Raw genomic sequence first — 144179 nt, forward strand, 5'->3', positions numbered from 1 at the left:
TCCTTTAAAGTATTTCTACAGTGATTATTAATAGGTGATCAAGTTATCAAGCAGGTAACACTTGTAGCAGAAATAGATTATTCAAAACAGATATTAAAAATGAAACAACAGTGAGAAGACAGAATCAAAATGTGGTTTAATAACTAAGTTTTGTAAAAACAAAATCACATAACTTTTTGTGTTATTGCAGTGAAGTTTGGCAGTATCTCTTCTGTTGACCTCTTTTGACAGCGATTAGACTTCTCAATAAAAAATTAATGGGAGATGTTTTTAAGCCGATGTAGTTTCATGCTGTTTGGCATCTTCACAGTAGTTATATCTGAAAGTGCATAAATCACCTATACCCAAAAGTGCTCTATTACAGGACATACCCACAATCACTCTGAATGCTTACTGTATGTGACAGAAACAACTGACAAAAAATCTTCATCTGGATCCTTTGATATGTTACTGAATATAATTCGAAATGGATTTACTTGGGTGGTAGATTTTCAGAAGAAAAAATTACTCAGACTTCAACTCAATCAGCACCACCATGCAATTCTAGTTCTCTGTCCCACATAAAAGTGACTGGGAGGAATTCTGGGTTATAGCATTAAAATAACATTCATTTTATTTTCCAACAGTAGCCACTGACCAATCAAACAGTATATGAACACATTTGCATGGTAGGCCCTACAGGGACATTCTATAAGTACTACCAGAGTGACACTGTGTCCAAGATTATAGAACCTCAATAAAAGATGTGTAGAGTAGCCCAGCGGTTAGAGAGTCACCGTGAAATATGGGTCCACAATATGGCTATGTCTTTCATGAAGTGCATCTTCACCCCTTCTCCTGTACACATTCTCATAGGCCTTGGATATCAGATTGGGAATCCAGTTGGTTAGGTGCTGCTTTGACAGGACTTGATCCCACACCCTAGAATCATAACAGATGGTCAGTGCAGACTCACCTGAGTCCTCTATACATAAAAGCTGTTGAAAGTCAATGTCAATTACAGCCTGAAGTTATAACACAGGCCAAAAGAGAGCGGAGAGTTCCTCACAAAGTACCAGCTTTTATTTCTCTCCAGGGATTCTACATTTGAATTTATGTAAAAGGGCAGTTCAGAGAGAATACTGCAGTGAACTTGTAGGTACAAATACAGAAAAATTAGCTGACTGCAGTGTTAGTGTACTGTCTGACTACAGTTATTATTTTCTACTTTCTGTTTTATTCATGTTAGTTTCCCCTTACACTAATTTTTTTAGGAAATATTATAGCTGCTTATTGAATCCTTGCTCTGGAATACCAATCATGGAAACTATTACTGCTTTGTGGCCATTCAGAAAAACAAGGGATTACCTACTTATACAGTATCATAACTTTAAATCAGGATTCAGCCTAACTGGCTTAGAAAGCTAAAGAGATTTAGCTTACATTACAGCTGGGTGAATTACATGATTGGAGCAATTTATGGTTTAATTAGTAAAAACAAATCCAATTCACATATTCATGACTCATTGAACAGTTAAAGCTTCCACTAAACTCTATAGAAATGGGACTTTCCAAGACATGGATTGTAGGCCACTAATTAACCACTTCTACATGCCATTGATAGGTCATGTCTCCTTAGTTGGGACTGTACTGTATGTCTCTACTGCTTTTCTGATTTGACAACACTAGCATCTGTTCATCCATTCATTTTCCAGCCATATCATCCAATACAGGCTCACAAAGAACATACACACTCCACACAGATAGCACCCCAGCTCCAGAATTGAACCCACGTCCTCAGCACTGCAAAGCAGCAGTGCTAACTACTGTGCCACCATACCAGCATGTATCGGTGATTAGCATTATTACTGACCAACAGGTCATAACAATAATTCCATAACAGACGTAAATATATGCCAACACTACCAACAATATGTAATAAACATAAATGTATGATTAACTGTCAGATTCATCCAGTCCTTTCATTTTAGGGACAACAGTCAAGGACTAGGTTGCAATCATGCATACCAGATAAAAGAGTAAGCAAATTAGCGTGAAGTAGCAGCATATGAAATATACTATAATGTACATACTCATAATTGTCTCCAATTAAAACTGGAAGCAACATACCAGCACTAGGATCAAAAATAGGATTGAGTATTAGATGTTTTATAAGGTAAAACTTCTCTAATGGTGTTTTATGTAAATGTACTATGTCACTATATCTTTTTAAGAACCAACAAAAGCTGTAAGAAAATTAAAAATTATTTGGTGGGCAATACATATCAATGGCTGTATCCATGTCAACTATTGTTGCTTAATTTTCTAATAATAGACTTTAGTTTAAAAACTGTATACTGCCTTAAAATGAACCCTGTTATCCTGTTTCCTGAATCTAGCATTGATTTGTTAGAACAGGCCATGTCCTCATGCAGAACGGAGTATTCTGTGCTATTAAAACAATAGCCAACAATGACTCGACAGCTATAAGGCATAAAATTACATAATTAATATCAGTTTAATGAAATATTAGCTATACAATTCCATGGGGGACATTTGTTTTATTTTTTCCAATATATGCACAGTCATACTAAGAAAAATGAAAAATTGCATGTAGCACCACTGTGTGGGGAGAAATGTCATGCCTGTTATCTTCCAGGAACTTGTGAGGTAAAAACAAAAGACTGGTGCCAAGTATTCAGTATATTAATCTAGGATTTGGTTGCTTTCTTAAACTTTGTGTGAACTTCACCATTTGAAATTGTAATGCACCACTCTTCAATGGAAACCTGTCTCTGTGTGTTTGTATTTACATCTTTGTTGACCTTGAAAATAATACGTACTGTATATTTGATTTAAAAATCACACATTTGAATTTCTAAAAAATGTTTTTTTAATATTTTTTTAGAAAAGAAAGGTTGAAGAATGGTTCTTTCACATCATCCATTGAAAAAAGCAAAACTTATCAGATTCCTTATAGGATTTTTAACTTTTCATAGTATTGTGCGGGGGAAAAAATGGATGCACACGACTCATGTAAACATTTAAAAAACATGGATCTTATCCTATAAACCTTGCTTTAAATTAATTACTTTGCCTTTTGTAGAAAGCAGATTCTCAGATTTCAGAAAAAAAGTGGGCTGGAATTAAAATGATGCCAAACATCTTTTTTTCTCTTCCTATTTAAGGCTGTAGACATGAAAAGAGGGCTTGGTGTGTATTATTCTAGGCCTGGTGTTTTGAGCTAGATGGTGCTACATTAAACTGCATTTCTCCAATAGCATACAGAATCTCATGTCTAATTAACGGACATGATGAGCCGTGTGCAGATTTTGGTGTTTTCCATCTTTGCAGTTCTGCAGGTTTCTTTGGTGTGGGCACAACAAAATGGTAAGTCAGATAACTTTCACCAAAAAGTAAATTACTGAGGCTCAGAATTTAATTAGTTGATATTTTTTGTGTATATAATATAAGGAAAATTGAGTAAAAATGCATCACAAACACAATATTCTGTGCTACAGAAAATGACTGGGAATAATGTATTACTATGTAGTAACGTTTAGTGCATCTTAAGGCGCATCTATGATCTTAAGAGTTTGTTATCATTTGAAAGAAAATTGTGCAATTAAATGCATATTTTATTATGTAGCACCTATAATTTTGTTTTAGTGACTGCATTGTGCAGGTAGTCATGTCACACACTTTCCAGATCATACACCTTTGTATTCTTCAAGTAATATCTACACATTTAGATAAACATAGTGCAATGACATGTGTACAGTACAGTACAGTATACGAAAGACTAAAACATATGTATACTGTAACTTTCTTAGCTGTGTTGATATTTTCTGAGGAATTAATTTATTAAATGTTCTATATTATTCTATATTATCCATACTGTATGGAGCCCTGTTGGTTGCATCTTACCCAGGCTTCCCAGTACTTCCTATTCGAATGCTTAGTTTATAGCAACAGGATTTAGTATATTAATCATTATTTGAACTTGAACTTCTTTTTTGGTTGTTTGTAATATACTGTATGAGCATGCCTGTGACTTACATAACTTTGGCTGTTTTAGCTGCAAAGAGAGCTTGTTCAACTTGGAGAAAAAACAGCATCCAATATTTGAAACATATGTCGTCTTAAACACAGACTATAACAGGTACAAATGTAACGTTGCTTTGGATGTTAGTTTCAGCCAAATAAAAGTGTAATGCAACCGGAAGACACTTGTAGTAGCTGTTACGTGATTTTATTAACTGATTTTTGTATGATTCTGCAGAAGGTAATTGTTCTATCATTTTTAATTTTTCTAATTGTTATATATGGAAAGTGAAGAAGCTTTAATCATCTCAGGAAACTAGTATTTCAATAGCTTCTAGAAATCAAATTAATGTATTTCACTGCCAGTTTCATTTTGCGACAGTTTTCTGGAAACTTAAAGAAACATAACCCATTACAGTTACAAGTTATTTGTGGAAGGAATTATTTTTCTGTTAATGAGTAGTAGGAAAACATTATTTTTAAGAGGTAGTAGTTAAAATAGTAGTTATGCACACATTTTATAACTGTAAAAAGAAAATTACAGTTAGAAGCTACTTGTGTAAGAACAATCTTTAAAAATATTTTTTAACAGCGGTCCCTCACACAAGTATCTTGTAATTGTAACTGACTACTTTTTAAAAGGACCCTTCTCCAACATAAAACAACACACCAGAACAGACAGATGTGTGAGGAACTGTTTCACAAGTTGAGCTACAGTATAGAGGAACTTTAGGGGCTTTAGAAAGCAGATGGTAACAGCCAAAATTGGTACACCAGGACAACATCGCAGGACAACTCTTGCCACAGAATCTTTAAGAAGCCAAAATCAAACAAAGCTAATTGTTGCAGAAATACAGTAACAGTAAATACAGGATTTAATGTATCATTTCGTCTAAAGATGTAATTGTAAAAGTGACAGAAAATAATACATTTTATGTAAAAAAGGTAAATGTTGCTCTTTATACATAGATTATAACATATATGCATGTTTTTCTGTAAGTTAATTTTGTCTTGCATTACAACATGTCTTGCATTACAATCAGATGCTGACATACAGTACTCTATTGTTAGTTTTGAATAGATTCTTATATTGAATAGTTTGCAAGTAGAGCTTGGTAACATTGTTGGAATCATTATAACGAAATGACCATGTCAATCTGAAAATGATTTTGCCATCAATAAAGTAAAGCAATATTTTATTGAACAGACAACATTAATCCTTCATCTTCATGGCCGTTACTCAGGCAGCCATTCACAGCAATGCCCCCAAAGCTGCTGCAATGTTGTGTTAGTGATCGATAATAGACTAAGAATAAGTTATTTTGGAAATCCATTTTTTTCATAACAAGACTTTTTTATTTAAGGCACTGTGAGTTTTCTAATACATTTATCCCCAACTGCTTTCTGTCAGCTAATACAGAAAATATCAAGGTTTTGTCAGTTTAACCAGCAGTATGGTCATGACAGAAAACAGCTGTTACCTAAAAAAAGGCAAACAATCCCAGGGGACTAAAAGGTAAATTCTTGCATGGAAACTACATAATATTTCTAAAAATTATTGCAAGTAAAACAGTATTATATTTCAATTTGAGTCTTCTGGGATAGGGCATATGTGTTTTCAAGTGTTATAGAAGTAATAAGAAGAGCCTGTATGTTTTTTCAATACATGTCTAAATAATATGAAAGGCATTTAGTACAAAAAATCTTTCTAAGACTAAAACACAAGCATGTATTCTTGTTTTACAGTGGAGACTTGGTGTTTCTTGTAAAAGGTGTAATTAATGTAAAATCAATTCACATAGTTCAGTATGAAGATCAATTTTCATATTTTAGAATGATTTTCCTGCTATCTGATTAAACAGTGGTACAGTAGTTCAACTTTTGCACAGTGAGAGTGGAACAATTAATATTAATAAGTTTGACAAGAACCAGTCTTGTAGATGTGGGTAACCTTACATTTGTTCCTTGTAACAAAACTGTGATTTCCTTTATATGATATTGGGGATGATAATTTCTTAAAATTTTAAGTTCATATTAAGATTGTCATTAATTTATTTTCCAGATATACAGATTGCCAAAATCATTCATCTCTCTTGTTAAGAACAGTCAACAGTTTTCCAGCTTGGTCACACTCTTCAGCCCTAACAGTTATACCAAAGAAAGCTCCTTTCATAGAATTATTTCAACATTTTATTTTAAATAGCATTTAAGTCCACCCTTGTGGCTCAACCAGTATAGATGTTTGTTCATGGGCATTTTGAGCTCTATGATCCTGGATTAAAGCCTGGTATGTATTCCTAGCAGATTGTGAACAGGATTCTCCAAGTTGGTACACAATTAACTGAGCATTGCTGAGGGTAGGGTGACATTAGTTGGCAAGTGCCTATGGGCTGTCAGTGACACAACGACCCCAGTGACCAGCCTTCCAGGTGCTTGCAATCCTTGCTCAAAATGGTGCAGAGATGCCATACTGCAGGTTAAACTAGGTTTTTAGAATGAAGAATTCTGAACCTTGGGTGTTGTCTGTGTGGAGTCTGTATGTTCTCCCAGTGGTTGAATGGGTTTCGTCCAGGTGCTCCTGTTTCCTCCCACAGTCCAAAAACATAGTGAGTGGTATGTTAATTAGTTTTTGAGAAAATTGTCCATGGTGTGAATGTGTACTGTATACAGTATGTCTGTGTTTGGCCTGTGATAGACTGGCATCACTTGTGACCATAAATTGAATGAAGAGGTTAGCCCTTTAGTGCTTTCCTGTGCTTTTCATACTATATGTACAGTATACTGTACGTGAGACAAACAATTTCATTAAATACAAAAAATTAATAATATTTTTGAGACAAGGTGTGGTTAATTTGTGTTATTTTATGGATGTGCCATCCTCTATACCTCATATTTTCCCTTTAATAGGCTTTAGTTTTAATTGTTGTTTTCTTTGTTTTAAAGCAATTTGAATTAGAATGTCTGTTTTTAGTCACAATGCTGAAATGCGTTACTGTTTATTTGAAACATGTTTGCCCATGATTGATACAAATCAGTACTAATGGGTATTTGTCACAGTTTACTGTTTAATTTCAAAAGAAAGTGTGAGTGTAAACACATGAAATGTAATAAATATTTGTAACTATATTAAAAATATGAAAGCTAAGTTCTTATACTTGCTGGAATGACTATCTTCCAATAGTAATACAGCCCAAATGTGCAAGATGTTGTGCTTTCACAAATACTTTTAGCTATTTTAAGTAATAAGCCATTTTAACTAATTGTTAACTATTTCTTAGAATTGTAAAGGAATTCTAAGTATTTTGTAAGCATTTTGAATAAAATAATTAAAATTGACTATGTTTAGAAAACATCGCTTTATCTACTGAGTGTCATGAGTAGATGGGATACAGCATTACAAACCATATTCAGTCCATTTACTGGAGGTCAGATTTAAGTACAGTTGACTAATCAAATCTAACCTATGTGTCTTTGAGAAGTGGGAAGAAACTGGATTACCCAAAGAAAACTGACTGGAATAAGGGACAAATATGCAAATTCAAATCAGATATTATCCCATTACAGAACACAACCCAGGATCTAACAGCTGTGAAACATCAGTGCTAACTGCCATGACATTGTTTGAAGAAAACTTCACTGCTGAAACTACAGTAAATAGTTTCCCTTACAAAGACGTCAGAAACACTGTTATGAACTGTATTTATTTTATTCTTTTTATGTTTGTCATTCCCCAGTACAAAGAGGTTTCCAATGAGTGAAAATGTCATGTGTTATGGTCATACCGTAATCTGATGTAGAAGGAATATAAGCATAAAAATTCAGTGTGAAACAAGTAAATACAACATAGTAATGATGACAATGACTGTAGAAAAACATACTTTATTCGCACAAACAGAGAGCTGCACTGGAAAGGATTAAGAATCAGAAAGTGAATGCCCTTTGAGTGAGCCAGTCAATGTCCTGAATCCTATTGATAATCTGTGGAGAGACTTGAAAACCTCTGTCCATAAGAAGGCCCCAAGCAATGAGTTTGAGAAGATCTTCCTTCAAGAATGGGAAAAATTGCAGCAAGCCAGTGAATAAAGTTGGTAGAGACTTTGGTATCCAAAAATTACTTGTGGCTTTAATTGCTGCAAATATTAGCTTTCAATATATATTTAGTTCATGGATCTGAACGCATATGCAATAAATATAATTCAGTTGGTCTTCTTTAAGTTTTGCTGACATTTAATTTAAATGTAGTTACTGTGTCTTTTGAAGTCTTCAGTTGGAGCACTCAGGTCTTTGATAAAATACTAGGTTCAAAAAATGTTTATGTATTTATTTGTAATTTAACAAAATGGGATACCATAGGAACAGTCTTACAATTACATTACAAAGAATGTTTTTTGAGTGCATAGGCATATGTTATAGGTAACTGTAAAGGTGAAGATGGAGAGGAGAGATACATAAGACAAACGCACATTTTATATTAGTAACAATATTGTTATTAGGAAATGATAGGACAATTATGAATTAGGACAGCTTGGGTAAAAATTCCTAAGCTTCGTGGGGAACTCCACATAATTCTTGTGAACACTGAAATTTGTATATGCTTTAAAAATAAAATTGCATGGAATTGACGTTTACAGTATCATCTAATTTTCAAAGGAAGACCACAAATTTTCTTAAACATTGGTATACTAAGCAAATAAAACATTGGTACTACTAAGCAATACTGCAAGGTTCCTGTAGACAGGAAGACTCTTAAAATCTTTCAGATCTTCTCTACTCTTTTATGGACATTGAAGAAGAATTTCAGAACTGTGTTAGGTTTGCAGAACACTTTACAAAACAAAATGAAAAAAAAAATGATTCCTAAAATCTGTGAAGTGTACTTGAAGATATAATAAACAAAACTCTAGAGAAACAAGGCCGGACAGGCTTTGTATGTCATCTTTCCAGTGAACGGAATGCAATGCTATATTTGGAAACTGAGCGCCTTTAAAATCAACATGCTTTGACAGGTTTTCTTCACCAGTTGATTGTTAATGTAAGTTCAGCCTTTTAACATATTTTAAACTACATTGTACTGACAGGGTCTTACATTTTCCATTTCAAATAAAGGTCCCCTCTGAAGAGGGGTAATCAATTAGTTATTTAAAAAAGAAAGAGATCACTTTATTGGCCATATACTGTACAATTTCTTGTACAGTATTAGGAATTTATCTTTTCACATACCCCAACTTGCTCTCCATGAGACACACAGGCTGGGAGAGAAGCTTGGGGTCAGAGCGCAGGGTCAGCCATTTATACAGGGCCCCTGAAGCAGTTGGGGTTAAGGGCCTTTGCTCAGGGACCCAACAAAGTAGGATTCCTCTGCCAGCCGCAGGATACGAACCAGCAACCTTCCAGCCACAGGCACAGATCCTTAGCCACAGAGCCACTGCACTGCCCGAATATTATTTGTATTATTAAAAATATATAAACTAAAATGCTCTTTAAAGGCTACAAGAAATGTCTAAGCAACTATCATCTTAATTAAAAAAGCCTGTGGTAATTAAAATAAAATCATGAAGAATCATGTGAATGCATTATGTAAGACAATAGTGGGGTTCAATTCCCATACTAATTTTTGTGTTTTAAGTCATGTTAATTCCTCTTACAGTAAATTTAATCCACATTACAGCTCAACATGCTGAGGAGGGACTCCCAAATAACACACTGTATCCAATACTGAAGAATGCAGCTTCAAATGATTACATTTATTATGTCAAACCTCCCCCTGCCACATATATCTTAAAAGAATATCATCCTCCCTTTCATTTACTTTTTTGTTGTTTTAGAACATTGCAAATATTTGACTTGATTTATTTGAGATTTTACCCTCGCAGAGAGGGTAATTCATCAACTTCTACTATTACTTCCCCCAAACTGAAATAATGCATATATCCCCAAATGTGGTAACTATTTTTATTTAGGAAAAAAGAAACAAATTATAATAAAATGTTTCAGTAGTGCAAGGCATGGTTTCCTATGTGTTCTTCATGAATAAAGTGTTTCATTGTTTATATTTTCTCTAATGTAATGTCAATTTTTAGGGTATTCCACAACATGATTAGATTACAGTTTTTGTATTTCAAGCAGGTGCTAGGAAATGTTTGGTTTTAAAGTGACTACAGTATGTTCTATAATCACATTCCATTTTGTTATTTGTGTGCGGTTGTATAGTTTTCAGCATTGCTTTCTACTGCTGGCACTGCTTTCATTTTCTGGGATGTTATCTGCATGGAGTTTGCATGTTCTCCCCGTGTTCATATGGGTGTCCTCTGGGTGCTCTGGATTCCTCCCATGGCCCAAACACATACTGGTAGTTTAATTGGCTTCTGTAAAAGCTGGCCCTTGTGTCTGTGTTTCTGTGTGTCCCCTGTGATGGACTGGCATCCTGTCTAGAGTGTATCCTGCCTTGCACCCAGTGCTTCCAGGGATGAGCTGTGTGCCACTGTGACCCTGAATTGGTTAAGCAGTTTTTGAAAGTGACATAATGTGATAATGTGAAAGCTATATAATATATATATATAATATAATGTGTATAATATAATGTGAAAGCTCAATGTGAAAGAATGCACAAGGATATCACATGGAATATTTAATCCAATAGGTATTACATTTTGTATTTTTTCTTTTTCATCACTGCTAGTTTTGTGCTGTGTACTTTGAGATCCTAAATTATTGTACAGTATTCTAATTTCTGACCTTTCAGAAATCAGGTCTTGTTGAATTACATTATTTAAAGTTTATTACAACTGCAATAATATACATTTGTAAATATACATTTTAAAAATGATATTTACATTTTGAAGTAATTAACGTTTTCAAAATAGTTTAACAAAAAAATTTCTTAAGATCAATGCTAGTTCTAGCAGGCAGTTTGTACTGCCATAATCCTAGTAGATGAACATACAGTACTGTAGCTGAAAATAATATCTTGCAACTGTATATAACACAGAACAGTTTAAATGAAATGTTGGCAACATATCTAAGAAATGTACTGTAGCTTCATACATTAATGGATTTTCAGTCATTCAGTGTATTTGTAACATTCTCTAATGTCACCTTATGGAAATAAAAAGAACAGAAACTTGTAGTTGATTAAAAAAAAAAGAGATTGTAATTTCTAAATGCTTAGATCATTCCCTGTTGGATTTTTGAGCATTCTCTTACAACGACCTGCCTCAGTAATCTGAACTTCTAAAATACATTTGTTTCAATTGAATAGAAAGAACAACATCCATTAGTTACATGGGAATGCATTACAATGAGTACTCAACCGAATTCCAAGAACATTCAAAGGCTTTTGGTAAGGCCCGTCTGGGAGACAGATCCAGTGAGATCTACCCTCATGTAGAGTCATTAGCCCTCTCAATGCTAAGGCCAGGCCTCCCAAGTTGTGTAAGAAAACATACAGTAAGAATTGTTGGTATTGTGCTCAAACACAGACATAAAACCTAATACAGTAAAATTGTAAGGGCAGTAAAATATGCAAATGTGAAATTTGAAAACAACCCAACAATAAGTTGCCCTTTGGTCACCTCCCCAGCATACTCAGCATGCAAGAATTACTTTTGCTTTGTGAACAACCATTCCGTCTATGAATTATAAAAAGTGCTAAGGAACCTGTTCCTCCAACCACAGGCTCGTTTTATCTCCCAGATCCACCAGTGCATCCATACACCACACAAGATGATTATTGTATATAATATCCCCTTTTGGGGATATCTGTAGTAATAAATATTCCCTTCACATAAAGGTATCCCTGCAACACAGTATTCCTTTTATCACCCACCCAACTTACAGATCACAAGACATGACTTATTCATAGAGTAGTTCAAGATCCCCAGTTACCATAACCCAGTGTCACAGTGGAGAAATTCAGCAGCATCATTTTCTAGAACCAGCTCTGTTCAGTAACCCAGCATGCCTCCTTATGCCATACAGTATCAAGGAAACAGTGAAGTTCCAGGCATTCTCCTCAGTCCCTTCTCAGTCACTTCAGGCGTCCTTAGCCGTGTGTCCCTGGTCGTTTACACTGATCGTCTGAAGTCCAGTTTTGGGCAGAGGACGGAAAAAGATGATGATGTGGTCTTCCTCCTCTGCTCTCAGTCTCTGGTGTCTAAGTTGAGCCCTCCTGGATCCAACTGCTGCTACAATTTTCCCACAAACCTTCCTTTTTTCAAAAGTCCTCCAGTTTTCTCTTGCCTTCAGCATTCTGACGCTTTCTTAACAAGGTACAAAACATAACTCTTTCCTGTGGAGGGTGGAAGTGTCCCTGTGATGTGTTGGGAGAGTGCAGAACTGACTTGCAAGAAGGAAACGTCTGTATACAGATGGGCAAGTATAATGATCCGATGTTCATTCACACCCTGTTCTTTGGGCCCCCATCTTGACCACCAGCACAGTCAAACCTGTTTGCAGCCCCACACAGAACCTCTGAATGGTAAGACAATTACCTGGTGTCTGTGCTAAGAGGGCCTTTGCTCTTTTAAAGAAAGCATAAACTAAAAATCACAGTAAAACAGGTATGCTGAAAATCACAAATCTGTGCACACTGAACAGAACATACAGCTTATTCAAAAAACAGAAATTCACTACATCACCAGCTAAACTAAAGTATGAAATAACCCCTGTTCTCATCAGTTAAGATCATTTGTCAATGACAATTTCAGCTAGGTAAAAAATGATCTTTTTAGATTAAATATTTCTTGGACAGAGCCCTGCAAAGCTAAAGCGATAGGATATACCGGATATATCAGGGAATAAAGCACAAACCTGCATCAACACTAGAGATACATTGACCCAGGGAAACATCACACAGCCCTTAAGACCTGGTGTCCTCATACTCATTCTGTGGCACTGGCCTTGTCTACATTAGTTTCTATAGGCTCTTGCCAAAGAAGCAAATATTGCAACTAAGAAATAGTCTTTTTGTCAGCCTGTTTATTGACTTTATATCAGTAAGTAACTACTATAATAATCAGCAATAAAATGGAATATGCTTGATTATATTTCCTCAATGAGCTAAAACATGTTTGTAATTTTTTGTAAAATGACGCAAAACTGTAAAGCAAATCCAATGTGCTGTTTTACACTGATTATACTAATTTGTTTTACTATTACTTGAGTCTGAGAATTCTAAATGACTGATAAAAATACATGCGTCTCTTAACTTTACAAGAAGCAGAACCATGCAATAACTTCACATGAGGACTGACAGATAATAATAGTCCATTCATCTCTCTAATGCTGGAAAATCGGTGTACTCTGAGTGGAGAGTTGCTATGGAAAACATTAGATAAGCTCACAACAAACAGACATTTATAATCTAAACATTGAGGGAAGCCTTCCTGGACTTTTGACTTTACTTGTAAAAGGGATAGCATTAGTGGGCAGATGTAATTTAATGTCATATTCAGAGGAGACAAAGGCATTTTGTAAATGTAAATAGTGTTGAACAAATTGTACTGTAGCTTAAACTGATGTAAAGCCCTTCATGCACAGCCCAATTAGGAAGCAATATTTTTTCTGCTCTGTGCTGTGCTTTGTCAAATTTTTTAGTAAGGCTATGATTAAAAAAACATAATTATTTCCTTCGTCTGAGCATTTCAACAACACTTAAAGTGAAGATTATATTTTTAAGCTTACTTAATAATAACATGGGGTTACAAAATGCTGTTTAAAGAAATCCTTACTCTCCTGCTATTGTTGAGAAAGGACAATGCAGCCCATAATCAATGTGCATTTCTATTAAAAGAGCAGTTTTTAAGCATCACTTAAAATCCCATTTTGAGTAATTGCAGCAATTAGGAGTCATACAAAAGTTTCAAGACACTTTACAAGCAAAGATACCTCAAACATCATGACATGTGCCATTAAGACCAACTCTGAACTTCCCATGTATCAGACTATAGTCTGAAGCACATTCACTCACAAGTCACCCTTTATGAGATTGAATACTGGAGTAAATGAGAAAAAAAGGTATGCAATCATGTTTTTGGTGGGGGGGTCTGAAATGTTCCAGGTTCCAGTGCCTGAATATGAACATAAATTAAATGAGGGCAGAACAGAAACATTTTTCACTGTCAAGGTAGGATGAGGTCTTTCTCATCTTTAATCCTTTATTTTCACTTAGTCAGACAAGTCAGCGAACAAATTCTTATTTGAAGTTATTACCTTGCCATGTGTCTTATACCAATGTTTCACAGAAGTAAGATAAAGAAAAGAATAACCAAGAGAAAATAAATACTGTACCATAAAGACATAACAGAGAATGGCATGTTACTGAGTACAAGTTTCAGACTGAAATAATTAAATTATACAATTGAAATCAGTCTCAAATACAAAGGTGGATTGTTTCAGCTTATTTTACAGATTTTTCTAGCTATTGTATATACAATGTACAGTTTAAGACTCCATATAGTCCTTTGTGCCCCAACGAGCTCTGTTGGCAGGGCATGAGACTCAAGGTAGTGGGTTCGTGTCCCATCTTGGGCGTAAGGTTCTCTAATAGCCCTGGGCAGCAGCAGTATGGGGCAGTGTTGGCAGTGGCGACAACAGCAACAACACTAGCACTATCTGTGCGGAAGAAAGGCCTGGCAATCTACTTCTGAATCTTACCATGAAAACTCTATGGATGGTGACGGGAAACTAGCCATAGGGTCGCCATGAGTCGACACCAACTTGACAGCACTCTCCCATCCCATATTGTACTTTACTTATCCTTTATTAATTACTGCATTTGTAAGAAAGTTTGAATTATTTTAGACAAGTTATCATTTTTCATTCCTAGTTCTGGAAAGGTGTAGCTTCAGATGTTCTTATTTCTTGATTTATTGTATTTAATTTAACATTACTTTGCATGGTTAAAGTCCAACTTGCCTTATCACATAAACAACAAAAAAAAGAGAAAGATGCATCATTTTTTAAATTATGCAGCTGGCTTATCTGAAAGTAGATTGTGCACATTTCCCATCTTCACTTATCCTGTCATTGCCTTATGCTGTTGAATAACTTGGGCATCACAGATATGCCTTTTATTTTCCATTGCATACTTCACTAATTGCAGGGTTTTTGTGACCCCCCTTCAATCCAAACAATCTAAATATTTTTTTATTAACTTTTATTCAACTCTCCAAGAAATTTATTTTCTGGCTATTTTAATATAATCTGAAATACATGTATAAAAGATAAAAAATGTTGTGAAAAACAACTGAAAAAGCAGGGATAGCAAATCTGAATTTTGCCCTGTAAAACTGTAACATTCTGTCATGAATCTTATTGTGTAGTAATACTGTCTTTGAAACTCATGTGCTGTTTAAATCTGTTATAAATGTATTGCTGTATACAGTATGTAAGTAAAAAAGAAGTAATCATTTAGTTTTGATCTTTAATGTTATACTGTCATTTGCTGTCACTGTATTATCTATAAAATAGGGATATTCTTGAAGGTGATCTTGATTCAGTTTCAAAGAAAAACTTTTCGAAGTGCTATGGCAATATAGTTTCTTCTTCACATCTCAGATAAATTAAGCACTGGAGATACTACAGGGGACTTACCAAGAATTCCCCTAGTATTAGTAAATGTGAAGGGTTTGTAATCATGGGAAACCATTTACAGTAGATTGCAAACTGTTCCTTTCCTACACACTTGGCTCTGACTTCAGAAATATTCTTTAGAAGTATCTCAAGGGCTTTTTTTGTTTTCAAAACATAAGGAAGTGATTTATTTTGTTAACTGCTTAAACAATTAGTTGACCTTTTGTTAATTATCACCTTGCAAAATTTAAATTGTGTGTGCAGTAATAGATTTCTTTAAACAAGCATTGTAAATTCCAGGTTCTAAATCTCCAATAAGTAATTTAACATTCTAGTGCAACAACATCTAACAATTTTAATTTTAAATAAACAGTAAATACTATGCGTATTATCTAATATACATACCTGGCATCAAGAAGTACATCTATACTAAATACAGTATATCCTGACATCTTGTTTGATCTTATGTTAAGATACACCTACAGTAAGTGTTTTGTTCTTACAATCCATAAAAAGCTACTGCATTTATCGAATTATATATCTGAAATAGGCTGATCACTGTCCCCAGTAGTGATATTAAATAATTCCAAAATCCAGTTTCTCACTGCAGGACTGTAGTTATTCCCTTTAGTATAGCGCCTCCTTCTGGTACAATAATACATTAAGGATACTAAGTGTAGGAAAAATATGAACAAATACTTCTGTGGCAGATAAGTAGATATTGAATTGAAACCAAAAGCTCCCATCAGACACTCCTTGTGTTACCCTCTACAGGTGCACCCCTACATGGGCTCTCTGGAGGATGGGTTTTCAAGGTCTAGTGACCTTTGTCGTTCTGCACATCTGTTTAAATGCTCTGTATGTTATCTGGGATTCCTTGCTTTCTGTCTAAAACACAGTATACCTAAGGCCCATGGAGGCACTACTATCCATGATAACCTTATTAATGTCTGCTGCTTATTCAATTGTAATTATAGTCCTTGCAACAGTAATATACTGTATCATGATATTAAACTGATGGTTCTTTGAATATTAAATATGGTACATTTAGCTTTAATGTGCTAGGTATCTGATATTTAATTGATATGTTGGAATCTGTAGTTGAAACCACATAATTTAAATCAAGAGATGTTATGTGAAAAAATGTACAATGCAGTTATCTGACCTAATTTAGAATACTGTGTACAAATTTTGGTAGTCACATCACAAAAAATATATTGCTGCTTAGGAATCAGCTCAAGGGAGAGGAACAGGACACATTCTTTTAGTCTAAAAGGGCTCAAATGTTTTTGTTTCAAACAAAGAACACTATGAAGGGAACTGATTTAAGTATTCAAATTCTCAAAGGCACTGTCAACCTAATATAACTGCAGTATTATCAGTAAAACATGAACCAGAAACAACAGGAAACTGTGGACAGGCATTTAAATCTGAGAACAGGAGGCACTTTTTTAACACAAAACATTGTGGGAGTCTGTATCAAGCAATCCAGCTATGTTGGTGAAGCTGAAACCCTGGCTTCTTTCAAGATAGAGGTGGATAAGATTGTTGGATTTACAAAGTAAATAGTGGTCATCTCATATTTGTAACCCTTCAACTTTATTACAACTGGCTAAGCACATGAATTATATCAACAAGTGAAGGACTGCAATTAATATACAAAAACAATTCTTTATATCAGACACAGACAGTTAAGATATCTTTTCCAGCACATTAATTTTAATTATGCACTTTATATTAGCATGTTTTGTTTCTCTTGACTAAAACAGAATGTAATAGCATATTTCTTATATGGATGAGTGAAGTAGTGAGAAAAATACGATATGACTGATATAACAATAAAACTTGTGCTTTGTCACTGTAAAAACAGGAGATGCAGTTGAATCATAAGAAGATATATCTGTATAACAATATCATATGTGGAATTAAGTAAGATATTCAAGAAGACAGCCTTTTGGAGAGAGTTTTGATTTTTAATGTGACAACAAGCTTAGATACAGCCTGACTAACATAAAACACACCTAAATAGTACAGCCTGACTAACATTAAAAAAAACATCTAAATTAGAAAGTAAAACAATAGGTGTTCAAATTAATGAGCTTGTTTGGCTGGTGTTCTTATGCCATCTCATTTCTACCAGCATAAATATAATATTTACATCTATGGGAGAGATGAGATAACAAACAGGCAACAACAAGAATGTGTATTATGCATTGCCTATCATGGTGGCTTTGGCTATCATGAAACCAGTACATTATAGTTTTACACAAGTTTCAAAGCACAGAACTTCAACTCAAAAAGTGAATTTGATTACATTATTGTTAAAAAACATTTTCATAGTTTTTTTCAGGAACAGCTATACAATGTTTTGTACCAAATATTAAAATTAAAAACATCAAGAGAGAATAAAATATGAAATAAATGTTAATTATTTTTTATTTCTGTACAGAGAATTTAATTTTATGTGGTAAAAAGTATTTTACCAGCAGAGGGGGCTAACGATCTATTTGTAAAGCAAATACTGTATAAAGTAATGCTAACGATAACCAAGGAAAAAGCAGAGGTTACTATTATGACAGTACAGAGTATGGAAATCCTACATCTCCTGTTTCCCAGAATTAGAAACCATTTTGATAAAATACATAGATAAAAGTGGAATATATCATGAATTATAATATATTGTGTATGACAGTTGATTTCAATCTTGTTAACAGAACTCTTAATTACTGAGGCTAATTGATCTATTATAATATGATAATTTTCAAAAACCGTGTTACAATCCAATGGAGTACTGGAGCAAAAACAAATAAAAAGGAAAAAAAGTTAAGGAAAAGGCTGCAATAAAACTATTTCTGTAGATTACAGCTTTTAACCTTTTTCTGAACTCTTTCTTTTCCAAAATACTCCATTGAATGGGTGTTTATGTAATGATATTTGGCAAGCTGAGTTCCATCCATTTACTTTCCACTTTCTTATGAAGTGGTTGCTGCCTCAGTTTTGTCTAAACATCTCTTGAAGTGAGACATGTTAATGATGTTAGAATACAGGTATAAATAACAAATTACATCATAGCATTTAAAAAACTCCCCAAATTGTAGTTGTCTTCATGAGAGGTTCAGTTATTTACTGTATATTGTGCACAAATTAATTATTCTTAGTTATTATTATTAACATGGTTAATATATTTCATGTCAAAAAGAATTGCTGTACCTTCCTGTAGAAAAGGGGATGGGGTTTAGTATACTTCATAATCATGGTGGCAGTCCTTACTCAGCTGTTAGGCCAGATGCTGCTGTGCACCTCTGATTCTTTTCTGTGGAGAGCCATTTTGATCAATGCATTTTCTTAGTGTAAATTCCACAATCACAACTGTCCATTTTATCACATTTTTACAAATATCTATTGAATTCCTTACAGTGGCTTAGTATTTTAGTTCTCTGGGACTTTTCTGGATTTTGGTTGAACCACTAGTACACAGCCCTATTTTGATCGCTCAAAAATGTCTAGCTTGGTTTGGATGCGGCAACCTTGGTCAGTGGTGACCTACTGTGCATGTTCTTAGTGATATTGTTTTACTGAACAGATCTCTGTGTTTTAGATTCCTTCCAGTCAGCCAGAATACGCAATAAATGAGTATTCAATTAAGAGGAGCAGATAGTCCTCAAAGAATAAGGTTGGGAACACCTGTATTAAATGGTGGTGAACAGAGCTGAAGAGATGATCTGGGCTATTGTAGGAGTATGTTCAGGGGAGAAGCTACTGTACACATATGTAAATCTTTTAATCTGTTTAAAGTTTTATTTACTGTACCCAGTTAGCTTGCAGAAATTGTATATTATTTAAGCTTTTCTGTTATTATGATATGGTAGGAGGTTTGATGGTCTTTTTGTAATTGTTATTGAGCTATGAGTATTGATTTGGAGTGGATGGTTATACACTATTGCTTTTCAACTCACTCATGCAATTTTGTTTTTGATTTTTATGCTGAATATATTTTCTAATAGAAGATAGAAGTGTTTAAGAAAGGGAGATGGTGATGATTTTACTGTAGATTCTTATTCTTTTGTAGAATGAGCTTTCGTATGCTTAGAATTAAATATATTCTATATACACAATTTACATTTTGATTTAAAAATGTGAAATGGAATGGCTATAAAGTTTATTTAAAAAACTGTTAAAACGAAAACTGAAATTTATTAAGACAGCAAAAAGCTCCATGCACTGTGAAAAGACCTCATATTTTTATTCTGCAGGGACAATGACAACATTTCAGTCACATTGCATTTCATATAACATTTCACAACATTTCAGTCTCCTATGTTGTGAAATGTTATAGCATTGATTTCAAACTGGCTTCCAAACACTAAACATGGTGAATATTTTTGCATGTTGTGCATACAGGTTATGTCATATGATTTACTGTTCACAAAGTTTCAAACCTCTGTTCAAGACTTTATATAAAGAATATATGTTCAGAAAAATGCTCATTTGCTTTTCTGATCATGCAAATTGATTTTTTCTGCAGTTGTTTTAGGAATCTGTGAACACGATGGCCAGATGCATGCTGACAAAGATGTTTGGAAACCAGAGCCCTGTCAGATCTGCGTGTGTGACACTGGGATAGTCACATGTGATGACATATTCTGTGACGAAATAGAAGATTGTAAAAATTCTGAAATTCCTTTTGGAGAATGCTGTCCCATTTGTATAAATAATCCCACACCAGTAAGTAAAATCAAAATTGTTTTATCTTTTTTTGTTACATCTGTAAAAGTTTAATAATGATTTTTTACTTGACATCATTGTCACTGACATAATATCAGTCAAACTGTATATGTAATTCTTATATAACATATTTTACTTACAATGTTTAAAAGGCATCATTTTCTTACGACACCACAGCGGAAACATTGTGTTTCCTTTCTTCTCTATTCAGCACAGAATTAACCTTTACTTGTTCCTTTGCAGCCTATGCATGCTGACGCAGCTACCCACCTGAATAAGTTTGTTATTACATAAATACTGGATCTGCGAATTGGGTTCAAGCTTTAAATATTGAATTGAAAACAATTTACTGCACCATCTACTGCTTGCTCTTTAAGATGTCCATAAAATACAGATGTACTGTACAATATATGAAGCAGTAGCAAAAGGGATCGTTAGTTTTCTTGGAAAACAAATGGACTATGGATCTCAGAATATTGTCAACATACAGTAGTGCTGTGCAGTGATATTTCAATCAAGTCATGACCATTTACAGTATAACCACCCACACTACTTTCATCAAAGTAATGCTGTTTTTTACACCTTGTTGTTTTAATCCTCATAACGACTTGGATCTGTATTACTTTTAATCATTGGTCCTCATTTGGGCTAATTCTCCACTGACGCAGCACATACAGTATACAGTAAGTACCTTTATATGATGTGGAACTGTGGAAGCATCTGCTTCCTGACTTATAAATTGTAAGGTGACCCATCATCTTCCTCGAGCTAATCGGATGACAAATTGTCATTTTGTCATTCCACACCTCTTTCTCAAGGAATGTGCAATCTTATTTGAGCTTGCCACCCTCCTACACCCAGTGTTGAGAAGAAGAAAATAAGCATATTTTCCTTAAGAGTTATTTATGGCTTCCAACTGAGATGCTACTGTAAGTCCCTCCAGTAACTTTTAGCTGCACACTCCTTATAAGGCAGATGCATAACTGTAAAGTTTCCTCCTAAAGTGTAATTTCAACTGTATACACACTTTCAGCATCTGCTATGTTTCAGCTGATTATCAGGCCCAAACAGGAACAGAACCAAGCTCTATCTTTGGAGCCCTAAAACTCTCAGGCTATCTAATACGTTGTCTGGGTAGGCCTTTGTTTTCCAGCCTTTCCAAACTTTAAACTAGCTTTAAAAATTGAAACTACAGGTTTTAGCAGATAAGGTTATAAAAGGGAATAAAAGCTTCTCAAATCTCTTACACCAAAATATACTTCCTCTTCAGCCCTGTCCTAAATTCACTCACAATTGACTTTAACCAAAACACAATTTCCCTCAGAATAGCTGATGGTAACAGTGAAATGGCCAATCAGACACTAGCATTACTGATCAAGCAGTGCCCATACATTAATGCACCTTTGTTTGTCACTTTTGTAGTGTTCTGTTGCATCTAGGCTTCACTGGCATGCAACCTGATGTCCTGTATGGGAGAACAGTACAGCACATTTGGAATTCCTTATACTGTCTGCCCTCCGACCAAAACAAAGTGGTCATCTTTTAGAATGCACTGTTTTCATCTGAAAATGTTGTAAATGTTGCTAAGAGAAATGCATTATCTCTACCATATTAGGTCTTACAAAATATATCTATTAATTTAAAAGGACCAATGCTGAAACCAGATAACACAATATATTGCATATAGAATTGTCATTGTAACCAATTATTCTAAGACATGGAACCTTTTATTTAAAAAGCTTTCTCTTTGTACTTTTTGTGGTGTAGGCAGTTGCTTTGTTATACTACAACATAACCATACACATACAGTATGAAAATTACTCATGAAGTAGAGTGAAAAAGAACAGATGTTCTATAAATATCTCAATAACCTCATCATGACTGCAGCAAGCAGAATACTTTAGAAATTCAGTATTTTTAAAGGATTTCAAAGTTGCAATATTTTAATTATTTTAACTTAGTTCATGTTAGAACTCTACACAGGAAAAAACATATTAATCGACATACAGACCACCAGGTTGATGTCAGGGAGAGTTCTTTCCGGACTCTATGAAGACGACACAATCCAGGGTAGTGTGAGGAAACACAGGAAAAAACGGCATGCAGGAGACAGGAATGAAAACAGGGGGGGCATGTCCATGGTGTGCTGGTGGTCGGGGGAGGTGTGGCCGAGGCAAACAATCCAGAAGAAAGTCCAAGGGGGAATCCAAGCGGAGGCAAAAGTCCAAAACTGGACGGTCCATCCAAGACAAACAAGATTTAAAACCAAGAACCGGGTCGGAACCGGCACAGGAACGGGAACTAAAACCTTAACGGGGCCAGGTGCTTCCAGGTCCCGGACTCGCCTGGTACCGGAACCAGAGCAGAGCCCGGTATAACGTCAGCGTCTGGCTTTTAAGGGGGAACTGAAAAGGGGCTGGAACAGGGAGCAGGTGCGGGAGATGAGAAACAAACAAGGAAGGGCTGGAGCGCCCTTAAGAGGAAGGTTTACGATCGTGACAGTTGAGAAAAAGTTTTTATCCCCAAGTGATATGCGTCATGAATAATAGCTAATAGCAAAATGCAAACTCACTGACTAGTTTCCATTACTACAGACTGTTGAATGTTATATTTTGCACTGCATTCATCACGACATTATTCACTCTTGTATGTTGTAAATTGTTTATTATTTTTTATACTGTATGTTGTATTGCAAACTTTATGTTACATCATATTGTATACTGAATAATACTGTTATTGTTGTCTTCATCTATCTGAATGGTGAAAGAGTGCACTGTAGTTGTTGCAAATGGCAAAAAACATTTAACTTGAACTTACCTTACTTACTTACTTGAACTAATTTAAACTTAAACATTTAAATTAACTTACATTCACTATTTCTTTTCAAGGGGCCTCCCAACAGAAATGGAGAAAAGGGACAAAAGGGTGAAAGGGTAAGGCACAGAAAAACAGCTACTTTATTATATGTAAAGTTTATTGCTGTGTTTATAGCTTTTAATACTGAACATGCTAGTCTTTCTGATTTTGAGGGATCATTCTCAATTTTGTGAACATTGTGAGTTTTGTTTCAAACCACTGTAGTGTGCTCTCACGAGGCACCAGTTCTGTAGGGGTTTGGGCATTTACTAAGACAATTATTAATTGTATCAGTAAATCACAAAATTGATTCTTTTAATGGCCTTAGAATCCAACCATGTGATATAACTCAAACAACGCACACACACAGGTACTAATACACGAGGATACATTTATTAATACATAGAATATGCATGTAAACCTAACAGATCTTATCGTGAGGGTTATCAGAATACAAAAGATATATATTCATTCAGTTATGAAGAGTTATATACAGTGGTGTGAAAAAGTGTTTGCCCCCTTCCTGATTTCTTATTTTTTTGCATGTTTGTCACACTGAAATGTTTCAGATAATCAAACAAATTGAAATATTAGACAAAGATAACACAAGTAAACACAAAATGCAGTTTTTAAATGAAGGTTTTTATTATTAAGGGAAAAAAAAATCCAAACTTACATTGCCCTGTGTGAAAAAGTGATTGCCCCCCCTGTTAAAACATAAATTAACTGTGGTTTATCACATCCTTGGAAAGCTGAGATCAATTTCTCTAGCCACACCCAGGCCTGATTACTGCCACACCTGTTCTCAATCAAGAAATCACTTAAATAGGACCTGCCTGACAAAGTGAAGTAGACCAAAAGATCCTCAAAAGCTAGTCATCATGCTGCGATCCAAAGAAATTCAGGAACAAATGAGAAACAGAGTAATTGATATTTATTAGTCTGGAAAAGGTTATAAAGCCATTTCTAAAGCTTTGGGACTCCAGCGAACCACAGTAAGAGCCATTATCCACAAATGGCGAAAACATGTAACAGTGGTGAACCTTCCCAGGAGTGGCCGGCCAACCAAAATCACCCCAAGAGCGCAGCGACGACTCATCCAAGAGGTCAGAAAAAAACCCACAACAACATCCAAAGAACTGCAGGCTTCACTTGCCTCAGTTAAGGTCAGTGTTCATGACTCCACCATAAGAAAGAGACTGGGCAAAAATGGCCTGCATGGCAGAGTTCCAAGACCAAAACCACTGCTGAGCAAAAGGAACATTAAGGCTCGTCTCAGTTTTGCCAGAAAACATCTTGATGATCCCCAAGACTTTTGGGAAAATACTCTGTGGACTGATGAGACAAAAGTTGAACTTTTTGGAAGGTGTGTGTCCCATTACATCTGGCGTAAAAGTAACACAGCATTTCAGAAAAGGAACATCATACCAACAGTAAAATATGGTGGTGGTAGTGTGATGGTCTGGGGCTGTTTTGCTGCTTCAGGACCTGGAAGACTTGCTGTGGTAAATGGAACCATGAATTCTGCTGTCTACCAAAAAATCCTGAAGGAGAATGTCCGGCCATCTGTTCGTGACCTCAAGCTGAAGCGCACTTGGGTTCTGCAGCAGGACAATGATCCAAAACACACCAGCAAGTCCACCTCTGAATGGCTTAAGAAAAACAAAATGAAGACTTTGGAGTGGCCTAGTCAAAGTCCTGACCTGAATCCGATTGAGATGTTGTGACATGACCTTAAAAAAGCGGTTAAGGTTCGAAAACCCTCCAATGTGGCTGAATTACAACAATTCTGCAGAGATGAGTGGGCCAAAATTCCTCCACAGCGCTGTAAAAGACTCATTGCCAGTTATCGCAAATGCTTGATTGCAGTTGTTGCTGCTAAGGGTGGCCCAACCAGTTATTAGGTTTAGGGGGCAATCACTTTTTCACACAGGGCCATGTAGGTTTGGATTTTTTTTTTCCCTTAATAATAAAAACCTTCATTTAAAAACTGCATTTTGTGTTTACTTGTGTTATCTTTGTCTAATATTTCAATTTGTTTGATGATCTGAAACATTTCAGTGTGACAAACATGCAAAAAAATAAGAAATCAGGAAGGGGGCAAACACTTTTTCACACCACTGTATATCAAGAGGACATACGTTCAGTATATCATTCATTTAGACCGTTTCATAAATGAACTTGGTTATAACTTCTACATTAGATACTCAAAACAAGTACATAACTCTTAGGAATTAAATTGATATCAACTGGTTGGGATAACAATTGAATTCTCGAGCTGTAATTCAGTGAAGTTGAATACTCATCCAATCTCTGGGGATTCAGATCTCCTGTGGGCACAAAGAAACAGTTGCAGGCTTGTTGCTGTCCAATCCGCGCTCTCTGGCTCGGTGCCAGGCTGTGCTGTGCGGCTTGCGACGGTGCGCTGCTGATGCTCTCTGAAGACCAGCTAGTTAGTTTTGGCTGAAACTAGCAAGAGTTTGTGCACAGGAGAAAAGATGACTGTGGGTCCCAGCAGGTCAGGAAGAGGACCGGTTCGTTCCTGATGAAGCGCTAGTTCTGAATAGTGATTCAGCTGTCCACAGTTCCGACCTGTTCACGAGGCTTGCTGCTGATGCTAACCTCGGGTGGATCCTCTGGTTACTCTCTGGCAACCTCCGCTCTCGACTCTTAGAACACAGGAAAGTTCTGGCACTCGGACACACTGGCCGTTCTGTGGTTGTCCGGGCTGAGTCTCAGGATGGTCAGGAGGTGCGCTGCGAGAATGTCCTGCCCTTGGGAGCCTTTCTGCTCCTGGGCCGTCCTGCCCTGGAATTGTCTCGCACCCCTGGAATTCTTCTCTGAAATTCTCTTTAGAATTCTCTGTGTTGCCTGTTTTTACCTGGAGGAACTTCAGCTCGTTCATTGGCTGAAAGTTTCATGGGCATCAGAGACCCACGTGAGTTACTCGGCCCTACCAGTCCTTGATTGGTTGATCAAGGTGAGATATGAGTCACTTACTCCTGACGCTTAGGAATGCAGTCCAGATGTCCATCTGGCACTCCCTAGACAGATAGGCGCCAATGGATGACCATTGATCATGATAGCCAGGCTTAGCTAAGTGCATCCCCATTTGGGAGCTGTCCCTTATCAAAAGACTACATCTTTAAATCAGCCTGCATGAATAGCATCTCTGTTGCTGCACCACAGAGATGAAGAGAGAGATGGGGCCTCATTTAGGAAAGCATAGCAACACTTAATTCTGTCTTATTAACAAGCATTGCCGCTACACCACAATTTATTGTTTTCATTTTCATGTTCATTTTTTACATTGTCATAGATGGAGATTGCTTGAGTAGACCAGTAAAGCTAACAATAATAGCATTAATTCACTCTGCACTTTACAGCTAAGCAATAAACAGAACTCTTATTTCCCAGGGATTACCTGGAATTCCTGGAATTAATGGTGAACCTGGCATTCCTGGCCGTCCTGGACCACCAGGAGTTTGTCAAAACTGCGGAATTCCTGGTGAAGTAAGGACTAATTTCAAATTGTTATTGGTGAAATAATTGTGGTGAAACTGTTTCTAATAATGCATTTTAAAAATTAAAAAGATAGCAAAAATAATATCAATGTAAATGTATTTAGATGGTGATGACACTATACAGTGCGATCATTTTAGAACAGTGCTTGTAATTCTTAACTGAAGAATAATTAGTTCCTCAAGAATAATTAGTAGAGGCCTGGCAGGATCATAATTAAATAAAAATTTCAGCCTAACTACTCTGTCTCATCCCTATTTTTTTCTTAATTGTATTTCACCACATTTTACTGTTATCTAAGATAAAAGAAATAAGTAATAGGGAGGTCTAATATAAATTGCCCAGAATGGACAAATGACCACCTTCTGTTTGTAAGCTTTCCATGCACGCATTTCACACCCTCACAACTCTAGTCTCCCCACCATTTCCTTATACTGTGTTCTTTGCAAATAAACATATACCACAATAGAAATAGATTGTTTCTCATGTCTTTGAGTCAAACCCTAATAGAAAATACAAATATATTGGTGATAACTTTATTTTAAAAATACCTTTCAGCATATGTACAGTTTGCATTGTACTACATTATACTCTGTTTGAAAATTAAACTGAACTGGTAGAAATTAAATATACTGTAGTTCAATTCAATATGTACAGCTGTAGTTCAATTTCACCATCAGTAAGGATTTTAAACTTCAAGTAATCTTAGTCCAAACACCTTTCAGAAAGCCATCCAAAAATACTGTGCCATGTTTTATGAAACCAACCACAAATGTAAAATTAAATGGATTCATTTTCATTTAATAATACATTTGTAAAACAATCTCCATACACTTTATAATTATAATTATAAAAACCTCTTTATAAGTATCCTAAATTCGACTATAAATGGTGTTAGCTGCGGTTAGACTGCATTATACTGTAAAATGTTAAGATTAAAAAATGTGGTTCTTTGTTAGAACTGTTACATAATGTTATATAGAATGACTGCTTATTGTTTGTTTAATGAAAACCTAATTGTTTTCTTTTAACTGTAATATTATTACATGTTTTAACAAGAGCACATATCATGTACTTTATGTTACAGCTGGTCATTCAGCTGTTAATGAAAGATATCAAACAAATGACGCCTATCACATGCAATCTTGATTTTTTTCTCCACATTTCATAATCTGAAGATGTGCATATACTACAAAAATCATTAGACTGACAGTGACACATTGAGATTTGACACTTTTGTGTGTGTGGAAAAAATGTATGATCTTCTGTTTTTATTCTTGTTTTTAAAGCCTCAATATAAACCTGGAAGTGGAAAAGATGGTGGATCTAGTTATGGACTTCCTGTAAGATAACTTTTAAAGATATACATATACAGTATATTTAAATGTAATAATGCATATTCTTATTATATACATTACTGATTATTCTCCATTTGATTTTAGGGCCCTCCTGGTCCCCCTGGTCCACCTGGTGCAGCTGGGAGACCTGGTTCACCAGTAAGCTGAGAATCAGTTTATCTCATTGTTTCATAATGTGACTAAGTTCTGGTTTGGCTCAATAAAGGATTAAGACATGACTGATGTTTTTGTTGTGATAATCATACCCTGACATATGACAGGGACAGTGTCTCCACCTCTTTGGTCTCTGGGTTGGGTTATGCATTTTAACACAAAAGTTCAAGAAGCGAAATTACATTCACAGGAAATAATAGTTTCATCTCAAAATACAAAACTCAGCTGTTAGGAATCTGTCAAAAAAGAAATAAAAAAGAAAATAAATTGGAATTCCCTATCTTCCATGAACACAAAGTTTCATTAATAGTTTTCTTTTATAAATTGAAAATCCTGCCATCTGATATTAAAATCAAATTCTGAATGTTTTTTTAAGTCAATGGGATTTTAAAAGAGAAATCAGTAAAACAATGAGGAAGCAGACAGCTTATAAAAAAAAGATATGACTTAAAACTGACAGTCCAAATAGAGAAGTGCAGTAGATTTTATACAAACACTGTTGTACTGTGCAACTGCCAGCAAGCTTCTTAAAGTGCTAATATTAAGATGCCAATTCCAAAACAAACACTAGAACTAATGAACTCCTCGTACTGTAAATGTCATAAATGAAAATACTAATCAGTACTGTAATCATATTATTAAAATTATGTTTCTAATTTTGTTGTCTCACTAGGGACATCCTGGACACCAAGGACCCCCAGGGGAAGCTGGAACTCAGGGTTCACCTGTAAGTTCCATTACTTTTAATATTTTAGGATGACAGGAACATTTTCAAATTATTGAAACTTATTGAAAGGTATTAAACATACAGTCACATACGGTATGATTGCACTTTTTAAGAAAAATGAATTCAAGGACAATTCATTCAGTTGATGAAGAGTACATGGTGTAGACAGAAAGGAATGTTTTTCTAAGCACACGCTGGTACCCAATTTAAATGCTATTTTGAATTTGAACAATGACGCTATTATTGCACAATGATAGATATTAATAGGTCAGATAGGCATGACTTCTCATGTAGCACAGGTCAGGTTTGTTTGGTCATGTCCAGATACTTTTTCAAAAGAAACTTTATTTTTAATTATAATTCAAACCAATTTCCATTTAATTGTATTAATAATAACACTAGTAAACCACAAAGCTTAGACAGCCCAAATTTTTTTCCAATTAAAAAAGTGGATTAGCACCACTTAACACTAATGAATTAAGTTTCGTGGAGACATCTATATAAAATATTTAAAAAGGATGCATGTAGAGTATGTAATGGATGGCACGGTAGTGCAGTGTGTAGCAGTGCGACAGTGGGAGGAGCCACGGTGATCACCAGTATAAGTCGACGCTCCATCTGAGGGGATGGAGGCACTGGTGTGAGGTTAGTGAGAACTGAAAGAAAACAAAACAAAAAGGAAAAATAGAAAATGCGCTGTCGTGTAGAAAAAGCACCCGCTTGGTGGTGGAGCCAGACTGCACTTGCCCTGTTTTGCGGGGTCGTTTGGGACAGCTGGCAGGGAGTGCAAGGCCAAGAAACAATCTAAACAAGATAAAAGGTAAGCCTGCCCTGGTATAGACACAGAACAGGACAGGCTAAAAACAAAAGAAGAAAAACGGTGTAAATGGGACTGCCGGTGTACTGATTCTCCCCTTCCAGGGAAATCCCTGCTCATCCTCTACGGGGGGGTGCTCAGTGTCCCTTTAAAGAGCCCTCACAGCTGTAGCTCATCTTTGATAAGTGCATTCCGCTGTGATTACAAAGTCCAGGCTTCGCCGTTCCCCCAGGGTTCCGTCTCCACACTTAACACGCCCCTCGCGTGTAGTGCCACAAGTGGTTATCATTGTTGCCTCAAAGCTCTGGAGGGTCTGGGTTTGATTCTGGACCTGGGGTACTACCTGGGTGTAGATTGTACAGTATGTTTTCCCTACAGTATGTTCATATGTGTTTTTGCCAGGTGTACCCAGCAGGAATATTGATCCTATTGTGAGCATACGTGAGTGTGTGTGTCTGCCCTACATTGTATGGCATCCCATCCAGGGCGTATCCTGCCTCACTCCCATTGCTTGTAGGGATAGGCTCTAGTTCCTCCTTGACCATGGTTTGGATGATATACAGTAGTTAGAAATGGATGGAATGCATGAAATGATTTTGGGTCTTGTCTAAAATTGTGTATATTGCTAATTTGTAAAAATGGAAAAAAAATGATTATATTTTTCAAATTTTTTTCTATTATGGGCTGACTTAGAAAATATGACTTTTACAGGGACCACGTGGACCTTCTGGGGAAAGGGGACTGAATGGCTTACCTGGTAAAGATGTGAGTACCAAAACACTGTGTGAATGAAGATGAAAGACAAGCCTGAGTTTTGGAATATTGATGCAAATCATTTAGATATATTTCACAAGTTATTGTGGTACAGTTATGTAAAACATACTGTATATCTGGCTTAATTTGAGACAAACTGCTGTTTGTTAGAATTCTTTAGTTTTAAAAGTTTTAAAATTTGTGGCATTCCATTCGTGCAAAAATGATAATCGATTTTCAATTGCTCCAAAGTAATGAAACCAAAAAATAACCTCTTTGTTTAGATATATTGTTATGTTTCAATTTTCCTAAAGGGAAAACTGAAGCCTTAAGTTTAATGAATGTTTGTAGCATGCTATGAAATTAGAGTTTTTTACTTACATACAGTACAGTATGTCTATAAGGCTCCAGTTTCCTTCAACAGACCAAAGACATACTGTTAGATTATTTGACTTTGGAGAAAATTGGCCCTTGTATGAGTGCATGGGTGTTGGTGTCAGTGTGTGCCCAGTGTGTGTGCCGTGAGTGCTCTAGTATGCTGCCTGGGGTGTATCCCACATTGTGCTTATTGCTTGACAGTTTAGGCTCAAAGTTTCCTTGACCTTTTACTGGATAAAACGGTTTAGAAAGTTGATATGTCTGTAATACATATGTATTTTTTCTGCTTAGGGTGAATCTGGAAGACCTGGTAGGCCAGGGGATCGTGGACCTCCTGGACCACCGGTAATGTTTTATAAAAATATAAATTATAATAATAAACATAATTGTATATAGGGTCTTTCTAATGTAGCTTATCAAAGTGTTTTACTGTAAAAAAAGACAATGATAAGAGATAAAAAAGTTTAAAGTATTGTAGAAGATGCAAAGAAGCAGATTGTGATTTGTTTGGATTTGATAGCACTCAGGGAAGGTGATTCTCTGATATCGTTTTGGGCATAGAAAGAGAATGCTCTGTCACAAAGAGTATGTAGACAAGCCTGGGGGACAAATAGGAGACCAGAGTCATATGAATAAAGGTTCCAAGGTGGAAAGTAATAAGATAATAAATCAGATAGGTGCTGAGGTACCAAGCCATGTAGATCCTTAGAAATGAGCATGTGGATTTTGAATCCCTATTTTGAAAAGTTTGAATTTTGGAAGCCAGTGCAAGGACTCCCGGACAGGAGTAAAGTGATCACTTGCACGTGACCTGGTCAGGATTCTGGATGCCTAATGCTGGACGTACTGATGTTTATTCAGTATGGATTTACTGTACATGTAGATACCCCAGCATGTAGGGCACTGTAGTAATCAATTCTAGAGAAGACAAATACATTGACCAGCCTTTCAGCTGCAGTCAGAGACAACATAGGATGTAGTCCGGCAATATTTTTGAGATGGAAGAATGAAGCTCTTGATTAAATATCACCCTCAAATTCTTTAGATTTAGATTGAAATTTAAGCACAGTGCCATCCAGAGATAGGGTTACTGCATTAGCTTCCCAAGTTGATAGGAGGTGCTGAGAAACATGACCAGTCTTGTCGCAGTTTAAATGATGGACATTTTGAGTCATTCAGGTTTCTACAGTATGTCAGAGATACAATTAGAGGGTTCAGAGACAGCCACTTAAGTGTCAGTTTTTTATTGACAATGATTTGAGTGTCATCGGCATAGATATAATAAATTAGACCATGTTAACTGAATTGCTGATAACATGTAAATGCTGAATGAAAGGGGGGCCAGTACTGAGCCCTGAGGAACACCAGATTTAATTACCCCAACTTTAGAACTAAAACCCCCAACAGAGACAGAGTGTTGGTGATCAAAAAGATAAGAGTTGGAGTTGAAGTTAATGTAAGAGCAATGTCAGAGCTCTTAACTCAGTCTCAAGACGAGTTAAGACAGTTAACACTGTCAAAAGCAGTACTGTGGTCTAGAGGAATAAGGCTAGATAGAAAACTGGAATCAGAACCTATAAGAAGATCTGTTTTAGCCTGGATTAATCAGTGACATGAACCAGAGACGTTTCTGTGCTGTCTGATTGTCTGAAACCAGATAGGCATTCACAAAGGTTATTTGCAATGAGAAAGTTATTAAGTTGAATATTTTGGCTGTGTAGAACACTAATTACGGACACCAATAACATGGAAGAGGTTTGAGCCTTGAGCAACAGTGATACATATTTAGGCAGAAAATGAAAATAATAAAGTCCAACTGACTTGATAAGGAGTCCAGATATATTCAATATCAAGCAGAAAAAGCAGTTTTTAGTTTGAGATGTTTAAGTGAAGGTTTTATAAAAAGGGCTGCTGTTACAACTATAGTAATGCATACTGTACAGTACATGTACTGTAACTCACTAGCCATTGCAATATGAAACAGACAATAAGCTGAAGCGGAGGCTGAAGTGCTTTATTTTCTTCTACATAAATTTAAATCTATCTAAAAGTTTAGATCATGAACTTCTTACTTGTAATTTACAAAATAATTTCATTCCTTTTTATAGATTTATTTTTCTGTTAGACCTTTATATCCATTTTTGTCAGGCAGGCTTGGTGGTTGTTTTTTATAGGGTTGTCTGTCTTGTATTTGCTAGTTAGTCTTGGCTGTCAAAGAGCATTTTGTATTGCTTTATTTTTCTCAGGCCCTTTTAACCCTATTCTCAGTTCCCACATCCCAATCCTTGAATGTGAATGATGTCAGTGATTGCCAGATATTTCCAATATGACATCACCTCATGTGTCTCATTATGTTCCTTGATTACAGTACTAGAGAATTTCAGGCAAGGATAAGGTCTTGCTTTAATAATAAATATAAAAACATTTCCTGGTATACAATCTGCAAATAATAGGTCTTAGGAATTTATATGGTAGAACTGGGAAGGCCTGCGTTTTCCTGAATGATCTATAAAAGGCCACAGTCTGGGTCTAATGAATGCCAATTGCTTTATAATGTGGAACCTCATTTATAGTAGGTATGGCTGCATCTTTGATAATCTTTTGCTGGTTTGCCATGAAATTCTGCTTTTAAAAATAAGTGATCTTAAGCTTTTAGAACCCAGCCACTTTTAAACCATGTTCTGGACAGGTGGTGTATACAGTACTTCAACATTTGTAAAGCAAGACACATTGCTAAATAACCTTTTTTTTAAATTTGCATTATTGTTTTTGCAATATGTTTTTTGTCACATGTTGTTTGACAATACATTTTGACTAAAATTTCAACTAGAAAAAAAACAACAACAAATAATATATGTAATTAGAGAACTAGAATACCGTACCTCTGAATCTTCTGGTACCATTGCAAGCAGAATATAAACTAACATGCTTATTTATTAAGTTATTTAGGTACATTAAATATAGTGTACAGTACTTTGACATATGACTGTCAGTTATTTGCTCTAATAAATTCATGCTGGTTTTTATCAGCTCTGGTTTCTAGATTCTTTGAAATTAAGAATCAGTTTTTAAGTGTCCCATAGCTAGATTTAAAATGACCTTCTGGTATTTTATTTTCCCAGGGGATAATGGGACCAGCTGGCTTGCCCGGTTTCCCAGGAATGAAAGGCCACAGAGTGAGTACATGTTATCAGTATGTACAGTATGAAAAGGAAATTAACAAAGATAATTTCTGGTTTTCACTACTATACTTTATCAAACAACTGATGATAAACATTTTCGTTTTGCTTTATTTTGCTTAGGATTTAAATACATGTTAAATAAAGTATGTAGATTATTTAAAATATCACTAGCCTTTTTACTTCCTTGTGTTTTATACTCAATTAAGGGGTTTAATGGGAGAGATGGAGCCAAGGGAGATTCAGGTCTACCAGGCCAAAAGGTATGTGTGTTTCCTTCACTTAAAAAAATGTGTCTTTACCATACCATATAATTCTAATGATAATTATGTAATTGCATGGTTATAATTTTACTTATTGTATCTAAGATTAATTTTACATCCCTTATTATTATGGTTTCTGTGTCCTGAATATTTTAAAAATGTTAAGGAAGTTTCTTAACTTATGGATTACTTTAATGTTGTTGTGTTTTGTTTATTGTATGTTTAATTCATATTTAGATTCTGTACACATCGGATACAATATATACTGCATATAATATATTTTTTTAAATAAGCATTTTAAAATACCTACAATTCATATTATTCTAAACACAAATAAAATGCTGTACTTATTAACTACAAAAAATAATTTAGAAAGGAGTTTTATAAAAATGATGTGATGACATACAGATTCATATTTTTTATCCGTTATTTTTTTACAGGGTGAAGATGGTAGTCCTGGAAGTAATGGCTTACCAGGAGGGATGGTGAGTGTTATTTAAAGATTAATACAGACCAGGAGACAGTGACTAGATTTACACCCAGTGTAGATTCTCCCAAGATTGTAGTATACAGAATGGAAGGCTTTAGGAAGCATGGAAGACACAATCCTTTTTTCATATTAGTGTATAATATGTGAAGACTGACAGTTGAGACAGCCTTAGGTTTAAGACAGATTTAACTCAAAAATGCAAACAACAAAAGTCAATAACTTGTATTTGACATTTCATACTTATATTAATCTGAAACACTGTAAAACCTGTGAGAAAGGTAAGAGTTTTAAATACAGTATGTATTAGAAAATCTCAAATGTAAATAAAACATGCTCAGCAATTGGCCTCTGTCTCCTTCTGCAACAATGCTTATATACATATTTTTAATTTCAGGTAAAGCTACTGTAAATAGATGGAATTAAAAAAAATAAAAACATATATTTTCCAGTTTGATTTTAGCACATTTACCTATAAATATTTGAATTACTCTTTTTTCTTATGCTCCAGACCAGACCAGAGTCTTATTCAAGGAAAACCAATTCCAGTATTTTAATGGGATCTAGCAATCAGGAACCAACAACAAATACCAATACCAAGACTCCTAGATTCCAAGGAAGCAACATACAGTTTTATTAATACAAATAATAACATTTACAACGTAACCAATACAAAGCTGAACATACTGTATATATGTGAATAAGTCTGCTGTGATTTACAAATGGCTGATCAATGATTTAGGGATTAGAAAAGAAAAAGAATAATAAAAGGGTTAAGGCTGATAAAGATTAATAGTCAACTTACAAATTATGTTTCTCTATAAACCCACATTCTGATATTCTAAATATTAAATTGCAAGATTACTGTAAAATAAAGTTAAAAAATAAAATTCTATTGCTGTTCTTGCTCTATTGAATTAATACTTCTAAATTATTTATTGTTTAGAAGAAATTAATTCTTGAGTGAATATTGAAAGTGTATTCATTCGAATTAGATGCTGTCCAAGCTTAGTTCAGATTCATTTTAAGTTCCACGGAAAGAGAGGGAGCTAGATCCAGGTACACTTTCCAGTAGTTTGTACACAAGATCTCAAAACATGGGAATGTCTTCCAAGAACAAGCTTTGAATGATGTGAAAGACTGCTTGCCCATATTTGAAGATGCTACTCTGAGATATTCAAAAGTGTTGACAAAAGTCCAGTCCAGTCAAAGTCCAGTATTGTTGAAAAACGTCTCATATTGTAGAAAAGTCTTTGGGAGCTGAACTTTGTGTTATATAGGTTTTTCTATCAGTCTGGTGTTAACAGGGAAAATCTAGTTTATTTTTTGTCACAGTTATGTGGTTAGTTAGCTTTTCAAGGTTTCAAAGTGAAAGGATCAATTTCCAATTACTGTGCAGTATATTTTATGATCAGGCATCATGAGTTCTGATTGGTCATGACATCATCGGCTGCGATGTTCATTTCCACCTAGCAGGTTCCCTCTTGGTGCATCATCGCATCCCTGTCGGCAGATTACCAGGGTTCCAGTCTGGGTGGTTCTCTTTTGAAATTGTAGACAAAAAGGCACTAGCATGGACAATTCATCATGGAGGTGTTAACCAAAGTTAAGATTTCTTGGTTTGTGTCAGAATCCCAGTGCATCTGTTTATCGGCAGCCCTCATTACCAGCATTCCTAAGAAAATAACGCATCAGAGCTAAACAGAACCAGGTTTATTTTCAGTCCGAGGCAATAGAACAACATTTATTTAAACCTTTCTGAACACTTCAATTCTACCACATGAAAGTCATAGCCTTGTTACAACTGAAACAAACATCTTTTTATGACAGTAATTTGGTAGCCATTACAAATTGTTTTTTTTCACAGGGCCCAAGAGGACCTTCAGGAGAGAGGGGGCGCCCTGGGATTCCAGGAACACCAGTAAGAGACAAAGCAGCATTAATGCACACTATGCTATACAGTATATACAGCCAACAGTATTTTATATACTGTATATAATATACGTGAAGCCAAGTTATTTCAAGTATCAGGTAAAACTGTGTGGGGTAAAAATGTCTGATTATATACATTTACCTTAGACATGTAAAGTCATTTACATACTGTATACTGTATTTGATGTCTTTTTAGATGGTTTTGCTTTCCAGCAAAACTGTGAAATAATAAGAGCTAAATAACATCTAAGTTTCCATAATTTATAACAGCTGCTTTTATTAATAGACACCATAACCTTGAAATGTGTCTTTTGTAATACACAATATGTATATACAGAATATAAACTGATTAAAATCAAGTAGCAACGTGTGTACATATTGTCACGGATGTCCGGAAGGACGAACCATGGAATGGCAGGAGAGCGTAAAAGACCCTATGCGTAGCGGCGAAATGGGGGTAAGCCCGGGCTCAGCTGTTCAGGAAATGTCGTATAGAAACCTATGCCCTCAGGTAGCGGACGTGGGGCAACCTGGTGCTAGGCGGGTTTCAGGACATCCGAACGTCAATGCTGAGCAAAGGCAAAGTGCAAGACCCAGAAATATATAGCCCAGGGAAAGAGAGAGACCGGAAGGACAGCAAAGCAGGAAACTAGGGACAGGACAGAGTAGGAGCGCCCTCTGGCTGCAGAGGGCAAGACAAATATCAGTGGTAGTTGTTATGTACGATTTGTGGGTATATACAAACGTTGTGAAGTTGAAAAGGTTTAAATATATTTTCAGATAAAATTTCTTTCTCTGCTTACCAGATGAAAAGTGTAGTCAGCTTAATTGATTTTATTAATTTTAATAAAATATTTATAATGTATTCATAGGGTGCACGTGGAAATGATGGATTGCCTGGAAAATCAGGATCCCCTGTGAGTACAAAAAATTGCATATGCATTGTCAGTTTTTTTTAATGAACATGTAGATGAACTCCAAAAATGTCGCATTCATATTAATAATATTTTAATAATTAATAAAAATTTTGTAACTACTAAGAAAACAACACAATGTCAAATTATATGGAATATAATAACACGCAATGTGCTACAAAAATCTTGAACAGTACATGACAAGATCTTTCCGCTTTACGAACTTTTCTAACTTCTAAATCTACTATCATCTTGTTTTATTCATGTTGACATGGTTATTTTATTTTAGGGCAATCCAGGTCCTCCTGGCCCATCCGGATTTCCTGGGACCCCAGGTCTTAAGGTGTGTAAATTAACAATCCATCAGCAAGGTGGTTGTTGTTACCTAAACATTATTACTATTTAAAATATTGTTTATATTAATTACTTAAAAGATACCTCAAAAGATTTTTACTAATACAATTTAAGCACAGGCATAGAAATAGGTATAAAATGTGCTCAACAGGTATAACATGGATGGATGTTTGGATGCATGCTAGAACACTTTTGTGTTAGCATATTTGTCTCTGGGCTGTGTCATACAGGGTGAAACTGGTGCTCCTGGTAGTCGTGGAAAAGATGGCAACCCTGGTGGAAAAGGAGATCCCGGAACTCAGGGTCCTGCTGGCACTCCTGGTTCTCCTGTAAGTAAAAAAAATATTATTTTAATTTTAAAGAGATATTATAAAAGCACCTAATGAATTAAAAAAATAAATTTGCCATCTCATTCCAACAGGGTAATCCAGGAAGTCCCGGGACGCCTGGTCTTAAAGGCAGCATGGTGAGTATCAACTTTGATTTTTATTTTTAGTCAGCCTTTATATATGGGAAAGGCCAATGAAGTGTTTTGTAAAGAAGCAAAGACCACTTAAAATGTGTGAGAGTTAATTATTTAAACATCACATCTATACAAGAGAATTACATATTTTCATTACAGTGTTTTAGAATTGTTAAAACACTGTAATGAAAATAATTGTTTTGTTTTGTTTTGTTTTGTTTTTTTCTAGGGCCTTCCTGGTATACCTGGAGGTCCTGGGTTACAGGGGCCCATTGGTCAGCCAGGCTCACCTGGTTCAAATGGTTTACCTGGACAAAGAGGAGCTCCGGTATAATTGTCTGCGTGCGATTTAATGTAACAAGTCCATGTACATGTAGTACAGGTGACTTATCCAGCCAGAGTGATATTATTGGTCTGCTATTTAAATTTCATACTTCAGATCTCCTGAGTGTCTCACCCAGTTAAGATGCACTGGATATTCTATGTGTATGGCTCAGATGTTGCAAGTTCAAGATAAGGTCATGTTATTGACCAACTGTGGCATACACTGTTGCACAGTTGGCAGGGCACCACCATGGCTAAGGTTAGGGTTAGTTATTCAGGGCTTCTCTGCTCTTGATGAAAAGGAGGCGTTTACGTTTTTCTGTGGGCTTACAGTGATGGTAGTGAGGAATGTACTAACCCTCCAATTGGTAACCTTCCTAAAAGGCTCTGTGACACTTGCAGTATGTCAAAAGAATGAATGAGACCCAGTGAAGTGGTTAGGTCAATAAAGGAACTTGCCCAAATGCAATTCTAGTTCTATGATTACAGGTAAGGGCCTACAGTAGGTCATGCCACTAGTTAATTATGACCAATATTTCTCAGGTTGAGGGACACAATTAGCACTGCCAAGGTGTGGTGTGATTAGTTGGCTAGGGCCCTCTCGGCTCTCAGTGAAAAAAGAAACTCTCTGGCCTACTGCTCACTGTCAATGATGTTGATAATGTACGGACCTCTCCTGCAATATAGTGAACCTGTGGCACAGTATTGTTTAGCATGTACATGTTAAAAGGTGAATGGCTCTAATGTGGGTGAGTCAGAGGAGTCTGTCTACACTTCCACATTCACCTTTGTGTGCAGTTTTGAGGTTAAAGCTGTTGTCTAAGACATGAAAAACAAACACTTGGCTATTCCAAATCAGACAGTTTAACCAAAATAATTGGCTATTTTAAATGTATTTTAAAAATGAGTAAATCGATGTGTCATTGCTGAAAGCTGAGACATGAGGAAATAACAGGTGATTTCAAAATTGAATTTAAAAGGAAAAATTCCAAAAAAGTTAAAAATCATACTTCAGAAATAATAATGTAATGTGTGATTTATATTACCTTAGAGTACCTTAGCTGTTACGCTTTCATTGGATAGCTGGACACAGCTAAAAAAGAATTAAAACATTTAAGAAATAATTTTTATTTTTATTTTTTGTAGGGTGAGTCTGGAAAACCTGGTGAAAAAGGTGAACCCGGTGCTCAAGGTCGTTCTGTAAGTTTTATTTTTATAAATCCTTTAGGAAAAATAAGTAGAACATCCAAGCATTCATAAACAAAAAATCATTCATCATACAAAACCTTTGGAATATGAAATACTTACAGGTAAACTAAGCCTTGTAGTCTGTTTAATCTTGGAAGCAGCTTATGCTACTGTTTTAGAAAAGTCTTTAACATTATTGTTAGGGTCAGCATTTAGCCATGGAAAAGCACCATCTTAATTAAATTTACTGGGAAGTGTGTGTGTCTGTGTATTTGTGAGCACAGATAAATGGTAATGTCCCTGTCATGTTTTCGTGGATATTCAGGAATGTTATTACAAGTTAATACATTGACTTACACTGTACCTAAAAGTTATTCAGTGAATCACTTCATCTCAAGAGTACAATCTTTACAATCTTTTACAGTTCTGCGTAAAAAGAAAGACCAGTATTTTGGATGAATATTAAAGGCATTTTCTGCTTTGGATTTATTACGCTATAATTCGTTAAATAGTTTTATTAGTTGAATTGAATTAAATTAATTAAGAGTTATGGGTTAAATTGAATTTCAATTATGTTTCTCTTAGGGTGATCCTGGTCCTCAGGGTCCACCTGGGCAATCTGGTCACAATGGTGAGAAAGGCCCACCAGGGCCACAGGGAGTCAATGGTCAGCCTGGAGAGCCTGGCGCAAGGGTGAGGCACTTGATCACATCACATTTACTTCACATTTTGCGGACAAATAACAAAAGTCTGTCCATATTATTTGGATAGATATTACAACAAATAATTAATAATTAGACATTTATTCTATCTATACCTACAGTTAAGTATTACATTAAATCAAATAAATGGGGGAACAAAAATGCAGAACATTTATCTTGGGTGGGATGGTGGAATGGTAGTACTGCTTTTTCACAGTTCCAGGGTCCTGGGTTTCTGCCAAGATCTGGTTTTCTCTCTCAAAGACATGTAGTTGATTAGGTTGAGTACCTACTCTAAATTTCCATTTTCTAACCAGATCAAACACTTCGAAGAAGAAACGAGGACACCCATTTTAGAAACAGTTTAAACCAGAAGATTGACTCAGACTTTTTCTTTAACACAGCAGCAAAGGTTTCATTTATGACATTTTCAATATTTATTTTAATCAAGTTAAAGATAGGGTTAACTTCCACCTCTATCGATAGAGGCAGAGTACCAGCACAGTAGCCTTAGGAGAGAAGGACACAGAGACATTTTAAATCTAAAATATGAACTAAAAAATTGAAAAATTAAACATTGGGTTAAAGCTAAGTCCACAGCTGGCCAAAAACATCTAAGTTCTGCTCCCACTAAAAGAAAATCGTGGAAGATTTAAAGTGTCTCAAAATAAATTATATATAAAAACATGAAAAATTATAATACATGTTTATGCATAATACTGAATATGGCTTTTAAATGAAGACCTAAGTACACACGTGAGTCCAGGTATGCAAACGTTTGTTTCAATAATACAATTTAGTTTTATATGTGCCATCTTAATAAAAGGAGCTTTGTTTCACATCGAAAACACTTCATGAATAAAATTAAACATTAAATATGGTTTATTTTTAAAAATCTGCTTGTACCTTTAGTTATCTTTAAAGATATCAAAGATATATATTTTATATGCTTTCAGAATGGTTTACATTCAACTGGAGAGTTTATCACTCCAGCTTTAATCCATAACAGAATGACTATATGACTAAAGAGACTTTTTTATAAGTAGAGCTTGTAATGATGACTTGTAAGCAAAGTGCTTTGCGCATACTGTAGGTTCCACTGTATGCATTTCTCAAAGATCTCTAAGGTCATCAAATATAATTTACTTTTACTTTTATTTCTGATGGGATCTTTCAAAGTAGTCCTGTCAAAGTAATGAAATGGTTATGAGTTTCTTAATTTGTATGAATTCTTCATTGAAAATGATTTCCCTTTTGAAAATCTCTTCTCTAGCTGGCATAAAAGCAATTTCTTCACTATCATCAGCCATAAACTTTGGATGACACTGTTATAGAATTTATAATGTAGAACAGCTGTAAAATGCAGTATATAGAACTGTAGATTTATGTTATTCCTAATTTTTTTTTAGCATAGCCATATTTCATTTTGTCAGTAAGCAGCTTGCTTTATTTATTCTTTGTAATACTGCCTCAAAAAGTTAACATAAACATTTTGTCGACATTAGATAAAAAGTTGTCTCCATTTGATGGTGTGTTTGTCTGTGGAATGTCCGATCCAAGAGCTAAATTGGAAGATGCATTCACATTGCATACTGACATGGATCAGATTAAGGCTTAGTCCTCCTTATTTTTAATTCTTTTTAATTAAATTAATTTAATTAATTTTTAATTAATTAGTCCTAACTATTTTTGAATTAAACCTAATGCTGCCTTGTTTCAGTAGCTTGTAATGTACTCATTTACCAAATATAAATATGAAATCAATATCAACAGTTACAGTGGCTTAAAATTAGCCATGGTTATCAGGAAAGAAAATCTTAGGTACACCCCTAAAATTGTAAACACAATTATAGTTACAATACATATGTAATGAGCATTAACAATTCACTCAAAGCCTCCAATAATGTTTTCTATGGATATATGGAGTTTTAAAAAGAAGTTTGTGATGAGGTCAAACCCTAATTTTGCCCACTCCTATCAACCTACAGTATGTATATATATATATTTCATATTTCTTGCTTATTAATTTGCGTGCGCTTCATTTTCACATCACTCCATCCCACCCAATTTCCACTCTGGCATCAGTCCCTGACTCATCCATTGTTAAAGTGGGGGAGAGCAGGGGCAAGGGCAAGTATTGGGGGTGGGGTGACAACAGTTCCACCTTTATGGATAGTTTGTCATTCTCCTCAACCAGGCACATTACCCCAGTAAGACTGACTTTCAGCCTTAGGGTTTGACTGAATTAGAAGGAACCAAGCTTGTCAAGTAACTATCTTGAATTCACATTCTGGTGGGTAGCTGCGTCAGTATGCGTAGGCTGCAAAGGAACAAGTAATAGGTTTATTCCATGCTGAAAAAAAGAAGAAAGAGAACACAACGTGTGCACCTGAAGAAGGCTCCACGGGCGAAATGTTGTGTTCTCTTTCTTCTTTTTTTCAGCATGGAATAAACCTATTACTTGTTCCTTTGAATTCACATTGATAGAATCTCAGCAGCTTCAGCCACTATTGAAGTTCTGTATGGGCCAATCCATCAGAACACACTCACCAAATCTTATTGACTCATTCTCAGGTGTTTCTCATTATTACTATCATTTGTCCCTTTTCATATATGCTTAAATCTAAAAGGCTAGTTTTTGTGCAGCACGGAACAGATCTATCAAGATTGACTTTTGAAACATCCATCCATTTTTTAAACACTTCATCCAGTTCAAACAGTTCAGGGATGCGGGGAAGCCAGAGCCTATTCTGGCAAGCTAAGGTGAATACAAAATAACTAAAAGTTCATTAGATTTCCACAGAATTGTTTTTGTACATATAAAGAAGTGTAAACACAGAGAAAAGAGCAGAACATTGTAAATTGTCAAAGATTTTGCACAGCAGTATATGCATATACAGTATATCACATACCACATTCTGTATTAGTAAGCATGTTTTGTTTTTGTTCATTTATGTTTTGGTTCTGTTAGGGTCTGCCTGGCCTGCGAGGACCATCTGGTGCAAATGGTATTCCTGGAGAAAAGGTAAAACTCCAACACCTTGTTGTGGTCTTTGTACATCTTCAGAAATTTGGGAGAGTAAAAGAATAAGGGCTTTTGTGGACTGGTGCTAAAGGTAAATTAAATACATTTTAAACTAAGGCAAACCAAGCACTGAGAGAGAAAGGGTTGTGTCACTCCATTAGAAAAAGATAAAAAATGCTATAACCTGAAATCCAGTTAGTTAGTGACTGTGAGATCAATTTTTTGTGATATCTTTAATGGTATGAATAAGTGGACCATATAATGCAATTATTGAAATTTTAAAAACAACAAGTCACTTAAACAGTCACTTAAAGGTTCTAAAATGTGGGAGGCAGATAAAGAATGCACATTTTAATATCTATATCCATTTAGATCATGCAAGTTAGTCCTTTATTCAAGTGATAAAAATGCTGTTTGCAGCATATATTATATAATAATAATTTGCTTAAAATCATTAATATGGATTCCTATGTAACACAGCAGTTTTACTGGACTAGCTTCAGAAAAAATAATGTATTTTAAGTTATTCTGTTATTGAAAGTAGTAAGGCTTTAAAAAGAATTTCAGGTTTATTACAGTCCAATATTTTAAATATATAGCGACTTTCATAGGCCCATTGTCATGTGTTCTGGCATTTTTATCTGTTCTGTTTTTGATCCACAGCTCCAGTGTGTATTAGAGTCATTTCAGCCACATGAAAATATTTTGTTTTCACTTAGGGTGGTCCTGGTGAGCGTGGTCAAATAGGTTTACCAGGTCCGAAGGGTAACCCTGGTGATCAAGGTGCTGCCGGGCTACCTGGTCAGCCTGGAATGAGAGTATGTAGCCATTAAAGTCTTTGATTTTCACTACATGAATTATGACTTAGTTCAGAGTGAACTTAGAAAGTGGGGTTCACATTTATTTTAATTTTCAAAATATCTGCAAATCCAGTGATAAAAGAGAATTAATTGCTTTAAATTTCATTTGAGAATTGAGCTTTTCATTAAAAAGAACACATTTTGCACAACAGAAATTAAAATCTTTCCAACTCATCCTGTTACTTTCAAAACCTTATAAAGTAACAATAAGGCACCAGTATTCAGAAACACAAGGCTGTGGTTCAGGCAATAATTTTACAAATAAGAAAGTTCTAGTAAACCATTACTTTTTTGTGTCCTTTTGCATGCCTTTTATCATATTTGTATTAATTCGTTTCATGTGTCTTTTGGAAAACTGTGACTCTCAGGCTTTGAATTTGTAATGAAAAATATCAAAAGTACTAAAGTGGAACAGTGATCTTATAGATTTGTGGGTACATATTTATAGACCTAAGGACAGTTCTATGAATAATAAATTGTTTTGTTTTAAACTTTTTATAGGGGATGCCAGGATCGCCAGGAAATCCTGGTGCAGATGGCAAACCTGGACCACAGGTACACTTGTACAAATGTATTTTTATGTGCTAATTGCTTATTGTGCCGAAAGGGTAGGTATTGGGAAATACAATTTCCAAAGAAAAAGGTAATGTCTTTGATTGCAAAAGCAAAAAATGAAAAAAGGGTTTATACTAAAACTGATTTTGTTTTTTGTGCATCCTATGCACAGTAGATAACATGTGCAGCATCTTGAGTACTGTATGTCATATTTTTGTTTCTAAAAAATCTGAATTCATTTAGGTCCTACTCTGTATGAATATTAGGTTGTTTTTGCAATAAATCTTTTTAGTATACATTTGTAATAGACTCATACCTTGTGAACACAGGGAGGCTCTGGTGAGCAAGGAAGACCAGGAAATTCTGGGCCTCCAGGCCCTAGAGGTCCCCCAGGAGTCATGGGATTCCCTGGTCCACGGGGTAGTGATGTAAGTAATCACTAATTTATATTTTTGTATCCTGTTAAACTAGCCTATTGTGTAAAATATCTAGTAGTTTTTTTTTTTTAAATATTTGAGCACAGTACATTTTTCTTCTTAGATATTTCCAGCTTTGAAGAATATAATGTTTGTCTTTCAGGGTCCTTCTGGTAAGGATGGTGAAAGGGGCCCTTCAGGACCAGCTGGACCACCTGTAAGCATCTATATTTATGACTTTTTGTAGTTTGGATTCTAATTTCTAAATTCTAATGATGAAATGAGTCAATAAATCTGAAAGAATAAAATAGTAATTTAACTCACCTTGCTAAGGAAATGACAGTGCTGTCATATTCTCCCTCACCTTTGAAGGATGAGCCGATATGAAAATGCTACATTGATAAGGTTTAGTAGGAGGGTGAGAGGGTTAGGTTGGAAGGAGAAAAGATGTGTGTGTCTCAGTTTGAAACTCTTTGGTGGGAAGTAGGAAGAATGATACCGCTTGCTGAAGTTTTCTAGACAGATTGGATAAAGACACATTACGGATGAAAACCCCAAAGGACGAAAACTTTCAGCTACATTTGGAAACTACAGGTGGAAGCTTTTGGAGGGGGGAGAGTTTGGGGCCAATACAGCACCAGGAGGACACCAACAATTGGAGGAATAAATAAATAAAAGTGCAGATGGAATGGCAGTAGCAGAGCCACTTGTTTTTGTTGGGGGGTTGAGGTTAGGGAGGTGGGAAGGCAACTCTGGTCTGGGCTTGTAGCAGGTGAATGCAATTGTTCATGCAATGCTGAGTATGAAACACATATAGTACATCTGCGATTAAGCAGAATGCCAGGAGCTAGAAAAGATTAACACAGCACCGTTTGCAGCCAGGGATCTTATTTGCATAGTAAAGAGGAAATGCAAGATTAGAATTTGACCTAGTCTAGTCTAGTAACTGATTTTCTAACATTGTATTCTGTTTTTAACAGGGTGAATCTGGAAAATCAGGTGAACCTGGTCAAGCAGGATTACCTGGTCCAGCTGTAAGTGGGATTTGAGTGCACTACGTATTGTATAACTTGGAAAATTAATATATAATTGTTGATCATAGCATTTCACATTAAATATGTAATAATGAACCCTTACCTAATGAAGTTGAGAACCAAAAAAAAGAAAAATTAGAAAACAAACAATAACATATCAGCAATTTGTTTTTGTGATTGAACTTTTCCAGTGAGTGAGCATCAAAAAGGAATGAGTCTGTGATAAGTCACCAATAATTTTATCACTTTGTGTATTGGTTCTTGATAATCCTATTTAATGTTAAAAAATATTATGTTTAGGGACCTCCAGGTGAAATAGGACCAACAGGCCCTGCAGGATCCCCAGGCTTCCAGGTACATATGGTTTTTCATGTTAAAAGTTACAGTAGTTTTCATTTGAATTTATGTTACTTTTACTGAGTTTTGAATGCCTAGAGAAATTTCTAATTATATAAGTTAACAAGGTTAAATTTAAAACATTTCTTATTCATGGAACTCTTGCTATACCATTGATGGGAATATATTTACTAACATTTTTTATGTAATTATTATGAAAGTTTTGTGTTTCTTATGCAAAATTGAGTTGATACTTAGTATTATCCTAATAGATTCAGTTTTGTTTGATACCCCTACTAACTCAAATGGTAACATAAATGTTACTTCTAGTTTCAAATTAAAACATGTTTGTGTTGATTTCCTGAAAATAAGGGTCTACCTGGGAACCCAGGCCCTCCTGGAGAAAGTGGAAAGCCAGGTGAACAGGTAAGATATGAGTTTTAAATAAATTTACTGAAAATGATAAAAACGGAATCACATAAGATGAATTAAAAATTGCATTTATCTGATATTTCAAAAAGCATACATTTTATGACCAAGAGCTCCAACTTACTAAATAGAAAGTAAATTGAGAATATCTTGTGATGTTTTGTATGATATAAACAAATACAAAAGAGAGCCGATAAAACTACATACATCAATGTTTTGATTCATATTATGTTTTGACAGACTTCAGTATTATTTGTTTTAGGGAATAAATGGACAAGATGGTAATCCTGGAGGGCCAGGTCCTAAGGTAATAATACAATTTTCGAAAATATTTGTACTGATGAAAGAACACGCACAATTGAGGTAAAGTACTTACTTTCCGAGCCAACAGCTTGGGTTTCATACATTTATATTATGGTTACTGGGAGAAAAGTTCAAATATCTGTTCATAACCAAATTGATTATAAACCTTTAAATGTTTCCTAAGGTTTGGAATAAAGCATGAATAATGATAATTAAATAATAATTGTCCTATGAATTATCCCAAGATTGTTATAACAACCAAGGTCTACACTTAGAAAATCAAGCATATTGTATGCACTTATTGTAAGTAAGTGTGTGATATACTTACATGAAGAAGTAGGGTTTGTGGATTATTGAGTTTGCAAAGTATAAAATCCTTCCTGTGGAGAGCCATTCTGCAAAATTACAAAACTTTTATTTATAATGCCCAAACTGGAGACTTAAAATACACTAATTGCCAACAGAAACTAAAGTGAAAACACTGAAATATATTGATCTTACAGATGCAACCATCTAGAATACGCGAAGTGTATATACTATAGGCATGCTGTGGTAGCCACCGCAGTGTATAGAAGTAACGTGCAGCACGTAATTCTTATTTTTCCCCAGTTGTGAAATGCAGGACTGCACTACTCTGTAACACTATCAGGCGGCACAATGAAGACTTAAATTTCCCAAACACTTAATCTGTTAATACAATGACAAATATAATTGCAATGATACCGTTTATCACTTAATATTATGAGTTTTACATGTTTGTTGTACCACTAATGTCATTGGGTAAAGAGTATTGTTAAACAGGTACATTTTTAACAATGAAAACATTTCATCCCACATACATTACATATTATTGCACAGGTGAATTGGATGAATGAATGCATGGGATAACGGGAAATGTGTTTTCTTAGTTTATATATTACTGTAAGTGCCATGAACTAAACTGAAAACTACAAATGTTGCTTAGTGTTGGGTTTATTTGATAACAAGTTTCATTTCCATCACACTGCAACGAAAAATTATATGTAATCTATGTATGAACACTAAATATAAAAAACAAATAATTAATATTACTGTTATACAGTAATTGCTTGCATAGGTAGTAAAACCAAATGGATCAGAAGTGTTTAAAAAATAAAATGATATGAATAAAATACTGAACAAAAACCTGCACAAAGTTACTGAGAAACACTAAAAAACAGCACATTATATATCATATATATGATATACTGTATATCAAAAACAGTATGTCATAAAATTTGTGGTGCTGTGGTGAAGTGTGGTTTCTGTACCTTAAAGAGAATCTTTGATACTCATTGAATCTTTTTGGGACCAGGTAAAACTCAGAACGGCAGAACACAGGCAATAACTGAACATACTTTAGTATTTTCTTAAACTGCTCCATTTTTATACATTTCTATACTGTTTACTTAAAAACAATGGCAGAATTCTATGGAAAAGGAATCAACTAATGGTTCACTACATACAGTAAATAATAGAGTTCAGAGGGTTTTGCCCCAAAATCTAAAATCACTGCCCTAAAACATTTTCACTACTTTCTTATGAGAATAGGTGTTGTGAATTGACATATAATAGTTTTGTCTTGGGGCACAATTCCAGAAAAAATAATTACCCCTCACAGTACCCTCTCTCATCATTAATTTGCTGTATTTGCTTTTAGAGTTCTGAGGGCTTTGACCCATTATTTAAAATTAGTGTCCCAAATAATTTCACTTTTATTAAAGAGTTTGATGGGAGAAACTGAAAGTCATTCATTTTCTTATTTGTAAAAAAACTGCAGTGCAGCCTTGGCTTTGTACTTCCGATCACTGACCTGTAAATGTAAATTTTCAACACAGTTTTAAGTCTATTGTATACTGAAACATGTTTTCCTCTAGTATTTATGTACTTTGCTCTCCATTTTTATTCAATACTAACAAGCTTTCCATTCCTTACTGAGGAGAAGCTTCTCCTTAGCAAAATCCTGCCATCACCATGCTTGAATGTAGGGATGCAGATAACTGGGTGATATGCTGTGTTGGGTCTTTGCCAAATCTAGCACTTCACAATGTAGACTAAAAAAAATCATTTTCGTCTCATCTGACCAATACATTTTGCCACATTTCTGCAGATGTTTTTCCTCTATGTCATAAAACACAACTTTGTGGAGTGACCAGGGTATTGCCAAGTGATGCAAATTATCTCCCATAATAACTATTTAACCGTAGGTATTTCAAAGTTGTTGGTCTCACAGTGACATCCCTTACCACTTTCTTCCTTGTCTGTGTACTCAGTTTTGAGTTACAGTCAGATGTACAGTATGCAGTATCTGGGTGATATGATGCATCTTCCTTTTCTTCAGAGATATTCAGAGAAATTCATATTTTATACCTTTCTTTATCTATGACTTGTTATGAAAGCTACTTAGACTTCAGCCAAATTTAGGCAAAATGCTTGAAGAAGTGTGTGTGGGGGGGATTCAATTCTTTCTCTTAGAAAAAAAAACAGTAAACAGTTTAGGTTTGCTAAATATTTCGTTATGTAAGTTTACAGAATATTGATTCAAATATTGATTCAGTTGCACAAATCTCTTTGTCACAAAAAATGTTCAAACAGTAGTAAAAAATTATCTGAAGACATGCAATTATTTAATGTGATGTATAATTACAACTTAAGGGTGAACAAGGTGTGCCAGGAGAGAGAGGCGGACAAGGCCCACCAGGACTTCGAGGTGAGAGAGGACCTCCAGGTCAAACAGGCCCAGAAGGCCAGAAGGTGAGTATGACCTTATAGCCATTAAAATGACCTCAGTATTAAATCACTACCTTGTGTTTAAACTTATATGCATAGGTTAAATGTTGATGGGTATGGTATTACAACTGTAGCTTGGCAAACTGTAAATGTAAAAATACAGTGGATCACTTCAAACTGAATGCATTTAATACACAGACATGGTATGAACACTGGTTCATTCCTGGGTAATGCAACTAATCAATTACAATCAGGACTACCCAAATGTTAACACGTACTTGGCAGGACACCATTATGAGTTGTTGGTATTAGTTGACCAAGGCTTTTGTGGTATTCTGGAAAACAGTACTGTAGCTCACATTACGTTCTGGGTGTCTGCAAGCTTTCAGTAAAATCAGTTAGAGGTACACCATTCTCGAGTCACTGATATTCTCTTGTCAGAACCTATGAACTTGCATCATGCAAAATAAAAAATGTCTCTGTGGATGTGCCAAAAGATTTCTCATTTCTTTCATGTGTATTAAGACCAGACCCATTTAGGTTATAGCATTAAAATGTAATAAAACTGTGAATTCTTAAAAAAAAACATATAATCTTCACTGACTGTAATATCTACTGATTGAGAATTAAACAGGGGTCAGTGGTCAAAAGACGAACCCAGTACCAGGCTAGGAAAGCTCGGAAGAACAGGAAAGAAGCAAGCAAGTGTAGCAAATAGGCAAGGGAAGCAGACAAGGCTCAATCCAGATACATTGTTATTCAAACAGGGTTCAAAGGTGGGTGACACAGAGAAAAAGCACAAAAAGGGAATACAAAACTGTAGGTGTAGATAAGCAGACTCATAGGTGGAGAGACACAATAAAGTCATAAAGGATCAAAGCAGGGCATTGTCACGAATCCAATCGAAGCACAAGATAGTGAAGTAGGGATCCAGAGAACTATGGAACTTGAGATGCTCGAAGCAAACACTATAGCCCAGAGCCCAGAACACTGCCAGATCAGACCTTAGGTAGCCTGCTTCATCAGAGACAGGGTAGGTCATAATTGTCAACAGATTATACAGGCTTTCTAACTCTGTATCCAGGGCGACCAGCACTGACTTACAGGTAACCAGAGACATGGCCGGCTACCATGGGAATGCTAGCTTGCCCCCCCCGACTATGAAATCTAAAAAAGCAGAAAAGATTAATATGAAATGAATATAGTAAATCGCATCATCATGAAACAAACCTAAAAAAACATGTCTCTGCAGGTTCTTTATTAGTGAAAAACAACTTAAAATCTTAATTAATACTAGTATGTTATAATTGTATATACAGTAGTTACTGTTTAATATCTGATATCTAACATATACCTTTACCTTTTAGTGATAGATATACTGTAAGTTACTGACAAAAGACAAGTATTGACAAAATTGTTGTACATTTCCATCCATTCATTGGTAGTATTTAAGTCATAAAAAGAGCTACTGTGTTTTTAACATATACATAAAACATTGTTATTAAAAAAATGCAATATTACATTATTACTAAAATTTCCAAATGTTTACTTCTCAGGGTTCTCAAGGGCCTCTGGGTCCCCCTGGTGCCAGTGGCATAAGTGGACTTCAAGGGATGCCAGGTGAAAGAGGAATGCCAGGCCTGGCAGGATTAAAAGGCGAAAAGGTATGTACAGGATGTACAGGAGTGGTAAACAGAAGTTATGTTTTCTCCCCCTTTTAAGACTTCAATATTCTATGTACTGTAAGTTTACTGGCTTGGCTGAAAAAATATTTTACTTGTGATATCTCAGGTGAAATACAATATCATGGAGGTCACTTTAGAGATTTTGATTCTTTCACATAGCACTAAATTTCAGAGGAACAGCACCATAAATTAATAATATTATATAATAACATAATAATATATTAATAATATTTGCCTTTAGTGATAAAGAGATACTTGAAATCTGAAAACATGATCATTGTTGATCATCATCATGTTAATAATTAATAAAGCCTAAAGAGAGGAGGGGTTGTCAGATCTTCTCATTGCTTGCTTTCCCATTTCCTACTGTATCTCTTATTGTCATTGTACAGTTTCAAAAGAATGAGATCTTACTAGCAGACTCTTACTCCATCTGAGGAAATTCTAGGCATTAGTGTCTCAGAGGTTGGTGTCCATATTGCAATTATTCATGCCGGAAGTAAGGACATTCTTAAAATGATTTATCTGCTCTCTACGTGAGTATATGCTATGCCTGATTACTTTTCATACTACATTTATTTACAGAAGCAATTTGGGTATGGTTCCTTGTTTAGGGTACAATACCAGTATCCCCCAAAATATGAGCTTTAGGTCTTTAGTCTAGATTCTGAAACACTCACCCAGACACCCCACTGCTGGTGTTTGATTGGGGTCTGGAACAACTGAATGACTTGCCCACAGAAACTGATGTCTGAAACTCATCACCTCAGTGCACATTGTATTGATATGCTACAAGAAGCTCATGTTGGTTCTCCTGCTTCCAGACTATAGTCAAACATTCTTCCACAGCCATAATTTATTACAGACATGGCACCTTGAGGTATCATTTAAAGGTTGTCCATGTCTCAGCTCTGTAGGGTAAAGCAAAGATTAGTACTGCTTAAGGTTGGTTTCAGATCTGATCACACAATCTTCAAACACCCATTTCCTCAAGCACAGGCAATGTTGGATGTTCTTGTCAATGTCAAAAATGTGTGATAAATGATTTCCAAGGTACAGGAATAACTGAACACTCTCTAGATCTTTCCATGAATATGAATTTAAATGAATAAATATTTTATTTAAATGAATCTCTAAAGCTAAAGCTCTAAAATGAACTTTGAGAATGAGAAAATTCAACGCAATAGCTTGGGTGTTAGGAATGAATGTCAATGCCATTTTTGTTTTGTTTAATAGGGTGACATGGGACCAAGGGGTTCTGATGGAGGTCCTGGAAAGGACGGTACCAAAGTAAGTATTCATACTAAAAAATAATCGAAATTTTAAACTACAATTTAATTAAATACTGATTTTATGTGCAAAGTTGGGAAGTATAAGTGGTTATGTGTTGAATTCTGACCTTGGACCTGTGCAGCATCCATGTTTTCCATGGGTTTTTGTGTATTTTCTTCAGGCATTCTATTATACTTCCACTTACTAAAAACACTGATGTTGATTGGCTATTAGAAATTGACCACAAGAGGGAAGAGAATAGTATCCTTACCTCAAAACCTGACATCCTGACGTCCACAGAAATGTTTTAGTGTCTGTCCACAGATAGATAATTAAATGTAACATTATTAAAGAAATATTGAAGCATGTCAGTATATCTGTAATATATATTAATGATACTTAAATGTCTGGTTTCTTAAAATATGATCTTTTGTGTTTCTATTATTTTATTCTTAATATTAGGGTCCAATTGGTCCTATAGGATCTCCTGGCCCAAAAGGACCTCCAGGTGACAGAGTAAGTGCTGTTAATTCCTAACATTAAATACTAACAAAAGCTGTGTTACCTTCCAAATTAAAATAACAAAATTTTTATCTGCATATATCACACTTTGTTTAACCCCTACCCAGAGTTCAGTAATACTGACATTCAACTTATAATTTGCCCACATGTAAACTACAGTATAAGCTACATGTGAATTATATTTCAAATATGATTAACAGTTCTAGATCTTGCTAGTTTGCAATCACATAATATCAATATTAAGATAAGATAATATGACTTTGTTGTTAAAGTATGTGCATTGCATCCTATGAGACCTAACAGTATTAGTTAAGTGTCTCTCAATTGAATTACTTTATCAGACATTTAATTCTGTATTATGGTAACTCTGACAGATGTTTTAACTTATATTTCATATTTAAAATGGTGGTAGAAAATACAGTATGTACGATTTAATTAATTCCTATTGTGTGTGTTATGAAATATTTGGATGAGAATAGCATAACATCACATGCAGTTCTTACATGACTTCAACATCTTCATACAACAAACAGTGACAATAACCTTCCTACTGTAGGTAAATTTTAAAGTTATGATTCTAATCAACACAATATATTCCAATATCATAATATTGCTTCAGAAAATTAGAATAATACTTAAATATTTTAAAGACTAAAAATAATTCACATAAATGTTGAAGAAAGATCCATATTAAACATTTTAAAATGAGTGTTAACGTTTATGTGCCAACCAGAGACAAAACAGAGAAAAAGCCCCATATTTAATTTAAAATAAAAGAAATAGTAAAATCTGAATTTGCCATGACAGACAACATCTGTCATTAAAAAACACAGGGCTGTATACTGAAAGTGTTTAACACAAAATTCTATACTTTGCAAATATAATACCAATATAAGGGAATCACAGAACACAAGCAAGCAATTTACATGCTATATTTATATATTTACAGTATACTTTTTTATTTATACTATGGATGTTTTATTTATTTGATGGCTTGTGTGGAAGCTAAAATAACTTCAGAACAAAAACCACACCAATATTTAGATTAAATAAAATGGTTTAAATACAGAGTTCTCTGCTGTGCTGGTTACACAATCATATTAGAAAGGGATCATCATGGTGGTCTGCTTCTTCACTACAGTCACCGATCAATGCACTGGATCAAAGAAGGCTATTGCTTATGTTCTTTTATCATAAGTGTCCAGTCTTGTACTTCCTTAATGCAATGTATGTTCAGTATGGTACATTCCTTGGGACACTTTCATTATTCAGTAAACTTAATTAAAACACATTTTACCAGTTCATTTTGTTTATCATCTATTTCTATCAATCTGTTGTGACAAAAAATATTTTATGTCTCAATATATCTAACAATAGCATTTTAAATAATTTATTTTGTCCAAAAGAGTCTTATAACTATGTTTATACATACAGTATAGAGTGCAGAAAGTATAATATGTTATACTGAAACTACTTAGGATAGGTATGTATGTTGACCCTGCATTCTGCTTGTTTAAAATTATCATTTAGTTTGAATATACAGAAAACTCTAAAATTGTCAGATGTTTTCTAAATATTGCTTTAATATTTGTAGGCTGTAAATACAAACTGCTTTGAAATAAATAGAAACAATTGTTGTTTTGTTTGATTTTTAAACAATTTCTGTTGAAAAGTATATTTTATCATTATTACTGTATATCTTGGTTTTTATGCTTCTTCAGTAGGATTAAGGTTTATGTTGTCTTATCTTCTTTGCATCATGGTTAAGAAGGTGTTTAGGAAATGACAGAGTACCTAATGACGTTGGAAATTACATTCTCCTACAGAGCAGAATGACTGCAATGGAATTTTGCTTGGCATCCTACACTTTCTGTCTTTCTTTTTGTCATTTACAAATGACATTTACAGATGTCATTTACAGTATCTAACTCTGAGTGATAGTACCATAGTGGAAGCTTTAATCTTTGCATATCATGGGTGTTCATATGACAATTCAACTTAGCTGCACTGTTCACCAGCTAGTTTACTTGTACTACATGTGTATATTTCTAACGTTTTATAGTCTTTTGTTACATACTGTACAGTACTCTACTTAATTTAACCCTCTGCTTGAGGTCTTGTGCTCTTGAGGGTTTTTGACCTACAAAACCTACTGGATTGTTCCCCTCAAACAGTGACCTTAAGATGCCAAACACCAAAGAAAAAATGAATGTAAACTACTTTGTTAGAAACCTGCTTTACTGAGGCAAATGATAATGAATGAATTTGTTTTCCAGGGTGAGCCTGGTTCTCCTGGAGGCCCTGGTCTTCCTGGAGGTCGAGGTGGTCCTGTAAGTCTTTAACACATTTAAGGTCATAATATGTATTATTAAGGAGCTAATTAATATAAATTATTGAAAGTAAAATGAACACTGGTAAACACCTAACTTGCATATGTTATATGCCCACATTATTTTGCATGAAGTGCTATCCTATCCCATAGATACTACTGTATATTGACCTGCCATAGAGAAAATGTTAGTGAATGTAGAAGTAAATACATCAACTTGTGTTTATGAGATTTAGTTAATGCTGCCCCAAAAGTGGTCCAGGATTATATTTGTGGTTAAGAGATTAACATTGTATTTCTTATTCTTTGTGTATAACATGCATTTGGGATTGTTTGGGATTGTTATTAAGTTTTTCAAACTATGCATCTTTGTACAGTAGGTGGTAAAATACCCCTGTTTGCTGTTTTTTCTTAAGGGAGAACGAGGAGAAACTGGCCCTCAAGGTAGTCCTGGATTCCCTGGACCCCCTGTAAATATAATTTAATTTGATATTTACATTAGCCAGTGAAAAATAACACTTCAAAACCTTGTTATGATTCATACCTTTTCAGAATCTTTTGCAGTATGTTAATGAAACTGGGTTTCCTGACCTTTTTTCTCTCTCTCCAATATTTAGTGATTTACCATTTTAACTCCCAGTCTTTGTAACAATATTTATTGTTTTTTTATTAGGTAACAGTGATTATTGATGATCATTAATGTTACTACAGTAAAATGCATTAAATGTTATTTTCTTTCAAGAGCTGACTTTTTTGTTAATGCTGTCAGATCAAAATAAATGTGATGAGTTTAAATAAAAGAATAGGCGTAAAAGATTAAAAGTAAACTCCTGTGGTGCAGGGTCACAATGGTGAGCCTGGTTTAAAAGGAGAAAAAGGGTCACCAGGGGACAGAGGTGAAGCTGGTCCTCCAGGACCAGCAGGACTTCCTGGATCAGCAGGACAACCGGTGAGTACTTGATTCATTTAGATAATACACTAGGCATTCAGCAATTGTGGGTTTTAGGTAAATAACAACACACAGTTACATTTTAGACATTGAAATATATTATATTTATTTATTTAATACATGAATGAATAATATAGAAAGAGAGTATAATAAATAGAATTGTAAAGATGTGAATTGCACACTGGGAAGATATGTGATTGTTAGTCTACTCAGAATGTATTTCAATTTTGTTGTTTTTTTTCTGATTTTGGATATCTTGATCTTTTAGGGTGGAATGGGTCCCGCGGGGCCGAAAGGAAGCAGTGGTCCACCTGGTAATCAGGTACATGCATAGACATCCATCCACACTGTACTCACATTAATGTACTGTATATAGGTCACAAATTAAGAGATATTATTAAGCCTTTTTATCTGTTGTTACGACCCCAAGTGTCTAGGGGGAAAAGGGGTGTAACATTTAGGATAATTCTTTTGGAAGCAGGGGGGTTTTGGTGAGGGACTAGGAAGCGTGATAACAAGGGTAAGGAACTAGAGTGGTGCCAAAGGAAAGAAAATAACAAACAAAATGGAGCTGGCTAGGACAGTGAGGGAAAGCTAATCTGACTACAAAAGAAAACCCGAAACACACAGTCTTCGGCGTCTTCAACACCCTAGCTAACCTGCACTGACTACCCAAAACCATACAAGACAAATGGCACTCGCCCGTACTAAACCTAGTGTACTAATACAAAATCAACTAAGTGTGTAAAGTGTACCCAACAACCTAAACTAACCTTATATACAAAAGTTCACACAGAAACACAAGTGAGCCAGGAATACAAATAAGGGAAAACAAGAGTAATCAACAGGAGCGGGGTACAAAAGAACACAAAAGTTGAACATGTAACACTGGGGCAAGGTAATGACAAAACAAGGATGAACACACAAACAAACGAAAGTACAAAGAAACTAACAAAAAACCAACAAAACAACAACGCCGAAGCTATACGAAAATACACACACACGAAGCAAAACAAACCAACAAACGAGGCCGAAGCAATAACCAGAAGCGATAACCAAAACCAAACGGGACCGAAGTCAAACGAAAGGCCTCTCCTTGCTGAAAACCTCCAGGTTATATACTGAATAAGATGCACTCTGATTGGCTGAGAGGCTGATTGATAATGATGTCATACTGAGAGTGTGGTGTAATGGTGGGCCAATGGGGAAGGGAGAACAATCAAGGGTCCGCAGTGTGGACATAATAGAAAAAACACACACAGAACACACACTGGGACGTAACATCTGTATTTTTAATTTTGTTTTTGGAATTGTAGGAAGTTGTGAGATTGCCAAAATGTCATTTCATGTGTAAGCCATACAATTTAACTTTCAGTATCAATTAATGGTAAACAGAACTTTGAAAGTGTTTGTGTCAAGTGACAGAAGGGCATTTCACCACCCAGTTGTGAAGCATCCACTGCACACTATTCCCTTTTGACTCAATGGCTTTATGTTTTACCGCAAATAATATAAGACCAAGAAATAACATAATGTAAAATAATACAGTGTAAGACCAAAGGCAAAACCAAACATTATTTCCAAGCAAGAACAGACTAAGAGAACATGACAAGATAACATTGCACTATCTAGTACTGGTTATGTCTACATTAGTCTTAATTCATGATCAGCTTCTGTGATGGCGATCACCTAAATTAGCTAATATGATTACACGTCCTCTTTTGACATGTCAAAACCTGTGGTATCACAACCTGGGAGTCACCATGACCAAAAGGACTGAATATCAATACACATATCATACCATATCCCATTGTAAGTTATTAGGTTGCCCATCAGGAGCATGAGGTATTTCTCTTGTGGTTAAAAGGGAACCAATACCAGTACAAAAGCAGAATGTCATTGTGAAAATTGGCTTGGTTTCCCTTGGAACTTCAAACAAACCTATACGTCAATTGACCTTCACTTCAATTTGATTGTCTATCTTATGCTTGATTTCAGTAAGTGCATTATTCCAGATATTATCTCTATATCCCCTATTTTCTCTGTGCACTATATATAATATTTATAAAACTTTATACTCTTATTTTCTTGGATGAAGGCAAAATGGAAACATTGCTTTCATCTAATAGAAAAAAGGCATATATTATATGCAGTTTATTGAAGTAATTACTTTTGTTTTCCTGATGGCAAACAAATTGAAATAAATTATTCCCTGGAGATAGTGTGGTAATGTAGTATGTCCTCAGAATGATGACAGTAATCATTTTATTATTATGCTGAAGATGAGCTAATTAATTTCAGAGATATTTGAATTCTATTTTTTAAATACAATGTGGTTATTTGAAAGCTTTAAATAAAGAGAAGAGGAGAGAATTACAGATGCAAGAGCTACAGGCATTGAAAATAATCCATATACTGCTGAAAACCACACTATACATTTTCATAATTCTCCTCCATTAAAGTTAATTACAACTGAACCCAATTTGTAAGGTTCTGAACTGTAAGTTTATGCACCAAAAACTGGACACGAAAAAACTTATATTTGCACCATGAAGCCACATCTTTTACAAACCAGAGTGTGATTGTCAGTTCTTATCTCCGAAGATTCTCTTTCATGGTCCGGAGAACAAAGTCAGTGAAGTGCATTTTTTTAACGGTTGTTGTACTAAAAAATGTGCCTTGTAATTAGAAAAATTGAATTAATTTTATGCAAACATAATGATCTTACAGTGTAAGTGTTAATAGTGCTCTTTAAAGGAATTACAATGTTGCAAAAACATTTTATTTTTTGGTCTTGTGGCCAAATTCAATATGCACAAGTAATAAACAGTAGGACTGTTTTTTCTTTTTAGTTTGTTTTATTGCGGGTTTCATCTTGAGCCTGGTGTCCTGGTACATCTCTTATATGTATTTTAAATATTTTATTTTAAACAGGGTGCCCAGGGTCTCATGGGACCACCGGGTGTTCCTGGTCCTCCTGGACAGAATGTGAGTGATCTGTTGCATTAATATACTGTAGACTTGCATACCTTGAAAGCACTTGTTACTAGATGCCACCATTTACTGGTATCTCTCTTCAAATACATGAATGAAGAAATTAATACATTTTGTGACATGGAATTCTTAGCTATGATGTCTCTTTGTTTTTACAGGGTAGTCCTGGTTTCCGGGGTCCCCCGGGAATAGATGGTAAAATCGGCCCTGTCGGTCCTGCTGGAAAAACTGGCTCCGCAGGTAACCCAGGTGAACCGGGATCTAAAGGTGCTCCCGGCCCCCCAGGAGAGAGAGGGCCTCCAGGAGAAAATGGAAAGCCAGTATGACATCTTGAGTATTTATTTCAAAAATGCTTTAAAATAGCTGTGTAAAAAGATTGCTAAAGTTCCAGTATATTGCATCTGGAAGTATCTTTCGTAGCTAGGACAGGTAGATGTAGAATTATGTTATATAATTTTGGGCATTCAGATGGTCTTTTTGTTCATTGAGTAAATAGTTTATTTAGACAAGAAGTAGCAGAAAAAGCACTCTAGTTATTGCCTCCTGACTGCCTCCAAGTACAGTATAGGTAGTAGGTATCCTCTCAAGCTGATACAGTAAATTGCATACCTTTTAATTTCCATGTGTCAAATAGTAGTAATTGTTTTTCTTTCTTCCTTTTGAGGCGCAAGTGGTTTTGATCACTAAACATAATGATTTTAAGATAAGTGTATGAGGCATCGAGTGATCGAAAATGGAAAAAAACGCTCAAACCAGTAAACTAAACATTTTACTGCACAGTTGATCGGACTCTTCAATGACTTTTAGAGTAGTAAAGGTTTTGTTCAAACTGTGTGTAAACATAAACATTCAGTATTTGTAGTAATCAAAGTTGTAGTTGCTGCTTCAGTAGTAGTGTAATAGTTATTTAATTGTAATGGCTATAAGCAGTGCATGATCCTCACAGGGTGAACGAGGAGATTCTGGGCCAATAGGAATTCCTGGTTCAAGAGGATTAGTTGGTTTGCAAGGTCCATCGGGATCACCAGGTGCACAAGGACTGCCAGGCCCACAGGTAAGTTATTCCTACTAGAAAATTTTACTTTGGACTTAAATTTGGTATTTTGTTTTAATTTCTATTCCAGATCCTAATCACCAATTGCAATGTTCTAAGGATAGATTTATTTTTAAGGACTGTAAAAGTCAATCAGCATTAAAATAACATACCATTTAATGCAGTCATTAGGATATTAGCTATTCCTAACTGTATTAGTGGAACTAGATTTTTGGATCTTTTTGCATTTGTTCAAATATATGTTTTTTCAGGGTTGGGGTACATTTTAGGTAATTTATAACAGAAACACTAATAAACTCACAAATTAGCATTAGTGTGGGAGTAGTGGTTAGATCTCTGAACTTAAAACTGGAAGGTAATTTCTTCCTTGAGCAATGTACTTTGCTCCAGATGGGTTCCACAAAATATCCAGTTGTATAAATGGAAAAAAGGATGACCAAATTGCCAAATTACAGTAATAATAACTTGTACTGTCCTTCAAAATTTATTGTTTCTGGGTACTGTGAACAAAGTAGTAGTCCAGTTTGTGCACCATACCCAAACCCACACCCTTACCCTTATCTTAAAGCTTGACTTTGTTTTATTTGTGTGTATTTTTATGTTTTTATTTTTTAATCAGGTCTGGAAATACAGTACTATTAACATTCCAGACACTTTTCTCTACTCCTCTCTTGTAAAATGACCTGTACCACTTTAAAACTTAAATCTACCTAGCCAAGCTGATCTACACCAAAGTGTAAGATAAAATTATGTGGGTTATTGCAGGGATCACCAGGAAAAGATGGATTCCCAGGTGCCCCTGGTGAAAGAGGCCTTAATGGACCACCAGGCATTGCTGGAGCCAATGGCTTGCCAGGGGAGCCAGGCAAAGATGTAAGTATTTTTGTGAAAACTTAGTTGTAGTGTTTTAAAATATTTAACTTTTCCATGTGACATCTTAATAAAACTGAATTGATTGCATGTAAACAAGGAAACTATTTATGTTTTCTTTCAGCTAAATCATTATTAAGTAGCATGAATGTTTATATATCTACTATTCTGAAAATGTTGCATTTCCGATATTCTTATGCACATAGCTGGATGGCAGAGGACATGTAAGAAAATACATTTCTAGAATATTGTGCTAATCAGGGAAAAATATAAATTTAATCCTTGCCAAGTCCAAATCATGTTGGACCTTACTCAATTCCCTAATCAAGGAAATAAAAAATTACAGTATTTATTTCTCGTATAGGGTATACCTGGCACTGATGGAATTCCTGGACGAGATGGCAGTCCTGGTCCTAAGGTATGACACTTCTTAGTTTCTAATTTGTACTCACTCTTCCCAGAAAGAAAATATGTAATCATAAAGATTTATGCTATAAGAAAGGTGTAAACCTTTGTTCAAACCTGAATGGAAAATGCCAATCTCATAGCAAGATCTACCACAACACAGGTCCTCAGTGTTTTATTTGGTCTTTTTATCTTGTGAAGGAACAGAGTTTCTAGTTTGATTATTCAGGGTACTGTTAGGGTACAAACATGTCATATTGAGTAGTTTTCTAAACCTTGGGAACAAATCTGAAAGTTTAAAACATAAAGTAAATTTTGTTTTTGGTTTATGAATTTTGAGGAATTATGTTCGTAAATGTAATTTCCAGTTTTACAGTTCCAGAGATGACTGTCAAGGTCAAGCTACCTCTCATTACCTTAACCATTCTTTAGAATTTGCTAAGAGGTACAGGGTAAAGGTATAGGGTAGAGCTCTTTACTTAAAGTGATGAAAAGGTTAATGTGTGAAGAAAGAATGCAACTGCATAACTGCTCCAAAGAATACCACCTCATCTATAGACCAGTTCTATGGTCACCTCTAGAACTGTCTCATTTGTCTTTATGTGTGATTGTGAATACTGATGGCAATAACAGGCTAAATTGTGAAGTAGACAGAATGATAGCATAAAAATGATCCAAAAATATAGAGACAATAAAAACAAGCAGTATATTAGGTGAAAAAAGTTAAATATCTTATATTGGCCAATTCAGTCTGAAGGATTAAATTCAACTGATTTATGCATTTTATGTGCAAAAGAAAACATCAGAATCAAAATTAGAATGCCTCAGGAATAGACAGGTGTTCAAGTTGGATGCATCAGGGAATATCAAATGATTGCACAAGTAGTTTGGTAAACTCAGTGGGTCACAGAGTTCATGCAGTTTATGGAAGCCTATAAATGAACATAAACAGAATACAAAACAATCATATACAATGGCATAAGAGACAAAAAAGTGGCATAAAAATAGCTTTTAACAACTGCTGATTTAAATCTTAAAATAGAAGGGTCACCCGTTTTTCCAATATGCTGGCATTTCCTGAGTTAGCTGCAAAGATATTTTTAGTTCCCTGTTGTCTCTTCTAACAATTGAATGTCTCAGACATTACAAAGTGCAGCTTTCTGGACATTTTTCCATGGTATTTTACAAATCTTTAAAAATAACAAACTATTTTAGTACTCTAGAATATATGTTTCGGATATATAAAATAATCTTGATTTCTAACATCTACTATAGGCCTACAGAAACACCTCAAGAAAAGTCATAAAATTTTTGATAGGGTCAAAGCACCCAAAGCAATGGCCTTGCACAAATGAAATCTGAAGACACACACTTCAACTTTGTGTTTAGTTTACTACAATACATTTCTTTTGTTTTCACAGGGAGATACTGGTAAAGATGGTCACCCAGGAAATAACGGCCCTCCAGGACTTCCAGGGCCCCAGGGACCTGCTGGTGAATCTGGGAAAAATGGTGAAAGAGGACAACCTGTGAGTTATCACTAGATTTCAATAGAACATCTCATGCCCATAATCTCACTTACTGTAATTCGAATGAATAAATAGTTCATACATACATATGTTTATAGATATTTAATTCCCTATCACGCTCTTGATTGTTTTATATTTAGGTTATGCAATTTACTGTTACAGTATTACAGTAATTGCACTTAGAACATAACCAGAGTATATTTTTCATTGAATTCTGAAAAATAAATTAAATTGAATAAAATGAACAACAACAGCATGCATTCAGTATATGTTGATTGTGGGAACAAGACTTATTCATTTGATAAGATTAAACTTATGAAGACAGACTTTTTAACATGTTCTCTGTCTAAATGTGTATCACTTTGGCTGCCTGTAAATGAAAAAGTATCCAGTACATTTTCAACATCTGAGTGTAACTGGCCATCTATTTTTCCAAATATCACAATCTCTTTTAATAAAGTATCATATCGCAGGTAATCTATTAATAGCTTTATTGTTTTAGCATATATAGTACCTCCCTTTTAATATACAGTATTCTTCAAAATTTATAAACATTTTTCCTCTTCATTATTAAAATACAACTATTATTATTAAAATAAATGTTGTTTTTCTTTTATTTTCATGAAGTAAATCCACACTTCATTTAAATTCAATCACTAAATGTAAAACATACCTACAGTTCTAGCGTTATACCGTATACCTTTTACTTTAAAAAATTGCATGAATCTTAAGTTATTCTTTATAAGTCTCGTTTTTTCTGACCTTAGGGATATACTGGTCCAGCTGGATCACCCGGGCCGGCTGGTGTTCCTGGACGTCCTGTAAGTTTTCAAACGTATTCTTCTTCTTCAGCCCTTATTAAAGCATCAAAACCTAAATCCTTTTACTTTCTGTTTTTTTTTTATGACCAGGGTGTTCCAGGCACCCGTGGAGACAAGGGTGAGGCTGGTACACCTGGTGAAAAAGGAATTAAAGGTCACAGAGGATTCCCTGGAAACCCTGGTATTCCAGGTCCCCCTGTAAGTGATAAGGCACTATAAAGTATTATGAATGGAGTTCATAACAGAAGTTAGCGAGGAAGGTTAAATTCTAATCTGCACACTTCCACTTGTCTGTGTACTGTATATAAGTCTCACACCCAGGTCTTCATTTTGCATACCTCTACAACATCCCCACTGCCTCCCCATCTACACCTTTTCAATCTATCATCTTTGCATGACTCTTAAAGCTAATGAGAAGCAGCATCACAGTGACTGTTACATAGACAGGCAACATGGTTTGGCAGCTATATTAGATTTTTGGCAACATCTGAGGAGTTTTGAAAGGTTTTGTTCTCTGAAACCGAAAATAATAGAGGTATGAAAAGTGGCGATGTCATTATATGATATGGCCATGATACTGTATAGTTGTCATGAAAAGCTGATAGGTCACATAATTTGGCTGCTATCCTAGATTTAACAGAATCTGATATAAACTGTTGTATTTCATTACTTTTACAAGGGTGGACCTGGGGAACCTGGCCCTTCTGGTACGTCTGGACCTATGGGTCCTAAAGTAAGTACAAAAACTTGAATTAGAAAAGAATAGCTGAAAATGAATGAACAGTCAAGCATGAAAAAGGAATGTGTATTTTAAATGTGTAAAATTTGGAATATTCTAAGACCATATTAAGAAATAATATATTGCAGGCATTCATTTACTGTATATGAAAGTTGCATGTTTTACAATTGGTACTGTATGAGACACCCTAGTGACTTTCATAAATCCTTATATTCGTATTGGCCTCAAGTGGAAAAATAATCTTTTAATGTTTGTCATGTATTCTTAATAAAAATTCAGGAAGTGGCCACTTTGGAGTATAAGGTCATATAAACAAAAGCAGGAGTATCATACGTTTTACAGTCTTGGTAACATACTTTACATCTGACAAACTGGAAAAAACATTAAGGTGTGACAGATCACCACATTCCCTTAGCCAAGCAGAGACATTGTAGCAGAAATTCTTATTTCTCAAAATGTCACCAGTCAAGACTAGACATGTAAAAACGTATTGTCAGTGTAAATGGAAGGCCAAGAAATATTGTAGATGTAGCAGCATTACCAAATGTCCTGGGAAGGACAGTCAGAAAACCAAAATAAAACTGAGACAGACAACACACAGCTGTGTTGTCAGTGTGGTTTGGATTTGCTCTACAGTGAAGAATGCAAGTCAAGCATGGCTGTGAAGGTGTCATTGCAAAAATAGTATTTCACCAACAGTAGTTGTATCCATATGGTCTGTGAAGCTCAGATAGGTAACGTCCAAACTGGAGCATAGTGACTCCAAGTTATAGCTTGTCCCCTCTTCTGTAGTTTTATGTAGACTGAGCAGAGACTGAGACTTTCCCTGAAGGAATGCTAGTACTGTACATTGCAGGGTTGATACCAGCAAAGGTGGTACCTATTTATACAATGAGGTAGATTGCAGGAATTAGGTCAAATCAATAGTACTGTTTGCAGGTTCATGATCATGAACGTACAGAGGAGGTGCTTTTCTCTGTACAGGAAAAGTGGGGTGTGTTTGATCCGAAGAAATGTAGAACTCACAGACAGTGTCTTGCTTTGATTCCTTGAAATAATGAGAGAAAGATATTTCTGTATAACCTTCTTCTGATATGATAGCTGATATCTGACCAACCAATCACCTCTTAGCACGCTATTTCATTACTTTGTATGGACATATTTCAGAGATATCTCTGACAGATACTGTATTTTTTCCCTTATTATACTTCTCCCTCCAAGATAAGAGGTTCAGCAAAGGTGATTAGAGATGGTCGGCACCAATGTTTCATTCCTAGCTCACTCTAATTGACTTTTTAGGTCATTCTTAGGTCATCTTTATAATCAATCAATTTATTGATTCCATTTAGTTTTGGTATCAATAAATTACAAAACAGTCAAACACATAGAAAAATAGAAAAAAAAATATTTAAACTGTGAAAAGGAGGCCCTTCTTGTGTTAACCAGGGACCTCTCAATGAAAGGAATAAACACTGCAAATTATCCTATATTAGGATTTCATCTTTTTGATAATCCTCTTTAGGGCCCTCCTGGTCCTAGTGGCTCTCCTGGAAAAGATGGTCAGAGTGGATATCCAGGTCCAATTGGACCCCCTGGGCCAAGAGGTCAAACTGGTGAACCTGGGTCTGCGGTAAGACTTTATGCTACTTTGCATGATTTCCAGTTTTAAATCCTGTCCTGAAATAACATACAAATTGCATGAAAAGGTAACCCATGCAAAATTTGTATGTAAGATTCAATACATAATAATGTACAAAGACTAAAATTGTTATATTTCAACAGGGCAACTCTGGTTTGCCTGGGGCACAAGGTCTTCCTGGTCCCCCTGGCCCTCCAGGCCCCTGCTGTAGTGATTCAAACATACCAGGTCCCTACAAAGGAGAATCTTGGCCGCCTTACTTCATCGGTGACCAGGCTACTGAAGGAATTGGTAGTGTAGCAGAGATTGCTGCTACATTGAAATCCATCAACACACAAATTGAAAATATCATAACTCCAGATGGATCGAGAAAGAATCCAGCACGCAACTGCAGAGATTTAACATTTTGCCATCCAGAATTTAAAAGTGGTATGTAATTGTTTTTATGCTTATTTTGTATGTAGAATATTGTTGTTACTCCCCAAACATAAAAAAGATAACACACAACAAAGCTGCCAAAGAGATCCAGCCTTTGTACAAAAAGATGGAGATGCTTACATTAGTTAATTCTTAATTCATTCTTAATTGGTGTGTCTTCAGATATCAACATGTGTGCAGTGGAACACATTTGTGAAACAAAGAGGAACAAATATTATTTATAGTCAAATTATATGTGATGTGGGTCAATCCTATGTACAGTACATAAAAACAAGGAGGTTGAATGTCTGAGAGCGACTGAGCAAGATCGCTGTGTTTCTGTTCTAATTTGCTGCCATGATATAGTGACTATGGAGTTTGAGGCAAACCCTGATTGGAATAAGTTTTGTTTCTAGTATCAGTAATTATGTCCTTGGTCCTGTGATGTGTTAGTGTATAGGGGGGGCATTCCACTGCAAAATCTTTATATTTCTATAAGTGTGCTGCGGGATGGAAAAAGTTGAGAAACACTGGACTAAGATCCATTATTTTGCAATGGGGCTCACATGTTTGTCTAAACAGCAAGTAATCTTTATGTAACACATACGGCCATCATTGCAGGTTGTTCGAGCTGGCTTGCCAACGCGGTGACGTCACCGCCCTTCCCTTTGAATAGCAGGGACCGCAGCCGTCAGGCTGATAGGAGATTTTCCTTTAGCTCAACTGGCTGGGTCCCTGTTGAGTGATGCCGGAGGCCCGGGTTCGAGTCCCCATCGGTGGGGGGGGCTGACCTGAGGCAGCAGCGGCAAGGGCGCATACCCACGTGAACCCGAGAGCACTACATTTATATTAAATTCTTTACAGTACATGACTTGTCATTATTTGTCCCTGGTTGTTTATGTAGGAGAATACTGGATTGATCCTAACCAAGGCTGCAAAATCGATGCTATTAAGGTATACTGCAATATGGAAACTGGTGAGACTTGTGTAAACGCCACTACAGATAAAGTACCTAGAAGAAACTGGTGGAACAGTCCTGTGCCTTTGAAAAAGCCAGTTTGGTTCGGAGAGTCCATGGAAGGGGGATTCCAGGTAATTCTCGATCACAGCAAAACTCACAAGTCATTGCAGAATATATTGCATATCCCTTGTCTTTAAAGCAGTACAGTTTTTCATGAAAATGAACATGTGTACTTGAGTTTACCAGCACATATAATTAACATATTTATAAATATTTTCACATCAAAGATATGCCTAAGCAATAAAATAGCAAGGGCATTTGTGAGACTGAGAGAAACCAGACAAACTAAAATTCATAGGATTGTTCATCCATTCTAATTAATAATTATTTGAAATAGATATAATGTGTAACAACAGGTTTATAAACAACACATCATATGAATTATCCAGTTACTGTAGTAGAGTGAAAAATCTTTTACATCAGACTATTCATATTTTAAGTATTTTGGAATAAAATCTTTATTAAATGAATCCTGTGTTACTTTACTGACTGTACTAAGCGTAAGTTTGAATATAACAGCAAAAACAGACCTTAAATATAGATGACACAAAAATATAATAAACAGAAAATTGTATTTTGGGGAGCCACACAGTAAGTATTCAGTGATTCAGTGTGAATTAGTACTGCCTTCACATCCACACATAAATACATTACAGTTCTTTTACTTTATTTTTGTTTTACTTTAATTTCAATTCAATTCGATTCAATTGATTTTTATATAGCGCCTTTACAACAAGGTTGCGCCAAGGCACTTAACAAAGCTGTGTGACAGTACATGACATTACGATACAGAAAGAGAAAAACCCAGAAGACAGGAGGAGAGGAACCAAAAACTCCTCTGTAAGGAGAAAACAAATTCTAGGGGTCCAAAGCAACTGGCTGCCCATTATACAATTCTAAAAAAAGTACTGTGTAATGTGGATTTGTGAATTTGTAATTTGTGGATTTGTACTTTGTGAAGTGACTTTTTTTTAAATTGCACCTACAATCATTTTTTTACTCTTTGATTTACAGTTCAATTATGGTGTAGCTGATCTTGCAGAAGGAGTTTCTGAGGTTCAGTTGGCTTTCCTTCGCATTCTGTCAACCTCAGCCTCTCAGGAAATTACATACCACTGTAAGAACAGCATTGCATATATGGACGCCGAGGCAGCCAATGTGAAGAAGGCCCTGAAATTTTTAAGTTCTGCCGATGCTGAAATAAAGGCAGAGGGCAGTAGCAGAGTGACATACACTGTTCAAGAGGATGGCTGCACTGTGAGTATTTGTTTTTTTATTAAAAATTAAAGCTTGACACTAAACCCCAAGAAGAGGTAATTATAACTTAATGTTACCTCACAAAAATAGTATGTGATTCATAAAAAATCTGAAATGCTGCAAAATTGTTTTTTATTAAAGACCCCTTTTGGGTTTAAATCTATTATTCTAGTGGCATGGCATAGTTCAATGATTCAATGATAAATTCAGCATATTTAATGTTATATGTGGAATTAACTAAAGTGTTTAGGGTGGACCAAATAAACATTTAATTATTTACTGAAATGGTTACAATAAACTGCATGTTTATCATTAATTGTATGTAAATGAGCAAATCACATTTAGCACCAAATAGATGAGTACTGAGTAGTATTAGGATATTCAATTAATTAGTTTATTAAACGAGAATTAAATAAATAAGAGAAAGGACTACGTATTTTAGGGTGTCCTGAGTTGGGCAGCATGGTGGCACAGTAATTAGACAGTAATTAGTATTGCTGGGACCCTGGGTTCATTTCCAGACCAATTTTCAGGTCTGCTGTCTGTGTGGAGTTTGTATTTTCTCTCCATGTTTGCATGGGTGTCCTTCAAGGGCTCTAATTTCCTCTCACAGACCTGCTGGTACGTTAATTAGCTTCTGTAAATTTGAAACTGATGTGAGTGTGTGCATGACTGTTTTAGTTCACAAATACTGCAACAAAAATTAGTTTAAACACAAGTAGTAATTATTTCTAGTCCACAAGTACTGTACATAAAAAACATATCTATTGAAATTGTAAGGATTGTATGCTTAAGAATGACATAAATGTACTGAATATGTTTTTTATGCATTGAATATTTTAACTTAGGGCTGCTAAGCAAACAATAGTAGAAGAGGGTGCAGTGGAAATTCTAATATATTATAGCTGTTTAGATTGCTTTATATTTGGTCCTAAATACAATGCCACATTTTATTTCTTTTTATTTCATGTACAGTACATAAGTTCTTTGTTTCATGTTTATTTAACCTTTTCTCATATGTTTAATTATATTCAATAGTTTAAAATAGCTTATTCATGTATCTTTCTTAAGGTATAAATCTCAATAAATTAAAAGCTAAGAACAAAAGCATGGCTTTTATGTACATATACATTTTTGAGTCATTTAACTATTTTTTGTTTTTTTCTGTTTTTATAGAGACACACTGGGGAATGGGGTAAGACCATCTTTAAGTACAAAACTCGCAAAACAATTCATCTTCCTCTTGTGGATATTGCACCAATGGATATTGGTAACACAGACCAGGAATTTGGAGTTGACATTGGACCTGTTTGTTTCTTGTAAATTAATATTGATCTTTTCATCAGGACATAACAAATATAATTGTACTTGCTGTTCTTTATTCTGCGCCTGTTTCTTGATTCTTGACATCCAATCCAGATGGCCTCTTAACAACTTCAACATGTTGTGAAATAAGCAAAAGAATCAGATTGTCCATTTCATGCGAATATATCTATTAATAAGTACCTTTACTTGTTTTAAGCATTAAGCAAGTGGTGCTAAATCTTTTAAAAAAAACAAAGTGATTCCATGTTTTATCAAACAACAGAGGACTTTGAGTAAGACCAAAAATGTCCCCTGGATTCGTCAAGTTAGAAGGCTGATTAAATTCAGCATCAAACCTTCTCCATTTTTTCTTACCAAGATACAGCAAACAAAAACTTCACCCTCGTCAACTTTATCAAGGACAGAAACTTTTGGTTTGGACAGATGCATTTGGTTTGAAAGAAAGCTAAAACAAATGTAACAACTTTGTCAAAAAGAGTGTACATACCTGGCTGTTCTAGATAAGAATGTAATTCAGAAACAGGTATAAACAATAGAAATTGATGTGCCCATTAGTCAATCCATCTGCCTTCCATTTACTGTAAGTACAATTATAGTTCCTGCCACAGCCAGTTAAAACCACTTGAAAATAGATATTAAAATGTATTCTACAATGGTGCTAAAATGGTTTCAACCTTGACAACGTGAAGCTTATATTACAAAATGCATAAACATGTATCTCTATATAACATACAGTACCTGTGCTGGGAGTCATCATCACTTTTATACTGTCATTTTTCACACTGTATAGCTCATGTTGCTGTTGTCTTTTGACAAATTTAATGGTTGTGTCTGGTGATTGGTATTTTTTGGCAAAATGCATGTGAGTAAATCTGCATCTTTTCAACACCTGAAATACATCTTTTTGGAATGTTTAGTATCCTCTGATATGTGGACTAAAATGTTGAATAAAGTTCTGATTTTGTACAACCTGTGATTTCTTTATTCTTTAAGCCCATGACAAATCATTATTTTTTCAAATTAGTTATGTTGCAAATAAGGGTTTAAATAAAACAGAAAATGGAGTGAAATAATAAGATAATTAAAATAAATACAGTTACTAAAAATATCTCTAATGTCAAAGATATACCTGAGTGGTTAGAATATTTTTGAGGCATCTACTTTCTTTATTGTTTGGCACAGCTCTGGCAAACAAGGAACTAAATGAGAGGCAAACAAGGACAGACATATATATTAACAATACCACAAGTAGATAACACACAATGTTACACAAATACAAATAAAACACAATTATATTTATAGAACAAGGAGTCTCAGAGTTTTACTGTACATTACACCATCCCAGATAATCCAAACTGCTAACTCTGTAAACTGAAATCCTTAGAAATGTCTAAGCAAGAAAACAAGGGAAATATCCCATGTCCTACAGGTAAATAAACATAATTTGACTCAGTGCTAAATATCCCTTCCTTAAACCTGGATGCCCAAAAGTGAACAGAAATCTGTCTCCCTATTCTAAAATTAAAATTTCCTTAAATAACAGGACAGTAAGATCTCTAAAACAAGTTTTAAATTACTTAGATAGAATCTGGTCTCCAAGACTGATCAGAACAAGATCCTCTCGCCTGGCATTCTTCTTCCAGTCCTTTTCTGTCTCCCTCTGTGTTCCATGTCTTTTTCTATGTGTCTCCTTATCCTTTCTTTATGGGTACAGAATTGATTATGAGAACCAGAGTTATTCCCAAGAAGATGGGAATACAGCTAGGTAAACTACCCATTGTTTTTAGACTCTGTAGGGGCAAGACATATTATTTTACATAGAATTAGGTGTCATTAAAGATTTCTAATAATCTTTGTGTACCTTGACCAAGGCAGCTTGGGCCTCTCTCTAAATGCAGAGGAATATGGTTAAAAATGCCCGTCAGATAAGAAACATCCTTAAGCATCCTTAAACTATAGCTATGATGAACCATGTTCTCCCTTTGGCGACGGATATGAAGCAGACAAACTGTACACAAACAGTTCTTAAAGACTGGAGTTTAGCAAGATGGTAACTTTGGCAGAGCTGCCTAAGCACCAAAGCGGAGCTACCCAGCAACATCAGGCAAAGGTCTCTGTCTCCTCTCTGCATTGGGTCCCTCCCAGCACAGATGACCCGCCAAGCCAGACCAAGGACCAATCTAGCTCAGCTCTGTCTTCTCAGTGGTAAGTTTAACTCATTAAGGAGGTTTGGCCAATGGATCTTTGTTAATAAAACTTCATGATTTGCATTTTAATTCTCTAGAGTTGAATTCTCTAGAGTTGAGTTATATCAATCATGCAAATACAAATTTACTTGTGTTTGAGGATATAAAAATGATGTAATTATATGAGACTGATAAGACTTATGAGGTAGACCATAATGCATGTTATAGAAAATGTATATTTAACTCTGAAATTATTAACTGATTTTTGAGTGAATGATCAGCCCTTTGAATTCCAGAAGATGTGTTCAAATATACTATATTACATCTGTTGTTTGTTATGAATGTTTTTGGTTTTATATCAATAAACTGTGTATTTTATTTAGAATCCATGTACAGTATGAGACTGTGAATTATTGTTTGATCGATTCGTAAAAGTTGCCAAATATTCTCACAATTTACCATCACCATTTCTGATTGTACAGTACATTAAAACCCTACATAACCTCTGTGAACTGTAAATGTTAATTAGCTTTTTTGTACTATTTTAACAGTTATATTTTTGTTTCATATCCTGTTTAATGTGCTCTAATATTGTGACTTTACAGGCTAACTGTTCGAATAGTGTTACGAGTAAAATAGCATGATACAAAACTTGCCAGTGCGCTCTCTTCCAATATGTTTGGACAAGATGTTAAATCTGTCAATCAAATGGTTGATTACAATGGAAAACAATAATCCCGGAATTAAAAACAATGAACCATAAAAATCTTACACCATACTATACATCATTTACTTTATATACCATATATCTCCATTATACAGAATACAATCAGTATATATATATAGCCCTTTATGTCCATTAAAAGGTTAGTAGTAATAGGTTAATGTGACCCATTAAGTAGAAGTTCATGATATAGCCTGGAGGTTCCTAACTGACAGTAGATGCATAACATAGTTAATTCAGGTCAGGATATAACATAAGACAAACCACAGTCACAACATCTGTCCCAGGATGGCTTTCACAAGTACTATAATCAGTATTATAGCCTCAGAATATAAATGTATAAAAATAATGGTACACTGTACACTCTTTAGAAAAATTGTTTGTTGTTTATCTGATTGAGCAAGCTGAGGCAAAGCCTCTTCCTTCTCTGTAGTAAATTGGACACACATGCCTTGATTGGCTGATTGGACTCCTGTGGAATGGAATTTCACAGGCAGAAAAGGGATCAGCTGATTGGCCCTGTGAGACATTCCTCAGGAGTAGCAGCAGTCGTTATAACAGCAGCCAGGTGCAGAGGGCATCTGTATCTAAGTTCCTGCAGTGCAGGGAGGGAGAGTGTGTTGGTTGTAACCTGAAGTGTAGAGAGTTTAAGTCCTGTACTTTAGTGCAAGCCAGCAGTTAGGCTTGGAAAAGATAGAAAGAGACAATGAAAACTTGTAAGGATTTTTGTTATGGATTGGGTTTGAAAAAAGACAGAATCACACAGAGAATTTAGTGGTTTCCCTAGTATGGATTAGTTTGAATTCTCTGTAGTCATGACAGTGAAGTAGATCAGTTTATAATTAGAAACTGGGTATCAGTGGGTAAGGCACACCAGTAGGTCTCAGAAAAGATGGGAACATGTACAGTATGTTCCAGTGTCAAGGAGACAGGTCGTGGAAGGGTGAGCCAAATTGAGTATGCCAGGGGTCCCAGTGTAGCAATAGAACAGGTTTCTTCCAGGTAAAGGGAATACTGGCCATGGATAGGAGAGCCTGGCTCAGTGTGCCAGGGGTTCCCAAAAACAAATTTAATGTGTTTACAGATGGAGTCACTCACAACATGTTAACTTTCATTGCTACATTAGATGTACTGTACAACATTACAATGTGACATACTTTGTTATATGGTTGACTGGCCAATGATGAGTGATAGGTCATTCTTGTGGTATGTTAGTGAAACAATTGCTTAATTTAATATCTACTGTGCATCTTTAAATACACGAGAATACATGTATTAATACATAAAATGTGCATATAACATAACAGATCTTATCGTGAGGGTTAGCAGAATACAACAGGTATATATTCAATCACGAAGAGTTACAAATACCAAGAGGGACATACGTTCAGTATATCATTCATTTAGACCATTTCGTAAATGAACTTGGATTACAACTTCTACACTAGATACTCAAAACAAGTATATCACTCATAGGAATTAAATTGATATCAACTGGTTGAGGTAACAATTGAATTCTCGAGCGGTAATGCAGAATGTAGAATACTCATCCAATCTCTGGGGATTTAGATCTCCTGCAGGCACAAAGAAGCAGTGGTAAGCTTGTTGCGCCAATCTGCGCTCTCTGGCTCGGTGCGGCTTGCGACGTGGTGGAAGAGATTCCTGCGATGCGCTGCTGATGCTCTCTGAAAACTGGCTAGTTAGTTCTGGCTTACTAGCAAAGTTTGTGCACAGGAGAAAAGTGACTGCGGGTCCCAGCAGGTCAGGAAGAAGACCGGTTTGTTCCTGATGAAGCGCTAGTCCTGAATACTGATTCAGCTGTCCACAGTTCCGACCTGTTCACGAGGCTTGCTGCTGATGCTAACCTCGGGTGGATCCCTTGGTTACGTGCTGGCAACCTCCGCTCTCGACTCTTAGAACAAAGGAAAGTTCTAGCACTCGGACACACTGGCCGTTACGTGGTGGTCCGGGCTGAGTCTGAGGATGTTCAAGAGGTGCTCTGAGGCTGAATGTCTAGCAGGCGCGCTGCGAGAAAGTCCTGCTCTCAGAGGACTGTCCTGGCCCTCGGGACTGTCCTGCAATGCGCTCCGTTCTACAGGCGCTCTGTGTTGCCAGTTTTTACCTGGAGGAACTGCAGGTCGTTCATTGGTTGAAAGTTTCATGGCCATCAGAGACCCACGTGAGGTTAACCTGCCCTACCAGTTCCTGATTGGCTGATGATGAGTAACAGTGCACTCTGACCTTAGGGTTGTAAACCACCTTTGAATAACACTTTCTTGGAATCTACCAGACATTAAGGCACCAGATAACCATTTGTTAGGTTGCTGTAGAATCTCAGCATTTGGGGAGCTGTTCCTTATCAGGACACTCTATCAGCTAGAAAAACATCTCAATGTGAACCAAATGGAATGGCCTCTCTCGGTATCAAGCACCACTGAGTAAATAAGCACCAAGCACCAAAATAGTAAACAAGTAAAGTATTTAGATTGGTTCTCATACTGAATGCTTTCTCATTCAACAACCTTTTTTATCAACAGGTTAGTGGAGTTGCCATGGGTACCAGAATGGGACCCAGCTATGTCAATATTTAGGTTGGCTGGGTAGAAGAACGCGTTTTTGCTTCTTAGACTGGCTTTGTCCCTGACCTCTACAAGCGATATATTAATGACTGCGTCAGTGCTGCCACATCCTCTAACGACCAGCTTGAGCACTTTCTGCATCATTTCACCAACTTCCACCCGTCTCTTAAATATACAGTTAACGTATCTTCCACTACTCTTCCGTTTCTAGACATTAACTTCTCCATTAACTTCCCCCAACTCTCTACTTCGGTCTATTACAAACCCATTGATTCACACAACTATCTCCTGTATAGCTCATTTCACCCCAAACACACTAAAAACTCTCTCCCTTTTTCACAGTTCCTTCAACTACGACGACAATGTAGCGACTACATCAATTTCCAGAACCAAGACCTCAAAATGTACTCTTTTTTCATCAACAGAGGATACCCTAACAGTCTTATTGACAGGGCCCTTGCCCGAGCCAAAAACACCCCTCGGACCATCAACTCGAGCAGGAACTCCCGCCATAACAACCACATTCCTTTAGTGCTTCCTTACCACCCTAACACACTTTCTATTCCCAGGACTATTAACGACAACTTTTCCATCCTACAAGATGATCCCTCCATTGAGGCCTTCTTTTCTCACCACTCCATCATCTTATATCGCTGACCACCTAATCTGCCTAACCTTCTTGTTCACAGCTCCCTTGATCGCCTTTAGTAACCATCCACACCAGGCACTTTCCCTTGCAATAGAGTTCTCTGCATCACTTGCAAGTACATACTGTATCTAACACCACACTTATTCGAGGTCCCTCAGGACAATTCCGGATCACTCAGATGACATCTTGTACCTCCAGCAACTTTAATCACTGTATCTCTTGCAGTAAATGCCCAGCCATCTACATTGGGAAACAGGAAAGGAGATTCGGAGACTGTTTCAGAGAACATGTTAGGGCTGTGAAGATTTCTCCAAGCCTATTGTTTTTCATTTCACTTCTGATGGCCATGATCATACTAATATCTCCGTCTGTGTTCTCAAAGATATTTTTCCTAACTCCCACATCAGAAAGACAACAGAAAGTAAAATTATCCTGCAGCTAGGATCACACCTTTCCCCTTCTCTCAACAACAGACTCATTTTCTTCTTAATTCTTTCTATTCATTGTTGGTTTCACTTCAAACCTCTCTTCACCTATCCTGACTTCATATTATCTGATTGACCACTCTGTCTGTCCCCTTCTCCCGCCCCTCCTCTCTCCCAGCTTTTGTTCTCCTATGCTACATTACCTTTGTTTCCTGCCCTGTCTTTCTCAAACCTGAAGAAGGCTCCATGGCCGAAACGTTGTGTTTTCTTTCTTCTGGACATCCCAAACATTCAGTTTGTGTCCATGTGTTCATTATATCCAGCTTTTATACGTTGTTCCCCACTTTCACCTGAAATGGGGATGTCCAGACATGGACACAAACTGAATAACAGTCCAAAGTGTATTTCCATGAATATTTATTACAAATGATTAAAAAAACCTACTTGGAAGATAAAGATCACAGTAATACAGTTATATTAAAACTTACACTCTTTGGGTACTACACGGTGGGGGTCACTGCACACTAACTCCCTTTTCCAAAAAACCACAACAAAGGCAATACCGGACAAAAAAATCTACCATAAAACTAAGTGGCTACACTGAAATAAAGTAACCTAGAGGAAATAAAAAAAACAAATCAAATACTTTCTTAGTTCTCCGTCATTACCCCCCCCCCCCCCATAACACCTATAAAAACCAAAATAATAAAATTTTTGGCAGACACGATTCAACAGCTAACTTCCAATAAGGAGAAAAAGAAGGTGCTATTGTAATAGCTCGGGAACAAAATACTACTTTAATGGCACAAATCGGTACAAGCAGAACACAAACGAATGTGTGTGTGTGTGTGTGCGTGTGTGTGTGTATCGGGGGGGTCATTGTTTGTACCGTTTGTAGAAGGGATCAACTTGACATAGCTAATTCCCGACTGGATATAATTTGATCTTGCTAATCAACACCGTGATCTCATATGCAGGTGTGAAATATAGTAGGGTTAATAACTTTTTTTTTAAAAGATCTCAGATGTATTTTAAATATTGTATCTGTTGTAACTGCTAATACAATAGTGAATATAACTGTGATTCTCTCATAATAAGACAATATGCAAAATATATTCACATTTCTGTTAATTGTACATAACACAGTTTGTCAAATATTAAAATAATATTAATAATCAAGTAATAACTTGAATGAACCTCCAGACCATCAATCTCCAGAATGCTCGTGTAACCAGGTGATGAGGTGTGGGACGCAGATGTCAGGAATAGCACCTCACACAGGCTGGTAGTTAGACCCCTGCTACCAGCCTGCTGTATGCCTAACTTGTACATATCTCTGGAAACCCTCCCATGGTTTTTTCTAATTTTTTTAGAAAACAAACTTTAAAAAAGGGAGTCCTGTGTGAGTTCCTCCTGCGCATGCTGGTAACTGCATTTGATCAACAGTGAAGCTGCCAGAACTAGGAGAGACCTGGTAGACGTCACCGAAGCCTGGCAGAATAAGCACTGTAACATAGACGCTGTCAGGAACTTGAGCAGTGCGTTATGGGAGTTGTAGTTCATAAGCCAACACTAGGTCCGTGAGCAACTATAGCCAATTTGAAAATCCCCTTAAGAGAGGGTTACACTTGGAAAGAGCAAGGGGATTTACAGATCCCTTAGACAGAAATTGCAATTGAGTTTTTTACATGCATACAGCATTTAGTTTTAAATACTAATTTTAATGTCTCTATGTATATTTTTAATTATGAAAAATAAATCTAAATATTAGATTTTTATATGTTTTTTCTGGACTTTTTTCTTCTTAGTAGTAGATATAATTATATCAGTTATATATTATATGATTATATTAGTAGTTTTATCATTACTTGGCTTCAACACAGTTGTTAGAAATACATGAGAACAACAAAGTTGCACTTGTGGTGTGGAGAACCTATTTCAACTTAATTTTTTGATGTAGCACTGGAGGGAATGTTTTACACATTATCTCCTCACAGTAGGGGGGAAGGGAAAATGGGTGTTGGCTTTTATTTTGCACTCATCAACACATTCCTTTGACTGTATGCCTTAGGTACTAATTCATAGTATAATTAAAACAAAACACCTGTTGGGAACACTGTGCTCTCAGAAACAGGTGTGAAATACAGCAGGATTTAAAATTTGTATCTGTTGTAACTTAATACAAAGGTGAATGTAATTATGATTCTAAAGTTTAGCACCTAATATTGTCACACACATGAGTTATTGGTTGGGTGGAAACTGTTACTTACAGATTCAGTCTTAGTTTTTTCACATTGAAAAAAATATGCATGTGCTGTGCTAATGGTAGTGGTTTTATAATAAAGAAGCTTGTTTTATTACTTCATCATCATTATTATTTTATTGTTTGGTACTCCCTCAAAGACTATATTAGAAATACAGTAGGGTTAATAACTTTTGTTTTAAAAATTAAAATCCTGTACAGGTCATGACGAAAATACAGGATTCCAATTTCCTGAAAACAGAGAAGTAAGACAGAGAGCTGAAGTAAAGCAGAATTCTGCATTAAAAAGTGGTCCAAATTCATTTTTATTGTGAGATGGTAGGATTCTAAATCATTGACTACGTGAATCGAATGCATTAAAAAATACTACAATTCCTGGCATGCCACACGCAAATCACATGAAGTTATATCAACAGATATGACAAAACAATAGCATGCAATGAACCAGAAGACATAGGAAGCTACAGAAGAGGAAAAAAACGAACAGATTTAGAAGTGCATCAACTGTGTGCCTTAGGGAAGACTCTGTTAATAACTTATCCATTTTACCTAGAAAAAGGTAATATTCCCTCCTGTAGGTGACCAAGAGCTATTATTGTAACATTTTATGTGTGGTGTTAAATTATCCATCTAGTCTGTAGTAATTATAATAAAGTTTTATTTGCTCTGATTTAGGCCTCTGACCCCTTTTTGGATCCTACATGAGAGAAAATTGACAATATAAAGTATCTGAAAGGGCTTAATTTATATTTTTACCCATAGATTTCTCAACAAGGTTAAAATAATGAAAGTTCAAATTATTGCCAACAGCTATCCCATTATTTATTTATACTAATCTGGAAGCATTATGTAAACATTAAAAAACAATAATTTGAATTCTGAAATACTAATTTGAATTATTTAAACTAGTATTTAATTTGTAGCAACTTTACAAAAGGACAATATATGTTGACTTTGAATATGGGAAAGAACTCCCTATTCTGGTGCTGGATGTAAATGACCGTTTTAAAAATAACAAGCACCACAGTCTGGAATTGAACCATTGAACTAAAATTAATAAAACTGATTATTTAATAAGGCTAAAGGATAACACTTAAAAAATAATTTAGCATATTTTGCCACGTATTTGTAGTTCCTCACTTAGCCACAGGATGCCACCAGAACCTTGAGTACTCATTCTTTAACAGATGTAGAACAGCCAAGCATTTTATGTTGTAGCTAATAGAAATAGTCAATCATGGTTTTCATCTCTATTTACAGCAACAAACCCTGCAATTTTACACAGGCAAGAATAAGGAAGAATAAGTAGACTCCAACCTAAGACCTATTCATGTTTCACTGACTCTTCTTTCAGCATTTCTCAGGTCACACAGCCTACAGCTGGTTCAGAACCCACTGAGGTGTTTCCAGGAGCTGAGAGACCCCTAATTAATATTCCTACCCTCATCATCTTCAGTTAGTTGTGTGCCCATGCCTGGGGAATCCTCATCACAGTCATAGTGACATACTGAAGATGAGTTTCAGATTTTCACTGCTGGATCATAGAGCCTAACCTGAGCTTGGGTGACTGCCTTTGCTGGTTGAGCCACTTGAGAAGCCCCTCATTGATCATTTTTGATACAAGAGATTTACATTACCTTACAGATATATTAGGTGTAATAGACAACAACTGTGTTGACTAAAATGTTGTGATGTTTCCATTTTATATTGCAAAAAGAGTGTAATGACCTTGCCATTATTAATTGCAAAACTATAAATTCAGTGCAAAATTCTAATACAGTACCTGCATATCAATAATAGCAAAGTGAGTCTCTACTCTTAAATTCATTTAATGTGCCCAAAGCTATCACCTTTATATAATATCTGGTTTTCTTTTTCTTGTAATACGGTTTTATAATATAGCTTTATAAATGCCTTTTTTCTAAATTTGGAATCTTAATATTTTTTACAGTATACACTGTCACCATGCCTTCATTTAGACATTATCTTACCTTTACTGTTTTTAAGCAGATTAAATTATCCATTCCCCTGCCTTGTACACTGTACCACACCATCTGACACTTTACAGATTGCAAGTCCCACAGTGCAACAGCAGAAAAAATAATCTGTCTTTAATTGACGACACTGTAAGCTCACTGTCAATTCACAGAGGTCAGACTGTATGATGAACTGGTGATACTCAGTTACTTAGTCTTACTTTGCCCAGTGCAGTGCCTGGTTGATAATAGTGGTCACAATAGGAAAATGACATAATTCAGCACTGAAATGATATCTTAGCTATAGAATAAAACCTACACTGCAAATACATGCCTTAATGATAAGATTTGCCTTTCAATAAGGTTTAGGAAAACTGAATGATACTGTATGTACAGCACAGTCATCCAAAAAGCTGTTTGGTCTGTTGAAGGTCATGGTAACTTGGAGTGTATCCCAGAATCATAAGATACAAGGTGTGTCTGAGAGCACATGACCACTCTCAACCCAGACAGGACACTGGTTCATTGCAGTGCCACAGAAAAGTTTAAGCTTTAGGATGTCTTTGGGAGATAAGAAGAAACCAGAGCATTTGGGGAAACATGGGTTATAAGAAAAGAACATCTAAACTCTGTGCAGGAAGGAACTCCATCTGGATTTGAACCAAATACCTAAGAGATGTGTGGAAGTAGCAATTAACTGACATGCAACTATATGCAGCACAGGCTCTGTAATTAGTTTTGGTCATAAATATGTGTGTGACAGAGCACTGGCCATTCTTTAGCTGGAAGGCCACAGCTGCCTTAATGGTAGCAGCTGTAAGTCATCCTGTTTAACTCAAACTCTATGAAGTTGAAGGTGGGAGGAGCAGAGACCAAGCTGCTCAACAAGGTCTTGTGAGAGAGGCCACAGGGCAGCATCACACAGGCTATTTCTGTAGTCACCAGAGAAGCAGCAGCAGGGCCAGAGGAGGTACAGTTTTGAATGCTTTTATTAATTAACAATAACAAAAGTAGAGTTTTTGTGTGTTATTTGTCACATAAGGCTAGTTTTATCTACTATTAGAATTTGGTGAGGACAAATTGAAGATCAAATGTTTTAATATATTACACGTCATGTCATCTCATTTGCCAAACTGCTTTATACCATACTGTGTTGCGGGAAACCGGAGCCTACCTGGCAAGCAAAGAGCACAAGCCAGAGGACACCCTGGATGGGGTGTCAATCCATCGCAGGGCAAGTGCAAGCCAATCATACATGGGGACAATTTTGTGGCCTCAGTAAAGTCAGAGGGGGGAAACTTGGCCCAGACACTGGGATAACTCCCTACTCTTATCGAGAAATGCCCGGGGATCTTTGATGACGACTGAGGGTCAGGACCTTGGTTTAATGTCTCATCTAAAAGACAGCGCCCATTACAATATAGTGTCCCAGCCACTGTACAGGGGCATTAGGGCCCACACAGACTGCAGGGTGGGTGCCCTCTGCTGGTCCCACTAACACCACTTCCAGCAGCAACCATAGCTTCCCAGGAGTCTCCCATCCAGGTACTGACCAGGCTCAACCCTTCTTAGCTTCAGTGAATAGCCAGTTGAGAGCTGATATGGCTGCTGGCCAATACATTACATATTTCATGTGAGTTTAAGTAAAAATCTCACTTTCATTATGCAAGAAATCTGTTTTGTATTATTTTTCATCTACAATTTTTAATCAAGCCTGAAATAAGGAATTGAACATTATATTGATCTGCCTTATTAATTGCCATGATACATATTTATCTACTGTGAATCAACATTAACTTGGCATATGCTAATTCTATTATTTATAGTGCATTTAAAATTTTTAGTTAACCATACAAAATTATATCTATTTACCACACTCTATTAGATTAAATTCTTAAGTGAATTTAGACATTAACGTAGCTCAGCAGAAATGCCAATGAGAGACCTCTGTGTATAACATTCTAGAGTAATTTTACCATTACCACATAATCCATCAGAATGGAACTCTCTTTTCTTGGTGGCATAATGTGATGTACTGTACTGATGTACATAAGGTAGATAATCTCTCAATTATTGTTCTGGGTATGCATTGGCCATGCAAACCAATAGCTATGAATACAATTTTAAATGTTCCTTGTAAAACAAATACACACCTAGCAGCAGTACTAATACTAACAAAACTTTGACTGGAAGGTTTTACCTGGAACAAAAGTGTTTATAAGCATGTACAGAGAATGTGCTCTAGGATTTCTTTGATGTTATTTACCTGTAAGTACATTATTTTTCATCTACAATTTTCGATTAAGCCTGAAAGTAGGAATGCAACATTATATTCATGTGTTGTATGGTGTTCTTGGCCCGTGTTCACATTAAAAGTTATTGTTTTTTATTTTTTTATTTAATTTGTGGTGAAGATTATCTTCCACGAGGAGTATCTCGGGTTCAGTTAACATTCCTTCTTATTTTGTCCACCTCAGTCTCTTATCGCACATACAGTACTGTACCACTGTAAGAATAACATTACCTACTGTATGTCACAGCAAAATCAGCAAATCTGATAAAGGTCCTTTTTAAATTCTGCTGCAGTTGAAATTAAGGCAGATAGTAGCAGCAGAGTGACCTATGCGCTATACTATGAGTACTCATATCAAAGTAGAAATAATTTTAAAATCTATATTGATTATTTACATGATTAAAATGACTATAAACTGCAAGTTGTTTCCATTTTTCTTGTTATTGTAGTATAATTTAAAAAAGAAATGCTAACTTGATAACATCATCAAAAGCATTTGTCAATTTAAATGTGCAAGAGTAAAAAAGCAGACATGCACTGTATTTTTCTATTTGATTATCAAATTGAGCTAAGTTAAAAAATGAAAATGTAGTGGAATCTGAAAAAGTATTGGGATGTACAGTTGTTTTGATATATCTTTTTATAGGGCAGATGGTTTATTCATAACTATTTTTGCATGTTAATGTTTTCATTATATCTCAGCAATGAGGTACAGTAGTTATCATCAGGAATATTTTAAAACATGTCTTCTTTTTTCTGTACATTTTGGCTCTTTATCAGGCATGATATTTTAATATTGTGAATCAAGTTTCAGTAGATTTAAATTGCTCCAAGACAAATGTAAAACAACCTAAAATCATGAAATCACCTAAAATCATGACTGATTTTTTTAAATGACGATAAACACTTTTTTTCATTTCAGTTTTTCAAATGTAATGATTATGAGCTTGCATGCTGTTTCCAACGTAAATGTTCTAAACACATTTCAGACACCTCTTTTGATGTTTATAAATGGCCTTTCTTATAAGTACATAATATAACGTGTTTCACTTGAAACTGAAAAGAATTGGAAAAAAGCTGTATAAAAAACAACAACACTGGTATTGAGTTGCAGTATATGCTATGCTAAAAAATAAGGGAAGACTATATTCTTGTATTGCAATTGTTAACAAGTAACAAGAAATCATTTTATTTCTCAAAAACATGTAAAAAATTGTCACCCCTAAAATGTGCATTAATATTCTACTTTTTTATGTTTATTAAAAAGACGTAGGTGACTTATCTTATAGACAATGTGGTAAACAATAAAAAATACAAACAAAATATCAGGATACAGAGTAAAAATATCTAAAAGATTATATATGTCTGCCTCTCACTTACAGTATGGGCAGTAGTAGCAAAGCATTTTATTACACTATGAATTAAGTGTTATTAATGATTTCTAAGACAAGACTATAACATAGCAGCTTAGGATCTTTTATAAAGTATTAGAAATGCAGCTAAAAGGGTTCCTCCCTGATACAAAGTGTCTCCTGAATTTTTAAGACAAACTAGGGCATTATAAAGGGGTCCATTTTGATCATTTTAATGATAAATTCTTAGCTATCTGTATCAACTCTGGACAATGACCTACACTAAAGGTCACGGTCAAACTCCAAAAAGATGACCAAAGATGAAGGTAGTGTAAAACACTACACCTACAGATATCACAACCAATTACTAGCCAAGACTATTAGACTTAAAAAAGGTATTGAAAGGCTATATACTCTCTGTTCAGGTTTTAGAATCAAATCCAGGCTGAAGAATCACTCTGTCATCTGCAGCCACCATTGCCCAAATCAGAAAATTGAACTTTAGTTCAAGAAGCCAGACCAAGCGAATGAGTCTATACCCTGTACCTAAATAGAATTCTGTCTGAGATTTCATCTGTACAAATGAAATTTTGCAACTTGGTAGCCAATTGTAAATTTCACTTGATCAATGGAATTAATACTCTTGGACTTTTTGTAATTGTTAAACCATTACACGAAAAATAACACACAGTAAACAATAAAAATAATAAAATCACTAGGGTGCTTCCCTAACATAATTGTAAAAAATTAAAAGAATGAAAAAAAAATGCTAATGAAAAAGTGGATATCATGCAATGGCTGCCTGCATGTGCATGAAAAGAAAGTGTGACTAAAACTTAAAACGGAGCCCTTGTTTTGTTTTGGTGGATGTTGGGGGTGTTGGAGGGCTTATGTCAATGGTAAGCAAGTTATGGTATACCATGGTGTATTTCAGCGTGTCAAATTAAGGGCTTCACAGCTTAAAGAAGAACAATAGATGGCACTTGTGGTGCATTAAATATTAAGTGAAATGGTTCCTTTGATATGATTTACTACTTGTTTAAATCCATTTCTTAGGGAATATCGATATGGAATCATGTAACTAAAGGGGAATTTGGAGGGCCATATCCCAAGTGCCATGCCATACGGTGGGCATTCTTGAAAAAAATGGATCCCCAACAGAATCCCCTGTAGGAAGTCCAGTCCCAAGATGCACATCTCATGGACATGCGGGCAGCAGTCACCAGTCCAATGAAATGATGGTTCACTGCCACTACAACTGCAGTAGTCCACCCATGCATGGCTCTCTCTTCTCCAATAGTTCTACTTGGTTTCAGGTTGGTGGATGGTAGTGGGGTCCCAGGAGGTGAATTCTAAGTGGATGATAGTGATCATCAACCCAGTGTCCACTGGTACCTAGCATAGTGCCCCTGCAATTATGAGATGAAGGTGACAGTACCACTGGAATTCTGATGTTGGAAATCTGACGTAACTATACTAATACACCAGTGATACAGTAATACATCACTGAGTCAGCTGGATCCCCCACTTTGCGTCACTCAAATAGTTCACTTTGGGGAGTAGTTTTGCATCTACCTTGTTCTTTGCTTGTTCTTCACCTGTAGGGAATGTTCTTCATGTGTAGGGGAACCCACTGTCCAATTCTGACATTTAGGTGGCCATGCTCCTGTTATTCCTGTGCTTCAACACAGTTGAGCAGCTTCGATTCGCTTCTTGCTGCGTACTGGCATTTTCCATGCTGGCAATGGGTGAAAGAGGCTGGATTTATCACTTCCTTGGTCACTAGGGGGGAGAGAAGGGGAGCATACAGAGAGAGGGGAACAACAGTTTTCTGTAGAGAAAGAAAATATGGGGGAACCCCCTTTCATAATGTAATGTAGGAGGACACACAGTCAAGGTCAAGGTTGAGAGGGAAGTGGTATAGTCCATCACCGGAGGGAAAGGAACGCTACAATATCATGATTGACAGTAACATTTTGCCCTTACAATAAGTGTAATACTTTAGCAATCAACAGAATGTTTTTCATTTTTCTTTTTCTATGCACTATAGTAAACATTTTTACTGCAATTTATTTAAAATAAAGTGTTATGACCTGTTAATTTGGGAAAAGCCTATACTCCATGTGAAGGAGATTTTTTTTAGTTTTGGAAATCGCTAGTTCAGGTCCAAGTTATTCTGCTGTCTGGCCTACTATCAGGTTCCATGTAATAGAAGGTAGGACTGGATGGAACTGAGCAAGTTCAAGAATCCTGACAGTAGTTCACCATAAAAAATAATGTTTTTGTTACCTGCCCTGAGGTGTAGCAGTTAATATGTTTCAGTAGTAACTCTTATTTGAATTTTCTATAAGATAGATGTTCCACCGTAGATGTATATAAGCAACTGTGCAGATAAACACTGATGTTTGTGTAGCAAAGTTCTTCAATCTATGTATCATGCACCTATAGACCTGTTCAACAACTATGCTTTTCCCTGCCTTTGTGTGAATTTATAGTGACCATTATAATTATCTGCTCTGCTGCCTTTTAAACAATTCTTTTGCTGACCAATACCAAAATGTACAAGATGTATATACACACTAAGTATGTGAGTAAATATCATGTTATCTGCTCTGGGGGTATATCATCTCATGAGGACTGGGCTTAATTTGTGATGGAGCTTTCTTTCAGTTTGAGACTGTCCACCCAGGAGCTCCCAACACAGCTCAAACACCTCCTTGTGACGTGAAATTGTATGCTCACATAGTTTGGTTAGGTCCTAAGAAATGCAAGAGAGAGACTAAATATGCAGAGTATGTTTGGTGTAGTTTGCCTAGTTTAGGGAATTGGCAGCCTCACCTTAAGGGCAAAGCTGCCAGACCCCCTAAAAGGATCCTCAAAACACTGATGCTGAACTCAAACCCAGAGCAAACAGCAAATGAGTTTGACTTGGTTTTGCTGGAATTGAGCAGATATTTTTATAGCCAAAGTACATACCTATAACAAATGACAGAATGTGTATGATGCGGGCTTGAGGTTGTGTGAATAAGTGTGTTCGGATAGTGTTTTAGAAGCATGTATGCTATGGGGCCCAGGAAATGAGTCAGAAAATGGTGGCAATACTAGCAACTAGCAGCAGTAGAAAAACCTGTTATACATTCATTGAAACAGTGTACATATTTTAGTTTTTTGTGTTGGATATTTCAGAATTTTTATATTTAAAACTATCTGCTACAATCATTTTGTTTTGCTGCATATACTGTATTGGATAAGAGATGAGCTTGCTATATATTTGATTTTGTTTTGTTTTGATAGGTTTCTAAACATTTTAAAGGACCATGCGACAACCAAAGATTATATACACAGGATTGCAAAGCTGTTTCTGTGCCACAGACTAACTAGCCTAATTCTGAATGTTAAAAAACAGAATAGTTTTTGATCCCAGAGCAGTTGGTGATCACTCACATGTAGTAATCCACAACAAACTTATCACTCAGGTTGTTTAATATAAGTGCTTAAGTGTACACATAGACAGTAACTTATGCTGGACTACTCATGTTGAGACTGTTTCCTCCAAAGTTCAGCAGCACTTATATTTCCTGCAAAGACTAAGAGTGTTTGGGGTTCAACGGGAAGTACTGCTACTTTATTACCATGCTGTAATCGAGAGCATTATCAGATATGGTATTACAGTGTGGTTTGGTAATCTATCAGTTCATTTAAAATCGCAAATTACCTGCCTCATCCAGACAGCTTTGAAGGTCGTGGGAGTGAAACAGCATCCTTCCCTGCAGACACTTTGAAAAATCCATAATCAAACAGGCAGGAAAAATTATATCAGATCCTTCCCACATCCTCAACTCTGAATATCAACTTCTACCTTCTGGCAAACATTTTAGGGTTCCCAAATGTAAGTCAAACAGATACTGTACAAACATTCCTTTGTTCCACTATCCATTAAAGCTGTCAATGCAAATGTCAAGGATAATTTTTACTCTTACAACCCACTTGAGTGCAATATGTTTTTGTGATGTGTTCTAAATGTTACTTGTTGTTATTACTTATACTGTACATGTGCAATAGAGTGATGTGCAATGTTTTTCTTATTTTTTGTAATAGAATAATGTGCAATATTTTCTTTTCTTCTTTTTTTTTGTTTGTATTCTATTTAAATGTACAAGAGTGCTGTGTGTCCATAAAAAAATTTCCCTCAAGGGATAATAAAAATCTTATCTTATCTAACTCTGCTGTATAGATGAGAATTGTCTTTACAGAATATAATGACTACTGCTTTGGTTACTTCAACTGGTGCCAGTCATCAAAAGGGCTTATTTTTTGCACTTCCTAAATAATTAAGAAATATTGAATATTTGATCAAAGCGTAAAAACCTCCTATCCACCCAGATAAATGATAATGGGGACAAAAGGACAAACGAAAAGCACCGAAAACATGCAGAAAATTAGTTTTTTATTGATTGTGTTCTTAAAAGGACCATTTATTTCTGTCAATGTACTATCCCCCACATGTAAAGTTTTGAACACATTGTAAAAACCATCATAATGAAAAAATGAATGTCTTCGAATTTCAAAAACTACAATACTATAATCTACAGTCTACGTTAGTCATTTTTTTTTAGTTTATGTTCAGAGTTCATCAAAGAAAATATTTGGTTGTCATGATTTTTTGTTGTACAGAAATAAATGTATAACATAAATAATACTCTTTTTCAATACTAGAAAATCCACAGTTTTTCACTGTCACATTGCCTAAACCATTTTTGTTTACTTAGAATAAAGTCTTATCTTAAGAAAATTAAAGGTTCCGTTTCATTCCATGAGATTAAAAACATGCTCTTGTCAAAGCAAAGGCTGTGAATTTTTAAGACCTTCTTTAATGAGCTTCTTAAATGTGAAAACAAATGAAGGCAACTTGATATTTAATTCTAGTAAACACATTGAATAAAATACAGATTTAAGTTTAGAAATGTAAAATATTTGCAACTCCTAGGACATTTTAAAAATCCATTGCAATCTTTTTAAGTCCTGTGTGATCTGAGCACTTCATTTCAATTTCACTTCTAGTATTATTCAGTTCTCTTGTGGTGCACTATTCAGCAATTTTTCTTCCTGTTCGTCATACTAATTCACTATTCTACTGCATGATTTCTTAGGAAAGGAAATCTCAATTTCCCAGGATGACAGGAAATTATATTGGAAAGAATCAATGTCGCACGTACAGTAGGACATAATAGGATGTTTCTCAAAAACATATTCAGTGTCTTTTTTTAAGTTAAAGAAGGGGAAAGGTGTGGAGAGTAGGGTGTAGGACATTGCAAGACAAGATGTATGGAATATAAAACAACATCCATCCATCCATTTTCTAACTGCTTCATCTAATACCAGATACGGGGTCACAGGGGAGCCGGAGTTTATCCCAGCAAACAGCAGGCACAAGGTGGGATACACCCTGGATGGCACACACAGACATTCACCACTCACATCAGGAACAATTTTCCCAGAAGCCAATTAACCTATCAAAATTGCATTGATCCCAGAGCTCCAGTGCTGAGACACAGCAATGGTAACCACTGCACCACTGTGCCACCTTATGGAACAACAATACTTTAAAAATGGATGTGCAACACTCCCTGCTTGTCCCATACACTTCCAGGCTAACACTTTCAGGAAGCTTACTCTGGAGATATTTCTGTTGCAACATACACGTGTAAAGAGCAAATTAAACAATAATAGAAAACTATCAAAATAAATTAAGCAAGCTACACAAATAAGAAATAAAATATGGTGATAGTAAAACATACCTATGCAGATATAGTAACAGCCAGATTAAATCAAAACTTCAAGACTCCATCAATTGGAAATTCCAAACCCTGAATGTTACCAACCAATGTTACCAAGACATCTTGCTTCAGCCCAATGCAATATTCGTAAACAAGTACTAGGCTTGTAAATTGCAATTCTTGGGTGGTTTTGAGGTTTTAATTCAGTCTGGACTTTAGAAAAGAAAGTTAGTTTTGTCCAAGTGCATTAATTCACAATTTCAACAAATACAGAGCCCAAGCATAAATACCCATGAGACCTAACTTTTTTCTGTGTTTTCTGATATAAAAGGTTAAGTATTAATATTTTCACTTTCATGGCACTTAAATCACTTGTACATAGAAAGCACAGACACAAAAATATTCTCTTTTGAAACACGTATCTCAATTAATTTGACAAAAGGAAGACTAGGTATAAACAAGCATTTGTTTAATTAATTGCTTAGCAAAATACATGAAAGACGATGGCTTTTCATTTTGGATTGGCCCAGACTGATAAAAAAAAGGATGAAGCCATAGTGAGCAAAGAAAAATGAAGCCAGACTGCTTTAAAGACTACCCACATGCTTTACATAATAAAACATGCAGACATTTAGAACTAATAAACATCTTTGAAAGTATATTCCTTATAACATCCTTTTAATTGAATTCTGGTTGTTTTGTTCTGCTACTTCATCATTTTGAAAGACTGTGTCTTAGCACCACCAAATCCTGCACCGATGCTGTACAAAAGCAATGCTTGGATCCCCTCTAAATACAGCACCTTTGAAAATGATTACAAATAAACAGCAATGCATCCCAGTATTAGAGATGAGGTAGCTTACACTATGGAATTAAATGTCTGCACGGTTTCTTTATAAACTAAGGCAAAAAAGTAAAGTGGAAAAAACATAAACACAAAATTCAGTTGCACACACTTTTCTTTAAGAGATTGCTTACCCTTTTGCACATAAAAGCACATGGTTGAACTCATGTTCATTATATAGCACCACTGATTTGAAAATGTCTAATATTAAATTGGTCTTTTACTTATATAAGTTGAACTAGTGAGAATACAGACAATGTTTTACAAATCAACAACAAAAAAGGCATTTAAAGGTCATAGTTTAATCGGTTAGTAGATTTTTAGTGATGAAACGTGTTAACAGCATCTATCTTTTTCACCTCCAAAAGACTTTTTTAAATGGACTGGCTCACCCATAACCTGACAAATTCAAATGTCAGCAGTTTATGAGAAAAACATTTAATTTATCCTTTGACTTATTAAAGTAATACATTACTTTGATGTCTTTATATATATATTAAACATCATGTTATACACCTTTAATAACCCCCTCTCATACTGTAAGTTGTATTGCAATGCAATATATTCTTATACCTCCTATGCATAGAAACCTGTAGTTTCAATTCAGAAAAGGAAACACTATCAGGACATTAATTGGATTATACCTTGTTTTCCACTGGAATAATAACACATTCTTTATCTTTCTGTAAGACCTCTGCAATATTCTACACTAAAAATCTACTAAAATTTATTGTAACATCAAAAGGCAATCAAAGGCACAATAAATATTTTGTCAGAAGGCCAGAATGTTCAAAGATATTATATGTACAATGCTGAGTGAATCAGCAAATAGTTCAAGAGTCTCAGGATTGACTTCAATGCGTCTGTGTCCTTTGGTTTACAAGAAGCAAACTGGCCCAATATCTATGCCAAACTCCTGATCTGAACCACCAATGTCCACTGGAGCAATGTCCATAATGGGAAGACGTGCTGTTTTCTGTGTTCTATACTCAAAGACTGTCTTGCCCCATTCACCGTTGGCTTTCTGCAAAATGAAAGACACATTAATATTTCATTGAATTGGAAGTTGTATGACAACATTATACTGTATTTATCTTAATGCAAACTTTGTCAAAAAATGTCTTCTGTAGTTCATTTGTTTAAGACATATTGTCATTTTGCAATTGAATAGAAGCCGAGAATGTATTACATACTATGCTTAAAGTTTCTGAATGAAAATGCAGAATGGAATATATGCTCACTATAAAAATATATTGGAAGTCATTTTGGAGCATTTTTTATCAATAATCACTCATGCATGTATTGAACATTACCTATTTGCCTATGCAACATAGTATGATCAGTTGAATCACTGTTTTTTTTTCAATTCATTTTTTTAAATAAAATAAAAAAGTGTAGTATTCATAACATTGCTCTCGTTAGAATATTTACCAACAAATTTGAAATGTGAAAATCTGACCAAATGGTCAATATTAATAGTAAAACACTTAAGTAAAGGTAATTATACATGTGTATATCCCAGTACATATGTAAATTAATTTTAAAACTTACATAACAAGTGTCCTCAAGGACAGTATATCTGAATCGACTGTTTCCTTCTGCTTTAAGATCAAGGTCATTAGCAGCTTTTAAAATCACAGCCTTCTTCAGATTTCCAGTTTTTTCATCTTTATACCCCACACTGTTTTTACAGTGGTATGTGATGGTCTGGGAGGCCTCCTTTGACAGTAGGCGCAGGAAAGTCATTTGGACTGTGACAGAATTTGTTGATTGATCTTTATTACCATAAGTGAACTGAAAAACAAAATAAATTTATTTGGTTATATACCAGAAAGAAAGTCACTGCAATCTCTAGTTTACCTTAAAAAATAATCATTACATTTTATTAAAATTAAGGCTTTTTTTCTTTAATATATTTCTGTTTCTGTGATCAGACAAACAGGAAAGAGAGAGCTTCAACAGGTCAGTTTCAACATGAAGTCATCTGCTAATATTTGGCTGTGTCTTGAATTTTGTCTTTGAATTTGATTCTGAGCATCAGTTTGGATTTCCATTGGAGCTTTTAGTTTTATCTTCTTATTTTTGGTATCATCAACAAGCCTGTCTAATTTACTAACGGTAGATTCTAAGTTAGTCAAGATTCCAAACCTAGTTTTTAATTTGTGTGGGAGATAATTATATATTTTATATAGATTGTAGTTTGATATTTTGGTGGGTTCAGTCAATACTCAAGAGGATTCTCTTGGTAATTCAGACATATATTATGTTTATAATCTGCCTTTATCTAATAACAATAGTCCAAAATCTGTGTCTTAAAATAATTGAATCTCCATAACAGTGTCAGGCTCATACAGACACAGGCTCATACACAGACATATGGTTTAAACTTACATGGGCTCCTCCATTCATGTTAGCTCCAAACCAGATAGGCTTGTAGTCTGTGGGATTTGTGGTTCCCCACCATGTCTTGCGGGGTATGCTAGATGGGTTTGCAGAAATACATGTCTCGCCAGTATCCATATTACAATACACCTTTATAGCATCTTCAGCACATCCCTGATTTGGATCAACCCAGTATTCACCTGTAATGCAATTAGAATATTCTTCATATTTAATTTTCTTCAAAACAAGAAATCATTTCAAACCTCTGTTAGTCTAAATGGTTGTTTTCTTTACAGAAAACATGAGACACAATAAAAATAAGCATAGAAATAATAACTGATTTTAAAAAAATAGGGGTATACAGTATAATAATCACTTTTTTTTACTCAAATATATGGAAATAACAGATACTTCTGTTTCAAGTACCATATTATAAAACTTTCAATTTTCAGTCAAATGCTCTGATATGTGCACTTTCAACTCATCATTCTGTTTTTATTCTGTAAGCCCCATATCTCTTTTAGTTGTAAAACATGCAATTGATGCACTGCTTCCTGTCAATACTACAGGCATGCAGGTATTTGGCACAGTACCAAATTCCTGGTTGTGCGGCAAGTCTATGATTCTTTGACCTTTCAAACCACACCTTGGCAGCTTGTGGTTTATTGTACCTTCATGTTTGAGAAATCATTGTCACAGTTCTCTAATTACTGTACAAAACCTAGCTTTGAACCAGTGATGTCTGGACTTGTACATCACATCTTGCATGTCAAATGAACTTCACTTCTGGCTGAGGCACATCGAAGCCCTGGATTTAGTATTTTGACATATTTTGAATGAATTTATTTATTTTAAACATACCACTCTTTTTCTGTGGGTAGCATTGTTTCAGGTCTTCACAGGTTCTGGCTGGATTTTTCTTGGTGCCATCAGGGCTGCGCATGCTGTCTATCTGACTACTGAGAGCCTTCAGTGTGGCATGAACTCCAGGGTCCGTTTTAAAAGAATCTGTTTTATTGCTGTTTGGAAGAGCTTCATCCTCACTGAATTCTGGAGGAGGTGGGGGACCAACATCATAATCCTGAGTGTCTAAGAAGTCCTCCATTGCTGCAGTTGGAGGACCAGGAGAACCAGGAGGACCAGGTGGACCGGGGTCTCCAGGAGGTCCCTGTAACAGAAACACCAAATTGATATTGAAACTCAGAGACCTAGCAAGCACCCAGATGAAGAACCTGAACTAATAATAAAATACCTAAACAATTTTCACTTTACCCAAAGGAATGTATTTGAATACTGACTTCATCTTAAAATTAAATAAATACAAAATACTAACAGAAAGCTTTCTGTTTTCTGTATTTGTCTATTGTTCTTTTCTGTCTAATAATTTAGTATTAACCTATGTCTTTTTTCTTGAATTACTCTACTGGTATCTGAGTTTGGAATTAAAAGTAAATAAACACAAAGACAGAATGTTGCACACACAAAATACTGAGAGAAACTCATTACATATATTTTAGTTCACATGTGTTGGTAAGAGTAACTGATAAAAGAAAATAAAACATTTGTTAACAAAACCTATGACAGATAAAGCATCACAAACAAAAACATTTATTATATAATACAATGAGATACACTGATGTACATTTTGAAAGATATTTCTAATGGTGCTCAGTTTGTTCAGTTTCCTGAGGAGAATAAGAAGCAATAGCTTAAATATAAATCGTTTTAATTTAAATTTTAACATCATGAATGTTTCACTTATAAATCAGTACAAGATTGGATCATGTATTTTATTTTATATAATACATAATAATAAAATGAGTTGCACCTCAGCATTAGTTTACCAGGAAAACAATGTTCTTTTCTTGCAGTTCAAGGGACATACCTCAGGCCCAATTTCACCACTTATTCCTCTTGAACCAGGTGGTCCCATTGGGCCAGGATGCCCAATGTACCCTTCCTTTCCAGGAGGGCCAACTGGTCCTGGTGGTCCCTAAAATAGCAACAGTATTATTAAGAATGTTTACTCAAATTCATTGAAAAAAACATGCTAACAATTGGGAATATGCTTACTCTGTGACCATGAGGTCCAACAATTCCAGCAGCACCTTGTTCACCAGTTGTACCCTAAATAAAAGAGAATAGTTCAGGTGTTTTCATTTATCGATTACGACTCTGATAGCAGAATAAAAACCATAAATAGAAAGAATACTGCTAACGTACAGGGGGTCCAGGCAGGCCCTGCAATCCTGTAAAACCTCTATGACCCTTCTGGCCTCTTTCACCTTGATCTCCAATATCTCCCTTGTCCCCTCTTGGACCTTGAGGACCCTATAATTACAGATAAAATGTGAAAATCAGAATCACAAAAACAAAATAAAAATGATACATCACATTGATCTTGCTTATTGTTTAGGCTCTAGAAAATTTAGAAAATCTAGAAAGGACAAATTTGTTCTGATTCAATCTGAAAAAAGTTCATGGTGGCCATGAGTACTAGCTTTGGAAAAGTCTAATTGATTTGGTCACAGTATTCAGTAAAATCATTAGTCTGCTGTTATTGTTTAAGATTGTACTTTACACAGGCGACTGTAAAAAGCATTGCCAATCAATAGTTATGGCACATTTATTGACCCCTGTAACTTTATCTTCACTTGTACATGATTATGTACTTTTCTTCTTTAGTAATGTAAACACCTTCATGGATTTGTTTGTCCAGTCATCAAACCTAGTAGAAAACTATGATAAGACATTTTATCAAAAATGTAAGCACAGTTTCACTAAATCAAAAAAGATTAAAGCATTAATTTCCTAGTACAGTGAAATCATCAAAGTAGATTTTGTCCAATAATTTTACCATTTAAACTTTACAGAGTACACAAAGTGGCACTTTCCAAAGCATTACAAATACAGCACATGGGTCACTGATTTTTCAGATTCTTTATACACTATATATTACAGTGAAGGAAAAGCAAATGACCTGTGTTTTAGTAGCCTAACATGCAGCGCAGCTGTACGTCTGGTGAGCTGAGATGAAAATAGTATCAAAAAAACAAACTTACAGGTAATCCCCGTTTTCCTGCAGTTCCTGGGGGACCAACAGGTCCACGTGAACCCTGCCATAAGAAAACATACATTCTAAGATAGGAGAACTGATTTTTTTAATTAAATACTACTTTTATAGTGTACAGGCATGCATAGGCATGACTGTAATGTTTCTTTTATTAAACCACTTTTATTCTAATACTAATCAACATTATGTTTACTGTATAAAAGCAAGGACTACAGCAACTGATTGAAGTAGCAGAAAGGAGTACTTCAATGGAAGAAAATGTTGTTGTGATGAGACGGTGATAAGTACATTATAAAAATTTTCATGACATCACTACTGAAGCATGAAAGTTATTTCAGAATGATATTTCCATTGCCTGTAGCACTGTGTCCATAAAAGGAATAAAATTCATACTTACACTGTCTCCTCGTTTTCCTGGATCCCCTGTAGGACCAACAGGTCCTGGAGAACCAGGGGCTCCTTGAGAGCCTGGAAGGCCAGCAGGACCTGGATCACCACGATCTCCCTGTAGTGGAAACACAAAGACCAATATTAGCCAACAAGATAATAAGGCCACTACATAATAACATAATACATAAAAAATAGATAATAACATAACTACACAACAAATACATCAACTGGGACTCTTTTCTTACCCTGGCGCCTAGTACTCCATCACGACCTGGAGGACCATCTGGCCCAGGCGGTCCCTGGGCAAACAAAAAAAGATAGGAGCATGAATGTTATTTTGATAAGAGCAATTTTTACTTTGTTCTTCGGAGAGCATATGTTTACTAATTGAAGAAACGATCTGGTAACAATAATGCAGTGTTTCATAACCTGCAGCCCTACTAATCTATTCCATTGCAGAATTTTATCACCAGTTCCTTTATCAATAAATCGATAATAACCAAGCTAAAAAAATAAACATGCAGGTTGTAACATGGCCTAAACCAATGGAATGGAATCAGATGTCAGCATGTTCAGCTGCTCTGGGTTATGGTTCTTGAAAGGCTCTCAGCTCCCTGTGCTAACGTTTACTGAGTGCATAATTATCTTAGAAAATGAAAATGATTTCCTCTGATGAAATTGCAGTGGGGTTTCATTTCACTTAATCCAATCTCTCTGTCTACAATAAGGTGGTGGTACGCCTTTATACATTCCTTTGTTTTGTGCACATTCCAGCATCAGTGTCCATAAATAAAACTAAATCCAAACATTAATAAGAAGTCAAGATGAACACGTTATTAATTACCTCCAGTCAAGATGCAATTTGATAAATCTCGCATAATATGAATTTATGTTAAAAGTGTAACAAACAGTTCTTTAGGACCCTATGTGGACGACACAATCCAGAGAAGTGAGGAAACACTGGCGAAAAAGTCATGCAGGAATACGGGGATGAAAACAGAGGGGCGTGTCCATGCAGTGCTGGTGATCCGGGGAGGTGTGGCCGAGGCAAACAATCCAAAGAATAAGTCCAAGGGAGAATCCAAAAAACAAGCAAAAGTCCATGGCCGGGTAATCCATCCAAAACAAGGGATTAAAAACAGGTGCCGGGTCGGGACCAGCGGGGGGAACAGGAGCAGGAGCAGGAAGCTAAAAGCATAACGGAGCCAGGCGCAACCAGGTCCCGGGCTCGCACAATGTGGAAATCAGATGCAGAGCCACGATTGGTGACTGCGTCTGGCTTTTAAAGGGAAACAGGAAGGAGACTGGAACAAGGGGCAGGTGCGGGGAATAGGGCAAACAAGGAAGAGCAGGAGCGCCCTTAAGGAGGAGGGACTACAATCGTGACAAAAGCACTTCCAAAGATGAAGTTAATTGGGATGAAGGGATAACTTACATCTGGGCCAGGATCTCCTGCAGGGCCATTTGCTCCTGGAAGCCCAACTGGGCCTGAAGGACCTTTGTCTCCTGTAGGGCCAGTGGCACCTTGTTTTCCTGGTGGGCCCTTAACAAGAGATTAAGCATAATTTGTTTAATATGATCAACTGAATGTGTAAGACCACATATCATTGCCAAATACCCCTCAAACATGCGACCTGTATTGCATTGCTATGTTATCATATTTCAGTCCAGAGAACTCAAATATTTAATTATCTGTAAGATATTACATCTTACACTGCATTATGGATCCCTGGCATGCCTGATGAGTGCCAAGACCTGGTCTGCCACTCTTACTGTCAGACAAAGACAAAAGTGAGGTGCTCTGTGGCCATTTGTTACTTGTCAGTACTGCATGGAGCAGTTAGGCACAAGGCTATATGAGTATTATACAATTATTTGTTTCGGTGAAAGAAAAATATTTTGTCACCAAATAAAGTAGTTTCTGTCTCATGTCATCATCAGAGAAGTGGAACGTGAATATTTGGGTACATTACATTTGCTGAAACCTCATTTGTGATGATATGCTGGGGAAATACTATGGGTTGAGACCCAGACTAAACAACAATACTGCTAATCAGTGAGCAACATTCACTTTTATTATTATAAGTGAGTTCTAGAAATGTATGAATACACTTCTAATTAAGTAGTAATTTATGTGTCATGCATCAGTATTTTGCTTTAATATAATAGGTTAAGTTCCCAAAATAAACTATTGTTTTAATCAAATCAGTTATGTATTAAAATGTATAATAATTTACTATAATATATTATAGAATATACTAGATATAATAATAATTTAAAAAATATTTTGATGTGTTGTATCGCTAACTGACTGAAATTTATGGTATGTTTATTCTGAAACATTTATTGGATGTTTCAGTAGAATACTATACTGATCCTATTAAGTTAATCAACTAAATACATGTTGTGTGTATAGTGTATATACCATAGATATGAGTTCAATGTGTTTAATATGATCAACTGAGTGTTATTGAAGCTTGATAAAATATTTTGAAACAGTCCCACACTCTAGAATTAAAACCATTTAAAAGTTTCAAAGATCAGTTTTACAGAGATACGCCATGCAGAACATTGAGATTAAAGGGCTAGTACTGATACATACAGATGGGCCTGGAAGACCTGCCATTCCTCTCTCTCCCCTCTGCCCTGGCAGTCCTACAATCCCTCTCTGTCCTGTTGTTCCTGGAGGACCTGGAGGGCCATCGGGACCCTGTGGAGGAAGAACACATACAACTGCTGTTTTGACCATATTCATTTACAGGTTTGCACATTGTGTAAAGAGCATATGGAACATAAGAATACATTGAAATGTTTATGCCTTAACCACTGAAACTAGATGGGCTTGGATCAGCCAGGGTATCCTCGTCTTTCCACAGAACCGCTATGGTTGTTGTTTTTTCAAAGATTTTTGTTCTGCTAGTGAGAGCTCCAAGCAATGCCAAATTCACCTACTGTATAACAGCACTTTGGATCAAATAGCAACTATAAAATAGCACAGTGAACTGTAGGAAATAGAGATTAACTCTGATAAATTCTTAATTCCAAGAGAAGTGTTAACTGCCCTCACTTCACTCTCTTCCAGTACAAGGTTAGTGTGAATGGAGCAGATGCACACCTGCTGACTCCTGATTGAAAAGGTTTCAAAAGGAGAACAATATAAGGCAATTTGGAGTTCAAAAATCCTTCCGCTTTGTGTTTTAACTTTCTATCCACTTACAGGTATTTGTATATATTATACTTTTTTAATTCCAATCTGTAATTCTAAAACTCATAAAGCTGGTCCAACATTTTGTAATGGTTTAAAACATGCTGTTCTTGTTGAGAGTGTGAATCAAACTGATGAATTCAGTTCTTACGGTTGGCCCGTCTTCTCCAGAATCTCCTTTGTCTCCAGGGCTGCCTGGTGGGCCAGCAGGCCCTCGCTCTCCATGGCGCCCAGGTGGTCCAGTGTCACCACGGAGCCCTGGAGGACCTTCCTTCCCAGGAGGACCAAGAGGTCCAGGCTGACCCACTGGACCCTGGAAAAACCATCGTTAAAAATCTCAATCTTTACTACTTAGTTCCCCCATTCTTTTTTGTGCATAGTTTTACTGCTGTTGGGATACTTTAAATCATTTGTCTTCATAAATTGACTAATACTGGATGAAATCTATTTCACATTAATTTGCGAAATATATTGTTTTTAGTTAACAGGGACATAATACTTATAATGTTGAATAAACGTGATACATAATCATAATACACTGAGCTAGCATACATTGCAGTAAATTAATTCAGTAATGACGACCAACTTACAGTTGAGCCAGGTGGACCAACCCTGCCTGCAGGTCCAGGAAAACCGGTGACACCCTAAAAAGAAAAACAAGTATTATTTGTGAAACATGGCACATGGAAACACATTTCATTGATGTGTCGTTAAGGTCTTGTACATACTGGTGGTCCCTGAGTGCCTCTTCCGCCTTTCAGTCCTGCAACTCCTGGAGGTCCCTATGAATAGAAATGAGATAAAAAATCAATTTTGATCCTCTCTTCAAAAATGCTGTAGGTTCTGTAACCATATTTAATCAGATTGACTCACTGGAGGCCCATGAGATCCAGCCAGCCCCTGTGGACCAGGGGATCCAGCATCACCTTTCTGCCCAGGCTCTCCTGGTTCACCCTTCACACCAGGCTGCCCATCAGGTCCCTAGAACACAGAGGTCAAGATGGTTTTAAACTCCAGTTTACAGATAGTTTAATTTCTGAAACATAATTGATTTGCTAAGTTTTACTTTCTCACATACTGTATGCAGTCAATGGACCTATATGTGGGGTATTCAGATTTGGGTAATTTTGTATCACCTTTTGTACCCATTTTATGGTTCATACTCTAATGTCTTAATACTATACAAATAGCTGATATAATCTGGATTATGAACAGAAATGGGTAGGCCTTGGTTTCTAGAAGCCTGTGTTTTTTGTTTTTTTTTTACACTAGCAGCCCAGAGACAGTGTGAAATTAACGTCATTAATTGCAGTGATAATAACCATGAAATTTCTGGACCATGTAAATAGATTGAAGAATGGATTGAAGAACAATGAATTTATACTGTCTATCCATCCATTTTCTAACTGCTTCTTCCAATTCAGAATCACTGGGAAGCCAGGCACAAAGCATGGTACACCCCGGATGGGATGCCAGTTCATCACAGGGCAGACACACACACTCATACCTAGGGCCAATTTTCCCAGAAGCCAATTAACCTATCATGTTTTTGGACTTTAGAACCCAGAGCAGCTGGAGAAACCCACACTAACATGGGGCAAACACACAAACTTTACACAGATAGCACACCACGACCACAACTGAACCCAGACTCCTAGCACTGCAAAGCAGCAATGGTAACCACTGTGGCACTGTGCTACCCTTTATACCATCTAGCAGGATCATTTACAACATATTTGAAAACTTACAGGTGGACCAGCAAATCCCACTGGACCAGTAGGTCCTGGCTCACCACGAGATCCCTATAATAAATCCATTGAAAACAAAATTATAAACACATAAAACCATCAGCAGAAATTTACTTTGCTTTTAACATATTATTATTAAATAAAAATGGCATACCATTTGCAAAACAAGTACATTATGTATTTAAAAAATTTTGACTAGAAAACACATAAGTCACTATTTGGTTGATCAAAGGCATGCAATAAAACCATGGTAGAAAGAATATGTTCTAAAAATAAGTCTTTAATTTATAGATTTCAAAAGTGCAGCTACAGATGTGTTTTGAGAGTGTGTAATGAGGTTTGTAGCCATGTTCTGGAAGCCAATACCCTGGCTTCTTTCATGAAACATCTGGATGAGACCCTTGGCTCACTTTGCTAGTAAAAAAACAGGCTAGATGGGCCTAACGGCTTCCTCTCATTTGTTAACAATCTTATGTTGTTTGATTAATCAGTACTATAGGAAGAAAGAAAAGCTCAGTTTTGTTATTGCTTTTCTAAATAATGTTTTTGTTTTAGTAAGCAAACTGACTTCACCATTAATTACCAAGACAGTGTTTGCTCTATACGACAGGACTTTGGTTACTGCTTATGTGACACCATCAGTCTATTGACTAGTTTTTTTCCCAGGGGAATAACAAATGTCTACTTACAGGGCTGGCTCGGGATCCAGGAGGACCAGGGGGCCCTTTAGGACCAGGTTCACCCTGAAATAAAGCCATAGAAATTTGTGAGATGAAGGACATTGTGATAATTGAAGGTGAAAGTTTTGTTTTTTAGAAACTGGCATGTATACTCACCTTCTCACCACTGGGTCCATGTGGTCCAGGTGGCCCAAGTGGCCCAGGGAGTCCCTGCCAGTACAGTAAGATGTCAGCTTAGCGATCATACAGTCATAGTGTAACTACTGTTCACTGGCATGCACGCACTGGAATACTGAAAAATGGTAAATAAGTATCTCCACTGACACAGCAACACCATATGTGATGTAAACTACAAGGATTACATTTTATTTCAGTGCCCATGTACACCAAACAGCATTTGGGTCACTTTAGAGGGCAAAAACAAAAACACACAAAAACAGAGAAAAATAAGATCAAAATAACATTAAACAGAAATAAAGAAACAAAGAAAGAAATAAACAGAATGGAAAAAAGATAAAGCAGACCATTATTAATAGTCTAACTGAACAGATATTTATTGAGTGCAGACTTAAAAACTGTAAAAGTTTACATTTCTCAGAGTGGCAGGAAATGAGTTCCAGAGTTGTGGAGCAAGGTGGCTGAAAGAAGGCTCCCGGAAAAGCTTGTATGTGTAAGAAGGTACTACTGTTTCTATTATGAGCTAGTACATTATTTTACATTCGTCATATTCAAAGGCAACACAAAGAGTTTTAGAAATGTTAAAAATGTCACTTCCATACTTCACACACAGCATTTACAGTATAAGCATGTGCCTTTAAACCAGCCATTGGCATTCCACAAGCAGTTTCATAATAATGTATTTTTATTCTTGTACAGCATGTGCATAAGTGTCTGTTTTAAAAGTGTGCTGTATCATGTAAAATATGCCATCATATACTTAAAAACTGAATATTGTTCTATGGAGTGTAAAAACGTGAGACTGTATTAGAACTAAAGCCAAGGAAATGAAATGTACCTTCTGTACCTAGTCTGCACATACGGTATTCTGTTTACCCATACCTATGCTTATTTTAACTCTAAAGATAATCTACTGTATAATCATATCACCTTTTGATGCTTATCAGAATTTGAATAATCATGGACTACAATACATGCACATTTCTTTACTGAAATGTACATTAACTATTTTCCTAAGGTTTATTATTATATTGTCATTTCATTGAGAATATGATCAACTATTTTTTCTATATAGCATAATGGCATCCATCACATGCCAGGAGCTCCACCATAAAGAAGATTAATATAGAGAAGTAAGAAATTGCTTCACCAGTTGAATTTAAGGAAATGTTTATGAAGGACAGAGTGTAAAAAATAATGGTGGAAATTAACCAGGACTTTGGTATAAAATGGTAACAAGGACAGTATACAGTAAATACTTGGTGGTAAGACAAACAGTGTCATGAGATTTAATTACCAATTATTGAAGAGTTTTGTTTAATTAAGGATGACACCACCTACAGCACCTTTCCCTGGTCAGCAAACTATGGGTACTGGTTTTGGAAACACCAGTCCATATTGACTGAATGCCATTTACTGGTCTAGCAAAAATCCTGATTTTCCTTTGGAAATCTAGGCTCATCCTTGCTTAGCTTCTGAGAGCTAATGAGATCAGGCTACAAGTTGGTAAATCAACTGTACAGTACCTCTAGCACCAAAGTTTTTGTAAAAGTCTTGTGGAGATGTGTACTCTTTTAACTAGACTGTGATTTCTACACGTAGATGAAAACATACATAATTGACGTCTTCATTTAAAAACCTTTAATATAAAGGATGTATATGATTTGAATATAAAGATATATAATATGATTACACACAATACCACGCAGATTTTTAAAGTTTCTGTAACTTACTCTAGCACCATCATTACCAGGGGTACCCTCTGATCCTTTTTCTCCCGAAGCACCCTTAAAACAAAGGAATTGTTAGAAAGTAGAGGACACTATAAAATTATGTACAGTATGTACTTTATATTTTTGAATAGCATGTATGAAAACATACTCTGTCCCCTTTGGGCCCAGGTGGACCTGAGATTCCTCTCTCCCCTGGCATTCCCTGGAGACCAGGAGGACCAGGGTCACCAAGAGCTCCAGTAGGACCTGGGCTACCCTGATGGACAAGAAGAAAACAATGATAAAAGTCTTTTAGCCTTACACAATCCAAGGATTTCAGGTTTATTTAGTTTTTAAGTCACGTTAATGTATACTAGGAAAATTAGTAAAAAAATTATGTAATACAAATATATAACTGGAACACAATCATCTATGTAATACAAATGTAGATTATGAAATGTAATGTTTTTGGGAACAGACATTCATAGAGCGCTCTATTACAATTGATGTATGCTTGTACTAAATCAAAAACAAATGCAACTTACGAATTCAGTTCTCATGGCCAGTACTTACTGGACATTATTAAATTTTTTTTTTTAGCTGGAGGATATTTTCAGATTCCTCATAATAAGTATGTGATGACAGGGCTGAAAGTGTTTTATAAAACATTTCTTAATCAAATAAATAAATAATAAATAATGATTTCTGGAACAGTGATCCAGGAAAGGATTTCTAATTACAAAATTAGAATGGTGAAATTAATGGTGAAATTTTTCCTTCCCCCAGAAAGCGGAGCATTTACCTTTGGTCCATCTGGTCCTGGTGCTCCTGGGATACCTTTGGGTCCCTGAAGACCGTGAGCACCCAGTTCACCTCGCTCACCTGGAATTCCACGCTCTCCCTATTAAAATAAGAGTTGAGCAAGTAAATTTAATCAAGTCAATCAAGGCTTTGTACTTGATGGTTATGTTCAACCAACTAGAGAACACTTACCCTTGGACCTATTTGGCCAACAGCGCCTGCGTCACCAGGAATACCCTAAAAATTAAATACAGAAATTAGGTAAACATTTTAAAAGCTATAATAAACTTTTTCCAAATCTTTATGGATAATTGTTTAATCCATTATCCAGGTCCTACATACCTGATCTCCTGGTTTTCCAGACTCACCAGGAGGGCCAGGGGGTCCAGGTAAGCCCTGTAACAAACAATTGTAACTTAATTTAAAATAAAAGGAAAACTACTACCCAAAGTATTATAATTTAATCTCAAGTGGAGCTTAATTTTAAACTAGAAACACATCATGGTATGGGTAAGTAAAGTAAGTATATGAGTGAGTTAATTTGCAATGAAGTGTGGCTTTGTGTTATGAAATGCTTCACGGACTAACTAAACAATATCCATGAGGTCTTTGATAGTCATAGAAATAATTATCTTCCTACGCTCCCCCTATTGTTTTAAGCAATTTACAACATTGGTTTTAAATTTTGAAAATGATTTATCTCAATTCAAGATACATAGATTGAAAAATACAAAATATGATATTTTATACTCAATGGTCTGAACTCAATTTTTAGATAATGTTGTTATCAGTATTACAAGGGACCCAACCCAGCATGATTTTAGTACCTTTTTTCAGACAAAAATATTTTTCTAGATAATTATTTTTTGTACCTGGAAACCAGTAAGACCAGGAGGCCCTTGCTCCCCTCTTTCTCCTGCTGGTCCCTTTGAAGATAGAAAATATGAATATCTGTTAGCATACATACTTTTTAAACCTTGACTGTGGCTTATTGGGTATGAACAAAAACCCATCTTTCAAAATCAAAGTCATCGTAAAGCCTTGATCAATGTCTCTGCCATGGTCTTGTCCATATCCTTATGGCTTATTGCTAGAATCAAAATTATTATAGAAAAATATAGATGGGGAAACATGGGGAAACAACAGGCAATACTTACAGCTGGCCCCCCTGGCCCTGCAGGGCCAACTTCTCCATCTTTACCAGGTGGACCCTAAAATAGATAGATATAGATATACAGTATATGAGCTGCTTTATTCATTCAAGCCATGCTTACAAAAGACATACCTTACAGCGAAACTTACTCTTTGTCCAGGAACACCTGCAGATCCCTGCTCACCAGTCTTTCCTGGATCTCCCTATGAACACAAGTTGAAGATGTGAAAAGTTATTAAAACTATTTATATTAACAATTAGGCTACTGAATATTCATGTACTGTAGACATCATTCCACACAATAATCTATTTTAAATGTTAAATTTCTTTGTAAATTAACAGTAATTAGTGAATAAGTATTTACATTAAAACCCTTTGGTCCAGGTAACCCCATGATTCCTGGCAGTCCTCTTGTTCCTATTGATCCTGCTTGCCCTGGACGGCCATCCTCCCCGGAAGGACCCTAGTAATATCCAAAATGAAAATTTAACATATAGTATTTTTGGTACAGATTTCAATGCTTATTCAGGTTCTTTAGCTATTTTCTAATACATACCACTGGTCCAGGTTTTCCTTCAGCACCCTGAACCCCAGGATTCCCTGTAAGACCCTGAAATAGACAAGGTAATGCTGTCTCCTTTAAAAGTTTTGTAATTTCATTAATTTATTTCAAATACTTTCAAGGTAGAGAAACAGGTGGAATTGAATAATGCATCACATTCATCCCCACACTTTTTACATTTTTTACCATAAATAATTTTATAATTCTCTGTATGCAGATAGGTTTATTACCGTTGCCCCTGGTAGGCCAGGTTCCCCAGTGCGTCCAGGATCTCCTAGAGCCCCTTTCGGACCAGAGGAACCAGTTGGACCACGGTCTCCATTTGCACCCTGGAATAACATACAACAGATGCAACTAAGATACAGTATCTACCAATGTGAAAAAATTCTTCATTGGTACAAACAATATAATTTCAAACCTAAGTCTTACCTTAGGACCAGGTAAGCCATCTGCACCATGGAAACCTCTGTTACCAGGAGCCCCCTTAGATCAAGAAAAGATCCCTTATTAGTGTATTGGATCACTTTTTGTAGAAATTGAATTTAATTGAATGGAATAGAGTGGAGTGGAATGGAATTATTTTATTACTACTTATTTAATTTTACAGTATGTTGTTCTAAAAATGCTAAGTGAATATGAGAAAGACAAAGTACTCACTCTTTCACCAACAGGACCTGGAGGGCCAACTGACCCTGGGTCTCCCCGAGGTCCTCTTTTGCCTTCTTCACCCTGGGGCCCAATTGAACCTTGAGCACCAGGTGGACCCTACGGAAACAATAAAATGTTTAAAAACTGGATTCAAAACACTTTGTACAGACAGGAAAAATACATGGGTCATATTTTAAACCCAAATAGATACATGATAATAACAAGAATTGGAAAGTTATTTTGTATGAAATGTCAACACACTGGATTCGAAGTAGCTACAGAAGATGAGATATATGTCATTATTTAACATTTTCTTTTATTGTATATTGTTAAATATATAATACCCAGTGAAACATTTTAGAATGCATGTTTCATATTGATCATTACCATTTACCATTTGATCATGATCATTTAAAATAATATTTTGTTATACTACAGTATGTAGGTAATATACAGTAGCAATCATTATTTAATCAACCAATATCAAGCTTAATGTCTTACTGGCTCTCCTTTAGGTCCTGCCTCTCCTTTAAACCCAGGGACACCAGTGTCTCCCTAAAACAATGGAAATGGTGCACATAAACATACTGACAACTTTTTTTTTTAAACTATTTGAATGGTAACACTTTTAATTCACTTTTAATTTAAATCGATTTCATGTTATCATTCTGTTCTTCTCCAAATCCAGACATTTTTCTTTCAATAAAAGATATTTCACAATAAAGCTTAGCTGGAAATCAAGAAACAACAGTATAATTAACAATGGAATTATTCACAATCTTTCTAAAATTAAAATTACAACTTTGATCCTTTTCATACGGTATAAGATTATTTAGATCTGTGGAAATTAATAAAATATTGTAATGAAACAATGTTGCAAATACATGTCATCATCAGTTATACATTTGTGGCATGCAATATTGCTATATATTTAAATATAAGCCTGTATCATTGTGACCCCTTCTATAATCATCTTATGAAACATTACCAGTTGACCTTTGATCCCTGGTGGTCCAGTGCTTCCCTGGGGTCCAGGAGGTCCTGGTGGGCCAAGCAGACCATGTGGGCCTGAAGGACCCACAGTTCCCTAATAAAATAGTCATGTCAGTTATCCCTTTTAATCTCACTTTAATTGTCAAAACGTGTATGATATTAATTATTGCTTCTAGCACTTTTAAACCAGAGCCAATTTTTAACATGGTCATGTTAACTTTAAAATGAAATATACAGGTATAGACATTTCTGTACTTACTGCTGGCCCCTTGGCACCTGGACCTCCATCTGTCCCAGTAGGACCCTAAAAGAATCGATTTTTGTAAGTGATCAAGTCATAAAAGGCAAATATAGGGTATTTATTACATATTTTAATAACAGCAAGAAATTGTTACAAACTTGAAGGCCAGGTGCGCCAGATTTGCCTTGATGTCCTGTTTCTCCCCTCTGTCCTTGAGGACCCTCAGGACCTCGAACACCTGTGGGACCAGCGTCTCCCTGAAAAACAGGCAAAACAATCTGAATGTAGTTCTTCTTTTTATTAAGGAAGTCATATGTGAAAAACCAGGAACACCTGTACTGTACTGTATACAATCCCGTTTTACAAATTCAAAATTCAAATGAAAGCATCAAAGGTGGGGGAAAGTAAATTTAACCGAAAATGTAAATACCAAAGGTAAAAGCAAATTCAGTTGTAACATCTCAGTTGTAAACATAAAATTTTGAAAGTGTGAACTTTCACTCTGAAATCAATGCAAATCCTCCTCAATATTAAAAAAGGACCTGATGTACAGTATATGACCAGTAGCCCCTTATTGCCATGTTTTTACAACCAATATCACATAGCAAAGCTATAAAACCATCCTATTCCTCCAATAGACAGGTTAAATTTCTTTAATCCCTCAGGCAGGAAATAGAGACAAATCTATTAACTAATCTATAACTAAGAACATTCCTAAATTGTAAAAAAAAAATTGAATATATTTTAATGTATAGATACATATATCATGAATACTATACAGTATGTATACTGTATACTGTACATGTACAATGAGATACAAAACATTCAAAACAGTTTTCTACAGGTAAGGTTGACCATTCCCAAGACCTTTTAGGTATAACATTATGCAATTGTAAGCATTATAACATGTGTAATATTTTAATATTATAACTTATAATATTAAAAAAATCTTTATTTCAAATCTTTATTTTCCTGAGAGGATATTTAATGTGCAGATACATACTGAAAGACAGATGAACAGATGAACTCAATTTTGAATTGAAGCTAAAAACCAAACAATTCTTATAAGATGCTGTACAACTATGGAGCTTATGTTGTAAATTAAGAGTTTTTTTTCACACATTCATACTGTATGTGCTTTTTCATCGTTTAAAACGTTTTAACTGCTTTTATATTTTTTCTTCTTAGTATCCTTAAGTTTGTCAATCATAAAATGTTTCACTACAGTTATAGCTAGAAAATAAATTTGCCTCAAAACAAAACCTTATTATTTTGTAAATGAGAGAAAGTGATATTGAGTATTTCAGCATGCCAGGTGGACGGGAGCTCTTTCTGACAGAGACACTTTTTTTGATTAACATGAAACATAAAATATGGGCAAATAAAAAAACCCTAACTTCTGATGTTTTTTTTTATTTTAAAGTAATCACTGGTTTGTGCTGGTTTTCTTCTGAGCATAGCACAAATGTTGATTGCCACACTACCAACAAAAATTGCATGTGTACTCTAAAGGTCAGATAAGACTCCAGTATCCTTAATAAATAACAATTCTTCCAAGATAATCACCTAGAGAAGGAGCAGCAATCCTTTGGATATGCAGAAACTAATTCCTAGGAAACAGCTCTACTAATTTCTCACAAAATATTAATTGAATGGGTTACTTTGCGTCATGGCAGGCAAATTTGAGATAATATGACAGTTTAAAACTGTTGCATACATTATTTCATCTTGACAAATACTTTCTGTATATTGTATTTGAGTAATACCAAACACGTTAGTTATTCACAAAACATTTACATTATTATTCTAAAACAAGTTTCAAACAAGAAGAAAAACCTTTGCAAACAACATGCAAAAACCTTTACATGCAAACTATTTTTCAAAAGAAATAGTTTTATATGTGTTGGTGAGTATGATATATTATAATAAAATTATATAATTTTAACATAACATTCCAATATCCAAAACAGTTGAACACCAAGTTAAAACTTTACACTGAGATTTTCTGTTTAACATATTTATTAGGTGTAGATGACAAACAGTACATCATTTAGACTTTTAGTCATTTCTGTGTTTCAATGTTTTCCTTTTGTAGGCTAGGTGTCCTTCTTTAAAAGGACAACTGATTAAAAGCCATGGTACGATAAAGACGAACTCAAACCAAAGTGTTTCATGTTTATGTCAGAACAAGGCCCACACATCCTTTATTTTGAGATGCTCAATTTACCTATAGATCCTGCTAACTTTATATCCAAAACTCCATTTACACCAGCTTACCTTTAAACCAGGGTTTCCTGGAAAACCAGGGGGACCACTTATTCCTAGGGGACCCTGAGAAATACAAAAACAGTACCTGAGGTTAGAATGTAGTTTTGATTTATTGTTATTCTATTGTTACTTTTAACAATCATAGAATCCCCTCACTATAATTTTATCAATTTAATTAAACATACTTCGTGGCAGTGTGCAGAAATAATATGCAGGAAGAAATTATTTCTGGTATTCTCATATATATATATCTCATATATAAAAAATACCTACAGAGTACACAAGACCAAATCGAATCTAAAATATGTAATGAAAATGTGTTACAATTACTAATATACTGTACAGAAATTACCAGAGGTAACAACTTAATTCTAACTTTGTAGTGTTAAATTTTTGTAGGCTTTTCAGCTGTATTCACTTTATACAGTAAATACTGTATATAGTACAGTACATTCAAACCCGGCATATTTTCTTACCATAGGACCTGGTTTACCAACATTGCCAACAGGACCACGCATTCCCTAGGAAGAATGGAAAAGTATTCATTTGTTATGAAATGATCCATTCTGCCATTATCAGAAAGCCACTTATTGTGATGCAACACAACAAGGCAACAAACCAAAGAAAGAGAGGGGATTTATACCACACATCTGTTCTCTCATTGAATGGAAGGCCCATCACAGGGCAATAGAGAAAGCCACACTTTAAAATACCCAAATCAAGCCTAGTAAGCATGTCTCTGGGTGCTGGATGGAAACTGGTAAACCCCAAGAAAGGGGAAACTCTAAAGAGGCCTATTCTTGCGACATATTCTTTGTTGCTGCCTTTTATGCTTTAAAATCATATAGACAATCATTAATGTAGTAATTACATTGAACTTGTTCATCAAGTTAATAAAAGTATCTTAAGTAACTTTCTAGCTATATTATATTATATTTGTCAGATGTTTAAGAATTTCTTTGTGTAGACACTAATTTGCTCTGTTAAATCAATGGCAATGAAGTTTTATTTAGATTGGGCTGTGGGAGCTGTGTGACATCTGGACATTGCAAGGTTTACATTTCAGGGGTTTAGAGCTATTCTTTCCATGCTGGTGTTTAAATATACTTTTGATCCAAATATGTATCTTGTGCAGAATTTAGTTTTTTGTAAGGGTACATTTGAGGTGGTTCATGTTGTATCTATGTATAAAAAGCATCTAGAAATGTCAGATCTAGAAATAAAACCTACTGTAGATCTGAGGGAAGGAGAGAATGCTGGTGTCCCCCTGCTGAAGTGCCTTTTTGTAATAATCTTATTTCAAAACTACAGTTCACTGAACTATGCTCTTGCATCCCTCCACTAAAAATATTATCCTTCTTTTATGTTAGCCATTGTCTAAGTATCTGTTGTTTTTAAAATCTCTATTTGTATTTTTTGTTTGTTCATGTTACTACTTAGGCATCTAGACCTAGATCAGTATTTGACACCTACTTGTTGAGCTCTTGGGAGCCCATGCTTATTAAATAATGAGTCATAGGTTTTTGTTTATTCATTTAGAGATAAAAAGATATCATAAAGTACTGCTTTATATGGAGGCAGAGGTACTTGGATAATCTAATCCTAGATAAACTACCACCCAAGAAGGGATTAGCGTAATGATATAGCAAGTTTACATGATACATGACTAAAACTGATTGAATTTTCCCATATTTCTTTTAAATTAAGGCCCTATTTTATTTGTTTTATTATTCTTACTGGTGGTCCAGTTGGCCCAGACCGTCCTCTCTCTCCAGGGATTCCTCTTGGGCCCTGAAAAACACCACATTTACTCTTCTTCTGTGTATTTACTCTTCTTTGTTGTCATGTTCCAGTTGGAAGAATCATAAAGATGTTATTCTTAATTATAAAATACAAGACTATTAGATTAATTTCTCTTCACAGTCAGAATTATTTTTATAATGACACCAACATCCACGTTTTATTTAGAAATACTTATTTATGTAAAACATATGATCCAATACTAGAAACCTAAATCTTTTGACCATTACAGAAAGTCCACAAAAGTACACTTTTTCTGGTACAGTAATAACATGATTTGTGTTTGTATTCAATCAACAATTTAAGACTCAGAAATCATTTGCTGTGAAATTATTTACTTACCTGAGGACCAGGACCTCCCATAGGACCAGTAGGGCCTGGTTCACCCTGTAAAAAAATAATTGAATGTTTGCATACAGTCCTTTAAAGACATTTTATAAAATGAGTTGGCCTGTATGAAAGATTGTAGATATTTTATACAGTATTCCCTCATTTCCCTGGGGAGGTCTAGTAGAAAACCAGACTAATAAAGAGACATTTTTCACTGAACCTATAGTGGCCTCTTGTTTTTTTTTAAACATGCAGCTTATCTGTGTGAGGTTAGGATTGTGGTGAAGTGTCACACATTTCATTTCAACAGAGCAGAAGTAAAAACAGAACATTTGTTTACAAATCAAAACAATACCTTTGATCCAGCTGCTCCAGGTTCGCCTCTTGAACCAGCTGGACCTTGGTGACCCTTTGGAATACATTAAATAATTACTTTCCATGTTCACTTGAAACAGAAACTATACAGCAATTTCACAAAATTCAGTTCCGAGCTATAAATGGTGTACTTAAAACTTTTAGAAGAACAGTTCCTCATGTTTAACACTGTTTCTTAATACATAAGTGATATACTGTATTCTTAATATATAAAATATATTAATATAAAATTAATTTTGGTATCACTTTGTGATTTTTTATAACATCAGAACAACAACAACATTAATAATAATTTCTTGCTTAATACAGATGTGCTTTACATATAAAAAGAGACACCATTCCTCCACCTCTGATGCACAACACCCACCTGGATTACAATGACAGTCATTATGCCCAGCTCATGTACACAGGTTTCAAATTGCCTCACAAATTAATTTAAAGGGGAATATCAGGTAATTCACATTTTACAAAACCCAGAGTGAAAATCAGAAAAACCCTGGGGTAAAAACCTCTACTTGTAAGAACAGTGCATCTGGGGTAAGGGAACGGGAATCTTTTAATGAACAAGTACAGTACTGTATCTGTGCATTTAAGTTTAACATCCAGTCCAAAGGACAGCACCACCAAGCTCAGGCATTTGAATAGAATAATATTTATTTCACATAACTAAGAGGTAGAATGCTTTAATCAAAGTTTGTATGTACCTACCCTGTGTCCCTTTATTCCTGGGAGACCAGGAGCCCCAGGAAAACCTCTTGCACCCTGAAATATAAAATACCCTATTTTCATAAATGCATTCAATAAATTATTTTAAGTAGTTATTGTATATTTAAATATACAGTAGCTAATTTAAATTCTACAACAGACTTCTACACCATTCTGTACTTTCATAAGTCCACTCTGGTTTTTTTTCAGTGTTCCTAAAACAACAAGAATGACAACAACAATAATTATAATAATAATCTACTGTTAGACTATACAGTATATTGAGAATTGTAAAAAAAACAAAATATTGTATACATACAATACACAGTTGTTATGCTTTGTATACCATCTTGGCATTAGACTAAAGGTCTATGTATTTTTAGATAATAATAAGTATACTTTACCGGCGATCCAGGAAATCCAACCTCTCCTGTCTGACCAGACTTGCCAGGTTCTCCCTGAAACATAAAATAAAATTAGGTACTTCTTCGTATTAAACTAATTGCAATTATTAGATTTTCAGGTTTTCAGGACCATTATGTTCTCACACAGACATTTTAATTATGCAAAGGTATGAGAAATGTGAGACTTGGCATGTCTAAGTGTGATAATGAGAAAGAAATTGAGAATATGCCTAGAAATAGGAAATAGTGTATGAAAGCAAGTGGAAGTCAACAAATTTTATTTAAAAAATTCAGAGCCCTTGTGTCTGCAAAGGCTGAAAAAAGGCTGAGAGGTTGGAATATAAAGATGGAGAAGTGGCAGTAGTGAAGTGCTTGTCCACTATAGTGCCAGTATTGTGATTATGCTAAGTTTGTATCTGTCTATCTTTCCGTGACAACCTAATAAGGGTCTGCAGTACCTAATAAATTCTGAAAAAAATTGGTGTCCTTCAAGCTCTGTATATTTTATCTTTCCCTTTTTACGAGGAGTGAACACTGCACGCTAGTTGTTATTAGTGTCCTGTTAGTAACCTATTATACACTGATGTGTGTACAGCAAACTCAGAAAAGGAGTGGAGTGTAGGGGCTACAGATTAGCCTTCATTTTTATACCTACCACTTTGAAATCACTTCTCAACCAATTTGGTTCTCGGCTAGCCCTTGTACCAGCATTCAACAAATGAATAAAAGTGTGTTGCTTCATCAACAACGTGCAGTGTTGCCACTCTCCCTTTTTGCACACTTAGACTCTGCTGTATCTGCAGCACAGTTAGCATTAGAAGAAGGTGCTTACTCTGCTGTAATGCTTCTCTCACTGTTAAAAGTGACAGGCTCTCTTCAGTCTGTAGTGAATACTGTTGTAAGACTAGCTGAGTGCACTCATCCCTAGTGACTGTCAGTCAATCTGTGTTTTTACTTGAAGATAACTAATCACAGTTGGCTAATGTAATTAAATGTTATTGAACTCATAGAGTTATGAGAAACAACATCCATAACTGTATTTACTGAGGTTTATCCATAATCATTTACAACCCAACAAAATTAACTACAACAAAAATCCAAAGGTTTACTTACATCTACGCCTGGTTTACCTGGTGGGCCCTCAGGTCCTCGTTGACCCATTGGACCCTAAAACATTGAATAAAAAAGAATAATATCTTCATATTCATAAAATAGTATATCATGTAGAAGTAAACAGTAGATATACTGTATGAGGTTCTTTTCCAATTCAAATACATTCATTCCATGATATTTAAAAAATAAGACATACTATTAGAGAAAAAAAGTAAAGTAATGAAAGGAATACTTTCACTTTCACCTGATATATGACAAAGAACAGATTTTGAAGGCTAATGTTTTGGAGTTACAAAGTAAATCAATGCACATACTCTGAGGATCACTGCATGCTTTAAGATATCATGAAATCAATGGAAATGTCAGCCATCTTGGCTTGGCAACAGTTACAGCTGCTTTGAACCAAGATGGATTTCGGTTAACAAATGATTGGAAACCTATGATCAATGTGTAGCACTATACCGTTTAAATCCAGGCCTACACATAAATATAAATCTTTGCTCCACTTGTTCATAGAAATACAATTTGGAACAAAGATGAGGGAATACATTGTGTGGTAAATGCGTGCCTTCACCTTCAGCTTGGAACACAACTACTGTTGTGGTCATTTTGTACACAGTAGAACTCTCATCAGTGGGTGCTATCATTTATTTAGTGCTATAAAAAGGAAAATATATAGAAATATACAGATATTTCAGTAATATATAAATATACAGTATTTCAATAAGGCATCACATTTCTGTCACCTTTTTGTTGAGTAAAACATTACAATAAGTAGGACACTGTACTCTTGTTGTTTCAGAATTACCTACCACATGAAACGTGTTCTCCAAGTGTGTAGTTATAAAGCTTATTAAATGGGCTTTGCATATCATCTCTGTAGAGATGTTAACTTTGATTGATTTTGTTACTTTTTCAGCTGCATTTTTCCTGTATTTTCACCTTCGTTTGGTCAGCAAATGCACAAAACACTTCTACTAGTAAACAGCATTTTCCATTATTACACTGCCAACTGGCAAGTGTATAGAAAAAAAAACAATAGAAAATGTCTAGGTGACAACTCCACACCTATAGGAAGCATTTTGTCAAGTTCTAGTAAATCCACATAGCCTCTCCTAACCTAGCTTAACCCTAGGATATAGGCCTAAAAGTTATTTTTTCATTATCAACCTTGCTTTCCCAGACCTATTACCCATTTTGTTTTTAAAGTTTCAACACCTTCTTACCATTTGTCCTGGATCTCCTGATTCTCCTGGAGAACCCTGTGGACCTGCAGGACCCTAAGAAGTGAAAAAATTGGGTCATTCATCCACCAAAAATTAATTTATGATGTGCTTGATAAACCATGTTAAAATTTTTCAATTTCTGGTTTGACAACAGAAATGTTTTTGGATATCAATTCAATTATATTTTGAATTTTTGTGGGGTTTTTTCAGTACAAATACTAAGACATTTTATGAATTACGCTTCCACGTTTATAAAATACATTGTTAGTTTAATAAATACATTACCTTATTTAAGAATAGTCCATAAAGAAAAAAATGTAGTCTCATCAGTAAGCAAACTAATGGAATTGTATAAGGAATGGATTCAATTCCATTTTTGTCATTACAGACCACTAATTCCATACAATACTATTCGTACATTCAATACTTGCATGTTGGACAAGCTAGGACAAGAAGCATGGTTTTATATACTGTTCAACACTTACTGGTTGACCTGGTGGCCCTGGGGGTCCTCTTGCACCTGCTTGTCCCTAAAACAAACAAAACACAATAATAAAAATCCCAAGAACAAGAATATCAGCTTTATTGTCATTTTATTGTATTTATTGTTTCTTAACTTGCATAACACACAAAATATAATTCAAAATGATTAAATAAAAATACATTAGTATGGCCTTCTTTGGACACATTTAACAAGTAAAAACTTATTTTATTTAATTTTATTTAATTTATTTTATATTTTGGAAATATTTTATGCTTCTTTAGTGCAAAAATTGTTTGTCCCTGGCGACTTTAAGCTACATGATTTATATGTTGCAATCTCATTTGTAATGATTTTAGGAATAAAACAATGTTGATAAGATTTACTAATCCGTATTTTAACGCTTTTCAAGTTTGTAATTTAAAATAAAATGTCCCTTATTCAGTTAAAGTAATTATTATTCAGTATTTTACAAACTTACTCACAGGCCTTGAAAACTTTCCATGTCTTATAGCATTCCAAGATTGCAAACATGAGACTTTAAATTAGGATATATAATATATATAAAATTATTTGCAATTAACTTAAAACTGATAAAGCTAAAAATTCTTAAAGTGTGAAAAATAAATTGAAGGTTTAAGGAATTGTAAGATTCCCTATTGCATACAGTATGTATTCAAACTTTTTGCTACAGCAACCTTACAGTAAATCAGTTCAGGTACAAGAAAATAATGTGACAATTCACAGATTTACATTCATGGTCTCCATCTGTGTGTAATTTTTAACAATAAGTGTAAGTTTTATTTAACTTCAGAGTAAATACATCTGTCTGCTTACATTCCCTCAGATGTTAAATAGCTAATTCAATTGACAACTCATATAGTAATACAACAAATAATTAGATCGAGGAGCTTTTGAAACATCAGGGATAAAGTGGTAGAGATGCTCAGATTAGCAAAAGATTACTTTTCCTTTAAGCATTTCAAAATCAAGCAATAAAAAGTGGAATCTGCATCATAAAAATTGCAAAGTTCTGAAATGGGAGTTACTATTCAAAAATTGTTAGTGTCAGGAACCACACAAATGTGGCCTATATGGGAGAGAGGCAAGAAAGAAACAAAAAATAAAAAAAAATATTTTAAATCTCCTTTTGGAAATGCAGCAGTCATATGGTAGAATATTTTACTGTGATATGGAATAAATTGAATTTATTCAATTATTAAAAAAATTAACTGGAGCAAATCAAACACAGCATATCACCCCATATTCACATATTCAAAAGCTGAACCAATAACTGAGTGATGACTAAACGAAGACTTCCATGATACTGGTACAGGCTGAGTTAGGTGACAATGAGGTGTCTTTAGGAATCTGGAGACAATGGGTAACACCTAACTAGTGTCAACATTTCCACTTCCTAGAGCTCAAAACCAAGGGATGTTTACTTAGTTATGCTGGGTGTGAGAAACATTGATCAAAAGAATCTTCTGGTTTACCTTAGTAAAGTAAGTTCTGGTTAATTATTAATAGTGTCAGAATTGTAGGATAAAAGATAGAGGACAAACCATGAGAGACAGAGGAGGGGAGACAGAAGGACAGAGAACTTGAAGCGTGTGCCAGGCGAGAGGTCCTTATTCGAGATCATCCGAGATTCAAGTATTTGAACCTGGCTAAGATTGCTTGCTATTCTGTAGTTTTTAGTAAATTGGATTTCCTGAGTGAAGAATCCCCTGGTTAAGAATGTTTTTTCCTGGTTAGTGAGTGAATTTTACAATATGGAGATAGGTTCCTATTTCTTTTGTGGCATCCAGATTTGCAGAGAGAGAAAGATTGTATTCTTATAATTTTAGAAGATATTTTATATCTTATTCTGGACTTGGTAGGCATTTAGAGTTGAAGTAGTTCAAGTAGGTAGCTGCGTCAGCATGTTTAGGCTGTAAAGGAAGAAGTAAAGGTTTATTCCATGCTGAAAAAAAGAAAAGACAAGAAACACAACATTTCGGCTGTGGAAAATTGGCAGTTGATAAAGAATGGGAGAACAAAAGCTGGGAATGGAGAGGAGAAGGGAGCAGGAGAGAAGCAGTATTTACACTCAGGTGGTGTGAAGTTGAGAGAGGTTAAGGGAGGTGTGCCGTCAAAACCTGCAGATGAATAGAGATAATCAGAAGGAAATTAGTCTGTCAGTGAGAGAAGGGGAAGGTGTGATCCTAGTTTCAGGATAATTTTGGTTTTGGATGTCTTTCTGCAATTGGAGTAAACCCCTCTTTGAGAAATCAGACGAAGAGATCAGTATGATTATGGCAGCTAGAGGTGAAATGAGAAACTATGGGCTTGGAGAGATCTTTGATCCTTACAGCCCTGACATGTTCCCTGAAATGATCTCCCAGTCTCCTTCCTGTTTCATCAATGTAAATAGCTGGGCATTTTCTGCAAGAGAAGCAGTAAATAAGGTTGCTGGAAGTACAAGATGTCATCTGAGTGATCTGGAATTGTCCAGATGGGCCTTGAATGTGTGTGGTTTTGGATATATATTTACAGGTGAAGCAGTGAGTTCTGTTGCAGGGGAAAGTCCCTGGTATGGATGATTGCTGGAGGTGGTCAAGGGAGCTGTGAACAAGAAGGTTACGCAGATTAGGTGGTCGGCGGTATGAGATGATGGGGCGGTCGGTAAAAATGGTATGAGTGGAGGGATCATCTTATAAGATGGGGAGGTTGTCATTAATGGTCCTGGGGATAGAAAGGTTGTTGGGGTGGTATGGAAGCACCGGAATGCAGTTGTGAGTCTGGGAGTTCCTAACAGGGTTGATGTTCCAAGGGCTATTTTTGGCTCAGAAGAGGGTCGATAACATGGGTTGAGTATCTTCTGTTAATGAAAATAAGAGTGCATTTTGAGGGCTTGATTTTAAACGTCATGTCGTCACTGCAAGCTGTGCCAGAGAATAAAGAATTCATGTGCCTCTAACTATACCAATCGCTCGGGTATATCCTCGAATAAATCCTTACAAGCTGGGGCTTATGATTATTCATTTTACTCATTGATTTATCTGCTTGGTCATTTCCTGTTTATTCACTAATGTTTATATCCCCCCTCCCCATTTATAACAATACGAAAGGTCAAAGTAACAATGCAGTGGTTTACCAAGAAGACAGTTAATGTCCTCAGTGGCCCATTTAAAGGCCTGTCTTCAGTCCTTTGGAAGACTTATGGAAACACTTCAAGAATGCAATCCATCAATGATCCCCAAAAAACTTGACAGAACTGGAGTAACTTTGAGTAGAAGAATGGGCAAGAATGACCACTTTGCTAAGCTCCTAGGCACTTTCCCCCCCCCCCCCCCCAAAAAAAAAATATTGGTGTTACATACTTATCTAAACAGCAAATTTCACTTTTTATATTTTCTTTGCAGATTCTGCAGACATTCCACTTTCTTCACATATAATGCTATTCAATTTCTATCATTACATTTTTGAATGACATTTCATTTGAAAAACATTGTATGAGTTACTTGTATTTTATAAAAATGTGATAATACTGGTAGGTGGTGAAGCAAGGCAATGTATACATTTCAAGGTCTTCCAACAATGAAAGCACTGTTCAGAAAGAAATGCTGAGTCTCAATACGACCATAGTTATGTTTTCAGTTCTTAACTCTCACCATTGTTCCAGGAACCATTCCAACCTGGCCAGCAAGTCCTGACTTCTCATCAAAACCTCCTGCCATTTGAGATGCAAAATGGTTCTGAAAAAGGAGATTGACAGTAATATACATATATAAATCCAAGTGATTAGATATATTCATTTTATACAAAATGTATTACATTTTATTGAACAAGTTCAATAAAAGTATACTAAGCATCTTAATTAACATTTTGGAATAGAATAGTTTAAAATTTTAAACACATATTATCAGACATATTTATCCTTTTTTTTTTGTTCTAGCATGATATTGATTCCTGTTTGGAAGGTTGGGATTTATTTCACAAAGTTAATGGATTTTCTATGCAGATATTATGCATTCCTTGGCTGGTCCCTTTTTGAGAATAGGTGATTTCAGTCATGGTTTTTGTGCTAATATGAGGACAGTGGCACACAGTGGCACACTGTTAAACCAATAGGCTTCTGTAATTAAAGTGAAGTAAAGAGAAAAGAAAAAGACATAACATAAATTAAAATGTAAAAGACGCCTACACTATAAACAGCTTATAATATATGTTTGAAAGTCATAATGAAACACATTTCATAATATAGAGTACTGAAGAAGAAGGCAATAATAGTTACAATTCCCCATTAGCCAAAACTGGATCTGCTAAGAAAAACATCTGCAGTTAAAGACCAACAATATTCAGAGCTATGAAGGTAAACCCTAAAACGACTGTCAGTGAAATCGATAACATGTAAATTATTAAAATTTACATGTAGAAGAATTATAAAGGCTACATTGCCAGATGTAAACCTCTCATCAGAATCCAAGAATGAGAAAGTAATATTAGAATTGGCTCGGATCTACAAATCTGAGCCTGTAGAGTTTGGGAACAAAGTTTTTTGGACAGATGAAACCATGATAAACCTTTACCAATGTGATGAGTATTTTAAAATGTAGAGAAAAAAATATTGCAGATGGTCCAAGGAACACCCCCTAATCTGTGAAGCATAGTGGGGGTAATATCATGGCCTGAGCATTCTTAGCAGTCTCTGGAAATAACTCATTTATTTTTATTGATTTATTGGTCTTTACATAGCAGAAAATACTTGCATATTTATTGGGTGGCATTTATAATGTTCAGCATGACAACAACCCAGGATTTAATCAGGAGAAAAAAAGTCAATCCCTTTATGTGAATCTGATTGAGCATTCATTTTACAGATTGAAGAAAAATTGTCAGAACACCTCATGAATATAGACAATAACTCAAAAATTCTGCAACAAAAGGCTTGGTAACACATCCCAAATGTTTACACAAAGAATTAGGCAAGCTTAATGGGCCAGGCTTCATACACTTATTGTTTCAAAGTGATATGGAACCAATTACTAAATCAGAACTCAGAAATGTATTAAAGTGAATATTTCCCAATACTGTGGTCACTTGAAATCTCTTAAGTTGAAGTACCTTTTGTTCTCATGATCATATAATGTATGTTATTTTGTGATTACATTTACATTAATTTTATGATCAATTAAACTAACTGTAAAGCAAACAAACAAGATTTTGACTTTGTGACTTTGCTATCCCAATACACAGGGATAGCAGAGCATGTGCAGCCATATTAAAGTAAAACACGAAGGAGAAATTTTGTATTTTTTTCAGTGTACAAGAGTACTTACACTGTCCAGGCCAGGATGTGTAGGATGACCGGGGGGACCAGGCTCACCAGGTTGTCCAGGGACTCCTGGCTCTCCGTCAAAACCGGGTGGACCTCTGGGACCCTAAAAGGAAGTTCCTCTATCAGTTCTGTTTCACATACAGTAGTATGATTTTCTGTCAAAAACAGTAATATTTTGGGCAACTGGTGAAATCAGCTACTTACTTAGAAGTGTAGGAAGGCCAAGGATGTTAGTGATAGTATCTAATCTAGTATTCATTGATTATTTTCTTTCCCATGTCAGCATTTTTGTTGTTTTGCACACAGCAAAAAAATAATTTGCACCACCACACAGGTAGAGTTACAGTTGATGATGATACTACAATTCATAAAGTTTCTGTCAGTAAAGTAAAACTATATAAAATGTGAGTCCACTGGATGTACACTCTATACTTCAAATACATTTCAATAAACAACTGTCAATGTTTCAGCACTCATTCACCTTCAACAGGACAAACATATTTGTTTAACCAAAGATCCACTACAGTTTATACAATGTGGTGGAAAAGTAAGTACACCCCTTTAAGATTTTTTACTACACTGTACAATATATGATCAGATGCATTTGTCCTTGTGAAGGCCTTTGTGCCAAAACATTGACAGTTCCATCCATCCATTTTCTAAGAGCTTTGTCAAAAACAGGGTCATGGGGTAGCTGGAGTCTATACCAGCAACCAACAGGCGTGAGGCAGGATACACCCTGGAGTGGTGTATACTTTCCATCACAAGGTGCATGCTTACACCACAGCCACTTTTCCAAGAAACCAATTAAGTTTCTAGCATTTCTTTGGACTGTGGAAGGAAACTGGAGCACCCAGAGCACACCCAATTGAACCTAGGGCTCCAGCACTGTAAGGCAGTGATGCTAACCACAGCATCACCGTGCTGCCCACACAAAATTTATTTTGGGGAATAAAGAGTGTGTCTACTTTTTATATTTTCTCTGGATAGCACCTCTGTGATTTATGGATGTGTGTTCTTTTCATCTTTTCTTGGCAAAGGAAACCATTTTTGTGTTTCATGGAATCAATAAACACTTTACTAGCTACAAAAACTCACATAGTTATGGCCTGTTTGTAGATAAATAATTATGACAGTACGTAAGGCCTATATGTTAGGATAAGTCCATGTGCTTTTAAAAATCTTCATCAGATAAACATACTCTTATACTACTGATTCTAGGACATTTATTGGTAAAGGGCAACATTTCAGTTGTGGCGTTGGAGAAAAACAGTGGGAAAATGAATTTATAACTGATTTTTTTAAAATGAGATTATGTGTATTATTGACACCAGCTTAAACTTTTCATTTTGCTACATTATTTTAATGTAAAACATTGATAATTAAATACATTTTGATCTCCTCTAGAAAACCTAAAAGCTTTTTGGTGAATAGTAACTGTTTATTCAAAGTGTTAATGCACATGGTTTCAATTATGGTTATTAAAAGTTAACATAAAAATTAATCATTGTGTTGGGGAATGCATGAAGTCATCGTATTTAAGGAAACCAAAGGGTAATGCATTACTGGTTGTTATGTTCTGTAAGTAACAAAGAAGGGATTGTACTACTTAGTTCTTGACAACAACTGTTATTTCGTTATTCCTAAAGATAGAGAAAAGAGTAAAAACATATTTAAGGTAAAGATAATGCGAATAAGCTTTGAAAAATGTATCACCATCTTATCAGAATATTCAAAATATGGTCATATTTAGTGAGCCTAAAAATTACATTGTAGAGTTGTTGATAACTTAATGTACAATGATAAGAGAAAACCAATATATTTCATGTAGTTATTAAATAAAGAGTACTCTTTAGGAACAGTGGGCCTGTTTGGAAATAGGGAGGCTGGGAAAGAGAATAATATTGTTCATTCTTCTTCATTGTAATCCCATAATTCAGTAATATCTTTGCTTCTCTGAAAATATAACTATTTTTCTTCTGTAATATACTACAGATATTGATAAGGCAGATGTTTAAGTGTGATGGTCACCCATTATTTCCTTTACTTACTGGGAAAGAACAACTGGGGAATGTGTGTATTGCCTGATAAATCACTTTTCTAAACTTCAGTTTGGAACTTCTCCCGTTGTCTATTATCTTCTCTTCTTTTGTCTATTGCCCCAGGTCTTTTGGCACCATTTCCCTTTTTTAAAACCAAAAAAGATTAGAGTCTCTTTTTTCCCTATTCTATGTTCCTTCCGAAGAGCATCTTCCAGCTTTCTTTATTGTTAGTGCTTCTTGTTGTGCTCTCCTTGTCCTTTTCTTTCTTCCTTTCTGTTTGTTTGTTTACATGGAGAGAACAGGTGCTGTGTTGAGTTGTTATTTCATTTGCTCCTAATTATTCTGTCCAATTTTTAAGTATAGGGTTTACAATCAATGAGCTTCCTGCATGAAGGTAAGCAGATGTCTGTGCCGCTCCTATTACAGAAGAAAGCCCAATAGCAGCTGCAGGGATTCACTGATGTTCCTCTGGGGTAGCCTGTTCCCTTTCCATCAGAGGAGGAATTCTGACTGCCTGGATAAATTCTCTTTACATGTTTCTGAGGATGTGTTTGATTCTGTGGGTGGGGAGATATCTGTAGCAACTAAATTGGTGAGCAAAGCCTCTCTTGACTGTGCTCCAAGTGTCCGTATCCCAGTATGGCACACCTGATGGGCTCTGACTTACCTGTTCCAAACTAATCTCCATTACCCAAGGATATCTGGGCATGGTAATGGTGAATTTGTGAGTAGAGTAGCTATTGCTCTGTGTTCCTTGACAGATGGCACCCCTCTTGCAGCAATTTCCCAACTTTTTGCAGAGGTTGCTCTTGGGCACAGCCTATATTTAGCACTTTGCTCTATTAAGTTTGAGTTCGTGACTTTTCCTCTATGGTAGAAGAAAATACAGCGGGTCTCTGTATGAAATTATATCCATCTTACCTATATTTCCCACATCAAGTGTCCAGCAGTCACCATAACAATCTGGAATAGATCGTTGCAATTGCAAACTCTAAGTAATGTAAATGAACCTGTGTAAGTGTATATCTAAGTGTACATTCATTTTTACTTATTTGTGTGTTGTACACCTTGAGGATTTGCCTTCTTGTTTCTTCCATTAACATTTGCAGCTGTCCTGCTAAAATCTAACACGTACCCAAGAAAGGTAGCATTTTAAATAAACCGATCAACCTTAGATTGCTCAATGAATGTCAGAATTTGGATTTCACTCTCTTCTAAGAACTGAATCCACACCCACAGGAGATCATTGCGATATTTTTTAATCTCTTGGAAGAGATTAACTCTGCAAACTTTGAAAAGACATTGCATAAGACACATCAAAAGACATGAAAATCTGTTGAAGAACAGGTGAGGAGAAGTATGGTATCAGCAGGAAAACAACACTCAATGTCTTGTCTGCTTATTATGGTCAGAGTATTTAAAGAGTTCTTGCGCTGAGGAATCAGGGTTCACTATTACATTTCTTTGTACTTTTTAGTTGCATGTACCATTGGCTGCACAATGGAAAAAATGTATCTTTCTCTTTGGAAATGTTTGGAATCTTGAGCACTGAAGGCAGAAATGTGCATCATATTCTGATTCTGCACACTACTTACACAGCACTATGAATTGACAGCCATCGCACTACACATGGCTACAGTATGTAAATTTAAGTTATTGAGTTATTCTTGCTCTGTAAGTTAGTGTATATAGCTCATTAAAGGATTAAAGTCTTAATGGAATTCATTTACCCTTGGTACTGATTTTTCAGACTCATTTGCATTAATTTGTTTTTAAGTCACTCCATGATGACATCTTGCCACTACTTTATTCCCATCAGTCTTTCTTACTAAGCTGTTTGTGAACCTCTTGAATATCGTTTTCTCTTTTCTTTGATAATTTCCACATTACTGTAAATAGCATAAATGTTTATTGTTTACTATGTATTGGATGTATTTAACCTTTTACTATAACTATGGACCACAAGGACCGTCTGTGTTCAAACACATTTCAAGTCAGTTATGAAGTTTAAATTATAATTGTGACATAATAACAAATCCATTTAATTTCTGAAATTCTTCCATTTTATTTTTTATAAATTAGATGGTGGCATTCTACATTTTAATAGTTTTAAATTTTTATGCAGGGAAGTTCTTGCTCTGCCTTTAAGACATTATCCATGTACAGTAAATTTGTATACTACATGATTGCAAAATATATTTTACTAGGTACAACCAAGAAATTATCTCTTACGTTCATAAGAAAGTCTTACTTTGACAAGAATTTCCCAGGATGTACCTGGAAATTGGTATTCACGTATTTCATTTTAGTTATTCATTATAGTTATGTTTTCCAGTTTTATCATGAATGCATTCTGATGTCATATTTTGTTATTGAACATATGGAATTGGTTAGTTTTTCTTTGAATAACTCAATGTAATTATTATCAAAATATTAAAGGTTTTTTTCCTCCAGTGTTTTTAACAGCTGTGTAGAATAATTACTCAAATGGGAAAGAAAGCAACCACAGGACCAACAAATATATACTTGTGAATCAGCCAAAAAACATTCAAATTATGCAGGTATGATACCAATTCTTCCATCTTTTTAAAATTAAAGAACAAAATATGATAAGGTATTCTTGTTTGATGATGTAATAGGAGATTCTTGTACTTGTCATTGCAAGTCTTTGAAATAATTCCAGATTTTTACAAATCAGATTACTGTATCTCTGTTTGAACTCGCCAGTCAGTTTTTTTACATTACACACATGGATTTTTAGTGAATGAGGATGATGACAGTATCAGTGCTTCATCTTTATATATCTTTGACAACTGCACTGGAAGGATAAAAAAGAGTTCTCAAAATGTTGCATATTTCATAAGTGATTGTCCTATTTATGTTTCAAGCCAGGGTTATTTTCCAATAATTGAATACAGGTTTCCAAATCTGTGAAACTATCAATATCTATAATATTAACAATAAAACTGTGTACTTATGCAGATATAAAATCAATGGGATTCTTTATTAAGGGTGCAATTATATCAACTACTATGAGTAAAAAGAAATTATCGCTGATCTAATTCTTAAAGACCTTCAAAAGACAGACATGGTTTTTCTCTTTTTTATTGCTCTTCTTATCATTCTCTTACCAAAAGGAGGCAGTAGAGATCCCATTAACTATTACTGAAGCACTTACTTGACTAGTACTTACATATACAATAAGAATGACAGTAAGTTATCCTGTTCAGGGAAGGAAAACAGTTTGTTTTGAGAAATGATCAGCTGGCAACATACCGGCCTTCCTTTGGGACCATGGGCTCCTCTGTACCCTTGTGCACCTGGAGGTCCCTACCAATAAAAGCAGAAAGTTATAACTAACAATATTAGTTATTCATAATACAACTTAAGCAATATCAAATTGTATTCAATTACAAATTGAAATTCAAATTAGGATATTTTCTTTTGTCAAATAATATCACATTAAATACAAAAACATTCTTGCAATCCATTTGAATCCAATCCAAATTGAAATTAAAAAAAAATTACACAGATGTCTGTCATTCTCTAGAATGCCATCTAGTGTTACAAGAGAGAGCAAACACTGATATCAAAACTGAAAGACAAAATCTTGATGTAATAAAACAAAATTCTGTGAAAATTACTTATTGTAATGAAAAAAGTAGGAAAACATAAAAATCCATTAGTTCACAATGAGAAATACTTGCCATGGGTCCTGGACGACCTCTTATACCCGTTATCTGTTCATAAAAAAAAAAGAATAGAACACTGTAAAATTCTTGTTGTATGATTGTTTCCCTTAGAAACAGTTTGAATATGGATAGTCTTTTAAGTTTGAAATGTTCATGGTGTCATAAACTTACAAATGGGACATCTCCAGGTTCACCCTTTTGACCCTGAAAATGTTAAAAACAAAAGAGGAAGGAAAGATCAATTTATGGAAGTCTGTTTCTTTTGGAATCACACTAGTCTAATATAAATAATAAAAATAGTAAATTAGACTTTCAAATAGAAATGATAGATTTAAGCTTTATTGTTAAGTGGTGTTGAAAAGAATAGAGATTGAAAAACAATATGTGACCACCATAACAAGAAAATACGTCAGCTTTATTTCCTCAACAGAACGCTTAATGTGTGTCAATAATCATGACAAATATTATCATCTCCATTTCTAACCATTATTGCCTTGTCTTCTCCTTTTGCACTTTAGTAGAATTCCAGATTGTAATATAAATGAACATTAGCTCTTTCACTTACCTTATAGCTTCTACCACCTAAGACAAAAAATATGTCAATGGTATTAGTATTTGATTACACAATGATGAAAATATAAACCTTTCTTTAGTAATAGATTGTGTCTTCATCTAAACACATGGATACAGTTTTTTCACAATTGAATTCTGAACATTCTGACAAAATATTAATTATATCTAGATGTATAATGCATGCAGTATTTCTTTTTTTGCTTTTCCTGTAACGTAGAAAACATTGGATCTTATTTTAAATGTTGCCAATCAACAAAATACAAAGGAAATAAATCATATGGGCAAATTCTCTGCAGTTCAATCTAGACCTGGCTGTGTGGCTACTACCACAGCATTATTCTGTTCATTGCAACATATTTTTCAGATAATGTTAATCTAAACAGTTTTATAGAATAATCTTTCATTTCATTGTTAAAATGAATACATTTGTTATTTCAATATTTCAGTAATTGGAAGATAATAAGTATTGAAAATATATGTTCAGGTGGAAAAAGGGAAATTAAATTTAAAATTCAAATTAGTGTAAAAGTACACATACAGTGAAAAGGTTATCTGCAAAATGTTTTAAAAGCTATATGTATCATGAACTTTACAACTCTATATTAACAATAGATTTGAAACAAACTATCACAGATTTATTGTATCTAATAATACATTATTTTGTTGTTGAAACATACCATTTCCACCATGTGTGGTAGGATTGTCATTTCCTTGACAAATTGGACAGCACTCTCCATCCGGAATCACAGGTTTTTCACAGTTTGTTATCTCATCGCATTGGATTTCATCACAGAGAATTGCTCCACTGTCACAGACACAGATCCGACATGGCCCTGGCTTCCAAATATCTCTGTTTGTGTAAACCTGACCATTCTCTGTGCAGCTTAAATCATCTCCTGGAAATAAACCAAAAGCCATCAGAATAAAATGTGTATTTGTGTTAACGTATTTTTTTGCTCACATTTTATATTCCTTTACAATGTACATCTTCTATTAATCCAATACACATCTTTCATTATTCCAACATGAACATCATCATCATCATTATTTAAAAAATTGTATATACAGTAGCATCACTGTTTCGCTGTTTTTTATCTTTAAATATATGCAGTATGTAGGAATCTGACCAGTAAAGAACACTTCAAACACACCACAGTAAGACACATCCCAATATGTGCAGTCCTACAGAAACATACACATTATTTTGATTAGTGTAAAATGAAGCAAACATGGGCTAATTGGCAACATTAGCATTCAGAATAATTGGCATTCAGAGAGATTTCACATGAGGGAAGGAACACATAAGATGGGCTCTGAGTGGAACTTGCCACACCCCAGGACTAATTGGAAGGTTTAGAAGAGAAGCCAGGAAGGCAGGAAGCTCCAGCATGAGAAAAAGGAGAGTGAAATCTCTGAAGTGAGTAAACAATAGTAATGGATTGAAAGTTCTCCATTTCTGCTTGGAGCTGAAATGATAGCGTTTCACTTACATATGATACCCTCAAATTTGATGGACTCTGGCCCTAACTTCAGAAGACACCCTGCACTTGGGTGCTACGGTAAAGAATCTAAGGTTTTTCATTATAAATATTTTCTAGAAGGGAATTATGGGCACCTAGTAATGAGGCCTGTTAATCAAGGGAGCTTAAAGATCCATGTATTATGTTTATCAGATGCAGTTAGAGAACTAGCATAAACACAGTTACATCTGTCAATTTCAATTAGAGCAAATTAGGAAAAGGAGAGACCACAGACCCAGGAGCCATTTCAAGGCAGTGATTGACATAGTTTTTAGCTTGATGCTGCTCTGCTTTCAATGTATTGACACAGGAAATATGCAATAGACTTTTTCATTGCCCTGGGAGGTGAAATCCTATCTGAGACTATGTGAGAGAGCACAGCAATATGTTGGTATCTTGCATTCTCTCAGTAAAAGGTTTCTAGAGCTCCCCTCAGCATTTATACTACTATGCCACAAGATAGAGTTACTCTGGGCTGCAAGTACTTGCAAGACCATTGGTGTCAGCTCTTCCTTTTTTAAAGGAAGCCATTTAAAAATGCTTACCCTCCAGTAAGTTATTTTTTTTTCTTCCTAGATGTCATTTAAGAGTGGGGAGCTGACCAGACACTAGAGAGAAATGCAGGTTATAAAATGAGTTATGGGAGTATGAGAAAAAGCCCTTGTGAGAAGGATCACATCATCTGATCTTTCATATTCCAATTTGTAATGCTTGGATACCTGCTAATTAGATTTTGATATGATTTGTTATGGAAATGCCACCAACTATTAAGGCCTTTCCTGGCTAGAGATATACAGTACAGAACTGATAGCATTTGCCAAGTAATTTTACTACAAGCACAGTATATAATTGAACACAGACAAGTCTGTGAATATTTTTAAAACAATGAAAAACAGAAAATGCTTACAAACCTCACCCATTAGATACACTTGGAAAGAGTTTTAATATTGTACATAGGTATGAGTTCAAAGTCAACTCTTTGAAAATCAAAGGGTGGTTTATAGGATAGTGTTCAAGTTTCATTTTGGACATTTTCCCTCAAGTTTTTGTGGCCTAAAAAGGGACAATTTTGCTTTCATAAAAAGGGGAATGATCACATTTGGATTGAATGCCTTTCGTGAATCATTACTGAAGTCTGTAAATATAGACCTTTATACATGTTTAAAATCTTGTAAGTGATATGTATTGGTTTTAATAAGACAAAGTGTTTAGTCATGTTGAAAATACAAGTTAATATTTTAAGTGAATTTTAATGAAGGATTTTTGACTTATGACATTATATGTTTACTGTTTGAGTCTTATTTGACTTACTTCAAAAAACGCAAAAAAAGAAGCTGATGAATATAGGTAAAATATAATGCATATTAAGTCATCCCTCTATCAAAGGCTATATATCCAAATGTTTGTGCAATTGCTGCTTGAGCCAAAATGGTAATTTAGTAATTCAGTCTAATTCCTGATTCTTATTAAAACATAGCTGCTTATAAAAACAGATTTAAAAAACAGCAACGACTTGAAAATTAAAAGCACACCCATTTTTGGACTAGTTTTATTGTATTTTTAACACTTAATATTACTCTTTTGGGGAGAATGCTCACTATTTTTATGTTTTGTAATAGATGAAATTCTCCCAAAAGTTACTGCAGATGCACCTATTTATTTTATGACCACAAGGTGGCACACATGAGCCTAAAAAACAAAATAACTGTTCATGTCAGGCTAATGAGATCATAGTGGTCAGGACATTCTGCAAATGGTTATGTTAACCCGCCTCTCTTCTGAATTAAAATCTGATGGCATAGTACAGCAAAGTTTTTCAATAAAAAAATCTGGATAAGTAAATAGATTAATAGAAATTAATAGAAACACTGACTTTTCTAAACCGAAGACAGAAACTTAAAAAAATGTGTTATCGCAATCATTTTTGTATAGAATAACCTGAATCTTCAACTACTTTATAGCTAAAAGTTTAGCATTGCTCTAAGAGATTTGCACAATACTGCAAATCTCTGGTCATGAATGAACATAATGGAATTAGAAATGTTTCTCTTTCATAATGCTGGCTTAACTAATGGTATCTAATATTTACAGGACTGGGGAAAAAAATTACCACAAGAAAACTAAAACACCAAAATAATAAAAAAAAATTATATGACACAGTCTTTGGCTCTTTGAAACTCTTTAATACCTCTGCTTTTAACATTACAGCAATGTCAGTCTAAACAGTGTAACTAGCAGCAATACTACCTTGCCTTAACTTCTGACCCACTCACACCCGGCTTTCTGTGATCATATTGTATAAAATGATGCTCCAAATCTTTTGCGTATTAAAATGCAATGTGACATTTGAATCCTTATTGAAAGCATTAACATACATTACCCAGAATTAGTCGTGCAGGATTAGACAAAGCTTTACATAAAAAAATATGAAAGTGCAATGAAAGAAATATACTCAGGTGGTAACGTTATGCTTGACAGTGAAACTATTTAAAACTTGATTTAACTGTTTAGACAGCTACAGCACCTTTATTAAAAATTGCAATTTGATATTATTGAACATTTGGATTTGACATTACAAAAAAAGATATGGTTAACAGTAATATCAAAGTAGTACCAAGAAGGTGTAATACTGTATGTCCTTTAAGCACCCTGTTCTAACTTATTACTATCTCTGTTAATAGTATTAATATTGATTATTTAGCAGATAAGGTTTATGCCCCTAAAATAAAATAAAATATTATTTTACTAGTGATCAATGGAAACAAGCACAAAATATTTTAAATAAACATGCAGAATAAAAGCTTACTTGCAGTATGCCAGCATAGAATGATTTTCTATTCACAAAATCATTGTATTTTTGCACTGTGCAGTTAAGGCATTTAAAAAAAAACAAGTTTCTGTTGTCACAATTTAACTTCCACAATAGAAGAGCATCTCTCTCATCATAAAACATGCTAGTGCAAGACAAAGCTTTCCACTTCCTACTTCCTTCAATACAATGTCTATCGTTATTGTTGTTATAACAGAGCTTTAATGTGTGAAGACATTTATCTTTTTTGTCATTCTCCTTATAGCTCTTTTATGTTTTCTGTATTTATCTGAATTTTTGGTGTTATTTGGACTAGATGTAACCTAAAACAAACATTTATATAAAGGACAGAAATTAGAATATCTTCACTATACATATAAATAAATATTAAAGGTATTTAGCAATAGAGTATCTGCCTTTTTCCCCAAGATACATATTTTTTCTGCAGCTCAAGTGACTTATGGCTAATTCTTAAAGAAACATTCTTCAAGAACCTTTATCTAATGTTTCAACAATTCTTTTTTTTTGTTGGACATTCCTGTATACTTTTGCACATTCTAAATCTTAATTGTGTACAATTAAATGATATGGAAATGCATATCACCACTCAAGCGCAGTTTAGTATTGTTCAGTTGCCATATTGTATGCATTGCATAACTGACTTTCACTGTGGTTCCATGTTTCTAGATTATGACTTTCTTTCAGACTTAGAATTAAGCTTTCTTTTTTGTAAAAAGGGAAAAGAATGTTCTTGATTTCACTGTGATGCAATTGCAGTTATGTTGTTTCTTGTTTTTTATTGGGAATATATTATAGCACTGCTGGATTTTTGGCAAAGGACTAGGGAGCTGTGGCCTTGGTTACTGGGTGCACTGCAAAGACTATGCTATTTGGAAACTCTGGATACTTTGACCCTTGGATTGAAGAGTCTCTAAACAGCTGTAATATATATGCAATACTATTCTGTGGTCTGCTGTCTTGCTCTTGGCTGTGCCCTGTGTGTATTCTCTGATCTGCCTACACTGCCCTTTTGTGTCAAGTGTCTGTACCCCAGGAGGGGACTTTATAGCTGAGCCAGTTGATACAAACCTTAAAATTAATTTAGCTAATTTACAGGATATTAGAGGAGATATTACAGGACATCTATTTCATTAGATTTCAAATTTCTAGAGAGAAAGGGGTTGTTAAAAAATGGGAAAAAAACTTTTTCAATACCTGCAACTATTAAGAAAACAAAGACTGACTATTTTTTTCTCTTACTTAACTGAAAACAGACCTTTACTTTTTGCAGACATTGTAAAACCTCAGTAAAGATGACGATCCTGAGAAGTATGCCACACTGTCTTTTTTTCCTTCTCATAAGGTTTAACGTCTCCATGATACATACATGTCTCTCAGGGTCTGTGGCTTATTCCATGTAATTGAGGGCTGCATTTATTTTCTGCCATGCTGATGCAGATTTTCCACTAGATTTTTCCCTCAGAGATCTCAGCTTCCTCTCTGTCTTGGAAAGCATGAGCATGTTTGAATTACTATATATAATGGCATGTCTAGTACAGTTTTTGTAATCTGTACTGTACAAATATATTTAAGCAGAAAAGTCACCAAAATAACCTGATGTATTACCATAAGTATATAGGTCAATTACAATATTTGAGATAAATAAATTAATGAGCAAATGAAGCAGTTTTCCTCAGTGGACTCATTGATTTCAAATGTGATATTATTTGACAGTTATACACACAATGATTCATATTTTACACTACTTTTACTGCTTTTTCTTATCTTTAGTGGAAATGTTCCCAACTTGTAGGAACTTTGTTGAACTTGTTGCTACTTTCTGACTAGCAAAGTGTAACATTTGATTAACAATTAGTTTTTTAGCACAACTTTTAAGTTGACAGCCTATAGTAAGGGAACCTGTCAAGCATACTGTACACTATTTTTCACACTATACTGCTGCATGTCAATTGCAATGACTGTTATCCTGAAACACTCAGAAAATATCAATGCAGAGCTGCTCATAAATTTTAAAGGTTGTCTGACCTTTGACTCTTTCAGCAATTACTTAGTCATAAAGTGTTGTATCATATGAAAACAGTTGTATATAGGCCATGTTAATTGCAGTTTCTATGACCTCTGATGTAAAACAAGATGTTAGGGGTCTTGAATTTTAACATCCTGTATTAACTACTAACTACCCCATATTACAGTTCAAAGGTACAAAAAAGCCCATGATTATCCATGTCCTTTTTAAAGTTTAAGTGTACAGTGTTTTAAGACTGTTTTATAACTTTGCATCTTAGTAAGGTCACATGATTTCTCTGTATATTGCCATTATTTCTGTTTATTTTATCCCCCAAAAAAGCTATTGAGCACACTTTTAATTCATTGAAACAGTATGCTGTTCTAGTTTAAACTTGTACTGTACTTTCAATCTCATGAGCAATCCTTTTCAGCTTTTGGGTGGAGAAGTAAGCACAGCCTTGGAAGTTAAATTAATAACCAGAAAGAAAATCACATGTTTGAGCTTTTCTTCTGTTTTCTGTCTCCATTCGGTCTTAACACTCTTTATACTGAAAAAGAAATAAAGTGTTTAAAGAAAAAAGCTCTCAGATTTGAATTACTAAATGACAAAATTAAATTACTACACTGAACCAAATAATAAATATGCAATAGCACGTGCAGACTATGATCAACCTTGTTGAGAAGCTACTTCTTCAATATAAAGCTCAGAGATGAAATTTATGTTCATGTCACTCATAGTTAATTGGTCTCAGAGCTGTTTAGGCTATTGCTCAAGCATCTCAAAGAATTAACAACCACAACATGCGGTTAAAAACAATAAAGTAGAACAGTGACTACAGCAATGTACATTTAAGGAATGCTCTAAACTTGAAGATATGGAAGTATGTCATATCCTGCTTATACATCTACACATGCAAAAATCCTAGGCTTGCATAAAATCTTTAGTCAAACAGTGTATTATTGGGACAGATTTATTTCTGATTTTATTTTTAATGTATGTAACACCACATCATTTCCATATTTCAACCTATATACAGTACATGCACCACACACTATCAATCTTACAGTACATATGCAGTCAGGTTTTATAGATATATGTACCGTATAATATAGGCTAACACAGGCAAATCACATAGCAACAACAACCACATTATAATGGCAAGTTCCAAATTTAGTGATGCCAATGGGTTTTTAAAATGAAGTTTAAAAAAAAACAAGCCATCTTGACTTATTTTAAACGGTTGAGAACATCTGGAACAAAAGTTTGACTTCAGTGCTTGACAGATTTCGCTAAAGAACATGTTGATAATTGTTTCTGGCAAACAAAACAAAGTTTTTTGTTACCTAAACAAATATTGTCTTTCTGTGGATAACAAGAGTGAGTTGAAAATTAGCCTAATAATATAATTTTATCATATCAGAACTGAAGTCATTTTCATAAAACACCTACTACACTGAAGACCTTTCTGTTAAGATTTTGCTATCAAAGATGTCAACAGGGCTATGGACACCTAACTGGAAGGTTGTGGATTAAAATCCTGGGTAAGAGACTGCTGTTATGCACTTGGGCAAGGCCCTTCACTTTGACTAATTACAAATTGAAAGCACTCTGATCAAAAGCAGCAGCCAAATAAATTGAATACTGTTTACGACTATGTGTAAAATATGGCTGCTAGATTAGTGATTATTGAACTGTGTCATCAAAGAGAAATTGACACTCTGTCTTCATTCTGGTTTTTCTTTCAGTTCTTTACTTCCTGGAATATTTGACTTGAGGAAATTGCAAAGAATACGTTCAATTTTACTTTGGGCAGAACCCAACTCAAGTGGTTTCTTGATCTTCATTTGCAACATGAGAATAAGTGGCTCACTGTTAAACAATTTAGCAGATATTTTGCTGTTTAATTAATTTATGTAAAGTAATATTTTTTCTGTTTATACAATTTAAAATGTAGATATATACAGTATGTAACTTTCATTCTTTGAATGACCTTTGTTATTAATGTATTCTGTAAGGACATTAAATTAATGTTCAATATATACAGTATCTGTGACAATGACAGTAATCTTTTATTCTTCCAAGATCAGGAGCACAAACCTAACAGAACTGCTCTTATTTTATAATGTTGTTTTATCTGCCAATACCCTGAGAAGTTTCAAACTTCCATTTTTTATTTTTACAAATGTCTTGCAAAATGAGAACTTTCATGAGAAATCTATTACAAAATATGTACCAATGTAGTTTTTCTATACTTCATATTTTATTACAGCTTTGCTTCTTTTGTATGTCAGCTATGAACTATTATTCCCAGCCATAGCCGAGCTAATAACAGCCCACATTTAAACCAATATTCTTTACATAGTTGGGTCACTGTGTATGATCTCATCTGTGTCCTGAAAGAGAGCATTTATTGGTCGCTGGTTACTTTGATTCCCGTAAAAGCATATACAGTACCATAATTATTGAGAAATTGTAACTTTACTCAAACTATGAAAACCAAAAATGGTAAGGCAGCAATAATTTCCAATTAAGAATCACTTCCATGCAAACGTCAGGTATATAATGTTATTTTCAAATCTTCTGCATTATTTCAATATTGATTATGTTTAGTGCAATGTTTGTGAAGCCAACAGTAAGACTGCTAATGGCTGAACTATTTATGCCTATGAGTGACTTTTAGAATCTCAAAACATGAGTGTGGATGTGGACAGTATTTCACTATGTTCTGAAAATATGACAATCAAATGATACACCATGTTTAGTTCATTTACATAATATTAATTTTTATCATCATGTTTGCTTTTTGAGAGGTAGCAAAAATGAGCACTCTAGATAATTCTCAAATACACAACATACAAATGTCTGAGATTTCAATTAAATTAAAGAAATGCAATTCATTGTTAGGACTAAATATTACTGTGCTGTCAGAAAAATGTGATGACAAATTTCAGGCAATTATGCCTCTGTAGTTTTCTTTAATTTTCTATATTTAACTTTAAGGAATCTTTACAGTATTATTTTTAGTTGCTTAATAATTATCCCACTTCCAATGAAAGAAGGCCAAGAAAACAAATCATCACGTCTGAATTTCCCATGAATTATTCAGATTGTAATCCAATGTCATGTCAATATACCATGTTGCACTATCAAAACTGATTTTTTTCTCACTGGAATTATAACTTTACTTTCACTTTAATATAAATTAAATATCTTTCACAGATTGGATGAAAGATTTATTGTGACTTCTTACAATGTGGGCTATTTCAGCTTCTCCAAGCTGCATATTCTTGAAAATGTAACCTGACACCAGCTGCTGAAATTCATGTCTGTTACCTTATTTTGAGCAGCGTTACACAGGTAAAACAACAAGTATAAAAACATAACATAACTTTGGTCTGATCTTTACAATGTTAAGTACCATAGTTAGTATTACAAAACAATAGCGCTTTATTTAAAATTAAATGTCCTGTCTCAATACAACACATAATACAATTTTGAAGCCAACATATCTGGATTTAAATTTATGAAAAATATACTAATCAAATTATACATATTGGCAGCATAATGGCATTGAGGCATGACAATTAGTACTGCAGCATCACTGCATAAGGATCCTAAGCTCAGTTCTGGACAGTGGCATTTTCTGTATGGGATTTACATGTCTTCCATAAGTTCAAATTGGTTTTTACACAGTGTTCAGGTTCCTCTCACTTTAGGAAGACATGCTGATTAGATTATTTGGTGTGTCTAAATTTTTGCCATGTGCTTATGAGTGTGTTCAATGAGACAGACTAGTGTTTTGATTTAAGATTAAGGAGAATTTAAACAGCTAGATACATAAGAAAAAACCTGAAAGTGGAATAACCAAAGATTTAAACTCCAAAAAAAGAGTCCTTCCTAAGCTTTTCTCTTTAGAAAGTAGCCTGGACATGTTTGAAAAGAAGCCTCTTGCTTTAATAAAGCATTCCAGGTGCAGCACACTATGAAAAAGAGTCACAAAATAACTGCATTTCGATGCAAATTGAATCAGAAGTAAATGGATGGTCATGTCCTTACTTGTCCATATTATTTAATTTCTTTGCTACCTCTTACGTTCTTCATTGAAAAACCTCTCATGTAATCTAATTAACAAGAATTGTATTCACTATACATTCTCGTGGAGGTGAAATGTGGTCAAGAACAAGTACAAACTCATTTATCTTTTTACATTGGAGGCAAGTAGTCAGGTGTGCAAGTTTTTTTTTCATTTTATTTTTGGCAAAACTCCATTTTTACAACCCTTTATGTATATGATTTCATATAAAAGGATTTCTTTAGGAGGCAAAAAAAAAAGATGTATTGACACTTCACTTACTGCTCTGTGTGCCTTCACACAAAATTTCCCTTGCTAGAGGAGCAGCAAGTATTCATTTTTCTTAATTATCTTAATTATCATGAAAATAATTACTTTCTACATAGATTTAATTTAATAAGCTTTACATCCTTTCCACTTCCAGGAGTATTTTAAAATACCAGATAGTAATATGCTATTCCAACGCTCTTCACAATGCATTCAAAAGATAAATGTACATCACCGATTATAAAACAAATACTAATGTGCAGCTATGCCATAGACATGGTAGAGCAACATACCCCTGGCTATACAGGACCTGGAAAAAGTCAAAAATCATTCTAATGTTCCCAAAATGGAGGTTAATAACTCACACAGTCCGTTTTTTAGAAAGGCTGTTATTTTTTAGAAACTCCAGAATATATGTAATGCATTAATGTTTCTTCTTATCCTTTTCTGGTTTTTCTTTCTATTTTTAAACCATGATTCGCTGAGCTTTTTTATGTTCTCATTATACAATACTTTAAATGCACTGAAACAGTGCACGTTTACAATACTATTGACCATGTTTGGTGGGAAGCTGCCTTTATTTACAGTATGAGGTTTCCAGCTTGTTTCTTTTTGTTTGCTGTGATTTCCCCTATGAAATGCAGCAGCTGCCTTCCCCTCAGAAAATATTATTTCACAACATGTCATAACAACCAGCCATAGGAAACACAACCAAAGCCCCCCTAAATATTTACAGCACACTAACCCATCATTGAAAATATGAAAGCTTTTTTTTCTTAGTGTCCTCTTTCTATGTATTCTTTCATTTCTCCTCCTCTTCAAAATGCTCATTTTCTATTTTATCTCTAGCCAATGCAATTGTTACCATAATTAAGCTCGACTTCTGTTTATGGTATTGTATGTATTTCAGTAAATCTTGCTACAATACTTCAGATCTAATTTCTAGATCATCCCCTGACAGTAGAAATATAACCAGAGCACAAGGAGAAATGAGCGTGGAACACAGTTCAATGAACTGGTGCTAGCAAATCCCCAAAAATCCAGATTGGTTGACTGGAATTCTATAGTGGCCTGCGAAAGATTTTGACTGACCCGGTAATAGTAGCCTGAGGTCATTTGCACAGACATGGAAGCAGAATAGGAACCAGTAATAAAACCAAACCACATGCTAATGTTTGTTGAATAGATGAGAATAGATTCCACATAGAACCCCCTAAAAGAAGACAAAATAATGATGTTCTTAAAGTGATGGCCCTGGAGAAAAATACCAGCTAAAGCAACTGGACCAACAGGAGTCTGTAGCACTTAAGAGACCATAGGTAGAAGCTTGTGGAGGGAAGACACCAGTTGTATTCTAGAGGTTATGAGTCTCCAACTCAGCAAATGTGTTGGGGATCCATAACCAGATCAGATGAGGCCAGTACTGACACAGGCATCGGTGTTGGCAAGAGTTAAGGTTAGGTGGATGCTGCACATTGGTGGTGGTGGAGAGGAGTCCCCATTACCTGTAAATCGCTTTGAGTGGAGTGTCCAGAAAAGGACCATATAAGTGTAAGCAATTATTTATTCATTTAATTATTATTATTATTATTATTATTAAGAACAAAGACCCAGACCCAGTAGAGTCTGACACTGTGTGCTCTCACCCTGAAAGCTGCAGTGATCATCAGTAACTGGAGGGGCTCTAATGAGACTGCAAAAAGGAGGATTAAGGAAGGGACAAGAAAGTAAGGAAAGAGGGAGAGAAGGGGGTGAGCAGGGATTGTGGAAAACAATAGGAGCAGTAAAGAGAGAGGGGAAATGGGAAAGGAAGCAGCCATAATTGTTTCAAAGTTCCAGAGTAGGGTGATGGCATCAGAAGGTCTAGAACTAAAGAGAGACATTATGGTAGGTGCAGGCAGCCCATTACTATTAAAAAGGTCTGAAGGTGGTAACAGTGATAACACTGACTAGTTAAAAGGCCAACACATGGGAAAAGCTGATGAGGTTGTAGATGCACATAATATTCCCTAATAAGTAACTGCAACAACATAGAATACAAATCTTGGTCATGTGTTTTTGAGTATAATCCAAACAGATTTAACTTTCAAAATCAATAGACAAAATAATTCTCATCATTCTCAGCACAGATAAGGGTATTTGTCTCAATCAAGGCTTGGTCATAATTACCCCTCACATGATACAGACCATTTAAATTTATTGATGGCATTTAAAAAATGACAATATGTATACTTGGTCACCAATGCGGGGGGAGGGGAGGGCATTAGCACTAAATACATCCCTTTCAGGAACTCATATCCATCATTTTGAGTGGATTTGGAAAAAATTGATGGTGTTTCAGTCATTCTTTTGTGACTCATTTTTTCTTTTGTTAACTGTTTTTTCTAATGTAGGTTAATTCCTATTACGTAGCTATTTTGATATTTTTATAGACTGAAAAAAATGTTAATTGTGAAACAGTTGATTCATTATTAAATGTTTTTAAAAGCTGACTTGTCTTTGGTAAAGTATCACATAAAATTCAAATGGCAATGTTAGTTTGCTTTCCAGGAGTCTGTCCAACAATGAAGTCTAAGTACACAAGCATATCCCAAATATTAAATATCATAATTTCCTGTTACACGGTGCTTACACACTGTGTCTCCCACAATGTTTATCTCAAACCAAAAAAGTCACTAGAAGAATTATTGTTGTTCACAAGTGAAAGCACAACAAAAGAAAATGTGTTATAGTGCAAACATTTCAGCAATGTTTCAAAATTATCAGACATGCTTAAGACTTTTAGATATTTCTTAAATATAATTGTGAAATAAGGATATTTTCCAGTGTTTAATTCCTTAGTTCAGAAGAGTTGTGTCTGCCAGATCCTGGATTATTACACTGAAGTTCCATTTGGAAAAAAAATCCATGTAATGAAGTTGGCTGAAATCCTTCTGACTGGTTCATTTTTTTATGTTAACAAACCCCATCTGCTATTAGTCAACTCTTCCTTAGTTTCTTAAAGGGGAATAGGCCTTACAGTATGTAAGCCAAATAATTATGAGGTGAAAAAATATACAGCTTACAGTATACAGTACATCAACAGGCTGTGATG

At 35.2% G+C, this 144179-nt stretch overlaps 2 protein-coding genes and 1 pseudogene across 2 annotated transcripts in view; 2 read left to right on the plus strand and 1 right to left on the minus strand.

Moving 5' to 3' along the window:
• The first annotated feature begins 3189 nt into the window (after positions 1 to 3189).
• LOC148821912 (uncharacterized) lies at positions 3190 to 72192 on the plus strand. Its single transcript, XM_088931043.1, has 51 exons — positions 3190 to 3369; positions 20120 to 20319; positions 23208 to 23252; positions 26593 to 26688; positions 27987 to 28040; positions 28140 to 28193; positions 28882 to 28935; positions 30464 to 30517; positions 31175 to 31228; positions 34006 to 34059; positions 34272 to 34325; positions 34766 to 34810; positions 36680 to 36733; positions 37617 to 37661; positions 37948 to 38001; positions 38243 to 38341; positions 38434 to 38478; positions 38705 to 38803; positions 39946 to 39999; positions 40573 to 40680; positions 43660 to 43713; positions 44433 to 44531; positions 45075 to 45128; positions 45458 to 45556; positions 45708 to 45761; positions 46525 to 46578; positions 46879 to 46932; positions 47287 to 47340; positions 47606 to 47650; positions 50320 to 50418; positions 51951 to 52058; positions 53316 to 53369; positions 53814 to 53867; positions 56150 to 56203; positions 56619 to 56672; positions 57044 to 57151; positions 57420 to 57473; positions 60086 to 60139; positions 60304 to 60465; positions 61092 to 61199; positions 61965 to 62072; positions 62434 to 62487; positions 63896 to 64003; positions 64771 to 64824; positions 64915 to 65022; positions 65504 to 65557; positions 67086 to 67193; positions 67346 to 67631; positions 68524 to 68711; positions 69655 to 69897; positions 71074 to 72192. The coding sequence occupies exons 1-51, from the start codon at positions 3291 to 3293 to the stop codon at positions 71218 to 71220; spliced, it is 4335 nt and encodes a 1444-aa protein (XP_088787169.1). The 5' UTR covers positions 3190 to 3290; the 3' UTR covers positions 71221 to 72192.
• A 1078-nt stretch (positions 72193 to 73270) lies between these two features.
• LOC148821913 (uncharacterized) lies at positions 73271 to 77663 on the plus strand (annotated as a pseudogene).
• Positions 77664 to 91897: 14234 nt separating this feature from the next.
• The window catches only part of LOC148821914 (uncharacterized), a 68449-nt gene continuing 16167 nt past the window's right edge, over positions 91898 to 144179 (minus strand). Inside the window, exons 2-54 of the mRNA XM_088931044.1 lie at positions 131066 to 131284; positions 130381 to 130397; positions 129987 to 130019; positions 129831 to 129863; positions 129400 to 129453; positions 124083 to 124184; positions 122415 to 122498; positions 118763 to 118807; positions 118278 to 118331; positions 117052 to 117105; positions 115939 to 115992; positions 115538 to 115591; positions 114810 to 114863; positions 114467 to 114511; positions 114062 to 114115; positions 112801 to 112845; positions 112334 to 112387; positions 110215 to 110313; positions 110075 to 110119; positions 109811 to 109909; positions 109324 to 109377; positions 108832 to 108939; positions 108604 to 108657; positions 108405 to 108503; positions 108169 to 108222; positions 107977 to 108075; positions 107762 to 107815; positions 107617 to 107670; positions 107332 to 107385; positions 106802 to 106855; positions 106652 to 106696; positions 106461 to 106559; positions 105828 to 105935; positions 105680 to 105733; positions 103926 to 103979; positions 103779 to 103832; positions 103090 to 103143; positions 102215 to 102322; positions 102070 to 102123; positions 101932 to 101985; positions 101493 to 101654; positions 100739 to 100846; positions 99572 to 99679; positions 98382 to 98435; positions 98144 to 98251; positions 97736 to 97789; positions 96897 to 97004; positions 96747 to 96800; positions 96559 to 96666; positions 95535 to 95841; positions 94683 to 94873; positions 93843 to 94085; positions 91898 to 93315 (exon numbers count right to left, since the gene is read on the minus strand). Coding sequence (XP_088787170.1) covers positions 93169 to 93315; positions 93843 to 94085; positions 94683 to 94873; positions 95535 to 95841; positions 96559 to 96666; positions 96747 to 96800; positions 96897 to 97004; positions 97736 to 97789; positions 98144 to 98251; positions 98382 to 98435; positions 99572 to 99679; positions 100739 to 100846; positions 101493 to 101654; positions 101932 to 101985; positions 102070 to 102123; positions 102215 to 102322; positions 103090 to 103143; positions 103779 to 103832; positions 103926 to 103979; positions 105680 to 105733; positions 105828 to 105935; positions 106461 to 106559; positions 106652 to 106696; positions 106802 to 106855; positions 107332 to 107385; positions 107617 to 107670; positions 107762 to 107815; positions 107977 to 108075; positions 108169 to 108222; positions 108405 to 108503; positions 108604 to 108657; positions 108832 to 108939; positions 109324 to 109377; positions 109811 to 109909; positions 110075 to 110119; positions 110215 to 110313; positions 112334 to 112387; positions 112801 to 112845; positions 114062 to 114115; positions 114467 to 114511; positions 114810 to 114863; positions 115538 to 115591; positions 115939 to 115992; positions 117052 to 117105; positions 118278 to 118331; positions 118763 to 118807; positions 122415 to 122498; positions 124083 to 124184; positions 129400 to 129453; positions 129831 to 129863; positions 129987 to 130019; positions 130381 to 130397; positions 131066 to 131284 — 4418 coding nt within the window. The 3' untranslated portion in view covers positions 91898 to 93168. The remainder of the gene's footprint in view (positions 93316 to 93842; positions 94086 to 94682; positions 94874 to 95534; positions 95842 to 96558; positions 96667 to 96746; positions 96801 to 96896; positions 97005 to 97735; positions 97790 to 98143; positions 98252 to 98381; positions 98436 to 99571; positions 99680 to 100738; positions 100847 to 101492; positions 101655 to 101931; positions 101986 to 102069; positions 102124 to 102214; positions 102323 to 103089; positions 103144 to 103778; positions 103833 to 103925; positions 103980 to 105679; positions 105734 to 105827; positions 105936 to 106460; positions 106560 to 106651; positions 106697 to 106801; positions 106856 to 107331; positions 107386 to 107616; positions 107671 to 107761; positions 107816 to 107976; positions 108076 to 108168; positions 108223 to 108404; positions 108504 to 108603; positions 108658 to 108831; positions 108940 to 109323; positions 109378 to 109810; positions 109910 to 110074; positions 110120 to 110214; positions 110314 to 112333; positions 112388 to 112800; positions 112846 to 114061; positions 114116 to 114466; positions 114512 to 114809; positions 114864 to 115537; positions 115592 to 115938; positions 115993 to 117051; positions 117106 to 118277; positions 118332 to 118762; positions 118808 to 122414; positions 122499 to 124082; positions 124185 to 129399; positions 129454 to 129830; positions 129864 to 129986; positions 130020 to 130380; positions 130398 to 131065; positions 131285 to 144179) is intronic.

This window comes from Atractosteus spatula, chromosome 13, assembly GCF_055471065.1.
Source record: "Atractosteus spatula isolate fAtrSpa1 chromosome 13, fAtrSpa1.hap1, whole genome shotgun sequence".
Taxonomy (NCBI): Eukaryota; Metazoa; Chordata; class Actinopteri; order Semionotiformes; family Lepisosteidae; genus Atractosteus; species Atractosteus spatula.

What these genes read in the sequence shown, in the direction of transcription:
- LOC148821912 (XM_088931043.1), top strand. Translation starts at nt 3,291, where the DNA reads ATGATGAGCCGTGTGCAGATTTTGGTGTTTTCCATCTTTGCAGTTCTG. An exon ending in CTGGATCAGCAGGACAACCG is followed by an intron (nt 57,152 to 57,419) that starts GTGAGTACTTGA and finishes TTGATCTTTTAG; the next exon opens with GGTGGAATGGGTCCCGCGGG. An exon ending in GTGGTCCACCTGGTAATCAG is followed by an intron (nt 57,474 to 60,085) that starts GTACATGCATAG and finishes TATTTTAAACAG; the next exon opens with GGTGCCCAGGGTCTCATGGG.